General features: G+C 52.8%; 1 protein-coding gene across 1 annotated transcript; it reads right to left on the reverse strand.

The window, feature by feature from the left end:
- Positions 1-12410: 12410 nt before the first annotated feature.
- LOC144675703 (tumor necrosis factor receptor superfamily member 10B-like) lies at positions 12411-104433 on the reverse strand. Its single transcript, XM_078536336.1, has 11 exons — positions 104384-104433; positions 88679-88907; positions 86917-87048; positions 83693-83807; positions 20927-21021; positions 20727-20828; positions 20038-20085; positions 19645-19691; positions 17693-17935; positions 16553-16601; positions 12411-15050 (listed from the first exon to the last, which is right to left on the reverse strand). The coding sequence occupies exons 1-11, from the start codon at positions 104423-104425 to the stop codon at positions 14764-14766; spliced, it is 1389 nt and encodes a 462-aa protein (XP_078392462.1). The 5' UTR covers positions 104426-104433; the 3' UTR covers positions 12411-14763.
- Between the last annotated feature and the right edge of the window lie 4223 nt (positions 104434-108656).

Genomic DNA, 108656 nt, shown 5'->3' on the forward strand with positions numbered 1-108656 from the left:
CGAGGCAAGGAGAGGGCGAGGTAGGGCGAGGGCGAGAGCGATGCACTGCGAGGCAGGGAGAGGGCGAGGCAGGCAGAGGGCGAGGCAGGCAGAGGGCGATGCAGGGAGAGGGCGATGCAGGGAGAGGGCGATGCAGGGAGAGGGCGAGGCAGGGAGAGGGCGAGGCAGGGTGACGGCGAGGCAGTGAGAGGGCGAGGCAGGGAGAGGGCGAGGCAGGAGAGGGCGAGGCAGGGAGACGGCGAGGCAGGGAGACGGCGAGGCAGGGAGACGGCGAGGCAGGGAGACGGCGAGGCAGGGAGAGGGCGAGGCAGGGAGAGGGCGAGGGCGAGGCAGGGAAAGGGCAAGGCAGGGCTAAAGTTTGGCAGGGTGAGGGCGAGGCATTGCGAGGCACTGCGAGGCAGGAAGAGGGCGAGGCCGGGAGAGGACGAGGCAGGAGAGGGCGAGGCAGGGAGAGGGCGAGGCAGGGAGAGGACGAGGCAGGGCGAGGACGAGGCAGGGCGAGGGCGAGGCAGGGCGAGGGCGAGGCAGGGCAAGGCGAGGCAGGGCTAGGGCGAGGGTGGGGCAGGGCGAGGGCGAGTCAGGGCGAGGGCGAGTGCGAGGCAGGGCGAGGGCGAGTGCGAGGCAGGGCGAGGGCGAGTGCGAGGCAGGGCGAGGGCGAGGCAGGGCGACGGCGAGGCAGGGAGAGGTCGACGGCGAGGCAGGGAGAGAGCGATGGCGAGACAGGGAGAGGGTGTGGTCGAAGTCGAGGTAGGATGACTGCGAGGGCGAGGCAGTGTGAGGGCGAGTGCGAGGCAGGGAGAGGGCGAGGGCGATGCAGGGAGAGGGCGAGGGCGAGGCCGGGAGAGGGCGAGGGCGAGGCCGGGAGAGGGCGAGGGCGAGGGCGAGGCCGGGAGAGGGCGAGGGCGAGGCCGGGAGTGGGTGAGGCCGGGAGATGGCGAGGCAGGTCGAGGGCGAGGCAGGGCGAGGGCGAGGCAGGGCGAGGGCGAGGCAGGGCGAGGGTGTGGGCAAGGCAGGGAGAGGGCTAGGGCAAGGCAGGGAGAGGGCTAGGGCAAGGCAGGGAGAGGGCGAGGGCAAGGCAGGGAGAGGGAGAGAGCAAAGCAGGGAGAGGGAGAGGGCGAAGCACATCGAGGGCGAGGCAGGGAGAGGGCGAGGTCGAAGCAGGGAGAGGGCGAGACAGGGCGAGGCAGGGCGAGGGCGAGGCAGGGCGAGGGCGAGGCAGGGCGTGGGCGAGGCAGGGCGTGGGCGAGGCAGGGCGAGGGCGAGGCAGGGCGAGGGCGAGGCAGGGCGAGGGCGAGGCAGGGTGTGGGCGAGGCAGGGTGAGGCAGGGCGAAGGCGAGGCTGGGCGAGGGCGAGGCTGGGCGAGGGTGAGGCTGGGCGAGGGCGAGGCTGGGCGAGGGCGAGGCTGGGCGAGGGCGAGGCAGGGCGAGGGCGAGGGCAAGGCAGGGCGAGGGCGAGGCAGGGCGAGGGCGAGGGCGTAGCAGGGCGAGAGCGCGGCAGGGAGAGGGCGAGGCCGGGAGAGGGCGAGGCAGGGAGAGGGCGAGGCAGGGAGAGGGCGAGGCAGGGAGAGGGCGAGGCAGGGAGAGGGCGAGGCAGGGAGAGATAGAGGCACGGAGAGATAGAGGCAGGGAGAGATAGAGGCAGGGAGGGGTCGAGGGCGAGGGCGAGGCAGGGAGAGGGCGAGGCAGGGAGAGGGCGAGGCAGGGAGAGGGCGAGGCAAGGAGAGGGCGAGGTAGGGCGAGGGCGAGAGCGATGCACTGCGAGGCAAGGAGAGGGCGAGGCAGGCATAGGGCGATGCAGGGAGAGGGCGAGGCAGGGAGAGGGCGAGGCAGGGAGAGAACGAGGCAGGGAGAGGGCGAGGGCGAGGCAGGGAAAGGGCAAGGCAGGGCTAAAGTTTGGCAGGGTGAGGGCGAGGCAGGGCGAGGCATTGCGAGGCACTGCGAGGCAGGAAGAGGGCGAGGCCGGGAGAGGGCGAGGCAGGGAGAGGGTGAGGCAGGGCGTGGGCGAGGCAGGGCGAGGGCGAGGGCGAGGCACGGCGTGGTCGTGGCAGGGCCAGGTTGTGCAGGGCGAGGGCGAGGCAGGGCGAGGGCGAGGCAGGGCGAGGGCTAGGGAGAGGGCGAGGGCGAGGGACTGCGAGGCAGGGAGAGGGCGAGGCAGGGAGAGGGCGAGGCAGGGAGAGGGCAGGGCAGGGAGAGGACGAGGCAGGGAGAGGGCGAGACAGAAGGAGGGCGAGGCAGAAGGAGGGCGAGGCAGGGAGAAGGCGAGGCAGGGAGAGGGAGAGGCAGGGAGAGGGCAAGGGCGAGGGAAAGGCAGGGAGAGGGCGAGGCAGGGCGAGGGCGAGGCAGGGCGAGGGCGAGGCACGGCGAGGGCGAGGCAGGGCGAGGGTGAGGGTGAGGCAGGGCGAGGGCGAGGCAGGGCGAGGGTGAGGGTGAGGCAGGGCGAGGGCGAGGCACGGCGATTGCGAGGCAGGGCGAGGGCGAGAGCGAGGCACTGTGAGGCAGGGAGAGGGCGAGGCAGGGAGAGGGCGAGGCAGGGAGAGGGCAGGGCAGGGAGAGGGCCAGGCAGGGCGAGGTCTAGGGAGAGGGCGAGGGCGAGGGACTGCGAGGCAGGGAGTGGGCGAGGCAGGGAGAGGGCGAGGCAGGGAGAGGGCGAGGCAGGGAGAGGGCAGGGCAGGGAGAGGACGAGGCAGGGAGAGGGCGAGGCAGGGAGAAGGCGAGGCAGGGAGAGGGAGAGGCAGGGAGAGGGCGAGGCAGGGAGAGGGCGAGGCAGGGAGAGGGCGAGGCAGGGAGTGGGCGAGGCAGGGAGTGGGCGAGGCAGGGAGACTGCGAGGCAGGGAGACTGCGAGGCAGGGAGAGGGCGGGGCAGGGAGAGGGCGGGGCAGGGAGAGTGCGAGGCAGGGAGAGGGCGAGGCAGGGAGAGGGCGAGGCAGGGAGAGGGCGAGGCAGGGAGAGGGCGAGGCAGGGAGAGGGCGAGGCAGGGAGAGGGCGAGGCAGGGAGAGGGCGAGGCAGGGAGAGGGCGAGGCAGGGAGAGGGCGAGGCAGGGAGAGGGCGAGGCAGGGAGAGATAGAGGCAGGGAGAGATAGAGGCAGGGAGAGATAGAGGCAGGGAGGGGTCGAGGGCGAGGGCGAGGCAGGGAGACGGCGAGGCAGGGAGAGGGCGAGGCAGGGAGAGGGCGAGGCAGGGAGAGGGCGAGGCAGGGAGAGGGCGAGGCAAGGAGAGGGCGAGGTAGGGCGAGGGCGAGAGCGATGCACTGCGAGGCAGGGAGAGGGCGAGGCAGGCAGAGGGCGAGGCAGGCAGAGGGCGATGCAGGGAGAGGGCGATGCAGGGAGAGGGCGATGCAGGGAGAGGGCGAGGCAGGGAGAGGGCGAGGCAGGGTGACGGCGAGGCAGTGAGAGGGCGAGGCAGGGAGAGGGCGAGGCAGGGAGAGGGCGAGGCAGGGAGACGGCGAGGCAGGGAGACGGCGAGGCAGGGAGACGGCGAGGCAGGGAGACGGCGAGGCAGGGAGAGGGCGAGGCAGGGAGAGGGCAAGGCAGGGAGAGGGCGAGGGCGAGGCAGGGAAAGGGCAAGGCAGGGCTAAAGTTTGGCAGGGTGAGGGCGAGGCATTGCGAGGCACTGCGAGGCAGGAAGAGGGCGAGGCCGGGAGAGGACGAGGCAGGGAGAGGGCGAGGCAGGGAGAGGGCGAGGCAGGGAGAGGGCGAGGCAGGGACAGGGCGAGGCAGGGACAGGGCGAGGCAGGGAGAGCGCGAGGCAGGGAGAGCGCGAGGCAGGGAGAGGGCGAGGCAGGGAGATGGCGAGGCAGGGAGAGGGCGAGGCAGGGAGAGGGCGAGGCAGGGAGAGGGCGAGGCAGGGAGAGGGCGAGGCAGGGAGAGGGCGAGGCAGGGAGAAATAGAGGCAGGGAGAGATAGAGGCAGGGAGGGGGTGAGGGCGAGGGCGAGGCAGGGAGAGGGCGAGGGCGAGGCAGGGAGAGGGCGAGGCAGGGAGAGGGCGAGGCAGGGAGAGGGCGAGGGCGAGGCAGGGAAAGGGCGAGGCAGGGCGAAAGTTTGGCAGGGTGAGGGCGAGGCAGGGCGAGGCGTTGCGAGGCACTGCGAGGCAGGGAGAGGGCGAGGCAGGGAGAGGGCGAGGCAGGGAGAGGGCGAGGCAGGGAGTGGGCGAGGCAGGGAGTGGGCGAGGCAGGGAGAGGGCGAGGCAGGGAGAGGGCGAGGCAGGGAGAGGGCGAGGCAGGGAAAGTGCAGGGCAGGGCGATGGCGAGGCTGGGCGACGGCGAGGCAGGGCAAGCGTGAAGCAGGGCGTGGGCGAGGGCGTTGCAGGGCGAGGTCGAGGCAGGGCGAGGGCGAGGCAGGGCGAGGGCGTGGCAGGGCGAGGGCGTGGCAGGGCGAGAGCGTGGCAGGGCGAGGTCGAGGCAGGGCGAGGGCGAGGCAGGGCGAGGGCGTGGCAGGGCGAGAGCGTGGCAGGGCGAGGGCGAGGGCGATGCAGGGCGAGGGCGAGGAAGGGCGAGGGTGCGGCAGGGCCAGGGCGAGGGCGAGGGCGAGGCAGGGCGAGGCGAGGGTGAAGGCGTGGCAGGAGAGGGCGAGGCAGGGAGAGGGCGAGGCAGGGAGAGGGCGAGGCAGGGAGAGGGCGAGGCAGGGAGAGGCGAGGCAGGGAGAGGGCGAGGCAGGGACAGGGCGAGGCAGGGAGAGGGCGAGGCAGAAAGAGGGCGAGGCAGAGAGAGGGCGAGGTCGGGAGAGTGCGAAGCAGGGAGATGGCGAGGCAGGGAGAGGGCGAGGCAGGGAGATGGCGAGCCAGGAAGAGGGAGAGGCAGGGAGAGTGCGATGCAGGGTGAGGGCGAGGCAGGGAGTGGGCGAGGCAGGGAGAGGGCGAGGCTGGGAGAGGGCGAGGCTGGGAGAGGGCGAGGCTGGGAGAGGGCGAGGCTGGGAGAGGGCGAGGCTGGAAGAGGGCGAGGCTGGAAGAGGGCGAGCCAGGGCGAGGGCGAGGCAGGGCGAGGGCGAAGCAGTGCGAGAGCGAGGCAGGTAGATGACGAGGCAGGGCGAGGGCGAGGCAGGGAGAGGGCGAGGGCGAGGCAGGGAGAGGGCGAGGCAGGGAGAGGGCGAGGCAGGGAGAGGGCGAGGGCGAGGGCGAGGCAGGGAGAGGGCGAGGGCGAGGGCAAGGGCGAGGGCGAGGGCGAGGCAGGGAGAGGGAGAGGCAGGGTGAGGCAGGGCGAGGGCGAGGCAGGGCGAGGGCGAGGCTGGGAGAAGGCGAGGCTGGGAGAGGGCGAGGCTGGGAGAGGGCGAGGCAGGGAGAGGGCGAGGCAGGGAGAGGGCGAGGCAGGGAGAGGGCGAGGCGGGGCCAGGCAGTGCGAGGGCGAGGGTGGGGCTGGGCGAGGTCGAGGGCGAGGCAGGGAGTGGGCGAGGCAGGGAGAGGGCGAGGCAGGGAGAGGGCGAGGCAGGGAGAGGGCGAGGCAGGGAGAGGGCGAGTCAGGGTGTGGGCGAGGCAGGGAGAGGGCGTGGCAGGGAGAGGGCGAGGCAGGGAGAGGGCGAGGCAGGGAGAGGGCAGGGCAGGGCGAGGGCGAGGCTGGGCGACGGCGAGGGCGCAGGCAGGGCGAGGGCGAGGCAGGTCCATGGCGAGGTAGGGCCAGGGCGAGGGCGAGGCAGGGCGAGGGCGAGGCAGGGCGATGGCGAGGCAGGGCGAGGGCGAGGCAGGACGAGGCAGGGCGAGGGCGATGCAGGGCGAGGGCGAGGCAGTGCGAGGGCGAGGCAGGGTGAGGGAGAGGCAGTGCGAGGGCGAGGCAGGGTGAGGGTGAGGCAGGGTGAGGGCGAGACAGGGCAGGGCGAGGCAGGGCGAGGGCGAGGCAGAGCGAGGGCGAGCCAGAGCGAGGGCGAGGCTGGGCGTGGGCGAGGCTGGGCGTGGGCGAGGCAGGGCGAGGGTGAGGCAGGGCGAGGGCGAGGCAGGGCGAGGGCGAGGCAGTGCGAGGGCGAGGCAGTGCGAGGGCGAGGCAGGGTGAGGGCGAGGCAGGGCGAGGGCGAGGCAGGGCGAGGGCGAGGGCGAGGACGAAGCACGTCGAGGGTGAGGCAGGGAGAGGGCGAGGCAGGGAGAGGGCGAGGGCGAGGCAGGGAGAGGGCGAGGGCGAGGCAGGGAGAGGGCCAGGCAGGGCGAGGGTTTGGCAGGGCGAAGGTGAGGCAGGGAGACGGCGAGGCAGGGAGAGTGCGAGGCAGGGAGAGTGCGAGGCAGGGAGAGGGCGAGGCAGGGAGAGGGTGAGGCAGGGAGAGGGCGAGGCAGGGAGAGGGTGAGGCAGGGAGAGGGCGAGGCAGGGAGAGATAGAGGCAGGGAGAGATAGAGGCAGGGAGAGATAGAGGCAGGGAGGGGTTGAGGGCGAGGGCGAGGCAGGGAGACGGCGAGGCAGGGAGAGGGCGAGGCAGGGAGAGGGCGAGGCAAGGAGAGGGCGAGGTAGGGCGAGGGCGAGAGCGATGCACTGCGAGGCAGGGAGAGGGCGAGGCAGGCAGAGGGCGATGCAGGGAGAGGGCGAGGCAGGGAGAGGGCGAGGCAGGGAGAGGGCGAGGCAGGGAGAGGGCGAGGCAGGGAAAGGGCAAGGCAGGGCTAAAGTTTGGCAGGGTGAGGGCGAGGCAGGGCGAGGCATTGCGAGGCACAGCGAGGCAGGAAGAGGGCGAGGCCGGGAGAGGGCGAGGCCGGGAGAGGGCGAGGCAGGGAGAGGGCGAGGCAGGGAGAGGGCGAGGCAGGGAGAGGGTGAGGCAGGGAGAGGGTGAGGCAGGGACAGGGCGAGGCAGGGACAGGGCGAGGCAGGGAGAGCGCGAGGCAGGGAGAGGGCGAGGCAGGGAGAGTGCGAGGCAAGGAGATGGCGAGGCAGGGAGAGGGCGAGGCAGGGAGAGGGCGAGGCAGGGAGAGGGAGAGGCAGGGAGAGATAGAGGCAGGGAGAGATAGAGGCAGTGAGGGGGCGAGGGCGAGGGCGAGGCAGGGAGACGGCGAGGCAGGGAGAGGGCGAGGCAGGGAGAGGGCGAGGCAAGGAGAGGGCGAGGCAGGGCGAGAGCGATGCACTGCGAGGCAGGGAGAGGGCGAGGCAGGGAGAGGGCGAGGCAGGTAGAGGGCGAGGCAGGTAGAGGGCGAGGCAGGGAGTGGGCGAGGCAGGGAGTGGGCGAGGCAGGGAGTGGGCGAGGCAGGGAGTGGGCGGGGCAGGGAGACGGCGGGGCAGGGAGAGGGCGGGGCAGGGAGAGGGCGGGGCAGGGAGAGGGCGGGGCAGGGAGAGGGCGGGGCAGGGAGAGGGCGGGGCAGGGAGGGCGAGGCAGGGAGAGGGCGAGGCAGGGAGAGGGCGAGGCAGGGAGAGGGCGAGGCAGGGAGAGGGCGAGGCAGGGAGAGGGCGAGGCAGGGAGAGGGTGAGGCAGGGAAAGGGCGAGGCAGGGAGAGATAGAGGCAGGGAGAGATAGAGGCAGGGAGAGATAGAGGCAGGGAGGGGTCGAGGGCGAGGGCGAGGCAGGGAGTCGGCGAGGCAGGGAGAGGGCGAGGCAGGGAGAGGGCGAGGCAGGGAGAGGGCGAGGCAAGGAGAGGGCGAGGTAGGGCGAGGGCGAGAGCGATGCACTGCGAGGCAGGGAGAGGGCGAGGCAGGCAGAGGGCGATGCAGGGAGAGGGCGAGGCAGGGAGAGGGCGAGGCAGGGTGACGGCGAGGCAGGGTGACGGCGAGGCAGGGAGAGGGCGAGGCAGGGAGAGGGCGAGGCAGGGAGAGGGCGAGGCAGGGAGAGGGCGAGGCAGGGAGAGGGCGAGGCAGGGTGAGGGCGAGGCAGGGTGAGGGCGAGGCAGGGTGAGGGCGAGGCAGGGAGACGGCGTGGCAGGGAGAGGGCGAGGCAGGGAGAGGGCGAGGGCGAGGCAGGGAAAGGGCAAGGCAGGACTAAAGTTTGGCAGGGTGAGGGCGAGGCATTGCGAGGCACTGCGAGGCAGGAAGAGGGCGAGGCCGGGAGAGGGCGAGGCAGGGAGAGGGCGAGGCAGGGAGAGGGCGAGGCAGGGAGAGGGCGAGGCAGGGAGAGGGCGAGGCAGGGAGAGGGCGAGGCAGGGAGAGGGCGAGGCAGGGAGAGGGCGAGGCAGGGAGAGGGCGAGGCAGGGAGAGGGCGAGGCAGGGAGAGGGCGAGGCAGGGAGAGGGCGAGGCTGGGCGAGGGCGAGGCATGGCGAGGGCGAGGCATGGCGAGGGAGAGGCTGGGCGAGGTAGGGAGAGGGCGAGCTAGGGTGAGGGCGAGGGCGAGGTAGGGAGAGGGCGAGGCAGGGAGAGGGCGAGGGCGAGGCAGGGAGAGGGCGAGGTCGAGGCAGGGAGAGGGCAGGGGCGAGGTAGGGAGACGGCGGGGCAGGGTGAGGGCGGGGCAGGGCGAGGGCGAGGGCGACGCAGGGCGAGGGCGAAGCAGGGCGAGGACGAGGCAGGGCCAGGGAGAGGCTGGGCGAGGGAGAGGCTGGGCGAGGGAGAGGCTGGGTGAGGGAGAGGCTGGGCGAGGTAGGGAGAGGGCGAGCTAGGGAGAGAGCGAGAGCGAGGTAGGGCGAGGGCGAAGCAGGGCGAGGACGAGGTAGGGAGAGGGCGGGGCAGGGAGAGGGTGAGGGCGAGGTAGGGAGAGGGCGAGGTAGGGAGAGGGCGGGGCAGTGCGAGGACGGGGCAGGGCGAGGGCGGGGCAGGGCGAGGGCGACGCAGGGCGAGGGCGAGGCAGGGCGAGGGCGAGGCAGGGCTAGAGCGAGGCAGGGCTAGAGCGAGGTAGGGCGAGGGCGACGCAGGGCGAGGGCGAGGCTGGGTGAGGGCGAGGCTGGATGAGGGCGAGGCTGGGCGAGAGCGAGGCATGGCGAGGGCGAGGCATGGCGAGGGAGAGGCTGGGCGAGGTAGGGAGAGGGCGAGCTAGGGTGAGGGCGAGGGCGAGGTAGGGAGAGGGCGAGGCAGGGGGAGGGCGAGGGCGAGGCAGGGAGAGGGCAGGGGCGAGGTAGGGAGACGGCGGGGCAGGGTGAGGGCGGGGCAGGGCGAGGGCGAGGGCGACGCAGGGCGAGGGCGAAGCAGGGCGAGGACGAGGCAGGGCCAGGGAGAGGCTGGGCGAGGGAGAGGCTGGGCGAGGGAGAGGCTGGGCGAGGGAGAGGCTGGGCGAGGGAGAGGCTGGGCGAGGGAGAGGCTGGGCGAGGTAGGGAGAGGGCGAGCTAGGGAGAGGGCGAGAGCGAGGTAGGGCGAGGGCGAGGCAGTGAGAGGGCGAGGGCGAGGCAGGGAGAGGGTGAGGGCGAGGCAGGGAGAGGGCGAGGGCGAGGTAGGGAGAGGGCGAGGTAGGGAGAGGGCGGGGCAGTGCGAGGTCGGGGAAGGGCGAGGGCGGGGCAGGGCGAGGGCGACGCAGGGCGAGGGCGAGGCAGGGCGAGGACGAGGCAGGGCCAGGGCGAGGCAGGGCCAGGGCGAGGCAGGGCCAGGGCGAGGCAGGGCAAGGGCGAGGCAGGGCGAGGGCGAGGCAGGGCGAGGGCGAGCGCGAGGGCGAGGCTTGGTGAAAGCGAGGCAGGGCGAGGGCGAGGCAGGGCGAGGGCGAGGGAGGGAGAGGACAAGGGCGCTGCAGGGAGAGGGCAAGGGCGAGGCAGGGAGAGGGAGAGGGCGAGGCAGGGAGAGGGAGAGGGCGAGGCAGGGAGAGGGAGAGGGCGAGGCAGGGAGAGGGAGAGGGCGAGGCAGGGAGAGGGCGAGGCAGGGAGAGGGCGAGGCAGGGAGAGGGCGAGGCAGGGAGAGGGGGAGGCAGGGAGAGGGGGGAGGCAGGGAGAGGGGGAGGCAGGGAGAGAGCGAGGCAGGGAGAGAGCGAGGCAGGGAGAGAGCGAGGCAGGGAGAGAGAGAGGCAGGGAGAGGGAGAGGCAGGGAGAGAGCGAGGCAGGGAGAGAGAGAGGCAGGGAGAGGGAGAGGCATGGCGAGCGCGAGGCAGGGAGAGGGCGACGCAGGGAGAGGGCGACGCAGGGAGAGGGCGCTGCAGGGAGAGGACAAGGGCGAGGTAGGGAGAGGGCGAGGCAGGGAGAGGGAGAGGGCGAGGCAGGGCGAGGGCGAGGCATGGTAAGTGCGAGGCAGCGCGAGGGCGAGGCAGGGCGAGGGCGAGGAAGGGCGAGGCAGCGCGAGGGCGAGGCAGGGCGAGAGCGAGGCAGCGCGAGGGCGAGGGCGAGGCAGGGTGAGGCAGGGCGAGGGCGAGGCTGGGTGACGCAGGGCGAGGGCGAGGCAGGGCGAGGGCGTGGCAGGGCGAGGGCGTGGCAGGGCGAGGGCGTGGCAGGGCGAGGCATGGCGAGGCAGGGCGAGGGCGTGGCAGAGCGAGGGCGAGGCAGGGCGAGGGCGAGGCAGGGCGAGCGCGAGGCAGGGCGAGCGCGAGGCAGGGCGAGCGCGAGGCAGGGCGCGGGCGAGGCAGGGCGCGGGCGAGGCAGGGCGCGGGCGAGGCAGGGCGCGGGCGAGGCAGTGCGAGGGCAAGGCAGGGTGAGGGCGAGGTTGGGCGAGGGCGAGGTAGGGTGTGGGCGAGGGCGACGTAGGGTGAGGGCGAGGGCGAGGCAGTGAGAGGGCGAGGGCGAGGCAGGGAGTGGGCGAGGGCGAGGCAGGGAGAAGGCGAGGGAAGGTAGGGAGAGGGTAAGGGCGAGGCAGGGAGAGGGCGAGGTAGGGAGAGGGCGAGGCAGGGAGAGGGCGAGGCAGGGAGAGGGCGAGGGAGAGGCTGGGCGAGGTTGGGAGAGGGCGAGGGCGAGGCAGGGAGAGGGCGAGGCAGGGAGAGTACGAGGGCGAGGCAGGGAGAGGTCAAGTCGAGGCAGGGAGATGGCGAGGGCGAGCCAGGGAGAGGGCGAGCCAGGGAGAGGGCGAGGCAGGGAGAGGGCGAGGCAGGGAGAGGGCGAGGCAGGGAGAGGGCGAGGCAGGGAGAGGGCGAGGCAGGGAGAGGGCGAGGCAGGGAGATGGCGAGGGCGAGCCAGGGAGAGGGCGAGGCAGGGAGAGGGCGAGGCAGGGAGAGGGCGAGGCAGGGAGAGGGCGAGGCAGGGAGAGGGCGAGGCAGGGAGAGGGCGAGGCAGGGAGAGGGCGAGGCAGGGAGAGGGCGAGGCAGGGAGAGGGCGATGGCAAGGCAGGGAAAGGCCGAGGGCGAGGGTGAGGCAGGGAGAGGGCGAGGGCGAGTCAGGGAGAGGGCGAGGGCGTGGCAGGGAGAGGTCGAGGGCGAGGGCGTGGCAGGGAGAGGTCGAGGGCGAGGGTGAGGCAGGGAGAGGGCACGGGTGAGGCAGGGACAGGGAGAGGGCGAGGCAGGGAGAGGGCGAGGGCAAGACAGGGAGAGGGCAAGGGCGAGGCAGGGAGAGGGCGAGTACGAGGCAGGGAGAGGGCGAGGCAGGGAGAGGGCGAGGCAGGGAGAGGGCGAGGCAGGGAGAGAGCGCAAAAGAGACAGAGTGAGAGAAAGAGACAGACACACAAGGACGAAAGGCGTGAGAGATGGAGAGAAAGTCCAGATGGGGGAGAGAGAAAGCAGTGAGGAACAAATAAAGGGCAGAAGACACAGAAATAGGGAATGAGAATTGCAGTGGTTCTTGGAGATGTCCAGGATTCCTCACTCTGTACAAGAAACGAAGAGGGAAATGTTTAAAATTCAACTAGAAATGGAATCAGCATGAATGGATTAACTAGAGATGGGAAGGGGCACTATGATCGGCCCCAGCTCCAGAATGACATCCAGTGGAAGGCCATGGTGGGTCAGCCAGAGTGGGGAGTGGGGAGGGAGAACAGGCTGCAAATCCACATCAATTTGGATTAGCTCCATCAGACGCTGCCCTTGGCCCCAATAGTTAATTTCTGATCAGTGCAAAATGCCCCCTGAACTTGTGTGAGTACTGAGGCAATGACAGGGACAAGGTCAGAGGCATTGCATGCTAGAGTTAGGTGGAGCCTCTTGGCATTCACTGTCAGAAAGCAGGCTGTAGGAGTCAGATGAGGGACCATACAAGAGTACATAACAAGAGAGCCACCTTCTCCAGCATTATCTCCTGAACCTGGGACTCACCGCATTTACTGATGGTCCTGTTGGGGGAGCATGTTCACTGCCTCCAGGCTCAGGGGCCAGGTCAAATATAAACCAGGTGGAACAGTGACATCAGCACTAGAGGACAGCAGTGACTGTGACCTCATAAAAGGGAAAAATATCATAAAGGGTCAATGTCAAACACTCCCCGGGCAGGTACAGCACGGGGTTAGATACAGAGTTAAGCTCCCTCTACACTGTCCCCATCAAACACTCCCAGGACAGGTACAGCACAGGGTTAGATACAGAGTTAAGCTCCCTCTACACTGTCCCCATCAAACACTCCCAGGACAGGTACAGCACGGGGTTAGATACAGAGTAAAGCTCCTTCCACACTGTTCCCATCAAACAGTGTCCAAAATACCACCAGTAGTTGTGAAGTGCACTTTTTAAAAAAAAAGTCTATCTCAAAGATAAGACCAACATTCATTGTTAAATTCAATTTATTTAAATTTTCACATTGTTGGAAACAGTTGATTGAAACACAACTTCTGCAATTTACCATAAACAATTGTGCAAACAATGTTTTGGGTCTATTGACAACAATGTTAAATTAGCCAAGAGGGAGTCAGTAATCTCAGAGTCATCGCACTTGTGATGAACTCTCTCTCTCTCTCTCTCCCTCTCTTAGATCCCATTACAGGTTTCCGAGCAGAGCTCCAGCCATAGGCAATCCAATTGGTTACTAGCTCCTTCATTCAGTTGGTTCCAGCAATCAGCACTGGTAGCTTATTGGTTGCACTCAACTCAATACATGAGGCACAGACAGGCAGTTCTGAAAAAAGTGTCATAATGCAAGAAATTACAGCAGCTAAAGTGCCCACTCTCTGCAGTGGGACTTGAAATCACTCCATTCTGACTCTACCCCAGTCAGTCACAACTGATGCTTTCCCTCTCGAGTTCCGATCCTTTCAGCAATATTTATTCCTCCCTCTCTCAACTGCAGAATCCTCTCCGCCCTAATTAGCCCTGTAGTCAGTCCTCCCATACTCTTCAAGGATGGAATCAGAGAAACTGGTCACAAACTCAAACACATCTCACACTGCACTGAGCTAAAAATCTACTGAAAGAAATTTGCAGTAGCTACAGGAATCTTTGATTTCAAACTGAGGGTTGACTATAGATGGCACAGCACCACTGAAATTTTGCTGAAAAGTGAGGCATGTTGTCAAAGCTTTACCTCTTGCACTCATCAGGACAAATGCAAGAATGCCAAATTTTAAAGTATCACAATGATTTATACCACAGGAGAAAAAGGTACTGATTTTCTCCTGCAGTATCAATTGTTGTGATTTTCTCCTGCAGTATCAATTGTTGTGATTTTCTCCTGCAGTATCAATTGTTGTGATTTTTCTCCTGTAGAATAAATTGTTGTGAACGTTTGAAATTTGGCATTCTTTCATTTGTCCTGATGAGTGCAAGAGGTAAAGCTTCAACAACATGTCTCTCTTTTCAGCAAGATTCAAGTTCTGCATGACCAGGCAATTATTGAGGTTGTTAAATGATGTGAAGAGTTTCTCTGATAGACCATGTAGACAGTTCAAGTGGAAAACTGACTTTTCTGAATCATTGTACTATTTGCAAATACTGGCTAAACGGGCTTCAATAGTGTCATGTCACATCCATAGTAATGCTATGTGTAGTGTTTATGTGTAATATTAGCTGTTAAACATGTTTCGCTACACAAATCTATGTGTTATGTCCTGGCTGTTCTGCTTTATGCTCTCTGCCCTGTGCGTCCATGAATTTGGTTTCCAAAAGAATGTCACCCTGTGTTGCATACACTCAGTCAGTGCTACACAGCTGTAGCACCTTGTAGTGAGCCCCAGTCACTGTTGTGTTGGCTCCCCCCAACTCTGTTCAAGGCACAGCAGACCTGCTGAGCTTCTCCCCCCGTCCCCCTCCCAGTACAACATCTCAGGGCGGATCAATCACCCCCTTTGCCCTCATCACCCCCTTTGCCCTCTGCTTCAGAGACGTTGAGCAGCAGCTCACTATTTCAACTGTGCCACCAGCCTTTGCTGTCTGATGGTCCGTCGGATGCACAGTCCAGCAGGAGTGGGATTCCAGGCCTCTCCTCCATCCAGCCTGCCAATGCAACAGCCAATCGGAAATGCTTCTTATCTTACCCGGCCAGGAAAAGGAAGTAAAACCTGCTCGGCGCCACATCACGCAGTAGCAAAAACTGAAATTAATTCTGATTCTTATTTTTTTTTGTGACGGGTAGCTGGATGAAGTTCCCGAGCAGGTGGAGCTCTTGCTCACTGGTTACAGGAACATCATAACGTGCTTAACTAGCAGTTCTCAAGCAGTATCAGCCGGCCAACTGACTGAGGGCGCCAATAAGACACCAGCCAGCCTCTAAACAATAGGCCAATGATAACAGGTCCTTTTGTCAGCTCACGTCTTCAGAATTCCGTGCATTCATTTTGAATCAAATGTTGAGGGAGGTCGCTCTGTTTAACAATCTAAAATACCTTTTATTAAAAAATAGCATTAAATACAAAGCACATCCTTCAACTTATAAAGTTCCTCTGGGCATTGCTGCCCAATGCTGAATTTGATTGAAAGGTCAGGAATGCAGACAGTGAACCAGAGGAACTGAAGAATCAGGAATATTTTGAGTCACTGAGCTCAGAATCCATTGTTTTTCTTCATGGGTGAAATAGTCGTCCAGCCTCAAACCACAGTGAGGTCCCAGCCAGTCCTGGCTACTGGAGGATTCATCCAACATTCATGTTTCTCTGTTCAAACCGTCAGCAAAATCATCCCAAAAATTCAGTGCTCTTTGCTTCCATTACTAAGTATGGATAGGCTTATTTCATTAGCTGCAGCCACCAGGTCCATTTCATGTAGGGTCTGCAGCAGAGCCTTAATCGAGGCTCTGTTACCTGCTTTCTGAAGCCAAGTATGAAGCATCTGATAATGTCCTTCCTTAACATTGAACGCATTATTGCGCTCAGCCTCTACGATCTGGTTTTCAGTCAACTGAAGCCTCCGCATGAACTCCTTCCACCTTACGATAGGGACCACATCAACAAACGATGAGAAACTCTGCCTCAAGCCTGAAAAACCACAAACCACAAGCAGATTCTCATTTTTGTTTCTTCGCTTCCCAAGAGCTAAGTTGCGTCAGAACAGCCGTACAACCCAAAAGCTGCAGAGGAGAATATTTTGCAACCTGTCCATCATACCTTATCTGGTCAGCCTCCAACACAGCAAAACAGAGGGGGTTCAACTGCAGTGGATAATCTCAGTGCATTCAAGGGTCTGTCAGTATCGCTGGCAAGGCCAGCATTTGTTGACCTGAGTGGCCTGCTAGGCCACTTCAGAGGGCAGTTAGGAGTCAACCACATTGCTGTGGGTCTGGAGTCACATTTGGCCAGACCAGGTAAGGACGGCAGATTTCCACCCCTAAAGGGCATTAGTGAACCAGATGGGTTTTTACAACAATCGATGATAGCTTCATGGTCATCACTATTGAGAATAGCTTTATATTCCAGATTTATTAATTGAACTTAAATTGCACCAGCTGCCATGACGGGATTTGAACCTTTGTCCCCAGAGCATTAACCTGAATCTAAAATACCTTTATTAAAATTAATCTGAATGGCTAGTCCAGTGACAATACCACTAAGCCACCGTCTCCCCCAAAGCTAAGATCAGAGTTAGTCCAGTTCAGGGAAGGGGGGCGGGGGGGAGAAAGGGTGCACAGTAGGGTCAATGCAGATTACATAACAGAGTTCCAAGTCACTCGGCATGGCCAGGCTCGAACAGGTTCAAAGTCCAATTGCCCACCTACCTTGTGTGACAGACAGGTCTGCTGGGGCTGGGGCAGTGAAGCCTGGTACGTCAGGATGAATCAGCACCTTCATGACTGGTATGAAGCTGGTGATGCCCTGACTCACGCCATCGTTTCACTCGCAGGAACCTGGATTCAAACCCATGGCCAAATAATAGAAAGCTGGGCTCAGGACCTCCGCTCTGCCCAGAGGCCCCCTGCACAACTGCCCTCCCTCCACCCATAGTAGACTGGTCGCCATGGGCAACAGAATCTGACGACTGACTGTGATGTGATAACTTGTATTTATATTGCGCCTCTCTCGCAGTCAAACACGCAAAGGTGCTCCACAGGAACCTTATCACAGAAAACTTAAAACTCAACCACAAAAGGAGATATTAGGACAGGTGACCAAAAGCTTGGTCAAAGAGGTAGGCTTCAAAGAGCATCTTAAAGGAAAAGTGAGGAAGCTGGAGAGATGTAGGGAGTGAATTCCAAAATTTAAGGCTCTGGCAGCTGAAGGCACGGCCACCAATGATGGAACGACAGAAATCAGGGATACACAAGAGGCTAGGATTGGAGGAGTGCAGAGATCGCAGAGGGTTGTGAGGCTGGAGGAGATTACAGAGATAGGGAAGGAGTGAGGGGTCATGGAGGGATTTGAAAACAAGGGTGAGAGCCTTTCCACAGACCTAAAGGGAAACCCACAGGAAATAAAGAGGAAATGATTTAGTCACAATTCCAACCACCAGTGACCAACAATTAGATCAATTTTTAGAAGATTACCTTCACTATCAGGAAATTCTTCGACCATCTGAAAAGGTTGAGGATTTTCCTGTAAAATGCAGGTCAATAATATGAAATGAAAAGGGTGAATGGCAAAAGCTTTCATAACAGTTAAATCTGTTGAAAATTCTTATGCAATTTCTTGTATGTTCAGACACTGGTGTGTGAGGTTTGTGTGTACAGGGCTAACCGGAATGAGTGTTTCATGTACCTTTAGAATTCCCAAGCTGTTCGTTTCAAGTTGGTGTGGTAAATCTATAGTGAAGAAACTTAAAATGGAGAAGCTAATTCAAGTTAAGGTGTCGCATAAGAACACAAGGAAAAGGAATGGGAGTAGGCCATACTGCCCCTCGAGCCTGCTGCTTTATTCATCAGCCCTTGGCGAATCTTCTACCTCAACTCCATTTTCTCATCTGATGCCCCTTGCTGGCCAAAAGAAATCTATCAGATCAACCTCTGTCTTGAATATACTCAACACCTCACAATCGACCACTCTCTGGGGTAGACAGATTCCCAAAGATTCACAGCCCTCTGTGTGAAGAAATTTCTCATCTCAGTCCAAAATGGCCGACCCTTTATTCTGAGACTGTGACCCCCTAATTCTGGATTCCTCAAATGAGGAAACTGCCTCTCACCATCTCCTCTTTCAAGCCCTCTAAATATTTTATACATGTCATCGAGCTCACCTCTTCTAAGTTCTGGGGAGTATAGACCTATTCTACTCAATCTCTCCTCTCAGGACAATCTCCTCCCAGCGATCAGCCTCGTGAACCTTTGCTGCACTCCCTCTTAAACATGTAAGTCTTCCCTTACATAAGGAGACCAGAACTGTACACAGTACTCCATAATTGTAGAAAGTCTTCCTTATTCTGATGAGGGCTAAGATAGCATTCCTAATTTCTTGCTGTACCTGTATGTTAATTTTCTGTAATTCATGTACAAGCTCACCCAGGGCCATCTGAATACTAACATCTCCCAGTCCGTCACCCTTTAAAAAAGATACTTTGCTTCTTTACCCCGCTGACCAAAGTGGGTAACTTTGCTTACCTCCCCTCCCCAACCAGGTTACCCAGGGGAGGAAGTTCCCAAAAGCAACACAAAGATGAGCATTAAGATGGAAAGCTTTTATCAGGTACTTACCCTCGGATCATTGGGGTCAGTCTGTTCAGGTTGCACCATCAGAGGGTCAACCCCTGAGCCGGAGGGTGACCCAGCATCTGATGGGCTCAGCACAGGGGTTTCAGCTTGAAATTTTGCTAAGGCATTCGGGCTGTTCTGCAGTAAAGCCTCCCTCTCATTCCGAGCTTCGTTGACATCATTGTCCATCCTCTCATTGCCTCCACATTCAACTGCTCCCCTTCTTTGAGCCTGGCTTCCAATATCCTATGGGGAGAAGATGGGGGGTTAGGCTTCACACTGGGTCTCCAAACAACTGTGCAGGAACTGTCCAGTCGATGATTTCCGATGGGGGCTTGAGGGAAATAAACTTGCAGGACTACGGGGATAGAGTGGAGGAATGGGACTGACTGGATTGCTCTACAGAGAGCCGGCATGGACTCGATGGGCTGAATGGCCTCCTTCTGTGCCAATAAGGATTCGCTGAAGGTTTGTAGCAGGATGTGTGGGGGATTCGGATGCAGTTTCTAACAGGTCTGCGTGGAGGGTGGATACATTTGCCTGTTTGACACCTCTCGTTCCCCCACCTCAGAAAACCATGGCGCATTTTGTGACAAAGGGGAGCTGGGACAACAACTTGTAAGGGTTGAGGGTTGGGATGTGGTTGAGGATTGAGGAGGAATTAATCAATGGGCAGAAAAAAAAATGAAGTGTTATTGCTGTGAACAGCAGACCAGGAAAGAATGAGAACAAATGGAGCCTTCAGTGGAATGCAGATAGCGAGCACTCCCCAGCCCAGGTGCCCAGGAGAACAGTGTAGGATGTTTGTTAAATTCTCGATGCCTGTAATCAGTTTAATATGCCCTCCTGGGGAGAAATTACCGAGTAAAAGCTATTGATCACCACCACCCTTTAAATCAATTTTTTATGACAGGTTTGACATTCTCAGTGATCACCTCACTGTCTTCGGCAGTCCACCTTCCTAAATCTGTTCCACTGACGGTGCCCTTTCCCTTGTGTGTAAGTACTGAGCTTAACACAGCTCCCGGTATAGAGTCACCACCGGCAGCCACCTCATCCTTCCCCGTGATCGAGTAACCAGAACGTATGAAATAGGGGCAGGAGTAGGCCACTCGGCCCCTCAAACCTGCAGCTTCCTTTAGTAAGATTGTGGCTGAACTTCTATGTCAATCCCAATGCCCCGTTCTTTCCCTGATTCCCTATAGATCAGTCTTGAATATCCTCGAGGCCCTAGTGAGAATATAGCCTTTGAGGGTAGAGAATTCCAAAGGTTCACAACCCTCCAAGCGAAAAAATTTCTCCTCATCTCAGTCCAAAATTTCCCCTTATCCTCTCAGCATCTCCCCTGTCCAGCCCCCTCAGATTTTTATATGCTTCAATGGGATCACCTCTCATGGGATTACATAGGATATAGAGCACAGAAACAGGCCATTCGGCCCAACCAGGCCATGCTGGTGTTTATGCTCCACTCCACCCCTCCACCCATCTTTCCTCATCTAAATCTACCACCGTAATCCTCTATTCCCTTCTCCCTCACATGCTTGTCTGGCTTCCCCGTAAATACATCTCTCAATCGTCCGAAACTGCAAAGGAGAATATAGGGCCTATTGAGTTCTGAGGGCCCATCCCAGCCTTCAGTAGCAACAATACAACACCCCACGCCTGGGTCCCGCTGACAATATAACCATCCCAGTGTTGAAGACAAAACGCAAATGGCAGAAAGCTACCACCAGCTATTTAAATCTCGAGCCGGGAGTTTGTAAAAGCAGAGGTTTCTCCATCTCCCTCCCCTTTGTTCTGTATAGCCCTACAGGGGTAGGGCATGTCCTGACTTGCCCTCACTAATTCAGAGTTACTGCAGCCTGGCCCTATAACATTAAGGAGGATCAATCTGGGTGTTTAAACAAGAGCTGGAGATCTGGGTCCTATCAGTAGGACGTTAACCATTTACTCACCTGTGGTAGGTGCTCGTCCTCCAGAGCCTCACTTCCAGGATCTGTAACATAGAGACGTGACACTCACATCACAGACATAAAATACAAAGAGTACAAATGTCCAAAACATCCCCCCAATTCCCCAGATGGTGGCCTGCATGTTATGTCATTCATACTACATCGTCACTGGTACAAGATATTCCGAAAATTGGCTCACGACTGGGATTCTTCAAGGACCAGGGGAGAGTGGGAATCATCGGGAGCGGGGGTCAGGGGTGTAAGGTTAGGAATGAAGCACTGGATTTTAGCCCACAGTTATCACTCTGCTCATCAGGATTTCCTGTGCCCCTGAATCCACGCCGCCCTCCCTCATTGCCCAGTGACAGTCTCGTCTGGTCCCCATTTCTCACTTACCTGCAGAGTCCGGTTTGCGCAGCCATGTGTTAACCATTGAATGGATCGCTGCAGGGAATAAAACGAGAGAAACAATCACAGCAATTTCATTGCTGTTAGATACAAGACAGAAGGCCAGGGGTTCAAGGCAGTGCGACACCAAATGCAGGCTCACATTCTATACAATGTCCGAGGGGCAGTGCCGAGGGGGCGCTGCACTGTCCGAGGGGCAATGCCGAGGGGGCGCTGCACTGTCCGAGGGGCAGTGCCGCGGGGGCGCTGCACTGTCCGAGGGGCAGTGCCGAGGGGGCGCTGCACTGTCCGAGGGGCAGTGCCGAGGGGGCGCTGCACTGTCCGAGGGGCAGTGCTGAGGGAGCGCTGCACTGTGGGAGGGGCTGCCTTTCGAGTGAAAGGTTAAATCGAGACCCCTCTGCTTTCTTGGGTGGATTTAAAAGATCCCATGGCAATATGTCAGGGGAGCGGGGGAGTTCGCCTCAATGTCCTTGCCAACATTTATTCATTGTGCTTTTCGTCATTTATCAGCCTGGTGATTGTGGGATCTTGCTTTTGCACAAATTAGGACTACAACAGAGACTATGTTACAAATGTTTGTTATTAGTTGTGAAGAACATTGGGACATCCACAAAATTGTAGGTAAACCAGAGACAGGGAACAAGGCCTGAATCCGATTGATTTATTAATACACTCACTGTGAAACTGTTCCTTGCATCGAGTCTTCTTGCAGCAAATGATCGGAGAGACACACAGAATAATCAGCATAACAAGCAACACCACAATCAAAGCAATGGCATCTGAAAGAACAGGAGATTCCAGTCATTAACACGTAGGTCACGGGAACAAAATAGAACAGCTCCTTTTAAAGAAGCACGGAGAGTATAAAAACGCTCACCTCCCGATAGCGTTGCCGTAGAGGTTTCTGCCATTCCACACACAGTATCTGATGTTCGAGAACATTCAACCTTCACAATCTGACCTTCTGGACAGCTAGAGAATCAGAACAGATGACAAGAATATTCAAACCACGGGAAATGGTCTTATCATTGAACCTAACTGCATTGCACCTGTCCTGGAGTGTTTGCTGGGACAGTGTAGAGGGAGACATACTCTGTACAAAGCCCCGTGCTATACCTGTCCTGGTTGTGATTGATGGGGATAGTGTAGAGGGAGCTTTACTCTGTATCTAACCCTCTGCTGTCCCTGCCGTGGGAGTGTTTGATGTGGACAGTGTAGAGGGAGCTTTACTCTGTATCTAACACCAGGCTGTACCTGTCCTGGGAGTGTTTGATGTGGACAGTGCAGAGGGAGCTTTACTCTGTATCTAACCCCGTGCTGTACCTGACTGGGAGTGTTTGATGTGGACAGTGTAGAGGGAGCTTTACTCTGTATCTAATCCTGTGCTTTACCTGCCTGGAAATGTTTGATTGGGACAATGTAAAGGGAGCGTTACTCTCTATATAACCCTGTGCTGTGCCTGTCATGGGAGTGTTTGATGGAGACAGTGTAGAGGGAGCTTTACTCTGTATCTAACCCCGTGCTGTACCTGACTGGGAGTGTTTGATGTGGACAGTGTAGAGGGAGCTTTACTCTGTATCTAATCCTGTGCTTTACCTGCCTGGGAATGTTTGATTGGGACAATGTAAAGGGAGCGTTACTCTCTATATAACCCTGTGCTGTGCCTGTCCTGGGAGTGTTTGATGGGGAGAGTGTAGAGGGAGCTTTACTCTGTTTCTAACCCTGTGCTGTACCTGTCCTGGGAGAGTTTGATGTGGACAGTGCAGGGGGAAATTTTCTCTGTATCTAACCCCAGGCTGTACCTGTCCTGGGAGTGTTTCATGTGGACAGTGTAGAGGGAGCTTTATTCTGTATCTAACCCCATGCAGTACCTGTCCTGGGAGTGTTTGATGTGGACAGTGTAGAGGGAGCTTTACTCTGTATCTAACCACGCGCTGTACCTGTATTGGGAGTGTTTGATGTGGACAGTGTAGAGGGAGCTTTACTCTGTACTAACCCTGTACTGTACCTGTCCTGGGAGTGTTTGATGTGGAAAGTGTAGAGGGAGCTTTACTCTGTATCTAACCCTGTGCTTTACCTGCCTGGGAATGTTTGATTGGGACAATGTAGAGGGAGCGTTACTCTCTATATAACCCTGTGCTGTGGAAGTCCTGGGAGTGTTTGATGGGGACAGTGCAGAGGGAGCTTTACTCTGTATCTAACCCTGTGTTGTACCTGTCCTGGGAGTGTTTGATGTGGACAGTGCAGAGGGAGCTATACTATGTATCTAACCCCGTGCTGTACCTGTCCTGGGAGTGTTTGATGTGGACAGTGTAGAGGGAGCTTTACTCTGTATCTAACACCAGGCTGTACCTGTCCTGGGAGTGTTTGATGTGGACAGTGCAGAGGGAGCTTTACTCTGTTTCTAACCCTGTGCTCTACCTGCCCAGGGAGTGTTTGATGGGGACAGTGTAGAGGGAGCTTTACTCTGTATCTAACCCCGTGCTATAGCTGTCCTGGGAGCGTTTGATGTGGACAGTGCAGAGGGAGCTTTACTCTGTATCTAACCCTGTGCTGTACCTGTCCTGGGAGTGCTTGATGGGAACAGTGAACAGGGAGCTTTACTCTGTATCTAAGCCCGTGCTGTACCTGTCCTGGGAGTGTTTGATTGGGACAGTGTAGAGGGAGCTTCAGTCTGTATCTAACCCCGTGTTGTACCTGTCCTGGGAGAGTTGGATGTGGACAGTGCAGAGGGAGCTTGACTCTGTATCTAACCCTGCGCTGTACCTGTCCTGGGAGTGTTTGATGTGGACAGTGCAGAGGGAGTTTTACTCTGTATCAAACCCTGTACTTGAACTGGCCTGGGAATGTTTGATTGGGACAATGTAGAGGGAGATTTACTCTCTATATAACCCTGTGCTGTGCCTGTCCTGGGAGTGTATGATGTGGACAGTGTAGAGGGAGCTTTACTCTCTATATAACCCTGTGCTGTGCCTGTCCTGGGAGTGTTTGATGTGGACAGTGTAGAGGGAGCTTTACTCTGTATCTAACCCCGTGCTGCATCTGTCCTGGGCGTGTTTGATGTGGACAGTGTAGAGGGAGTTTTAGTCTGTATCTAACTGTACCTGGCCTGGGAGTTGTTGAGGTGGACAGTGCAGATGGAGCTTTACTCTGTATCTAACCCTGTGCTGTACCTGCCCTGGGAGAAATTGATGGGGACAGTGTAGAGGGAGCTTTACTCTGTATCTAACCCCGTGCCGTACCTGTCATGGAAGTGTTTGATGGGGACAGTGCAGAGGGAGTTTTACACTGTATCTAACCCCGTGCTGTACCTGGCCTGGGATTGTATGATGGGGACAGTGGAGAGGTAGCTTTACTCTGTATCTAACCCCGTGCTATAGCTGTCCTGGGAGCGTTTGATGTGGACAGTGCAGAGGGAGCTTTACTCTGTATCTAACCCTGTGCTGCACCTGTCCTGGGAGTGTTTGATGGGGACAGTGTAGAGGGAGCTTTACTCTGTATCTAAGCCCGTGCTGTACCTGTCCTGGGAGTGTTTGATTGGGACAGTGTAGAGGGAGCTTTAGTCTGTATCTAACCCCGTGCTGTACCTGTCCTGGGAGTGTTTGATGTGGACAGTGCAAAGGGATCTTTACTCTGTATCTAACCCTGTGCTGTACCTGTCCTGGGAGTGTTTGATGTGGACAGTGCAGAGGGAGCTTTACTCCGTATCTCACCCATGCTGTACCTGTCCTGGGAGTATTTGATGTGGCCAGTGTAGAGGGAGCTTTACTCTGCATCTAACCCTGTGCTTTACCTGGCCTGGGAAAGTTTGATTGGGACAACGTAGAAGGAGCTTTACTCTCTATATAACCCTGTGCTGTGCCTGTCCTGGGAGTGTTTGATGTGGACAGTGTAGAGGGAATTTACTCTCTATATAACCCTGTGCTGTGCCTGTCCTGGGAGTGTTTGATGTGGACAGTGTAGAAGGAGCTTTACTCTGTATCTAACCCCGTGCTGTACCTGTCCTGGGAGTGTTTGATGTGGACAGTGTAGAGGGAGCTTTACTGTGTATCTAACCCCGTGCTATAGCTGTCCTGGGAGCGTTTGATGTGGACATTGCAGAGGGAGCTTTACACTGTATCTAACCCCGTGCTGTACCTGTCCTGGGAGTGTTTGATGTGGACAGTGCAGAGGGAGCTTTACTCTGTATCTCACCCATGCTGTACCTGTCCTGGGAGTGTTTGATGTGGACAGTGTAGAGGGAGCTTTACTCTGTATCTAACCCTGTGCTTTACCTGGCCTGGGAATGTTTGATGTGGACAGTGCAGAGGGAGCTTTACTCTGTATCTAACCCCGTGCTTTACCTGTCCTGGGAGTGTTTAATGTGGGCAGTGCAGAGGGAGCTTTACTCTGTATCTAACTCCGTGCTGTACCTGTCCTGGGAGTGTTTGATGTGGACAGTGCACGGGGAGGTTTACTCTGTATCTAAGCCCGTGCTGTACCAGCCCTGGGAGTGTTTGATGGGGACAGTGAAGAGGGAGCTTTACTCTGTATCTAACCCTGTGCTGTACCTGTCCTGGGAGTGTTTGATTCTGGACAGTGTAGAGGGAGCTTTACTCTGTATCTAACCCCGTGCTGTACCTGTCGTGGGAGTGTTTGGTGCAGACAGTGTAGAGGGAGCTTTACTCTGTATCTAACTGTACCTGGCCTGGGAGTGTTTGATGTGGACAGTGCAGATGGAGCTTTACTCTGTATCTAACCCTGTGTTGTACCTGTCCGGGGAGTGTTTGATGGGGACAGTGTAGAGGGAGCTTTACTCTGTATCTAACCCCGTGCTGTATCTGTCCTGCGCGTGTTTGATGTGGACAGTGTAGAGGGAGCTTTACTCTGTATCTAACTGTACCTGGCCTGGGAGTGTTTGATGTGGACAGTGCAGATGGAGCTTTACTCTGTATCTAACCCTGTGCTGTACCTGTCCTGGGAGTGTTTGATGGGGACAGTGTAGAGGGAGCTTTACTCTGTATCTAACCCCGTGCTGTACCTGTCCTGGAAATGTTTGATGGGGACAGTGCAGAGGGAGTTTTACACTGTATCTAACCCCGTGCTGTACCTGGCCTGGGATTGTTTGATGGGGACAGTGTAGAGGTAGCTTTACTCTGTATCTAACCCCGTGCTATAGCTGTCCTGGGAGCGTTTGATGTGGACAGTGCAGAGGGAGCTTTACTCTGTATCTAACCCTGTGCTGTACCTGTCCTGGGAGTGTTTGATGGGGACAGTGTAGAGGGAGCTTTACTCTGTATCTAAGCCCGTGCTGTACCTGTCCTGGGAGTGTTTGATTGGGACAGTGTAGAGGGAGCTTTACTCTGTATCTAACCCCGTGCTGTACCTGTCCTGGGAGTGTTTGATGTGGACAGTGCAGAGGGAGCTTTACTCTGTATCTAACCCTGTGTTGTACCTGTCCTGGGAGTGTTTGATGTGGACAGTGCAGCGGGAGCTTTACTCTGTATCTCACCCATTCTGTACCTGTCCTGGGAGTGTTTGATGTGGACAGTGTAGAGGGAGCTTTACTCTGTATCTAACCCCGTGCTGTACCTGTCCTGGGAGTGATTGATGTGGACAGTGTAGAGGGAGTTTTACTCTGTATCTAACCCAGTGCTGTACCTGTCCTAGTAGTGTTTGATGTGGACAGGGCAGAGGGAGCTTTACTCTGTATCTAACTCCGTGCTGTACCTGTCCTGGGAGCGTTTGATGTGGATAGTGTAGAGGGATCTTTACTCTGTATCTAACCCTGTGCTGTACCTGTCCTGGGAGTGTTCGATGTGGACAGTGCAGAGGGAGCTTTACTCTGTATCTCACCCATGCTGTACCTGTCCTGGGAGTGTTTGATGTGGACAGTGTAGAGGGAGCTTTACTCTGCATCTAACCCTGTGCTTTACCTGGCCTGGGAAAGTTTGATTGGGACAATGTAGAAGGAGCTTTACTCTCTATATAACCCTGTGCTGTGCCTGTCCTGGGAGTGTTTGATGTGGACAGTGTAGAGGGAATTTACTCTCTATATAACCCTGTGCTGTGCCTGTCCTGGGAGTGTTTGACGTGGACAGTGTAGAGGGAGCTTTACTCTGTATCTAACCCCGTGCTGTATCTGTCCTGGGAGTGATTGATGTGGACAGTGCAGATGGAGCTTTACTCTGTATCGAACCCTGTGCTGTACCTGTCCTGGGAGTGTTTGATGGGGACAGTGTAGAGGGAGCTTTACTCTGTATCTAACCCTGTGGTGTACCTGGCCTGGGATTGTTTGATGGGGACAGTGTAGAGGTAGCTTTACTCTGTATCTAACCCCGTGCTATAGCTGTCCTGGGAGCGTTTGATGTGGACAGTGCAGAGGGAGCTTTACTCTGTATCTAATCCTGTGCTTTACCTGCCTGGGAGTGTTTGATGTGGACAGTGTAGAGGGAGCTTTACTCTGTATCTAATCCTGTGCTTTACCTGCCTGGGAATGTTTGATTGGGACAATGTAAAGGGAGCGTTACTCTCTATATAACCCTGTGCTGTGCCTGTCCTGGGAGTGTTTGATGGGGACAGTGTAGAGGGAGCTTTACTCTGTATCTAACCCCGTGCTGTACCTGACTGGGTGTGTTTGATGTGGACAGTGTAGAGGGAGCTTTACTCTGTTTCTAACCCTGTGCTGTACCTGTCCTGGGAGAGTTTGATGTGGACAGTGCAGGGGGAAATTTTCTCTGTATCTAACCCCAGGCTGTACCTGTCCTGGGAGTGTTTCATGTGGACAGTGTAGAGGGAGCTTTACTCTGTATCTAACCACGCGCTGTACCTGTCCTGGGAGTGTTTGATGTGGACAGTGTAGAGGGAGCTTTACTCTGTATCTAACCACGCGCTGTACCTGTATTGGGAGTGTTTGATGTGGACAGTGTAGAGGGAGCTTTACTCTGTACTAACCCTGTACTGTACCTGTCCTGGGAGTGTTTGATGTGGAAAGTGTAGAGGGAGCTTTACTCTGTATCTAACCCTGTGCTTTAACTGCCTGGGAATGTTTGATTGGGACAATGTAGAGGGAGCGTTACTCTCTATATAACCCTCTGCTGTGGAAGTCCTGGGAGTGTTTGATGGGGACAGTGCAGAGGGAGCTTTACTCTGTATCTAACCCCGTGCTGTACCTGTCCTGGGAGTGTTTGATGTGGACAGTGCAGAGGGAGCTATACTATGTATCTAACCCCGTGCTGTACCTGTCCTGGGAGTGTTTGATGTGGACAGTGTAGAGGGAGCTTTACTCTGTATCTAACACCAGGCTGTACCTGTCCTGGGAGTGTTTGATGTGGACAGTGTAGAGGGAGCTTTACTCTGTTTCTAACCCTGTGCTCTACCTGCCCAGGGAGTGTTTGATGGGGACAGTGTAGAGGGAGCTTTACTCTGTATCTAACCCCGTGCTATAGCTGTCCTGGGAGCGTTTGATGTGGACAGTGCAGAGGGAGCTTTACTCTGTATCTAACCCTGTGCTGTACCTGTCCTGGGAGTGCTTGATGGGGACAGTGAACAGGGAGCTTTACTCTGTATCTAAGCCCGTGCTGTACCTGTCCTGGGAGTGTTTGATTGGGACAGTGTAGAGGGAGCTTCAGTCTGTATCTAACCCCGTGTTGTACCTGTCCTGGGAGAGTTGGATGTGGACAGTGCAGAGGGAGCTTTACTCCGTATCTCACCCATGCTGTACCTGTCCTGGGAGTGTTTGATGTGGCCAGTGTAGAGGAAAGCTTTACTCTGCATCTAACCCTGTGCTTTACCTGGCCTGGGAAAGTTTGATTGGGACAACGTAGAAGGAGCTTTACTCTCTATATAACCCTGTGCTGTGCCTGTCCTGGGAGTGTTTGATGTGGACAGTGTAGAGGGAATTTACTCTCTATATAACCCTGTGCTGTGCCTGTCCTGGGAGTGTTTGATGTGGACAGTGTAGAAGGAGCTTTACTCTGTATCTAACCCCGTGCTGTACCTGTCCTGGGAGTGTTTGATGTGGACAGTGTAGAGGGAGCTTTACTGTGTATCTAACCCCGTGCTATAGCTGTCCTGGGAGTGTTTGATGTGGACAGTGCAGAGGGAGCTTTACTCTGTATCTAACCCCGTGCTGTACCTGTCCTGGGAGTGTTTGATGTGGACAGTGCAGAGGGAGCTTTACTTTGTATCTCACCCATGCTGTACCTGTCCTGGGAGTGTTTGATGTGGACAGTGTAGAGGGAGCTTTACTCTGTATCTAACCCTGTGCTTTACCTGGCCTGGGAATGTTTGACGTGGACAGTGTAGAGGGAGCTTTACTCTGTATCTAACCCCGTGCTGTACCTGTCCTGGGAGCGTATGATGTGGACAGTGCAGAGGGAGCTTTACTCTGTATCTAACCCCGTGCTGTACCTGTCCTGGGAGCGTTTGATGTGGACAGTGCAGAGGGAGCTTTACTCTGTATCTAACCCCGTGCTTTACCTGTCCTGGGAGTGTTTAATGTGGGCAGTGCAGAGGGAGCTTTACTCTGTATCTAACCCCGTGCTGTACCTGTCCTGGGAGTGTTTGATGTGGACAGTGCACGGGGAGGTTTACTCTGTATCTAAGCCCGTGCTGTACCAGCCCTGGGAGTGTTTGATGGGGACAGTGAAGAGGGAGCTTTACTCTGTATCTAACCCTGTGCTGTACCTGTCCTGGGAGTGTTTGATTCTGGACAGTGTAGAGGGAGATTTACTCTGTATCTAACCCCGTGCTGTACCTGTCGTGGGAGTGTTTGATGCAGACAGTGTAGAGGGAGCTTTACTCTGTATCTAACTGTACCTGGCCTGGGAGTGTTTGATGTGGACAGTGCAGATGGAGCTTTACTCTGTATCTAACCCTGTGTTGTACCTGTCCGGGAAGTGTTTGATGGGGACAGTGTAGAGGGAGCTTTACTCTGTATCTAACCCCGTGCTGTACCTGTCCTGGAAGTGTTTGATGGGGACAGTGTAGAGGGAGCTTTACTCTGTATCTAACCCCGTGCTGTATCTGTCCTGCGCGTGTTTGATGTGGACAGTGTAGAGGGAGCTTTACTCTGTATCTAACTGTACCTGGCCTGGGAGTGTTTGATGTAGACAGTGCAGATGGAGCTTTACTCTGTATCTAACCCTGTGCTGTACCTGTCCTGGGAGTGTTTGATGGGGACAGTGTAGAGGGAGCTTTACACTGTATCTAACCCAGTGCTGTACCTGGCCTGGGATTGTTTGATGGGGACAGTGTAGAGGTAGCTTTACTCTGTATCTAACCCCGTGCTATAGCTGTCCTGGGAGCGTTTGATGTGGACAGTGCAGAGGGAGCTTTACTCTGTATCTAACCCTGTGCTGTACCTGTCCTGGGAGTGTTTGATGGGGACAGTGTAGAGGGAGCTTTACTCTGTATCTAAGCCCGTGCTGTACCTGTCCTGGGAGTGTTTGAGTGGGACAGTGTAGAGGGAGCTTTACTCTGTATCTAACCCCGTGCTGTACCTGTCCTGGGAGTGTTTGATGTGGACAGTGCAGAGGGAGCTTTACTCTGTATCTAACCCTGTGTTGTACCTGTCCTGGGAGTGTTTGATGTGGACAGTGCAGCGGGAGCTTTACTCTGTATCTCACCCATTCTGTACCTGTCCTGGGAGTGTTTGATGTGGACAGTGTAGAGGGAGCTTTACTCTGTATCTAACCCCGTGCTGTACCTGTCCTGGGAGTGATTGATGTGGACAGTGTAGAGGGAGTTTTACTCTGTATCTAACCCCGTGCTGTACCTGTCCTAGTAGTGTTTGATGTGGACAGGGCAGAGGGAGCTTTACTCTGTATCTAACTCCGTGCTGTACCTATCCTGGGAGCGTTTGATGTGGATAGTGTAGAGGGATCTTTACTCTGTATCTAACCCTGTGCTGTACCTGTCCTGGGAGTGTTTGATGTGGACAGTGTAGAGGGAGCTTTACTCTGCATCTAACCCTGTGCTTTACCTGGCCTGGGAAAGTTTGATTGGGACAATGTAGAAGGAGCTTTACTCTCTATATAACCCTGTGCTGTGCCTGTCCTGGGAGTGTTTGATGTGGACAGTGTAGAGGGAATTTACTCTCTATATAACCCTGTGCTGTGCCTGTCCTGGGAGTGTTTGATGTGGACAGTGTAGAGGGAGCTTTACTCTGTATCTAACCCCGTGCTGTATCTGTCCTGGGAGTGATTGATGTGGACAGTGCAGATGGAGCTTTACTCTGTATCTAACCCTGTGCTGTACCTGTCCTGGGAGTGTTTGATGGGGACAGTGTAGAGGGAGCTTTACTCTGTATCTAACCCCGTGCTGTACCTGTCCTGGAAATGTTTGATGGGGACAGTGCAGAGGGAGTTTTACACTGTATCTAACCCTGTGGTGTACCTGGCCTGGGATTGTTTGATGGGGACAGTGTAGAGGTAGCTTTACTCTGTATCTAACCACGCGCTGTACCTGTATTGGGAGTGTTTGATGTGGACAGTGTAGAGGGAGCTTTACTCTGTACTAACCCTGTACTGTACCTGTCCTGGGAGTGTTTGATGTGGAAAGTGTAGAGGGAGCTTTACTCTGTATCTAACCCTGTGCTTTACCTGCCTGGGAATGTTTGATTGGGACAATGTAGAGGGAGCGTTACTCTCTATATAACCCTGTGCTGTGGAAGTCCTGGGAGTGTTTGATGGGGACAGTGCAGAGGGAGCTTTACTCTGTATCTAACCCTGTGCTGTACCTGTCCTGGGAGTGTTTGATGTGGACAGTGCAGAGGGAGCTATACTATGTATCTAACCCCGTGCTGTACCTGTCCTGGGAGTGTTTGATGTGGACAATGTAGAGGGAGCTTTATTCTGTATCTAACACCAGGCTGTACCTGTCCTGGGAGTGTTTGATGTGGACAGTGTAGAGGGAGCTTTACTCTGTTTCTAACCCTGTGCTCTACCTGCCCAGGGAGTGTTTGATGGGGACAGTGTAGAGGGAGCTTTACTCTGTATCTAACCCCGTGCTATAGCTGTCCTGGGAGCGTTTGATGTGGACAGTGCAGAGGGAGCTTTACTCTGTATCTAACCCTGTGCTGTACCTGTCCTGGGAGTGCTTGATGGGGACAGTGAACAGGGAGCTTTACTCTGTATCTAAGCCCGTGCTGTACCTGTCCTGGGAGTGTTTGATTGGGACAGTGTAGAGGGAGCTTCAGTCTGTATCTAACCCCATGTTGTACCTGTCCTGGGAGAGTTGGATGTGGACAGTGCAGAGGGAGCTTGACTCTGTATCTAACCCTGCGCTGTACCTGTCCTGGGAGTGTTTGATGTGGACAGTGCAGAGGGAGTTTTACTCTGTATCAAACCCTGTACTTTAACTGGCCTGGGAATGTTTGATTGGGACAATGTAGAGGGAGATTTACTCTCTATATAACCCTGTGCTGTGCCTGTCCTGGGAGTGTTTGATGTGGACAGTGTAGAGGGAGCTTTACTCTGTATCTAACCCCGTGCTGCATCTGTCCTGGGCGTGTTTGATGTGGACAGTGTAGAGGGAGTTTTAGTCTGTATCTAACTGTACCTGGCCTGGGAGTTGTTGAGGTGGACAGTGCAGATGGAGCTTTACTCTGTATCTAACCCTGTGCTGTACCTGCCCTGGGAGAAATTGATGGGGACAGTGTAGAGGGAGCTTTACTCTGTATCTAACCCCGTGCCGTACCTGTCCTGGAAGTGTTTGATGGGGACAGTGCAGAGGGAGTTTTACACTGTATCTAACCCCGTGCTGTACCTGGCCTGGGATTGGATGATGGGGACAGTGGAGAGGTAGCATTACTCTGTATCTAACCCCGTGCTATAGCTGTCCTGGGAGCGTTTGATGTGGACAGTGCAGAGGGAGCTTTACTCTGTATCTAACCCTGTGCTGCACCTGTCCTGGGAGTGTTTGATGGGGACAGTGTAGAGGGAGCTTTACTCTGTATCTAAGCCCGTGCTGTACCTGTCCTGGGAGTGTTTGATTGGGACAGTGTAGAGGGAGCTTTACTCTGTATCTAACCCCGTGCTGTACCTGTCCTGGGAGTGTTTGATGTGGACAGTGCAGAGGGAGTTTGAGTCTGTATCTAACTGTACCTGTCCTGGGAGTGTTTGATGTGGACAGTGCAGATGGAGCTTTACTCTGTAACTAACCCTGTGCTGTACCTGTCCTGGGAGTGTTTGATGGGGACAGTGTAGAGGGAGCTTTACTCTGTATCTAACCCCGTGCTGTACCTGTCCTGGAAATGTTTGATGGGGACAGTGCAGAGGGAGTTTTACACTGTATCTAACTCCGTGCTGTACCTGGACTGGGATTGTTTGATGGGGACAGTGTAGAGGTAGCTTTACTCTGTATCTAACCCCGTGCTATAGCTGTCCTGGGAGCGTTTGATGTGGACAGTGCAGAGGGAGCTTTACTCTGTATCTAATCCTGTGCTTTACCTGCCTGGGAGTGTTTGATGTGGACAGTGTAGAGGGAGCTTTACTCTGTATCTAATCCTGTGCTTTACCTGCCTGGGAATGTTTGATTGGGACAATGTAAAGGGAGCGTTACTCTCTATATAACCCTGTGCTGTGCCTGTCCTGGGAGTGTTTGATGGGGACAGTGTAGAGGGAGATTTACTCTGTATCTAACCCCGTGTTGTACCTGACTGGGTGTGTTTGATGTGGACAGTGTAGAGGGAGCTTTACTCTGTTTCTAACCCTGTGCTGTACCTGTCCTGGGAGAGTTTGATGTGGACAGTGCAGGGCGAAATTTTCTCTGTATCTAACCCCAGGCTGTACCTGTCCTGGGAGTGTTTCATGTGGACAGTGTAGAGGGAGCTTTATTCTGTATCTAACCCCGTGCTGTACCTGTCCTGGGAGTGTTTGATGTGGACAGAGTAGAGGGAGCTTTACTCTGTATCTAACCACGCGCTGTACCTGTATTGGGAGTGTTTGATGTGAACAGTGTAGAGGGAGCTTTACTCTGTACTAACCCTGTACTGTACCTGTCCTGGGAGTGTTTGATGTGGAAAGTGTAGAGGGAGCTTTACTCTGTATCTAACCCTGTGCTTTAAATGCCTGGGAATGTTTGATTGGGACAATGTAGAGGGAGCGTTACTCTCTATATAACCCTGTGCTGTGGAAGTCCTGGGAGTGTTTGATGGGGACAGTGCAGAGGGAGCTTTACTCTGTATCTAACCCCGTGCTGTACCTGTCCTGGGAGTGTTTGATGTGGACAGTGCACGGGGAGGTTTACTCTGTATCTAAGCCCGTGCTGTACCAGCCCTGGGAGTGTTTGATGAGGACAGTGAAGAGGGAGCTTTACTCTGTATCTAACCCTGTGCTGTACCTGTCCTGGGAGTGTTTGATTCTGGACAGTGTAGAGGGAGCTTTACTCTGTATCTAACCCCGTGCTGTACCTGTCGTGGGAGTGTTTGATGCAGACAGTGTAGAGGGAGCTTTACTCTGTATCTAACTGTACCTGGCCTGGGAGTGTTTGATGTGGACAGTGCAGATGGAGCTTTACTCTGTATCTAACCCTGTGTTGTACCTGTCCGGGGAGTGTTTGATGGGGACAGTGTAGAGGGAGCTTTACTCTGTATCTAACCCCGTGCTGTACCTGTCCTGGAAGTGTTTGATGGGGACAGTGTAGAGGGAGCTTTAATCTGTATCTAACCCCGTGCATTATCTGTCCTGCGCGCGTTTGATGTGGACAGTGTAGAGGGAGTTTGAGTCTGTATCTAACTGTACCTGGCCTGGGAGTGTTTGATGTGGACAGTGCAGAGGGAGCTTTACTCTGTATCTAACCCTGTGCTGTACCTGTCCTGGGAGTGTTTGATGTGGACAGTGCAGAGGGAGCTATACTATGTATCTAACCCCGTGCTGTACCTGTCCTGGGAGTGTTTGATGTGGACAGTGTAGAGGGAGCTTTACTCTGTATCTAACCCCGTGCTGTACCTGTCCTGGAAATGTTTGATGGGGACAGTGTAGAGGGAGCTTTACTCTGTATCTAACCCCGTGCTGTACCTGTCCTGGAAATGTTTGATGTGGACAGTGTAGAGGGAGCTTTACTCTGTATCTAACCACGCGCTGTACCTGTATTGGGAGTGTTTGATGTGGACAGTGTAGAGGGAGCTTTACTCTGTACTAACCCTGTACTCTACCTGTCCTGGGAGTGTTTGATGTGGAAAGTGTAGAGGGAGCTTTACTCTGTATCTAACCCTGTGCTTTACCTGCCTGGGAATGTTTGATTGGGACAATGTAGAGGGAGCGTTACTCTCTATATAACCCTGTGCTGTGGAAGTCCTGGGAGTGTTTGATGGGGACAGTGCAGAGGGAGCTTTACTCTGTATCTAACCCCGTGCTGTACCTGTCCTGGGAGTGTTTGATGTGGACAGTGCAGAGGGAGCTATACTATGTATCTAACCCCGTGCTGTACCTGTCCTGGGAGTGTTTGATGTGGACAGTGTAGAGGGAGCTTTACTCTGTATCTAACACCAGGCTGTACCTGTCCTGGGAGTGTTTGATGTGGACAGTGTAGAGGGAGCTTTACTCTGTTTCTAACCCTGTGCTCTACCTGCCCAGGGAGTGTTTGATGGGGACAGTGTAGAGGGAGCTTTACTCTGTATCTAACCCCGTGCTATAGCTGTCCTGGGAGCGTTTGATGTGGACAGTGCAGAGGGAGCTTTACTCTGTATCTAACCCTGTGCTGTACCTGTCCTGGTAGTGTTTGATTGGGACAGTGTAGAGGGAGCTTCAGTCTGTATCTAACCCCGTGTTGTACCTGTCCTGGGAGAGTTGGATGTGGACAGTGCAGAGGGAGCTTGACTCTGTATCTCACCCTGCGCTGTACATGTCCTGGGAGTGTTTGATGTGGACAGTGCAGAGGGAGTTTTACTCTGTATCAAACCCTGTACTTTAACTGGCCTGGGAATGTTTGATTGGGACAATGTAGAGGGAGATTTACTCTCTATATAACCCTGTGCTGTGCCTGTCCTGGGAGTGTATGATGTGGACAGTGTAGAGGGAGCTTTACTCTCTATATAACCCTGTGCTGTGCCTGTCCTGGGAGTGTTTGATGTGGACAGTGTAGAGGGAGCTTTACTCTGTATCTAACCCCGTGCTGCATCTGTCCTGGGCGTGTTTGATGTGGACAGTGTAGAGGGAGTTTTAGTCTGTATCTAACTGTACCTGGCCTGGGAGTTGTTGAGGTGGACAGTGTAGAGGGAGCATTACTCTGCATCTAAACCCGTGCCGTACCTGTCCTGGAAGTGTTTGATGGGGACAGTGCAGAGGGAGTTTTACACTGTATCTAACCCCGTGCTGTACCTGGCCTGGGATTGGATGATGGGGACAGTGGAGAGGTAGCTTTACTCTGTATCTAACCCCGTGCTATAGCTGTCCTGGGAGCGTTTGATGTGGACAGTGCAGAGGGAGCTTTACTCTGTATCTAACCCTGTGCTGCACCTGTCCTGGGAGTGTTTGATGGGGACAGTGTAGAGGGAGCTTTACTCTGTATCTAAGCCCGTGCTGTACCTGTCCTGGGAGTGTTTGATTGCGACAGTGTAGAGGGAGCTTTACTCTGTATCTAACCCCGTGCTGTACCTGTCCTGGAAGTGTTTGATGTGGACAGTGTAGAGGGAGTTTGAGTCTGTATCTAACTGTACCTGGCCTGGGAGTGTTTGATGTGGACAGTGCAGATGGAGCTTTGCTCTGTATCTAACCCTGTGCTGTACCTGTCCTGGGAGTGTTTGATGGGGACAGTGTAGAGGGAGCTTTACTCTGTATCTAACCCCGTGCTGTACCTGTCCTGGAAATGTTTGATGGGGACAGTGCAGAGGGAGTTTTACACTGTATCTAACCCCGTGCTGCACCTGGCCTGGGATTGTTTGATGGGGACAGTGTAGAGGTAGCTTTACTCTGTATCTAACCCCGTGCTATAGCTGTCCTGGGAGCGTTTGATGTGGACAGTGCAGAGGGAGCTTTACTCTGTATCTAATCCTGTGCTTTACCTGCCTGGGAGTGTTTGATGTGGACAGTGTAGAGGGAGCTTTACTCTGTATCTAATCCTGTGCTTTACCTGCCTGGGAATGTTTGATTGGGACAATGTAAAGGGAGCGTTACTCTCTATATAACCCTGTGCTGTGCCTGTCCTGGGAGTGTTTGATGGGGACAGTGTAGAGGGAGCTTTACTCTGTATCTAACCCCGTGCTGTACCTGACTGGGTGTGTTCGATGTGGACAGTGTAGAGGGAGCTTTACTCTGTTTCTAACCCTGTGCTGTACCTGTCCTGGGAGAGTTTGATGTGGACAGTGCAGGGGGAAATTTTCTCTGTATCTAACCCCAGGCTGTACCTGTCCTGGGAGTGTTTCATGTGGACAGTGTAGAGGGAGCTTTATTCTGTATCTAACCCCGTGCTGTACCTGTCCTGGGAGTGTTTGATGTGGACAGTGTAGAGGGAGCTTTACTCTGTATCTAACCACGCGCTGTACCTGTATTGGGAGTGTTTGATGTGGACAGTGTAGAGGGAGCTTTACTCTGTACTAACCCTGTACTCTACCTGTCCTGGGAGTGTTTGATGTGGAAAGTGTAGAGGGAGCTTTACTCTGTATCTAACCCTGTGCTTTACCTGCCTGGGAATGTTTGATTGGGACAATGTAGAGGGAGCGTTACTCTCTATATAACCCTGTGCTGTGGAAGTCCTGGGAGTGTTTGATGGGGACAGTGCAGAGGGAGCTTTACTCTGTATCTAACCCTGTGCTGTACCTGTCCTGGGAGTGTTTGATGTGGATAGTGTAGAGGGAGCTTTACTCTGTATCTAACCCCGTGCTGTACCTGTCCTGGGAGTGTTTGATGTGGACAGTGCACGGGGAGGTTTACTCTGTATCTAAGCCCGTGCTGTACCAGCCCTGGGAGTGTTTGATGGGGACAGTGAAGAGGGAGCTTTACTCTGTATCTAACCCTGTGCTGTACCTGTCCTGGGAGTGTTTGATTCTGGACAGTGTAGAGGGAGCTTTACTCTGTATCTAACCCCGTGCTGTACCTGTCGTGGGAGTGTTTGATGCAGACAGTGTAGAGGGAGCTTTACTCTGTATCTAACTGTACCTGGCCTGGGAGTGTTTGATGTGGACAGTGCAGATGGAGCTTTACTCTGTATCTAACCCCGTGCTGTACCTGGCCTGGGAGTGTTCGATGTGGACAGTGCAGATGGAGCTTTACTCTGTATCTAACCCTGTGCTGTACCTGTCCTGGGAGTGTTTGATGGGGACAGTGTAGAGGGAGCTTTACTCTGTATCTAACCCCGTGCTGTACCTGTCCTGGAAATGTTTGATGGGGACAGTGCAGAGGGAGTTTTACACTGTATCTAACCCCGTGCTGTACCTGGCCTGGGATTGTTTGATGGGGACAGTGTAGAGGTAGCTTTACTCTGTATCTAACCCCGTGCTATAGCTGTCCTGGGAGCGTTTGATGTGGACAGTGTAGAGGGAGCTTTACTCTGTATCTAATCCTGTGCTTTACCTGCCTGGGAATGTTTGATTGGGACAATGTAAAGGGAGCGTTACTCTCTATATAACCCTGTGCTGTGCCTGTCCTGGGAGTGTTTGATGGGGACAGTGTAGAGGGAGCTTTACTCTGTATCTAACCCCGTGCTGTACCTGACTGGGTGTGTTCGATGTGGACAGTGTAGAGGGAGCTTTACTCTGTTTCTAACCCTGTGCTGTACCTGTCCTGGGAGAGTTTGATGTGGACAGTGCAGGGGGAAATTTTATCTGTATCTAACCCCAGGCTGTACCTGTCCTGGGAGTGTTTCATGTGGACAGTGTAGAGGGAGCTTTATTCTGTATCTAACCCCGTGCTGTACCTGTCCTGGGAGTGTTTGATGTGGACAGTGTAGAGGGAGCTTTACTCTGTATCTAACCACGCGCTGTACCTGTATTGGGAGTGTTTGATGTGGACAGTGTAGAGGGAGCTTTACTCTGTACTAACCCTGTACTGTACCTGTCCTGGGAGTGTTTGATGTGGAAAGTGTAGAGGGAGCTTTACTCTGTATCTAACCCTGTGCTTTAACTGCCTGGGAATGTTTGATTGGGACAATGTAGAGGGAGCGTTACTCTCTATATAACCCTGTGCTGTGGAAGTCCTGGGAGTGTTTGATGGGGACAGTGCAGAGGGAGCTTTACTCTGTATCTAACCCCGTGCTGTACCTGTCCTGGGAGTGTTTGATGTGGACAGTGCAGAGGGAGCTATACTATGTATCTAACCCCGTGCTGTACCTGTCCTGGGAGTGTTTGATGTGGACAGTGTAGAGGGAGCTTTACTCTGTATCTAACACCAGGCTGTACCTGTCCTGGGAGTGTTTGATGTGGACAGTGTAGAGGGAGCTTTACTCTGTTTCTAACCCTGTGCTCTACCTGCCCAGGGAGTGTTTGATGGGGACAGTGTAGAGGGAGCTTTACTCTGTATCTAACCCCGTGCTATAGCTGTCCTGGGAGCGTTTGATGTGGACAGTGCAGAGGGAGCTTTACTCTGTATCTAACCCTGTGCTGTACCTGTCCTGGGAGTGCTTGATGGGGACAGTGAACAGGGAGCTTTACTCTGTATCTAAGCCCGTGCTGTACCTGTCCTGGGAGTGTTTGATTGGGACAGTGTAGAGGGAGCTTCAGTCTGTATCTAACCCCGTGTTGTACCTGTCCTGGGAGAGTTGGATGTGGACAGTGCAGAGGGAGCTTTACTCCGTATCTCACCCATGCTGTACCTGTCCTGGGAGTGTTTGATGTGGCCAGTGTAGAGGAAAGCTTTACTCTGCATCTAACCCTGTGCTTTACCTGGCCTGGGAAAGTTTGATTGGGACAACGTAGAAGGAGCTTTACTCTCTATATAACCCTGTGCTGTGCCTGTCCTGGGAGTGTTTGATGTGGACAGTGTAGAGGGAATTTACTCTCTATATAACCCTGTGCTGTGCCTGTCCTGGGAGTGTTTGATGTGGACAGTGTAGAAGGAGCTTTACTCTGTATCTAACCCCGTGCTGTACCTGTCCTGGGAGTGTTTGATGTGGACAGTGTAGAGGGAGCTTTACTGTGTATCTAACCCCGTGCTATAGCTGTCCTGGGAGCGTTTGATGTGGACATTGCAGAGGGAGCTTTACTCTGTATCTAACCCCGTGCTGTACCTGTCCTGGGAGTGTTTGATGTGGACAGTGCAGAGGGAGCTTTACTTTGTATCTCACCCATGCTGTACCTGTCCTGGGAGTGTTTGATGTGGACAGTGTAGAGGGAGCTTTACTCTGTATCTAACCCTGTGCTTTACCTGGCCTGGGAATGTTTGACGTGGACAGTGTAGAGGGAGCTTTACTCTGTATCTAACCCCGTGCTGTACCTGTCCTGGGAGCGTATGATGTGGACAGTGCAGAGGGAGCTTTACTCTGTATCTAACCCCGTGCTGTACCTGTCCTGGGAGCGTTTGATGTGGACAGTGCAGAGGGAGCTTTACTCTGTATCTAACCCCGTGCTTTACCTGTCCTGGGAGTGTTTAATGTGGGCAGTGCAGAGGGAGCTTTACTCTGTATCTAACCCCGTGCTGTACCTGTCCTGGGAGTGTTTGATGTGGACAGTGCACGGGGAGGTTTACTCTGTATCTAAGCCCGTGCTGTACCAGCCCTGGGAGTGTTTGATGGGGACAGTGAAGAGGGAGCTTTACTCTGTATCTAACCCTGTGCTGTACCTGTCCTGGGAGTGTTTGATTCTGGACAGTGTAGAGGGAGATTTACTCTGTATCTAACCCCGTGCTGTACCTGTCGTGGGAGTGTTTGATGCAGACAGTGTAGAGGGAGCTTTACTCTGTATCTAACTGTACCTGGCCTGGGAGTGTTTGATGTGGACAGTGCAGATGGAGCTTTACTCTGTATCTAACCCTGTGTTGTACCTGTCCGGGGAGTGTTTGATGGGGACAGTGTAGAGGGAGCTTTACTCTGTATCTAACCCCGTGCTGTACCTGTCCTGGAAGTGTTTGATGGGGACAGTGTAGAGGGAGCTTTACTCTGTATCTAACCCGGTGCTGTATCTGTCCTGCGCGTGTTTGATGTGGACAGTGTAGAGGGAGCTTTACTCTGTATCTAACTGTACCTGGCCTGGGAGTGTTTGATGTGGACAGTGCAGATGGAGCTTTACTCTGTATCTAACCCTGTGCTGTACCTGTCCTGGGAGTGTTTGATGGGGACAGTGTAGAGGGAGATTTACTCTGTATCTAACCCCGTGCTGTACCTGTCCTGGAAATGTTTGATGGGGACAGTGCAGAGGGAGTTTTACACTGTATCTAACCCAGTGCTGTACCTGGCCTGGGATTGTTTGATGGGGACAGTGTAGAGGTAGCTTTACTCTGTATCTAACCCCGTGCTATAGCTGTCCTGGGAGCGTTTGATGTGGACAGTGCAGAGGGAGCTTTACTCTGTATCTAACCCTGTGCTGTACCTGTCCTGGGAGTGTTTGATGGGGACAGTGTAGAGGGAGCTTTACTCTGTATCTAAGCCCGTGCTGTACCTGTCCTGGGAGTGTTTGAGTGGGACAGTGTAGAGGGAGCTTTACTCTGTATCTAACCCCGTGCTGTACCTGTCCTGGGAGTGTTTGATGTGGACAGTGCAGAGGGAGCTTTACTCTGTATCTAACCCTGTGTTGTACCTGTCCTGGGAGTGTTTGATGTGGACAGTGCAGCGGGAGCTTTACTCTGTATCTCACCCATTCTGTACCTGTCCTGGGAGTGTTTGATGTGGACAGTGTAGAGGGAGCTTTACTCTGTATCTAACCCCGTGCTGTACCTGTCCTGGGAGTGATTGATGTGGACAGTGTAGAGGGAGTTTTACTCTGTATCTAACCCCGTGCTGTACCTGTCCTAGTAGTGTTTGATGTGGACAGGGCAGAGGGAGCTTTACTCTGTATCTAACTCCGTGCTGTACCTGTCCTGGGAGCGTTTGATGTGGATAGTGTAGAGGGATCTTTACTCTGTATCTAACCCTGTGCTGTACCTGTCCTGGGAGTGTTTGATGTGGACAGTGTAGAGGGAGCTTTACTCTGCATCTAACCCTGTGCTTTACCTGGCCTGGGAAAGTTTGATTGGGACAATGTAGAAGGAGCTTTACTCTCTATATAACCCTGTGCTGTGCCTGTCCTGGGAGTGTTTGATGTGGACAGTGTAGAGGGAATTTACTCTCTATATAACCCTGTGCTGTGCCTGTCCTGGGAGTGTTTGATGTGGACAGTGTAGAGGGAGCTTTACTCTGTATCTAACCCCGTGCTGTATCTGTCCTGGGAGTGATTGATGTGGACAGTGCAGATGGAGCTTTACTCTGTATCTAACCCTGTGCTGTACCTGTCCTGGGAGTGTTTGATGGGGACAGTGTAGAGGGAGATTTACTCTGTATCTAACCCCGTGCTGTACCTGTCCTGGAAATGTTTGATGGGGACAGTGCAGAGGGAGTTTTACACTGTATCTAACCCTGTGGTGTACCTGGCCTGGGATTGTTTGATGGGGACAGTGTAGAGGTAGCTTTACTCTGTATCTAACCACGCGCTGTACCTGTATTGGGAGTGTTTGATGTGGACAGTGTAGAGGGAGCTTTACTCTGTACTAACCCTGTACTGTACCTGTCCTGGGAGTGTTTGATGTGGAAAGTGTAGAGGGAGCTTTACTCTGTATCTAACCCTGTGCTTTACCTGCCTGGGAATGTTTGATTGGGACAATGTAGAGGGAGCGTTACTCTCTATATAACCCTGTGCTGTGGAAGTCCTGGGAGTGTTTGATGGGGACAGTGCAGAGGGAGCTTTACTCTGTATCTAACCCTGTGCTGTACCTGTCCTGGGAGTGTTTGATGTGGACAGTGCAGAGGGAGCTATACTATGTATCTAACCCCGTGCTGTACCTGTCCTGGGAGTGTTTGATGTGGACAGTGTAGAAGGAGCTTTACTCTGTATCTAACCCCGTGCTGTACCTGTCCTGGGAGTGTTTGATGTGGACAGTGTAGAGGGAGCTTTACTGTGTATCTAACCCCGTGCTATAGCTGTCCTGGGAGCGTTTGATGTGGACATTGCAGAGGGAGCTTTACTCTGTATCTAACCCCGTGCTGTACCTGTCCTGGGAGTGTTTGATGTGGACAGTGCAGAGGGAGCTTTACTTTGTATCTCACCCATGCTGTACCTGTCCTGGGAGTGTTTGATGTGGACAGTGTAGAGGGAGCTTTACTCTGTATCTAACCCTGTGCTTTACCTGGCCTGGGAATGTTTGACGTGGACAGTGTAGAGGGAGCTTTACTCTGTATCTAACCCCGTGCTGTACCTGTCCTGGGAGCGTATGATGTGGACAGTGCAGAGGGAGCTTTACTCTGTATCTAACCCCGTGCTGTACCTGTCCTGGGAGCGTTTGATGTGGACAGTGCAGAGGGAGCTTTACTCTGTATCTAACCCCGTGCTTTACCTGTCCTGGGAGTGTTTAATGTGGGCAGTGCAGAGGGAGCTTTACTCTGTATCTAACCCCGTGCTGTACCTGTCCTGGGAGTGTTTGATGTGGACAGTGCACGGGGAGGTTTACTCTGTATCTAAGCCCGTGCTGTACCAGCCCTGGGAGTGTTTGATGGGGACAGTGAAGAGGGAGCTTTACTCTGTATCTAACCCTGTGCTGTACCTGTCCTGGGAGTGTTTGATTCTGGACAGTGTAGAGGGAGATTTACTCTGTATCTAACCCCGTGCTGTACCTGTCGTGGGAGTGTTTGATGCAGACAGTGTAGAGGGAGCTTTACTCTGTATCTAACTGTACCTGGCCTGGGAGTGTTTGATGTGGACAGTGCAGATGGAGCTTTACTCTGTATCTAACCCTGTGTTGTACCTGTCCGGGGAGTGTTTGATGGGGACAGTGTAGAGGGAGCTTTACTCTGTATCTAACCCCGTGCTGTACCTGTCCTGGAAGTGTTTGATGGGGACAGTGTAGAGGGAGCTTTACTCTGTATCTAACCCGGTGCTGTATCTGTCCTGCGCGTGTTTGATGTGGACAGTGTAGAGGGAGCTTTACTCTGTATCTAACTGTACCTGGCCTGGGAGTGTTTGATGTGGACAGTGCAGATGGAGCTTTACTCTGTATCTAACCCTGTGCTGTACCTGTCCTGGGAGTGTTTGATGGGGACAGTGTAGAGGGAGATTTACTCTGTATCTAACCCCGTGCTGTACCTGTCCTGGAAATGTTTGATGGGGACAGTGCAGAGGGAGTTTTACACTGTATCTAACCCAGTGCTGTACCTGGCCTGGGATTGTTTGATGGGGACAGTGTAGAGGTAGCTTTACTCTGTATCTAACCCCGTGCTATAGCTGTCCTGGGAGCGTTTGATGTGGACAGTGCAGAGGGAGCTTTACTCTGTATCTAACCCTGTGCTGTACCTGTCCTGGGAGTGTTTGATGGGGACAGTGTAGAGGGAGCTTTACTCTGTATCTAAGCCCGTGCTGTACCTGTCCTGGGAGTGTTTGAGTGGGACAGTGTAGAGGGAGCTTTACTCTGTATCTAACCCCGTGCTGTACCTGTCCTGGGAGTGTTTGATGTGGACAGTGCAGAGGGAGCTTTACTCTGTATCTAACCCTGTGTTGTACCTGTCCTGGGAGTGTTTGATGTGGACAGTGCAGCGGGAGCTTTACTCTGTATCTCACCCATTCTGTACCTGTCCTGGGAGTGTTTGATGTGGACAGTGTAGAGGGAGCTTTACTCTGTATCTAACCCCGTGCTGTACCTGTCCTGGGAGTGATTGATGTGGACAGTGTAGAGGGAGTTTTACTCTGTATCTAACCCCGTGCTGTACCTGTCCTAGTAGTGTTTGATGTGGACAGGGCAGAGGGAGCTTTACTCTGTATCTAACTCCGTGCTGTACCTGTCCTGGGAGCGTTTGATGTGGATAGTGTAGAGGGATCTTTACTCTGTATCTAACCCTGTGCTGTACCTGTCCTGGGAGTGTTTGATGTGGACAGTGTAGAGGGAGCTTTACTCTGCATCTAACCCTGTGCTTTACCTGGCCTGGGAAAGTTTGATTGGGACAATGTAGAAGGAGCTTTACTCTCTATATAACCCTGTGCTGTGCCTGTCCTGGGAGTGTTTGATGTGGACAGTGTAGAGGGAATTTACTCTCTATATAACCCTGTGCTGTGCCTGTCCTGGGAGTGTTTGATGTGGACAGTGTAGAGGGAGCTTTACTCTGTATCTAACCCCGTGCTGTATCTGTCCTGGGAGTGATTGATGTGGACAGTGCAGATGGAGCTTTACTCTGTATCTAACCCTGTGCTGTACCTGTCCTGGGAGTGTTTGATGGGGACAGTGTAGAGGGAGATTTACTCTGTATCTAACCCCGTGCTGTACCTGTCCTGGAAATGTTTGATGGGGACAGTGCAGAGGGAGTTTTACACTGTATCTAACCCTGTGGTGTACCTGGCCTGGGATTGTTTGATGGGGACAGTGTAGAGGTAGCTTTACTCTGTATCTAACCACGCGCTGTACCTGTATTGGGAGTGTTTGATGTGGACAGTGTAGAGGGAGCTTTACTCTGTACTAACCCTGTACTGTACCTGTCCTGGGAGTGTTTGATGTGGAAAGTGTAGAGGGAGCTTTACTCTGTATCTAACCCTGTGCTTTACCTGCCTGGGAATGTTTGATTGGGACAATGTAGAGGGAGCGTTACTCTCTATATAACCCTGTGCTGTGGAAGTCCTGGGAGTGTTTGATGGGGACAGTGCAGAGGGAGCTTTACTCTGTATCTAACCCTGTGCTGTACCTGTCCTGGGAGTGTTTGATGTGGACAGTGCAGAGGGAGCTATACTATGTATCTAACCCCGTGCTGTACCTGTCCTGGGAGTGTTTGATGTGGACAATGTAGAGGGAGCTTTACTCTGTATCTAACACCAGGCTGTACCTGTCCTGGGAGTGTTTGATGTGGACAGTGTAGAGGGAGCTTTACTCTGTTTCTAACCCTGTGCTCTACCTGCCCAGGGAGTGTTTGATGGGGACAGTGTAGAGGGAGCTTTACTCTGTATCTAACCCCGTGCTATAGCTGTCCTGGGAGCGTTTGATGTGGACAGTGCAGAGGGAGCTTTACTCTGTATCTAACCCTGTGCTGTACCTGTCCTGGGAGTGCTTGATGGGGACAGTGAACAGGGAGCTTTACTCTGTATCTAAGCCCGTGCTGTACCTGTCCTGGGAGTGTTTGATTGGGACAGTGTAGAGGGAGCTTCAGTCTGTATCTAACCCCATGTTGTACCTGTCCTGGGAGAGTTGGATGTGGACAGTGCAGAGGGAGCTTGACTCTGTATCTAACCCTGCGGTGTACCTGTCCTGGGAGTGTTTGATGTGGACAGTGCAGAGGGAGTTTTACTCTGTATCAAACCCTGTACATTAACTGGCCTGGGAATGTTTGATTGGGACAATGTAGAGGGAGATTTACTCTCTATATAACCCTGTGCTGTGCCTGTCCTGGGAGTGTATGATGTGGACAGTGTAGAGGGAGCTTAACTCTGTATCTAACCCCGTGCTGCATCTGTCCTGGGCGTGTTTGATGTGGACAGTGTAGAGGGAGTTTTAGTCTGTATCTAACTGTACCTGGCCTGGGAGTTGTTGAGATGGACAGTGCAGATGGAGCTTTACTCTGTATCTAACCCTGTGCTGTACCTGCCCTGGGAGAAATTGATGGGGACAGTGTAGAGGGAGCTTTACTCTGTATCTAACCCCGTGCCGTACCTGTCCTGGAAGTGTTTGATGGGGACAGTGCAGAGGGAGTTTTACACTGTATCTAACCCCGTGCTGTACCTGGCCTGGGATTGTATGATGGGGACAGTGGAGAGGTAGCTTTACTCTGTATCTAACCCCGTGCTATAGCTGTCCTGGGAGCGTTTGATGTGGACAATGCAGAGGGAGCTTTACTCTGTATCTAACCCTGTGCTGCACCTGTCCTGGGAGTGTTTGATGGGGACAGTGTAGAGGGAGCTTTACTCTGTATCTAAGCCCGTGCTGTACCTATCCTGGGAGTGTTTGATTGCGACAGTGTAGAGGGAGCTTTACTCTGTATCTAACCCCGTGCTGTACCTGTCCTGGGAGTGTTTGATGTGGACAGTGCAGAGGGAGTTTGAGTCTGTATCTAACTGTACCTGGCCTGGGAGTGTTTGATGTGGACAGTGCAGATGGAGCTTTACTCTGTATCTAACCCTGTGCTGTACCTGTCCTGGGAGTGTTTGATGGGGACAGTGTAGAGGGTGCTTTACTCTGTATCTAACCCCGTGCTGTACCTGTCCTGGAAATGTTTGATGGGGACAGTGCAGAGGGAGTTTTACACTGTATCTAACTCCGTGCTGTACCTGGACTGGGATTGTTTGATGGGGACAGTGTAGAGGTAGCTTTACTCTGTATCTAACCCCGTGCTATAGCTGTCCTGGGGGCGTTTGATATGGACAGTGCAGAGGGAGCTTTACTCTGTATCTAATCCTGTGCTTTACCTGCCTGGGAGTGTTTGATGTGGACAGTGTAGAGGGAGCTTTACTCTGTATCTAATCCTGTGCTTTACCTGCCTGGGAATGTTTGATTGGGACAATGTAAAGGGAGCGTTACTCTCTATATAACCCTGTGCTGTGCCTGTCCTGGGAGTGTTTGATGGGGACAGTGTAGAGGGAGCTTTACTCTGTATCTAACCCCGTGTTGTACCTGACTGGGTGTGTTTGATGTGGACAGTGTAGAGGGAGCTTTACTCTGTTTCTAACCCTGTGCTGTACCTGTCCTGGGAGAGTTTGATGTGGACAGTGCAGGGCGAAATTTTCTCTGTATCTAACCCCAGGCTGTACCTGTCCTGGGAGTGTTTCATGTGGACAGTGTAGAGGGAGCTTTATTCTGTATCTAACCCCGTGCTGTACCTGTCCTGGGAGTGTTTGATGTGGACAGTGTAGAGGGAGCTTTACTCTGTATCTAACCACGCGCTGTACCTGTATTGGGAGTGTTTGATGTGAACAGTGTAGAGGGAGCTTTACTCTGTACTAACCCTGTACTGTACCTGTCCTGGGAGTGTTTGATGTGGAAAGTGTAGAGGGAGCTTTACTCTGTATCTAACCCTGTGCTTTACCTGCCTGGGAATGTTTGATTGGGACAATGTAGAGGGAGCGTTACTCTCTATATAACCCTGTGCTGTGGAAGTCCTGGGAGTGTTTGATGGGGACAGTGCAGAGGGAGCTTTACTCTGTATCTAACCCCGTGCTGTACCTGTCCTGGGAGTGTTTGATGTGGACAGTGTAGAGGGAGCTTTACTCTGTATCTAACCCCGTGCTGTACCTGTCCTGGGAGTGTTTGATGTGGACAGTGCACGGGGAGGTTTACTCTGTATCTAAGCCCGTGCTGTACCAGCCCTGGGAGTGTTTGATGGGGACAGTGAAGAGGGAGCTTTACTCTGTATCTAACCCTGTGCTGTACCTGTCCTGGGAGTGTTTGATTCTGGACAGTGTAGAGGGAGCTGTACTCTGTATCTAACCCCGTGCTGTACCTGTCGTGGGAGTGTTTGATGCAGACAGTGTAGAGGGAGCTTTACTCTGTATCTAACTGTACCTGGCCTGGGAGTGTTTGATGTGGACAGTGCAGATGGAGCTTTACTCTGTATCTAACCCTGTGTTGTACCTGTCCGGGGAGTGTTTGATGGGGACAGTGTAGAGGGAGCTTTACTCTGTATCTAACCCCGTGCTGTACCTGTCCTGGAAGTGTTTGATGGGGACAGTGTAGAGGGAGCTTTAATCTGTATCTAACCCCGTGCTGTATCTGTCCTGCGCGCGTTTGATGTGGACAGTGTAGAGGCAGTTTGAGTCTGTATCTAACTGTACCTGGCCTGGGAGTGTTTGATGTGGACAGTGCAGAGGGAGCTTTACTCTGTATCTAACCCCGTGCTGTACCTGTCCTGGGAGTGTTTGATGTGGACAGTGCAGAGGGAGCTATACTATGTATCTAACCCCGTGCTGTACCTGTCCTGGGAGTGTTTGATGTGGACAGTGTAGAGGGAGCTTTACTCTGTATCTAACCCCGTGCTGTACCTGTCCTGGAAATGTTTGATGGGGACAGTGTAGAGGGAGCTTTACTCTGTATCTAACCCCGTGCTGTACCTGTCCTGGAAATGTTTGATGTGGACAGTGTAGAGGGAGCTTTACTCTGTATCTAACCACGCGCTGTACCTGTATTGGGAGTGTTTGATGTGGACAGTGTAGAGGGAGCTTTACTCTGTACTAACCCTGTACTCTACCTGTCCTGGGAGTGTTTGATGTGGAAAGTGTAGAGGGAGCTTTACTCTGTATCTAACCCTGTGCTTTACCTGCCTGGGAATGTTTGATTGGGACAATGTAGAGGGAGCGTTACTCTCTATATAACCCTGTGCTGTGGAAGTCCTGGGAGTGTTTGATGGGGACAGTGCAGAGGGAGCTTTACTCTGTATCTAACCCCGTGCTGTACCTGTCCTGGGAGTGTTTGATGTGGACAGTGCAGAGGGAGCTATACTATGTATCTAACCCCGTGCTGTACCTGTCCTGGGAGTGTTTGATGTGGGCAGTGTAGAGGGAGCTTTACTCTGTATCTAACACCAGGCTGTACCTGTCCTGGGAGTGTTTGATGTGGACAGTGTAGAGGGAGCTTTACTCTGTTTCTAACCCTGTGCTCTACCTGCCCAGGGAGTGTTTGATGGGGACAGTGTAGAGGGAGCTTTACTCTGTATCTAACCCCGTGCTATAGCTGTCCTGGGAGCGTTTGATGTGGACAGTGCAGAGGGAGCTTTACTCTGTATCTAACCCTGTGCTGTACCTGTCCTGGTAGTGTTTGATTGGGACAGTGTAGAGGGAGCTTCAGTCTGTATCTAACCCCGTGTTGTACCTGTCCTGGGAGAGTTGGATGTGGACAGTGCAGAGGGAGCTTGACTCTGTATCTCACCCTGCGCTGTACATGTCCTGGGAGTGTTTGATGTGGACAGTGCAGAGGGAGTTTTACTCTGTATCAAACCCTGTACTTGAACTGGCCTGGGAATGTTTGATTGGGACAATGTAGAGGGAGATTTACTCTCTATATAACCCTGTGCTGTGCCTGTCCTGGGAGTGTATGATGTGGACAGTGTAGAGGGAGCTTTACTCTCTATATAACCCTGTGCTGTGCCTGTCCTGGGAGTGTTTGATGTGGACAGTGTAGAGGGAGCGTTACTCTGTATCTAAACCCGTGCTGCATCTGTCCTGGGCGTGTTTGATGTGGACAGTGTAGAGGGAGTTTTAGTCTGTATCTAACTGTACCTGGCCTGGGAGTTGTTGAGGTGGACAGTGCAGATGGAGCTTTACTCTGTATCTAACCCTGTGCTGTACCTGCCCTGGGAGAAATTGATGGGGACAGTGTAGAGGGAGCATTACTCTGTATCTAAACCCGTGCCGTACCTGTCCTGGAAGTGTTTGATGGGGACAGTGCAGAGGGAGTTTTACACTGTATCTAACCCCGTGCTGTACCTGGCCTGGGATTGTATGATGGGGACAGTGGAGAGGTAGCTTTACTCTGTATCTAACCCCGTGCTATAGCTGTCCTGGGAGTGTTTGATTGCGACAGTGTAGAGGGAGCTTTACTCTGTATCTAACCCCGTGCTGTACCTGTCCTGGGAGTGTTTGATGTGGACAGTGTAGAGGGAGTTTGAGTCTGTATCTAACTGTACCTGGCCTGGGAGTGTTTGATGTGGACAGTGCAGTTGGAGCTTTACTCTGTATCTAACCCTGTGCTGTACCTGTCCTGGGAGTGTTTGATGGGGACAGTGTAGAGGGAGCTTTACTCTGTATCTAACCCCGTGCTGTACCTGTCCTGGAAATGTTTGATGGGGACAGTGCAGAGGGAGTTTTACACTGTATCTAACCCCGTGCTGTACCTGGCCTGGGATTGTTTGATGGGGACAGTGTAGAGGTAGCTTTACTCTGTATCTAACCCCGTGCTATAGCTGTCCTGGGAGCGTTTGATGTGGACAGTGCAGAGGGAGCTTTACTCTGTATCTAATCCTGTGCTTTACCTGCCTGGGAGTGTTTGATGTGGAAAGTGTAGAGGGAGCTTTACTCTGTATCTAATCCTGTGCTTTACCTGCCTGGGAATGTTTGATTGGGACAATGTAAAGGGAGCGTTACTCTCTATATAACCCTGTGCTGTGCCTGTCCTGGGAGTGTTTGATGGGGACAGTGTAGAGGGAGCTTTACTCTGTATCTAACCCCGTGCTGTACCTGACTGGGTGTGTTTGATGTGGACAGTGTAGAGGGAGCTTTACTCTGTTTCTAACCCTGTGCTGTACCTGTCCTGGGAGAGTTTGATGTGGACAGTGCAGGGGGAAATTTTCTCTGTATCTAACCCCAGGCTGTACCTGTCCTGGGAGTGTTTCATGTGGACAGTGTAGAGGGAGCTTTATTCTGTATCTAACCCCGTGCTGTACCTGTCCTGGGAGTGTTTGATGTGGACAGTGTAGAGGGAGCTTTACTCTGTATCTAACCACGCGCTGTACCTGTATTGGGAGTGTTTGATGTGGACAGTGTAGAGGGAGCTTTACTCTGTACTAACGCTGTACTGTACCTGTCCTGGGAGTGTTTGATGTGGAAAGTGTAGAGGGAGCTTTACTCTGTATCTAACCCTGTGCTTTACCTGCCTGGGAATGTTTGATTGGGACAATGTAGAGGGAGCGTTACTCTCTATATAACCCTGTGCTGTCGAAGTCCTGGGAGTGTTTGATGGGGACAGTGCAGAGGGAGCTTTACTCTGTATCTAACCCTGTGCTGTACCTGTCCTGGGAGTGTTTGATGTGGATAGTGTAGAGGGAGCTTTACTCTGTATCTAACCCCGTGCTGTACCTGTCCTGGGAGTGTTTGATGTGGACAGTGCACGGGGAGGTTTACTCTGTATCTAAGCCCGTGCTGTACCAGCCCTGGGAGTGTTTGATGGGGACAGTGAAGAGGGAGCTTTACTCTGTATCTAACCCTGTGCTGTACCTGTCCTGGGAGTGTTTGATTCTGGACAGTGTAGAGGGAGCTTTACTCTGTATCTAACCCCGTGCTGTACCTGTCGTGGGAGTGTTTGATGCAGACAGTGTAGAGGGAGCTTTACTCTGTATCTAACTGTACCTGGCCTGGGAGTGTTTGATGTGGACAGTGCAGATGGAGCTTTACTCTGTATCTAACCCTGTGTTGTACCTGTCCGGGGAGTGTTTGATGGGGACAGTGTAGAGGGAGCTTTACTCTGTATCTAACCCCGTGCTGTACCTGTCCTGGAAGTGTTTGATGGGGACAGTGAAGAGGGAGCTTTACTCTGTATCTAACCCCGTGCTGTATCTGTCCTGCGCGTGTTTGATGTGGACAGTGCAGAGGGAGTTTGAGTCTGTATCTAACTGTACCTGGCCTGGGAGTGTTCGATGTGGACAGTGCAGATGGAGCTTTACTCTGTATCTAACCCTGTGCTGTACCTGTCCTGGGAGCGTTTGATGGGGACAGTGTAGAGGGAGCTTTACTCTGTATCTAACCCCGTGCTGTACCTGTCCTGGAAATGTTTGATGGGGACAGTGCAGAGGGAGTTTTACACTGTATCTAACCCCGTGCTGCACCTGGCCTGGGATTGTTTGATGGGGACAGTGTAGAGGTAGCTTTACTCTGTATCTAACCCCGTGCTATAGCTGTCCTGGGAGCGTTTGATGTGGACAGTGCAGAGGGAGCTTTACTCTGTATCTAATCCTGTGCTTTACCTGCCTGGGAGTGTTTGATGTGGACAGTGTAGAGGGAGCTTTACTCTCTATATAACCCTGTGCTGTGCCTGTCCTGGGAGTGTTTGATGTGGACAGTGTAGAGGGAGCTTTACTCTGTATCTAACCCCGTGCTGCATCTGTCCTGGGCGTGTTTGATGTGGACAGTGTAGAGGGAGTTTTAGTCTGTATCTAACTGTACCTGGCCTGGGAGTTGTTGAGATGGACAGTGCAGATGGAGCTTTACTCTGTATCTAACCCTGTGCTGTACCTGCCCTGGGAGAAATTGATGGGGACAGTGTAGAGGGAGCTTTACTCTGTATCTAACCCCGTGCCGTACCTGTCCTGGAAGTGTTTGATGGGGACAGTGCAGAGGGAGTTTTACACTGTATCTAACCCCGTGCTGTACCTGTCCTGGGAGTGTTTGATGGGGACAGTGCAGAGGGAGTTTTACACTGTATCTAATCCTGTGCTTTACCTGCCTGGGAGTGTTTGATGTGGACAGTGTAGAGGGAGCTTTACTCTGTATCTAATCCTGTGCTTTACCTGCCTGGGAATGTTTGATTGGGACAATGTAAAGGGAGCGTTACTCTCTATATAACCCTGTGCTGTGCCTGTCCTGGGAGTGTTTGATGGGGACAGTGTAGAGGGAGCTTTACTCTGTATCTAACCCCGTGTTGTACCTGACTGGGTGTGTTTGATGTGGACAGTGTAGAGGGAGCTTTACTCTGTTTCTAACCCTGTGCTGTACCTGTCCTGGGAGAGTTTGATGTGGACAGTGCAGGGCGAAATTTTCTCTGTATCTAACCCCAGGCTGTACCTGTCCTGGGAGTGTTTCATGTGGACAGTGTAGAGGGAGCTTTATTCTGTATCTAACCCCGTGCTGTACCTGTCCTGGGAGTGTTTGATGTGGACAGTGTAGAGGGAGCTTTACTCTGTATCTAACCACGCGCTGTACCTGTATTGGGAGTGTTTGATGTGAACAGTGTAGAGGGAGCTTTACTCTGTACTAACCCTGTACTGTACCTGTCCTGGGAGTGTTTGATGTGGAAAGTGTAGAGGGAGCTTTACTCTGTATCTAACCCTGTGCTTTACCTGCCTGGGAATGTTTGATTGGGACAATGTAGAGGGAGCGTTACTCTCTATATAACCCTGTGCTGTGGAAGTCCTGGGAGTGTTTGATGGGGACAGTGCAGAGGGAGCTTTACTCTGTATCTAACCCCGTGCTGTACCTGTCCTGGGAGTGTTTGATGTGGACAGTGTAGAGGGAGCTTTACTCTGTATCTAACCCCGTGCTGTACCTGTCCTGGGAGTGTTTGATGTGGACAGTGCACGGGGAGGTTTACTCTGTATCTAAGCCCGTGCTGTACCAGCCCTGGGAGTGTTTGATGGGGACAGTGAAGAGGGAGCTTTACTCTGTATCTAACCCTGTGCTGTACCTGTCCTGGGAGTGTTTGATTCTGGACAGTGTAGAGGGAGCTGTACTCTGTATCTAACCCCGTGCTGTACCTGTCGTGGGAGTGTTTGATGCAGACAGTGTAGAGGGAGCTTTACTCTGTATCTAACTGTACCTGGCCTGGGAGTGTTTGATGTGGACAGTGCAGATGGAGCTTTACTCTGTATCTAACCCTGTGTTGTACCTGTCCGGGGAGTGTTTGATGGGGACAGTGTAGAGGGAGCTTTACTCTGTATCTAACCCCGTGCTGTACCTGTCCTGGAAGTGTTTGATGGGGACAGTGTAGAGGGAGCTTTAATCTGTATCTAACCCCGTGCTGTATCTGTCCTGCGCGCGTTTGATGTGGACAGTGTAGAGGCAGTTTGAGTCTGTATCTAACTGTACCTGGCCTGGGAGTGTTTGATGTGGACAGTGCAGAGGGAGCTTTACTCTGTATCTAACCCCGTGCTGTACCTGTCCTGGGAGTGTTTGATGTGGACAGTGCAGAGGGAGCTATACTATGTATCTAACCCCGTGCTGTACCTGTCCTGGGAGTGTTTGATGTGGACAGTGTAGAGGGAGCTTTACTCTGTATCTAACCCCGTGCTGTACCTGTCCTGGAAATGTTTGATGGGGACAGTGTAGAGGGAGCTTTACTCTGTATCTAACCCCGTGCTGTACCTGTCCTGGAAATGTTTGATGTGGACAGTGTAGAGGGAGCTTTACTCTGTATCTAACCACGCGCTGTACCTGTATTGGGAGTGTTTGATGTGGACAGTGTAGAGGGAGCTTTACTCTGTACTAACCCTGTACTCTACCTGTCCTGGGAGTGTTTGATGTGGAAAGTGTAGAGGGAGCTTTACTCTGTATCTAACCCTGTGCTTTACCTGCCTGGGAATGTTTGATTGGGACAATGTAGAGGGAGCGTTACTCTCTATATAACCCTGTGCTGTGGAAGTCCTGGGAGTGTTTGATGGGGACAGTGCAGAGGGAGCTTTACTCTGTATCTAACCCCGTGCTGTACCTGTCCTGGGAGTGTTTGATGTGGACAGTGCAGAGGGAGCTATACTATGTATCTAACCCCGTGCTGTACCTGTCCTGGGAGTGTTTGATGTGGGCAGTGTAGAGGGAGCTTTACTCTGTATCTAACACCAGGCTGTACCTGTCCTGGGAGTGTTTGATGTGGACAGTGTAGAGGGAGCTTTACTCTGTTTCTAACCCTGTGCTCTACCTGCCCAGGGAGTGTTTGATGGGGACAGTGTAGAGGGAGCTTTACTCTGTATCTAACCCCGTGCTATAGCTGTCCTGGGAGCGTTTGATGTGGACAGTGCAGAGGGAGCTTTACTCTGTATCTAACCCTGTGCTGTACCTGTCCTGGTAGTGTTTGATTGGGACAGTGTAGAGGGAGCTTCAGTCTGTATCTAACCCCGTGTTGTACCTGTCCTGGGAGAGTTGGATGTGGACAGTGCAGAGGGAGCTTGACTCTGTATCTCACCCTGCGCTGTACATGTCCTGGGAGTGTTTGATGTGGACAGTGCAGAGGGAGTTTTACTCTGTATCAAACCCTGTACTTTAACTGGCCTGGGAATGTTTGATTGGGACAATGTAGAGGGAGATTTACTCTCTATATAACCCTGTGCTGTGCCTGTCCTGGGAGTGTATGATGTGGACAGTGTAGAGGGAGCTTTACTCTCTATATAACCCTGTGCTGTGCCTGTCCTGGGAGTGTTTGATGTGGACAGTGTAGAGGGAGCTTTACTCTGTATCTAAACCCGTGCTGCATCTGTCCTGGGCGTGTTTGATGTGGACAGTGTAGAGGGAGTTTTAGTCTGTATCTAACTGTACCTGGCCTGGGAGTTGTTGAGGTGGACAGTGCAGATGGAGCTTTACTCTGTATCTAACCCTGTGCTGTACCTGCCCTGGGAGAAATTGATGGGGACAGTGTAGAGGGAGCATTACTCTGTATCTAAACCCGTGCCGTACCTGTCCTGGAAGTGTTTGATGGGGACAGTGCAGAGGGAGTTTTACACTGTATCTAACCCCGTGCTGTACCTGGCCTGGGATTGTATGATGGGGACAGTGGAGAGGTAGCTTTACTCTGTATCTAACCCCGTGCTATAGCTGTCCTGGGAGCGTTTGATGTGGACAGTGCAGAGGGAGCTTTACTCTGTATCTATCCCTGTGCTGCACCTGTCCTGGGAGTGTTTGATGGGGACAGTGTAGAGGGAGCTTTACTCTGTATCTAAGCCCGTGCTGTACCTGTCCTGGGAGTGTTTGATTGCGACAGTGTAGAGGGAGCTTTACTCTGTATCTAACCCCGTGCTGTACCTGTCCTGGGAGTGTTTGATGTGGACAGTGTAGAGGGAGTTTGAGTCTGTATCTAACTGTACCTGGCCTGGGAGTGTTTGATGTGGACAGTGCAGTTGGAGCTTTACTCTGTATCTAACCCTGTGCTGTACCTGTCCTGGGAGTGTTTGATGGGGACAGTGTAGAGGGAGCTTTACTCTGTATCTAACCCCGTGCTGTACCTGTCCTGGAAATGTTTGATGGGGACAGTGCAGAGGGAGTTTTACACTGTATCTAACCCCGTGCTGTACCTGGCCTGGGATTGTTTGATGGGGACAGTGTAGAGGTAGCTTTACTCTGTATCTAACCCCGTGCTATAGCTGTCCTGGGAGCGTTTGATGTGGACAGTGCAGAGGGAGCTTTACTCTGTATCTAATCCTGTGCTTTACCTGCCTGGGAGTGTTTGATGTGGAAAGTGTAGAGGGAGCTTTACTCTGTATCTAATCCTGTGCTTTACCTGCCTGGGAATGTTTGATTGGGACAATGTAAAGGGAGCGTTACTCTCTATATAACCCTGTGCTGTGCCTGTCCTGGGAGTGTTTGATGGGGACAGTGTAGAGGGAGCTTTACTCTGTATCTAACCCCGTGCTGTACCTGACTGGGTGTGTTTGATGTGGACAGTGTAGAGGGAGCTTTACTCTGTTTCTAACCCTGTGCTGTACCTGTCCTGGGAGAGTTTGATGTGGACAGTGCAGGGGGAAATTTTCTCTGTATCTAACCCCAGGCTGTACCTGTCCTGGGAGTGTTTCATGTGGACAGTGTAGAGGGAGCTTTATTCTGTATCTAACCCCGTGCTGTACCTGTCCTGGGAGTGTTTGATGTGGACAGTGTAGAGGGAGCTTTACTCTGTATCTAACCACGCGCTGTACCTGTATTGGGAGTGTTTGATGTGGACAGTGTAGAGGGAGCTTTACTCTGTACTAACGCTGTACTGTACCTGTCCTGGGAGTGTTTGATGTGGAAAGTGTAGAGGGAGCTTTACTCTGTATCTAACCCTGTGCTTTACCTGCCTGGGAATGTTTGATTGGGACAATGTAGAGGGAGCGTTACTCTCTATATAACCCTGTGCTGTCGAAGTCCTGGGAGTGTTTGATGGGGACAGTGCAGAGGGAGCTTTACTCTGTATCTAACCCTGTGCTGTACCTGTCCTGGGAGTGTTTGATGTGGATAGTGTAGAGGGAGCTTTACTCTGTATCTAACCCCGTGCTGTACCTGTCCTGGGAGTGTTTGATGTGGACAGTGCACGGGGAGGTTTACTCTGTATCTAAGCCCGTGCTGTACCAGCCCTGGGAGTGTTTGATGGGGACAGTGAAGAGGGAGCTTTACTCTGTATCTAACCCTGTGCTGTACCTGTCCTGGGAGTGTTTGATTCTGGACAGTGTAGAGGGAGCTTTACTCTGTATCTAACCCCGTGCTGTACCTGTCGTGGGAGTGTTTGATGCAGACAGTGTAGAGGGAGCTTTACTCTGTATCTAACTGTACCTGGCCTGGGAGTGTTTGATGTGGACAGTGCAGATGGAGCTTTACTCTGTATCTAACCCTGTGTTGTACCTGTCCGGGGAGTGTTTGATGGGGACAGTGTAGAGGGAGCTTTACTCTGTATCTAACCCCGTGCTGTACCTGTCCTGGAAGTGTTTGATGGGGACAGTGAAGAGGGAGCTTTACTCTGTATCTAACCCCGTGCTGTATCTGTCCTGCGCGTGTTTGATGTGGACAGTGCAGAGGGAGTTTGAGTCTGTATCTAACTGTACCTGGCCTGGGAGTGTTCGATGTGGACAGTGCAGATGGAGCTTTACTCTGTATCTAACCCTGTGCTGTACCTGTCCTGGGAGTGTTTGATGGGGACAGTGTAGAGGGAGCTTTACTCTGTATCTAACCCCGTGCTGTACCTGTCCTGGAAATGTTTGATGGGGACAGTGCAGAGGGAGTTTTACACTGTATCTAACCCCGTGCTGCACCTGGCCTGGGATAGTTTGATGGGGACAGTGTAGAGGTAGCTTTACTCTGTATCTAACCCCGTGCTATAGCTGTCCTGGGAGCGTTTGATGTGGACAGTGCAGAGGGAGCTTTACTCTGTATCTAATCCTGTGCTTTACCTGCCTGGGAGTGTTTGATGTGGACAGTGTAGAGGGAGCTTTACTCTGTATCTAATCCTGTGCTTTACCTGCCTGGGAATGTTTGATTGGGACAATGTAAAGGGAGCGTTACTCTCTATATAACCCTGTGCTGTGCCTGTCCTGGGAGTGTTTGATGGGGACAGTGTAGAGGGAGCTTTACTCTGTATCTAACCCCGTGCTGTACCTGTCCTGGGAGTGTTTGATGTGGACAGTGCAGAGGGAGCTATACTATGTATCTAACCCCGTGCTGTACCTGTCCTGGGAGTGTTTGATGTGGACAGTGTAGAGGGAGCTTTACTCTGTATCTAACACCAGGCTGTACCTGTCCTGGGAGTGTTTGATGTGGACAGTGTAGAGGGAGCTTTACTCTGTTTCTAACCCTGTGCTCTACCTGCCCAGGGAGTCTTTGATGGGGACAGTGTAGAGGGAGCTTTACTCTGTATCTAACCCCGTGCTATAGCTGTCCTGGGAACGTTTGATGTGGACAGTGCAGAGGGAGCTTTACTCTGTATCTAACCCCGTGCTGTACCTGTCCTGGGAGTGTTTGATGTGGACAGTGCAGAGGGAGCTATACTATGTATCTAACCCCGTGCTGTACCTGTCCTGGGAGTGTTTGATGTGGACAGTGTAGAGGGAGCTTTACTCTGTATCTAACACCAGGCTGTACCTGTCCTGGGAGTGTTTGATGTGGACAGTGTAGAGGGAGCTTTACTCTGTTTCTAACCCTGTGCTCTACCTGCCCAGGGAGTCTTTGATGGGGACAGTGTAGAGGGAGCTTTACTCTGTATCTAACCCCGTGCTATAGCTGTCCTGGGAACGTTTGATGTGGACAGTGCAGAGGGAGCTTTACTCTGTATCTAACCCTGTGCTGTACCTGTCCTGGGAGTGCTTGATGGGGACAGTGAACAGGGAGCTTTACTCTGTATCTGAGCCCGTGCTGTACCTGTCCTGGGAGTGTTTGATTGGGACAGTGTAGAGGGAGCTTCAGTCTGTATCTAACCCCGTGTTGTACCTGTCCTGGGAGAGTTGGATGTGGACAGTGCAGAGGGAGCTTTACTCCGTATCTCACCCATGCTGTACCTGTCCTGGGAGTGTTTGATGTGGCCAGTGTAGAGGAAAGCTTTACTCTGCATCTAACCCTGTGCTTTACCTGGCCTGGGAAAGTTTGATTGGGACAACGTAGAAGGAGCTTTACTCTCTATATAACCCTGTGCTGTGCCTGTCCTGGGAGTGTTTGATGTGGACAGTGGAGAGGGAATTTACTCTCTATATAACACTGTGCTGTGCCTGTCCTGGGAGTGTTTGATGTGGACAGTGTAGAAGGAGCTTTACTCTGTATCTAACCCCGTGCTGTACCTGTCCTGGGAGTGTTTGATGTGGACAGTGTAGAGGGAGCTTTACTGTGTATCTAACCCCGTGCTATAGCTGTCCTGGGAGCGTTTGATGTGGACATTGCAGAGGGAGCTTTACTCTGTATCTAACCCCGTGCTGTACCTGTCCTGGGAGTGTTTGATGTGGACAGTGCAGAGGGAGCTTTACTTTGTATCTCACCCATGCTGTACCTGTCCTGGGAGTGTTTGATGTGGACAGTGTAGAGGGAGCTTTACTCTGTATCTAACCCTGTGCTTTACCTGGCCTGGGAATGTTTGACGTGGACAGTGTAGAGGGAGCTTTACTCTGTATCTAACCCCGTGCTGTACCTGTCCTGGGAGCGTATGATGTGGACAGTGCAGAGGGAGCTTTACTCTGTATCTAACCCCGTGCTGTACCTGTCCTGGGAGCGTTTGATGTGGACAGTGCAGAGGGAGCTTTACTCTGTATCTAACCCCGTGCTTTACCTGTCCTGGGAGTGTTTAATGTGGGCAGTGCAGAGGGAGCTTTACTCTGTATCTAACCCCGTGCTGTACCTGTCCTGGGAGTGTTTGATGTGGACAGTGCACGGGGAGGTTTACTCTGTATCTAAGCCCGTGCTGTACCAGCCCTGGGAGTGTTTGATGGGGACAGTGAAGAGGGAGCTTTACTCTGTATCTAACCCTGTGCTGTACCTGTCCTGGGAGTGTTTGATTCTGGACAGTGTAGAGGGAGATTTACTCTGTATCTAACCCCGTGCTGTACCTGTCGTGGGAGTGTTTGATGCAGACAGTGTAGAGGGAGCTTTACTCTGTATCTAACTGTACCTGGCCTGGGAGTGTTTGATGTGGACAGTGCAGATGGAGCTTTACTCTGTATCTAACCCTGTGTTGTACCTGTCCGGGGAGTGTTTGATGGGGACAGTGTAGAGGGAGCTTTACTCTGTATCTAACCCCGTGCTGTACCTGTCCTGGAAGTGTTTGATGGGGACAGTGTAGAGGGAGCTTTACTCTGTATCTAACCCGGTGCTGTATCTGTCCTGCGCGTGTTTGATGTGGACAGTGTAGAGGGAGCTTTACTCTGTATCTAACTGTACCTGGCCTGGGAGTGTTTGATGTGGACAGTGCAGATGGAGCTTTACTCTGTATCTAACCCTGTGCTGTACCTGTCCTGGGAGTGTTTGATGGGGACAGTGTAGAGGGAGCTTTACTCTGTATCTAACCCCGTGCTGTACCTGTCCTGGAAATGTTTGATGGGGACAGTGCAGAGGGAGTTTTACACTGTATCTAACCCAGTGCTGTACCTGGCCTGGGATTGTTTGATGGGGACAGTGTAGAGGTAGCTTTACTCTGTATCTAACCCCGTGCTATAGCTGTCCTGGGAGCGTTTGATGTGGACAGTGCAGAGGGAGCTTTACTCTGTATCTAACCCTGTGCTGTACCTGTCCTGGGAGTGTTTGATGGGGACAGTGTAGAGGGAGCTTTACTCTGTATCTAAGCCCGTGCTGTACCTGTCCTGGGAGTGTTTGAGTGGGACAGTGTAGAGGGAGCTTTACTCTGTATCTAACCCCGTGCTGTACCTGTCCTGGGAGTGTTTGATGTGGACAGTGCAGAGGGAGCTTTACTCTGTATCTAACCCTGTGTTGTACCTGTCCTGGGAGTGTTTGATGTGGACAGTGCAGCGGGAGCTTTACTCTGTATCTCACCCATTCTGTACCTGTCCTGGGAGTGTTTGATGTGGACAGTGTAGAGGGAGCTTTACTCTGTATCTAACCCCGTGCTGTACCTGTCCTGGGAGTGTTTGATGTGGACAGTGTAGAGGGAGCTTTACTCTGCATCTAACCCTGTGCTTTACCTGGCCTGGGAAAGTTTGATTGGGACAATGTAGAAGGAGCTTTACTCTCTATATAACCCTGTGCTGTGCCTGTCCTGGGAGTGTTTGATGTGGACAGTGTAGAGGGAATTTACTCTCTATATAACCCTGTGCTGTGCCTGTCCTGGGAGTGTTTGATGTGGACAGTGTAGAGGGAGCTTTACTCTGTATCTAACCCCGCGCTGTATCTGTCCTGGGAGTGATTGATGTGGACAGTGCAGATGGAGCTTTACTCTGTATCTAACCCTGTGCTGTACCTGTCCTGGGAGTGTTTGATGGGGACAGTGTAGAGGGAGATTTACTCTGTATCTAACCCCGTGCTGTACCTGTCCTGGAAATGTTTGATGGGGACAGTGCAGAGGGAGTTTTACACTGTATCTAACCCTGTGGTGTACCTGGCCTGGGATTGTTTGATGGGGACAGTGTAGAGGTAGCTTTACTCTGTATCTAACCACGCGCTGTACCTGTATTGGGAGTGTTTGATGTGGACAGTGTAGAGGGAGCTTTACTCTGTACTAACCCTGTACTGTACCTGTCCCGGGAGTGTTTGATGTGGAAAGTGTAGAGGGAGCTTTACTCTGTATCTAACCCTGTGCTTTACCTGCCTGGGAATGTTTGATTGGGACAATGTAGAGGGAGCGTTACTCTCTATATAACCCTGTGCTGTGGAAGTCCTGGGAGTGTTTGATGGGGACAGTGCAGAGGGAGCTTTACTCTGTATCTAACCCTGTGCTGTACCTGTCCTGGGAGTGTTTGATGTGGACAGTGCAGAGGGAGCTATACTATGTATCTAACCCCGTGCTGTACCTGTCCTGGGAGTGTTTGATGTGGACAATGTAGAGGGAGCTTTACTCTGTATCTAACACCAGGCTGTACCTGTCCTGGGAGTGTTTGATGTGGACAGTGTAGAGGGAGCTTCACTCTGTTTCTAACCCTGTGCTCTACCTGCCCAGGGAGTGTTTGATGGGGACAGTGTAGAGAAGGCTTTACTCTGTATCTAACCCCGTGCTATAGCTGTCCTGGGAGCGTTTGATGTGGACAGTGCAGAGGGAGCTTTACTCTGTATCTAACCCTGTGCTGTACCTGTCCTGGGAGTGCTTGATGGGGACAGTGAACAGGGAGCTTTACTCTGTATCTAAGCCCGTGCTGTACCTGTCCTGGGAGTGTTTGATTGGGACAGTGTAGAGGGAGCTTCAGTCTGTATCTAACCCCATGTTGTACCTGTCCTGGGAGAGTTGGATGTGGACAGTGCAGAGGGAGCTTGACTCTGTATCTAACCCTGCGCTGTACCTGTCCTGGGAGTGTTTGATGTGGACAGTGCAGAGGGAGTTTTACTCTGTATCAAACCCTGTACTTTAACTGGCCTGGGAATGTTTGATTGGGACAATGTAGAGGGAGCGTTACTCTCTATATAACCCTGTGCTGTGCCTGTCCTGGGAGTGTATGATGTGGACAGTGTAGAGGGAGCTTTACTCTCTATATAACCCTGTGCTGTGCCTGTCCTGGGAGTGTTTGATGTGGACAGTGTAGAGGGAGCTTTACTCTGTATCTAACCCCGTGCTGCATCTGTCCTGGGCGTGTTTGATGTGGACAGTGTAGAGGGAGTTTTAGTCTGTATCTAACTGTACCTGGCCTGGGAGTTGTTGAGATGGACAGTGCAGATGGAGCTTTACTCTGTATCTAACCCTGTGCTGTACCTGCCCTGGGAGAAATTGATGGGGACAGTGTAGAGGGAGCTTTACTCTGTATCTAACCCCGTGCCGTACCTGTCCTGGAAGTGTTTGATGGGGACAGTGCAGAGGGAGTTTTACACTGTATCTAACCCCGTGCTGTACCTGGCCTGGGATTGGATGATGGGGACAGTGGAGAGGTAGCATTACTCTGTATCTAACCCCGTGCTATAGCTGTCCTGGGAGCGTTTGATGTGGACAGTGCAGAGGGAGCTTTACTCTGTATCTAACCCTGTGCTGCACCTGTCCTGGGAGTGTTTGATGGGGACAGTGTAGAGGGAGCTTTACTCTGTATCTAAGCCCGTGCTGTACCTGTCCTGGGAGTGTTTGATTGGGACAGTGTAGAGGGAGCTTTACTCTGTATCTAACCCCGTGCTGTACCTGTCCTGGGAGTGTTTGATGTGGACAGTGCAGAGGGAGTTTGAGTCTGTATCTAACTGTACCTGTCCTGGGAGTGTTTGATGTGGACAGTGCAGATGGAGCTTTACTCTGTAACTAACTCTGTGCTGTACCTGTCCTGGGAGTGTTTGATGGGGACAGTGTAGAGGGAGCTTTACTCTGTATCTAACCCCGTGCTGTACCTGTCCTGGAAATGTTTGATGGGGACAGTGTAGAGGGAGCTTTACTCTGTATCTAACCCCGTGCTGTACCTGTCCTGGAAATGTTTGATGGGGACAGTGTAGAGGGAGCTTTACTCTGTATCTAACCCCGTGCTGTACCTGTCCTGGAAATGTTTGATGTGGACAGTGTAGAGGGAGCTTTACTCTGTATCTAACCACGCGCTGTACCTGTATTGGGAGTGTTTGATGTGGACAGTGTAGAGGGAGCTTTACTCTGTACTAACCCTGTACTCTACCTGTCCTGGGAGTGTTTGATGTGGAAAGTGTAGAGGAAGCTTTACTCTGTATCTAACCCTGTGCTTTACCTGCCTGGGAATGTTTGATTGGGACAATGTAGAGGGAGCGTTACTCTCTATATAACCCTGTGCTGTGGAAGTCCTGGGAGTGTTTGATGGGGACAGTGCAGAGGGAGCTTTACTCTGTATCTAACCCCGTGCTGTACCTGTCCTGGGAGTGTTTGATGTGGACAGTGCAGAGGGAGCTATACTATGTATCTAACCCCGTGCTGTACCTGTCCTGGGAGTGTTTGATGTGGGCAGTGTAGAGGGAGCTTTACTCTGTATCTAACACCAGGCTGTACCTGTCCTGGGAGTGTTTGATGTGGACAGTGTAGAGGGAGCTTTACTCTGTTTCTAACCCTGTGCTCTACCTGCCCAGGGAGTGTTTGATGGGGACAGTGTAGAGGGAGCTTTACTCTGTATCTAACCCCGTGCTATAGCTGTCCTGGGAGCGTTTGATGTGGACAGTGCAGAGGGAGCTTTACTCTGTATCTAACCCTGTGCTGTACCTGTCCTGGTAGTGTTTGATTGGGACAGTGTAGAGGGAGCTTCAGTCTGTATCTAACCCCGTGTTGTACCTGTCCTGGGAGAGTTGGATGTGGACAGTGCAGAGGGAGCTTGACTCTGTATCTCACCCTGCGCTGTACATGTCCTGGGAGTGTTTGATGTGGACAGTGCAGAGGGAGTTTTACTCTGTATCAAACCCTGTACTTTAACTGGCCTGGGAATGTTTGATTGGGACAATGTAGAGGGAGATTTACTCTCTATATAACCCTGTGCTGTGCCTGTCCTGGGAGTGTATGATGTGGACAGTGTAGAGGGAGCTTTACTCTCTATATAACCCTGTGCTGTGCCTGTCCTGGGAGTGTTTGATGTGGACAGTGTAGAGGGAGCTTTACTCTGTATCTAAACCCGTGCTGCATCTGTCCTGGGCGTGTTTGATGTGGACAGTGTAGAGGGAGTTTTAGTCTGTATCTAACTGTACCTGGCCTGGGAGTTGTTGAGGTGGACAGTGCAGATGGAGCTTTACTCTGTATCTAACCCTGTGCTGTACCTGCCCTGGGAGAAATTGATGGGGACAGTGTAGAGGGAGCATTACTCTGTATCTAAACCCGTGCCGTACCTGTCCTGGAAGTGTTTGATGGGGACAGTGCAGAGGGAGTTTTACACTGTATCTAACCCCGTGCTGTACCTGGCCTGGGATTGTATGATGGGGACAGTGGAGAGGTAGCTTTACTCTGTATCTAACCCCGTGCTATAGCTGTCCTGGGAGCGTTTGATGTGGACAGTGCAGAGGGAGCTTTACTCTGTATCTATCCCTGTGCTGCACCTGTCCTGGGAGTGTTTGATGGGGACAGTGTAGAGGGAGCTTTACTCTGTATCTAAGCCCGTGCTGTACCTGTCCTGGGAGTGTTTGATTGCGACAGTGTAGAGGGAGCTTTACTCTGTATCTAACCCCGTGCTGTACCTGTCCTGGGAGTGTTTGATGTGGACAGTGTAGAGGGAGTTTGAGTCTGTATCTAACTGTACCTGGCCTGGGAGTGTTTGATGTGGACAGTGCAGTTGGAGCTTTACTCTGTATCTAACCCTGTGCTGTACCTGTCCTGGGAGTGTTTGATGGGGACAGTGTAGAGGGAGCTTTACTCTGTATCTAACCCCGTGCTGTACCTGTCCTGGAAATGTTTGATGGGGACAGTGCAGAGGGAGTTTTACACTGTATCTAACCCCGTGCTGTACCTGGCCTGGGATTGTTTGATGGGGACAGTGTAGAGGTAGCTTTACTCTGTATCTAACCCCGTGCTATAGCTGTCCTGGGAGCGTTTGATGTGGACAGTGCAGAGGGAGCTTTACTCTGTATCTAATCCTGTGCTTTACCTGCCTGGGAGTGTTTGATGTGGAAAGTGTAGAGGGAGCTTTACTCTGTATCTAATCCTGTGCTTTACCTGCCTGGGAATGTTTGATTGGGACAATGTAAAGGGAGCGTTACTCTCTATATAACCCTGTGCTGTGCCTGTCCTGGGAGTGTTTGATGGGGACAGTGTAGAGGGAGCTTTACTCTGTATCTAACCCCGTGCTGTACCTGACTGGGTGTGTTTGATGTGGACAGTGTAGAGGGAGCTTTACTCTGTTTCTAACCCTGTGCTGTACCTGTCCTGGGAGAGTTTGATGTGGACAGTGCAGGGGGAAATTTTCTCTGTATCTAACCCCAGGCTGTACCTGTCCTGGGAGTGTTTCATGTGGACAGTGTAGAGGGAGCTTTATTCTGTATCTAACCCCGTGCTGTACCTGTCCTGGGAGTGTTTGATGTGGACAGTGTAGAGGGAGCTTTACTCTGTATCTAACCACGCGCTGTACCTGTATTGGGAGTGTTTGATGTGGACAGTGTAGAGGGAGCTTTACTCTGTACTAACGCTGTACTGTACCTGTCCTGGGAGTGTTTGATGTGGAAAGTGTAGAGGGAGCTTTACTCTGTATCTAACCCTGTGCTTTACCTGCCTGGGAATGTTTGATTGGGACAATGTAGAGGGAGCGTTACTCTCTATATAACCCTGTGCTGTGGAAGTCCTGGGAGTGTTTGATGGGGACAGTGCAGAGGGAGCTTTACTCTGTATCTAACCCTGTGCTGTACCTGTCCTGGGAGTGTTTGATGTGGATAGTGTAGAGGGAGCTTTACTCTGTATCTAACCCCGTGCTGTACCTGTCCTGGGAGTGTTTGATGTGGACAGTGCACGGGGAGGTTTACTCTGTATCTAAGCCCGTGCTGTACCAGCCCTGGGAGTGTTTGATGGGGACAGTGAAGAGGGAGCTTTACTCTGTATCTAACCCTGTGCTGTACCTGTCCTGGGAGTGTTTGATTCTGGACAGTGTAGAGGGAGCTTTACTCTGTATCTAACCCCGTGCTGTACCTGTCGTGGGAGTGTTTGATGCAGACAGTGTAGAGGGAGCTTTACTCTGTATCTAACTGTACCTGGCCTGGGAGTGTTTGATGTGGACAGTGCAGATGGAGCTTTACTCTGTATCTAACCCTGTGTTGTACCTGTCCGGGGAGTGTTTGATGGGGACAGTGTAGAGGGAGCTTTACTCTGTATCTAACCCCGTGCTGTACCTGTCCTGGAAGTGTTTGATGGGGACAGTGAAGAGGGAGCTTTACTCTGATTCTAACCCCGTGCTGTATCTGTCCTGCGCGTGTTTGATGTGGACAGTGCAGAGGGAGTTTGAGTCTGTATCTAACTGTACCTGGCCTGGGAGTGTTCGATGTGGACAGTGCAGATGGAGCTTTACTCTGTATCTAACCCTGTGCTGTACCTGTCCTGGGAGCGTTTGATGGGGACAGTGTAGAGGGAGCTTTACTCTGTATCTAACCCCGTGCTGTACCTGTCCTGGAAATGTTTGATGGGGACAGTGCAGAGGGAGTTTTACACTGTATCTAACCCCGTGCTGCACCTGGCCTGGGATTGTTTGATGGGGACAGTGTAGAGGTAGCTTTACTCTGTATCTAACCCCGTGCTATAGCTGTCCTGGGAGCGTTTGATGTGGACAGTGCAGAGGGAGCTTTACTCTGTATCTAATCCTGTGCTTTACCTGCCTGGGAGTGTTTGATGTGGACAGTGTAGAGGGAGCTTTACTCTGTATCTAATCCTGTGCTTTACCTGCCTGGGAATGTTTGATTGGGACAATGTAAAGGGAGCGTTACTCTCTATATAACCCTGTGCTGTGCCTGTCCTGGGAGTGTTTGATGGGGACAGTGTAGAGGGAGCTTTACTCTGTATCTAACCCCGTGCTGTACCTGACTGGGTGTGTTCGATGTGGACAGTGTAGAGGGAGCTTTACTCTGTATCTAACCCCGTGCTATAGCTGTCCTGGGAGCGTTTGATGTGGACAGTGCAGAGGGAGCTTTACTCTGTATCTAACCCTGTGCTGTACCTGTCCTGGTAGTGTTTGATTGGGACAGTGTAGAGGGAGCTTCAGTCTGTATCTAACCCCGTGTTGTACCTGTCCTGGGAGAGTTGGATGTGGACAGTGCAGAGGGAGCTTGACTCTGTATCTCACCCTGCGCTGTACATGTCCTGGGAGTGTTTGATGTGGACAGTGTAGAGGGAGCTTTACTCTGTATCTAACACCAGGCTGTACCTGTCCTGGGAGTGTTTGATGTGGACAGTGTAGAGGGAGCTTTACTCTGTTTCTAACCCTGTGCTCTACCTGCCCAGGGAGTCTTTGATGGGGACAGTGTAGAGGGAGCTTTACTCTGTATCTAACCCCGTGCTATAGCTGTCCTGGGAACGTTTGATGTGGACAGTGCAGAGGGAGCTTTACTCTGTATCTAACCCTGTGCTGTACCTGTCCTGGGAGTGCTTGATGGGGACAGTGAACAGGGAGCTTTACTCTGTATCTGAGCCCGTGCTGTACCTGTCCTGGGAGTGTTTGATTGGGACAGTGTAGAGGGAGCTTCAGTCTGTATCTAACCCCGTGTTGTACCTGTCCTGGGAGAGTTGGATGTGGACAGTGCAGAGGGAGCTTTACTCCGTATCTCACCCATGCTGTACCTGTCCTGGGAGTGTTTGATGTGGCCAGTGTAGAGGAAAGCTTTACTCTGCATCTAACCCTGTGCTTTACCTGGCCTGGGAAAGTTTGATTGGGACAATGTAGAAGGAGCTTTACTCTCTATATAACCCTGTGCTGTGCCTGTCCTGGGAGTGTTTGATGTGGACAGTGTAGAGGGAATTTACTCTCTATATAACCCTGTGCTGTACCTGTCCTGGGAGTGTTTGATGTGGACAGTGTAGAGGGAGCTTTACTGTGTATCTAACCCCGTGCTATAGCTGTCCTGGGAGCGTTTGATGTGGACATTGCAGAGGGAGCTTTACTCTGTATCTAACCCCGTGCTGTACCTGTCCTGGGAGTGTTTGATGTGGACAGTGCAGAGGGAGCTTTACTTTGTATCTCACCCATGCTGTACCTGTCCTGGGAGTGTTTGATGTGGACAGTGTAGAGGGAGCTTTACTCTGTATCTAACCCTGTGCTTTACCTGGCCTGGGAATGTTTGACGTGGACAGTGTAGAGGGAGCTTTACTCTGTATCTAACCCCGTGCTGTACCTGTCCTGGGAGCGTATGATGTGGACAGTGCAGAGGGAGCTTTACTCTGTATCTAACCCCGTGCTGTACCTGTCCTGGGAGCGTTTGATGTGGACAGTGCAGAGGGAGCTTTACTCTGTATCTAACCCCGTGCTTTACCTGTCCTGGGAGTGTTTAATGTGGGCAGTGCAGAGGGAGCTTTACTCTGTATCTAACCCCGTGCTGTACCTGTCCTGGGAGTGTTTGATGTGGACAGTGCACGGGGAGGTTTACTCTGTATCTAAGCCCGTGCTGTACCAGCCCTGGGAGTGTTTGATGGGGACAGTGAAGAGGGAGCTTTACTCTGTATCTAACCCTGTGCTGTACCTGTCCTGGGAGTGTTTGATTCTGGACAGTGTAGAGGGAGCTGTACTCTGTATCTAACCCCGTGCTGTACCTGTCGTGGGAGTGTTTGATGCAGACAGTGTAGAGGGAGCTTTACTCTGTATCTAACTGTACCTGGCCTGGGAGTGTTTGATGTGGACAGTGCAGATGGAGCTTTACTCTGTATCTAACCCTGTGTTGTACCTGTCCGGGGAGTGTTTGATGGGGACAGTGTAGAGGGAGCTTTACTCTGTATCTAACCCCGTGCTGTACCTGTCCTGGAAGTGTTTGATGGGGACAGTGTAGAGGGAGCTTTACTCTGTATCTAACCCGGTGCTGTATCTGTCCTGCGCGTGTTTGATGTGGACAGTGTAGAGGGAGCTTTACTCTGTATCTAACTGTACCTGGCCTGGGAGTGTTTGATGTGGACAGTGCAGATGGAGCTTTACTCTGTATCTAACCCTGTGCTGTACCTGTCCTGGGAGTGTTTGATGGGGACAGTGTAGAGGGAGCTTTACTCTGTATCTAACCCCGTGCTGTACCTGTCCTGGAAATGTTTGATGGGGACAGTGCAGAGGGAGTTTTACACTGTATCTAACCCAGTGCTGTACCTGGCCTGGGATTGTTTGATGGGGACAGTGTAGAGGTAGCTTTACTCTGTATCTAACCCCGTGCTATAGCTGTCCTGGGAGCGTTTGATGTGGACAGTGCAGAGGGAGCTTTACTCTGTATCTAACCCTGTGCTGTACCTGTCCTGGGAGTGTTTGATGGGGACAGTGTAGAGGGAGCTTTACTCTGTATCTAAGCCCGTGCTGTACCTGTCCTGGGAGTGTTTGAGTGGGACAGTGTAGAGGGAGCTTTACTCTGTATCTAACCCCGTGCTGTACCTGTCCTGGGAGTGTTTGATGTGGACAGTGCAGAGGGAGCTTTACTCTGTATCTAACCCTGTGTTGTACCTGTCCTGGGAGTGTTTGATGTGGACAGTGCAGCGGGAGCTTTACTCTGTATCTCACCCATTCTGTACCTGTCCTGGGAGTGTTTGATGTGGACAGTGTAGAGGGAGCTTTACTCTGTATCTAACCCCGTGCTGTACCTGTCCTGGGAGTGTTTGATGTGGACAGTGTAGAGGGAGCTTTACTCTGCATCTAACCCTGTGCTTTACCTGGCCTGGGAAAGTTTGATTGGGACAATGTAGAAGGAGCTTTACTCTCTATATAACCCTGTGCTGTGCCTGTCCTGGGAGTGTTTGATGTGGACAGTGTAGAGGGAATTTACTCTCTATATAACCCTGTGCTGTGCCTGTCCTGGGAGTGTTTGATGTGGACAGTGTAGAGGGAGCTTTACTCTGTATCTAACCCCGCGCTGTATCTGTCCTGGGAGTGATTGATGTGGACAGTGCAGATGGAGCTTTACTCTGTATCTAACCCTGTGCTGTACCTGTCCTGGGAGTGTTTGATGGGGACAGTGTAGAGGGAGATTTACTCTGTATCTAACCCCGTGCTGTACCTGTCCTGGAAATGTTTGATGGGGACAGTGCAGAGGGAGTTTTACACTGTATCTAACCCTGTGGTGTACCTGGCCTGGGATTGTTTGATGGGGACAGTGTAGAGGTAGCTTTACTCTGTATCTAACCACGCGCTGTACCTGTATTGGGAGTGTTTGATGTGGACAGTGTAGAGGGAGCTTTACTCTGTACTAACCCTGTACTGTACCTGTCCCGGGAGTGTTTGATGTGGAAAGTGTAGAGGGAGCTTTACTCTGTATCTAACCCTGTGCTTTACCTGCCTGGGAATGTTTGATTGGGACAATGTAGAGGGAGCGTTACTCTCTATATAACCCTGTGCTGTGGAAGTCCTGGGAGTGTTTGATGGGGACAGTGCAGAGGGAGCTTTACTCTGTATCTAACCCTGTGCTGTACCTGTCCTGGGAGTGTTTGATGTGGACAGTGCAGAGGGAGCTATACTATGTATCTAACCCCGTGCTGTACCTGTCCTGGGAGTGTTTGATGTGGACAATGTAGAGGGAGCTTTACTCTGTATCTAACACCAGGCTGTACCTGTCCTGGGAGTGTTTGATGTGGACAGTGTAGAGGGAGCTTCACTCTGTTTCTAACCCTGTGCTCTACCTGCCCAGGGAGTGTTTGATGGGGACAGTGTAGAGAAGGCTTTACTCTGTATCTAACCCCGTGCTATAGCTGTCCTGGGAGCGTTTGATGTGGACAGTGCAGAGGGAGCTTTACTCTGTATCTAACCCTGTGCTGTACCTGTCCTGGGAGTGCTTGATGGGGACAGTGAACAGGGAGCTTTACTCTGTATCTAAGCCCGTGCTGTACCTGTCCTGGGAGTGTTTGATTGGGACAGTGTAGAGGGAGCTTCAGTCTGTATCTAACCCCATGTTGTACCTGTCCTGGGAGAGTTGGATGTGGACAGTGCAGAGGGAGCTTGACTCTGTATCTAACCCTGCGCTGTACCTGTCCTGGGAGTGTTTGATGTGGACAGTGCAGAGGGAGTTTTACTCTGTATCAAACCCTGTACTTTAACTGGCCTGGGAATGTTTGATTGGGACAATGTAGAGGGAGATTTACTCTCTATATAACCCTGTGCTGTGCCTGTCCTGGGAGTGTATGATGTGGACAGTGTAGAGGGAGCTTTACTCTCTATATAACCCTGTGCTGTGCCTGTCCTGGGAGTGTTTGATGTGGACAGTGTAGAGGGAGCTTTACTCTGTATCTAACCCCGTGCTGCATCTGTCCTGGGCGTGTTTGATGTGGACAGTGTAGAGGGAGTTTTAGTCTGTATCTAACTGTACCTGGCCTGGGAGTGTTTGATGTGGACAGTGCAGATGGAGCTTTACTCTGTATCTAACCCTGTGCTGTACCTGCCCTGGGAGAAATTGATGGGGACAGTGTAGAGGGAGCTTTACTCTGTATCTAAACCCGTGCCGTACCTGTCCTGGAAGTGTTTGATGGGGACAGTGCAGAGGGAGTTTTACACTGTATATAACCCCGTGCTGTACCTGGCCTGGGATTGGATGATGGGGACAGTGGAGAGGTAGCTTTACTCTGTATCTAACCCCGTGCTATAGCTGTCCTGGGAGCGTTTGATGTGGACAGTGCAGAGGGAGCTTTACTCTGTATCTAACCCTGTGCTGCACCTGTCCTGGGAGTGTTTGATGGGGACAGTGTAGAGGGAGCTTTACTCTGTATCTAAGCCCGTGCTGTACCTGTCCTGGGAGTGTTTGATTGGGACAGTGTAGAGGGAGATTTACTCTGTATCTAACCCCGTGCTGTACCTGTCCTGGGAGGTTTGATGTGGACAGTGCAGAGGGAGCTTTACTCTGTATTTAACCCTGTGTTGTACCTGTCCTGGGAGTGTTTGATGTGGACAGTGCAGATGGAGCTTTACTCTGTATCTAACCCTGTGCTGTACCTGTCCTGGGAGTGTTTGATGGGGACAGTGTAGAGGCAGCTTTACTCTGTATCTAACCCCGTGCTGTACCTGTCCTAGAAATGTTTGATGGGGACAGTGCAGAGGGAGTTTTACACTGTATCTAACCCCGTGCTGTACCTGGCCTGGGATTGTTTGATGGGGACAGTGTAGAGGTAGCTTTACTCTGTATCTAACCCCGTGCTATAGCTGTCCTGGGAGCGTTTGATGTGGACAGTGCAGAGGGAGCTTTACTCTGTATCTAATCCTGTGCTTTACCTGCCTGGGAGTGTTTGATGTGGACAGTGTAGAGGGAGCTTTACTCTGTATCTAATCCTGTGCTTTACCTGCCTGGGAATGTTTGATTGGGACAATGTAAAGGGAGCGTTACTCTCTATATAACCCTGTGCTGTGCCTGTCCTGGGAGTGTTTGATGGGGACAGTGTAGAGGGAGCTTTACTCTGTATCTAACCCCGTGCTGTACCTGACTGGGTGTGTTCGATGTGGACAGTGTAGAGGGAGCTTTACTCTGTTTCTAACCCTGTGCTGTACCTGTCCTGGGAGAGTTTGATGTGGACAGTGCAGGGGGAAATTTTCTCTGTATCTAACCCCAGGCTGTACCTGTCCTGGGAGTGTTTCATGTGGACAGTGTAGAGGGAGCTTTATTCTGTATCTAACCCCGTGCTGTACCTGTCCTGGGAGTGTTTGATGTGGACAGTGTAGAGGGAGCTTTACTCTGTATCTAACCAAGCGCTGTACCTGTATTGGGAGTGTTTGATGTGGACAGTGTAGAGGGAGCTTTACTCTGTACTAACCCTGTACTGTACCTGTCCTGGGAGTGTTTGATGTGGAAAGTGTAGAGGGAGCTTTACTCTGTATCTAACCCTGTGCTTTAACTGCCTGGGAATGTTTGATTGGGACAATGTAGAGGGAGCGTTACTCTCTATATAACCCTGTGCTGTGGAAGTCCTGGGAGTGTTTGATGGGGACAGTGCAGAGGGAGCTTTACTCTGTATCTAACCCCGTGCTGTACCTGTCCTGGGAGTGTTTGATGTGGACAGTGCAGAGGGAGCTATACTATGTATCTAACCCCGTGCTGTACCTGTCCTGGGAGTGTTTGATGTGGACAGTGTAGAGGGAGCTTTACTCTGTATCTAACACCAGGCTGTACCTGTCCTGGGAGTGTTTGATGTGGACAGTGCAGAGGGAGCTTTACTCTGTATCTAACCCCGTGCTGTACCTGACTGGGATTGTTTGATGTGGACAGTGTAGAGGGAGCTTTACTCTGTTTCTAACCCTGTGCTCTACCTGCCCAGGGAGTGTTTGATGGGGACAGTGTAGAGGGAGCTTTACTCTGTATCTAACCCCGTGCTATAGCTGTCCTGGGAGCGTTTGATGTGGACAGTGCAGAGGGAGCTTTACTCTGTATCTAACCCTGTGCTGTACCTGTCCTGGGGGTGCTTGATGGGGACAGTGAACAGGGAGCTTTACTCTGTATCTAAGCCCGTGCTGTACCTGTCCTGGGAGTGTTTGATTGGGACAGTGTAGAGGGAGCTTCAGTCTGTATCTAACCCCGTGTTGTACCTGTCCTGGGAGAGTTGGATGTGGACAGTGCAGAGGGAGCTTGACTCTGTATCTAACCCTGCGCTGTACATGTCCTGAGAGTGTTTGATGTGGACAGTGCAGAGGGAGTTTTACTCTGTATCAAACCCTGTACTTTAACTGGCCTGGGAATGTTTGATTGGGACAATGTAGAGGGAGATTTACTCTCTATATAACCCTGTGCTGTGCCTGTCCTGGGAGTGTATGATGTGGACAGTGTAGAGGGAGCTTTACTCTCTATATAACCCTGTGCTGTGCCTGTCCTGGGAGTGTTTGATGTGGACAGTGTAGAGGGAGCTTTACTCTGTATCTAACCCCGTGCTGCATCTGTCCTGGGCGTGTTTGATGTGGACAGTGTAGAGGGAGTTTTAGTCTGTATCTAACTGTACCTGGCCTGGGAGTTGTTGAGGTGGACAGTGCAGATGGAGCTTTACTCTGTATCTAACCCTGTGCTGTACCTGCCCTGGGAGAAATTGATGGGGACAGTGTAGAGGGAGCTTTACTCTGTATCTAACCCCGTGCCGTACCTGGCCTGGGATTGTATGATGGGGACAGTGGAGAGGTAGCTTTACTCTGTATCTAACCCTGTGCTGCACCTGTCCTGGGAGTGTTTGATGGGGACAGTGTAGAGGGAGCTTTACTCTGTATCTAAGCCCGTGCTGTACCTGTCCTGGGAGTGTTTGATTGGGACAGTGTAGAGGGAGCTTTACTCTGTATCTAACCCCGTGCTGTACCTGTCCTGGGCGTGTTTGATGTGGACAGTGTAGAGGGAGTTTTAGTCTGTATCTAACTGTACCTGGCCTGGGAGTTGTTGAGGTGGACAGTGCAGATGGAGCTTTACTCTGTATCTAACCCTGTGCTGTACCTGCCCTGGGAGAAATTGATGGGGACAGTGTAGAGGGAGCTTTACTCTGTATCTAACCCCGTGCCGTACCTGGCCTGGGATTGTATGATGGGGACAGTGGAGAGGTAGCTTTACTCTGTATCTAACCCTGTGCTGCACCTGTCCTGGGAGTGTTTGATGGGGACAGTGTAGAGGGAGCTTTACTCTGTATCTAAGCCCGTGCTGTACCTGTCCTGGGAGTGTTTGATGTGGACAGTGCAGAGGGTGCTTTACTCTGTATCTCACCCATGCTGTACCTGTCCTGGGAGTGTTTGATGTGGACAGGGTAGAGGGAGCTTTACTCTGCATCTAACCCTGTGCTTTACCTGGCCTGGGAAAGTTTGATTGGGACAATGTAGAAGGAGCTTTACTCTCTATATAACCCTGTGCTGTGCCTGTCCTGGGAGTGTTTGATGTGGACAGTGTAGAGGGAATTTACTCTCTATATAACCCTGTGCTGTGCCTGTCCTGGGAGTGTTTGATGTGGACAGTGTAGAAGGAGCTTTACTCTGTATCTAACCCCGTGCTGTACCTGTCCTGGGAGTGTTTGATGGGGACAGTGTAGAGGGAGCTTTACTCTGTATCTAAGCCCGTGCTGTACCTGTCCTGGGAGTGTTTGATTGGGACAGTGTAGAGGGAGCTTTACTCTGTATCTAACCCCGTGCTGTACCTGTCCTGGGAGTGTTTGATGTGGACAGTGTAGAGGGAGTTTTACTCTGTATCTAACCCCGTGCTGTACCTGTCCTAGTAGTGTTTGATGTGGACAGGGCAGAGGGAGCTTTACTCTGTATCTAACTCCGTGCTGTACCTGTCCTGGGAGCGTTTGATGTGGATAGTGTAGAGGGATCTTTACTCTGTATCTAACCCTGTGCTGCACCTGTCCTGGGAGTGTTTGATGTGGACAGTGCAGAGGGAGCTTTACTCTGTATCTCACCCATGCTGTACCTGTCCTGGGAGTGTTTGATGTGGACAGGGTAGAGGGAGCTTTACTCTGCATCTAACCCTGTGCTTTACCTGGCCTGGGAAAGTTTGATTGGGACAATGTAGAAGGAGCTTTACTCTCTATATAACCCTGTGCTGTGCCTGTCCTGGGAGTGTTTGATGTGGACAGTGTAGAGGGAATTTACTCTCTATATAACCCTGTGCTGTGCCTGTCCTGGGAGTGTTTGATGTGGACAGTGTAGAAGGAGCTTTACTCTGTATCTAACCCCGTGCTGTACCTGTCCTGGGAGTGTTTGATGTGGACAGTGTAGAGGGAGCTTTACTGTGTATCTAACCCCGTGCTATAGCTGTCCTGGGAGCGTTTGATGTGGACATTGCAGAGGGATCTTTACTCTGTATCTAACCCCGTGCTGTACCTGTCCTGGGAGTGTTTGATGTGGACAGTGCAGAGGGAGCTTTACTCTGTATCTAACCCCGTGCTGTACCTGTCCTGGGAGCGTATGATGTGGACAGTGCAGAGGGAGCTTTACTCTGTATCTAACCCCGTGCTGTACCTGTCCTGGGAGCGTTTGATGTGGACAGTGCAGAGGGAGCTTTACTCTGTATCTAACCCCGTGCTTTACCTGTCCTGGGAGTGTTTAATGTGGGCAGTGTAGAGGGAGCTTTACTCTGTATCTAACCCCGTGCTGTACCTGTCCTGGGAGTGTTTGATGTGGACAGTGCACGGGGAGGTTTACTCTGTATCTAAGCCCGTGCTGTACCAGCCCTGGGAGTGTTTGATGGGGACAGTGAAGAGGGAGCTTTACTCTGTATCTAACCCTGTGCTGTACCTGTCCTGGGAGTGTTTGATTCTGGACAGTGTAGAGGGAGCTTTACTCTGTATCTAACCCCGTGCTGTACCTGTCGTGGGAGTGTTTGATGCAGACAGTGTAGAGGGAGCTTTACTCTGTATCTAACTGTACCTGGCCTGGGAGTGTTTGATGTGGACAGTGCAGATGGAGCTTTACTCTGTATATAACCCTGTGTTGTACCTGTCCGGGGAGTGTTTGATGGGGACAGTGTAGAGGGAGCTTTATTCTGTATCTAACCCCGTGCTGTACCTGTCCTGGAAGTGTTTGATGGGGACAGTGTAGAGGGAGCTTTACTCTGTATCTAACCCCGTGCTGTATCTGTCCTGCGCGTGTTTGATGTGGACAGTGTAGAGGGAGTTTTAGTCTGTATCTAACTGTACCTGGCCTGGGAGTGTTTGATGTGGACAGTGCAGATGGAGCTTTACTCTGTATCTAACCCTGTGCTGTACCTGTCCTGGGAGTGTTTGGTGGGGACAGTGTAGAGGGAGCTTTACTCTGTATCTAACCCCGTGCTGTACCTGTCCTGGAAATGTTTGATGGGGACAGTGCAGAGGGAGTTTTACACTGTATCTAACCCCGTGCTGTACCTGGCCTGGGATTGTTTGATGGGGACAGTGTAGAGGTAGCTTTACTCTGTATCTAACCCCGTGCTATAGCTGTCCTGGGAGCGTTTGATGTGGACAGTGCAGAGGGAGCTTTACTCTGTATCTAACCCTGTGCTGTACCTGTCCTGGGAGTGTTTGATGGGGACAGTGTAGAGGGAGCTTTACTCTGTATCTAAGCCCGTGCTGTACCTGTCCTGGGAGTGTTTGATTGGGACAGTGTAGAGGGAGCTTTACTCTGTATCTAACCCCGTGCTGTACCTGTCCTGGGAGGTTTGATGTGGACAGTGCAGAGGGAGCTTTACTCTGTATCTAACCCTGTGTTGTACCTGTCCTGGGAGTGTTTGATGTGGACAGTGCAGCGGGAGCTTTACTCTGTATCTCACCCATTCTGTACCTGTCCTGGGAGTGTTTGATGTGGACAGTGTAGAGGGAGCTTTACTCTGTATCTAACCCCGTGCTGTACCTGTCCTGGGAGTGATTGATGTGGACAGTGTAGAGGGAGTTTTACTCTGTATCTAACCCCGTGCTGTACCTGTCCTAGTAGTGTTTGATGTGGACAGGGCAGAGGGAGCTTTACTCTGTATCTAACTCCGTGCTGTACCTGTCCTGGGAGCGTTTGATGTGGATAGTGTAGAGGGATCTTTACTCTGTATCTAACCCTGTGCTGTACCTGTCCTGGGAGTGTTTGATGTGGACAGTGCAGAGGGAGCTTTACTCTGTATCTCACCCATGCTGTACCTGTCCTGGGAGTGTTTGATGTGGACAGTGTAGAGGGAGCTTTACTCTGCATCTAACCCTGTGCTTTACCTGGCCTGGGAAAGTTTGATTGGGACAATGTAGAAGGACCTTTACTCTCTATATAACCCTGTGCTGTGCCTGTCCTGGGAGTGTTTGATGGGGACAGTGTAGAGGGAGCTTTACTCTGTATCTAACCCCGTGCTGTACCTGTCCTGGAAGTGTTTGATGGGGACAGTGTAGAGGGAGCTTTACTCTGTATCTAACCCCGTGCTGTATCTGTCCTGCGCGTGTTTGATGTGGACAGTGTAGAGGGAGTTTTAGTCTGTATCTAACTGTACCTGGCCTGGGAGTGTTTGATGTGGACAGTGCAGATGGAGCTTTACTCTGTATCTAACCCCGTGCTGTACCTGTCCTGGAAATGTATGATGGGGACAGTGCAGAGGGAGTTTTACACTGTATCTAACCCCGTGCTGTACCTGGCCTGGGATTGTTTGATGGGGACAGTGTAGAGGTAGCTTTACTCTGTATCTAACCCCGTGCTATAGCTGTGCTGGGAGCGTTTGATGTGGACAGTGCAGAGGGAGCTTTACTCTGTATCTAACCCTGTGCTGCACCTGTCCTGGGAGTGTTTGATGGGGACAGTGTAGAGGGAGCTTTACTCTGTATCTAAGCCCATGCTGTACCTGTCCTGGGAGTGTTTGATTGGGACAGTGTAGAGGGAGCTTTACTCTGTATCTAACCCCGTGCTGTACCTGTCCTGGGAGTGTTTGATGTGGACAGTGCAGAGGGAGCTTTACTCTGTATCTAACCCTGTGTTGTACCTGTCCTGGGAGTGTTTGATGTGGACAGTGCAGAGGGAGCTTTACTCTGTATCTCACCCATTCTGTACCTGTCCTGGGAGTGTTTGATGTGGACAGTGTAGAGGGAGCTTTACTCTGTATCTAACCCCGTGCTGTACCTGTCCTGGGAGTGATTGATGTGGACAGCGTAGAGGGAGTTTTACTCTGTATCTAACCCCGTGCTGTACCTGTCCTAGTAGTGTTTGATGTGGACAGGGCAGAGGGAGCTTTACTCTGTATCTAACTCCGTGCTGTACCAGTCCTGGGAGCGTTTGATGTGGATAGTGTAGAGGGATCTTTACTCTATATCTAACCCTGTGCTGTACCTGTCCTGGGAGTGTTTGATGTGGACAGTGCAGAGGGAGCTTTACTCTGTATCTCACCCATGCTGTACCTGTCCTGGGAGTGTTTGATGTGGACAGTGTAGAGGGAGCTTTACTCTGCATCTAACCCTGTGCTTTACCTGGCCTGGGAAAGTTTGATTGGGACAATGTAGAAGGAGCTTTACTATCTATATAACCCTGTGCTGTGCCTGTCCTGGGAGTGTTTGATGTGGACAGTGTAGAGGGAATTTACTCTCTATATAACCCTGTGCTGTGCCTGTCCTGGGAGTGTTTGATGTGGACAGTGTAGAAGGAGCTTTACTCTGTATCTAACCCCGTGCTGTACCTGTCCTGGGAGTGTTTGATGTGGACAGTGTAGAGGGAGCTTTACTGTGTATCTAACCCCGTGCTATAGCTGTCCTGGGAGCGTTTGATGTGGACATTGCAGAGGGAGCTTTACTCTGTATCTAACCCCGTGCTGTACCTGTCCTGGGAGTGTTTGATGTGGACAGTGCAGAGGGAGCTTTACTCTGTATCTCACCCATGCTGTACCTGTCCTGGGAGTGTTTGATGTGGACAGTGTAGAAGGAGCTTTACTCTGTATCTAACCCTGTGCTTTACCTGGCCTGGGAACGTTTGACGTGGACAGTGTAGAGGGAGCTTTACTCTGTATCTAACCCCGTGCTGTACCTGTCCTGGGAGCGTATGATGTGGACAGTGCAGAGGGAGCTTTACTCTGTATCTAACCCCGTGCTGTACCTGTCCTGGGAGCGTTTGATGTGGACAGTGCAGAGGGAGCTTTACTCTGTATCTAACCCCGTGCTTTACCTGTCCTGGGAGTGTTTAATGTGGGCAGTGCAGAGGGAGCTTTACTCTGTATCTAAACCCGTGCTGTACCTGTCCTGGGAGTGTTTGATGTGGACAGTGCACGGGGAGGTTTACTCTGTATCTAAGCCCGTGCTGTACCAGCCCTGGGAGTGTTTGATGGGGACAGTGAAGAGGGAGCTTTACTCTGTATCTAACCCTGTGCTGTACCTGTCCTGGGAGTGTTTGATTCTGGACAGTGTAGAGGGAGCTTTACTCTGTATCTAACCCCGTGCTGTACCTGTCGTGGGAGTGTTTGATGCAGACAGTGTAGAGGGAGCTTTACTCTGTATCTAACTGTACCTGGCCTGGGAGTGTTTGATGTGGACAGTGCAGATGGAGCTTTACTCTGTATCTAACCCTGTGTTGTACCTGTCCGGGGAGTGTTTGATGGGGACAGTGTAGAGGGAGCTTTACTCTGTATCTAACCCCGTGCTGTACCTGTCCTGGAAGTGTTTGATGGGGACAGTGTAGAGGGAGCTTTACTCTGTATCTAACCCCGTGCTGTATCTGTCCTGCACGTGTTTGATGTGGACAGTGTAGAGGGAGTTTTAGTCTGTATCTAACTGTACCTGGCCTGGGAGTGTTTGATGTGGACAGTGCAGATGGAGCTTTACTCTGTATCTAACTCTGTGCTGTACCTGTCCTGGGAGTGTTTGATGGGGACAGTGTAGAGGGAGCTTTACTCTGTATCTAACCCCGTGCTGTACCTGTCCTGGAAATGTTTGATGGGGACAGTGCAGAGGGAGTTTTACACTGTATCTAACCCCGTGCTGTACCTGGCCTGGGATTGTTTGATGGGGACAGTGTAGAGGTAGCTTTACTCTGTATCTAAGCCCGTGCTGTACCTGTCCTGGGAGTGTTTGATTGGGACAGTGTAGAGGGAGCTTTACTCTGTATCTAACCCCGTGCTGTACCTGTCCTGGGAGTGTTTGATGTGGACAATGTAGAGGGAGCTTTACTCTGTATCTCACCCATTCTGTACCTGTCCTGGGAGTGTTTGATGTGGACAGTGTAGAGGGAGCTTTACTCTGTATCTAACCCCGTGCTGTACCTGTCCTGGGAGTGATTGATGTGGACAGTGTAGAGGGAGTTTTACTCTGTATCTAACCCCGTGCTGTACCTGTCCTAGTAGTGTTTGATGTGGACAGGGCAGAGGGAGCTTTACTCTGTATCTAACTCCGTGCTGTACCTGTCCTGGGAGCGTTTGATGTGGATAGTGTAGAGGGAGCTTTACTCTGTATCTAACCTCGTGCTGTACCTGTCCTGGGAGTGTTTAATGTGGACAGTGCAGAGGGAGCTTTACTCGTCATCTAACCCCGTGCTGTACCTGTCCTGGGTGTGTTTGATGTGGACAGTGCACAGGGAGGTTTACTCTGTATCTAACCCCGTGCTGTACCTGCCCTGGGAGTGTTTGATGGGGACAGTGTAGAGGGAGCTTTACTCTGTATCTAACCCCGTGCTATACCTGTCCTGGGAGTGTTTGATGGGGACCGTGTAAAGTGAGATTTACTCTGTATCTAACCCCCAGCTGTCTCAGTCCTTGGAGTGTTTGATGAGGACAGTGTAGAGGGAGCTTTACTCTGTATCTAACCCCGTGCTGTACCTGTCCTGGGAGTGCTTGATGTCGACAGTGAAGATGGAGCTTTACTCTGTATCTAACCCTGTGTTGTACCTGTCCTGGGAGTGTTTGATGGGGACAGTGTAGAGGGAGCTTTACTCTGTATCTAACCCCGTGCTGAACCTGTCCTGGAAGTGTTTGATGGGGACAGTGTAGAGGGAGTTTTACTCTGTATCTAACCCCGTGCTGTACCTGCCCTGGGAGTCTTTGATGGGGACAGTGTAGAGGGAGCTTTACTCTGTATCTAACCCCGTGCTATAGCTGTCCTGGGAGCGTTTGATGTGGACAGTGCAGATGGAGCTTTACTCTGTATCTAACCCCGTGCTGTACCTGTCCTGGGAGCGTTTGATGGGGACAGTGGAGAGGGAGCTTTACTCTGTATCTAACCCCGTGCTGTACCTGTCCTGGAAGTGTTTGATGGGGACAGTGCAGAGGGAGTTTTACTCTGTATCTAACCCCGTGATGTACCTGCCCTGGGATTGTTTGATGGGGACAGTGTAGAGGAAGCTTTACTCTGTAACTAACCCCGTGCTATAGCTGTCCTGGGAGCGTTTGATGTGGACAGTGGAGAGGGAGCTTTACTCTGTATCTAACCCTGTGCTGTACCTGTCCTGGGAGTGTTTGATGGGGACAGGGTAGAGGGAGCTTTACACTGTACCTAAGCCCGTGCTGTACCTGTCCTGGGAGTGTTTGATGTGGACAGTGCAGAGGGAGTTTTACTCTGTATCTAACCCCGTGTTGTACCTGTCCTGGGAGTGTTTGATATGGACAGTGCAGAGTGAGCTTTACTCTGTATCTAACCCCGTGCTGTACCTGTCCTGGGAGTGTTTGATGTGGACAGTGCAGAGGGAGTTTTACTCTGTATCTAACCCCGTGTTGTACCTGTCCTGGGAGTGTTTGATGTGGACAGTGCAGAGGGAGTTTTACTCTGTATCTAACCCTGTGCTTTACCTGGCCTGGGAATGTTTGATTGAGACAATGTAGAGGGAGCTTTACTCTCTATATAACCCTGTGCTGTGCCTGTCCTGGGAGCGTTTGATGTGGACAGTGTAGAGGGAGCTTTACTCTGTATCTAACCCCGTGCTGTACCTGATCTGGGAGCGTTTGATGTGGACAGTGCAGAGGGAGCTTTACTCTGCATCTAACCCCGTGCTGTACCTGTCCTGGGAGTGTTTAATGTGGACAGTGCAGAGGGAGCTTTACTCTGTATCTAACCCCGTGCTGTACCTGTCCTGCGAGTGTTTGATGTTGTCAGTGCACAGGGAGGTTTACTCTGTATCAAACCCCGTGCTGTACCTGCCCTCGGAGTGTTTGATGGGGACAGTGTAGAGGGAGCTTTACTCTGTATCTAACCCTGTGCTGTACCTGTCCTGGGAGTGTTTGATGTGGACAGTGCAGAGGGAGCTTTACTCTGTTTCTAAGCCCGTGCTGTACCTGTCCTGGCAGTGTTTGATGGGGACAGTGTAGAGGGAGCTTTACTCTGTATCTAACCCCGTGCTATACCTGTCCTGGGAGTGTTTGATGGGGACAGTGTAAAGTGAGATTTACTCTGTATCTAACCCCCAGCTGTCTCTGTCCTGGGAGTGTTTGATGAGGACAGTGTAGAGGGAGTTTTACTCTGTATCTAACCCCGTGCTATAGCTGTCCTGGGAGCGTTTGATGTGGACAGTGCAGATGGAGCTTTACTCTGTATCTAACCCCGTGCTGTACCTGTCCTGGGAGTGTTTGATGAGGACAGTGTAGAGGGAGCTTTACTCTGTATCTAACCCCGTGCTGTACCTGTCCTGGAAGTGTTTGATGGGGACAGTGTAGAGGGAGCTTTACTCTGTATCTAACCCTGTGCTGTATCTGTCCTGGGAGTGTTTGATGGGGACAGTGCAGAGGGAGCCTCACTCTGTATCTAACCCTGTGCTGTACCTGTCCCGGGAGTGTTTGATGGGGACAGTGCAGAGGGAGCTTTACTCTGTATCTAACCCTGTGCTGTAAAGCCCATCCCAATGTCAATTGCGGAAAGAGCAATATATCACTTACTTGGTTTTACATTTCTGACACATCTCACAGGACTGGTTAGCCAAACAGAATCTTCCTGCTTCACACTGACACACTGTGTTTTTCTGTCTGGTGCAGTCAGACACCACCTCCTCATCTGTGAAGACACACAAAAATCACTGGAAATTGACCCATTGGCTGGGAGCTGAACAAAAGTACATGAGAATGGGATGAAATGCAGAGCTGCTTCTGAGGGCTAGTACTGGCAGAATGAGCGGAATGGCCTTTCATGCTTCAAACTGTATAAACTTCAACCAGACATCCCTGCAACAATCAGTGATGGGGCCAGGGAGCCTCTATGTTGTCCTATGGGGAGAGATTGAGTAGACTGGCTCCATATTCCCCATAGTTTATAAGAATGCGAGACGATCTAATTGAAACATAAAATTCTGAAGGGGTTTGACAGGGTAGCTAGGTGCTGAGGAAACAATTCCCTTGGTGAAGAGTCTACATCATGGGCGCACAGTCTCAGAATGAGGCATCGGTCCCTTTAGGGCTGAGATGAGGAGGAATTTCTTCACTCAGAGGGTAGTGAATCACTGGCGTTCTCTACCCCAGAGGGTGTGGAGGCTCAGTCTTCAAGTATATTCGAGACAGGGATCAATAGGTTTTTGGGAATGAAGGGATACGGGGAGAGTGCAGGAAGATGGAGTTGATTTAGAGCCTCTGCCATGATCTTGCTGAATGATGGAGCAGGATTGAGGGGCCGAATGGCCTAACCCAGCTCCTATTTCTTATATTTTCACAGCTGGCCCAGTGTCTGTCAAGATATTAGACACTGTCATCATTATCAAACTCACATGAAGAAAACCTAGGCTGGAGGTAACAGAATGAATTCAGCTGACAATCGGTCTACTTGCCTTTGGCAACCAGTAAAATGCAACCCATACCCCCCTTGCGCCAAAACCGGAGGAACATGGAGAGAATGCAAGAGGTTCCTCAGGATGGTGCTCCCATCCGATGGGACAGATTGCCCATCTCTTACTCATTGATGCAGCAAAGTTAAACTGAAAACCAAAGGCTCCTGCAGCCACACCGAATGTGTCAAGGCAGTGAAAAGGCTGCTTCGCTTCTGACTACAGACAACACTTCACCTCCTGTGGGTCCAACAGTGTAGGGCAGTTAACGTGAAGAGCTTGCATTTATACAGATGCAGCAGGACGTCACAAAGCGCTTTACAACCAACGAAGGACTTTTGAAATATGTAGGGAAGGCGGCAGCTAATCTGCACACAGCAAGATCCCACAAACGACAAAAGTACAATCTGTTTTAGTGATATTGGTTGAAAAGTAAATTTTTATCAGGATATCAGAGGAAACTCCCCTGGTCTTCTTTCTAGTCGCTCTGACAGCGCAGCACTCCTTCAGTACAGACCCACCGACAGTGCAGCACTCCCTCAGTACTGTCCTTCTGACAGTGCAGCATTCCCTCAGTGCTGCCCCTCCGACAGTGCAGCACTCCCTCAGTGCTGACCCTCCGACAGTGCAGCACTCCCTCAGTGCTGACCCTCTGACCGTGCAGCACTCCCTCAGTGCTGACCCTCTGACCGTGCAACACTCCCTCAGTGCTGACCCTCTGACTGTGCAGCACTCCCTCAGTGCTGACCCTCTGACCGTGCAGCACTCCCTCAGTGCTGACCCTCTGACCGTGCAGCACTCCCTCAGTGCTGACCCTCCGACAGTGCAGCACTCCCTCAGTGCAGACCCTCCGACAGTGCAGCACTCCCTCAGTGCTGACCCGCCACCAGTGCAGCAGTCCCTCAGTGCTGTCCCTCCGACACTGCAGCACTCCCTCAGTGCTGACCCTCTGACCGTGCAGCACTCCCTCAGTGCTGACCCTCTGACCGTGCAGCACTCCCTCAGTGCTGACCCTCCAACAGTGCAGCACTCCCTCAGTGCTGACCCTCCGACAGTGCAGCACCCCCTCAGTGCTGACCCTCCGACAGTGCAGCACTCCCTCAGTGCTGACCCGCCACCAGTGCAGCAGTCCCTCAGTGCTGTCCCTCCGACACTGCAGCACTCCCTCAGTACCGACACTGCAGCACTCTCTCAGTACCGACCCCCTGACACTGCAACACTCCCTCAGTACTGACCCCCTGACACTGCAGCACTCTCTCAGTACCGACCCCCCGACACTGCAGCACTCTCTCAGTACCGACCCCCTGACACTGCAACACTCCCTCAGTACTGACCCCCCGACACTGCAGCACTCTCTCAGTACCGACCCCCCGACACTGCAGCACTCTCTCAGTACCGACCCCCTGACACTGCAGCACTCCCTCAGTACCGACACTGCAACACTCTCTCAGTACCGACCCCCCGACACTGCAACACTCCCTCAGTACTGACCCCCCGACACTGCAGCACTCTCTCAGTACCGACCCCCCGACACTGCAACACTCCCTCAGTACCGACACTGCAGCACTCTCTCAGTACCGACCCCCCGACACTGCAGCACTCCCTCAGTACCGACACTGCAACACTCCCTCAGTACTGACCCCCTGACACTGCAGCACTCCCTCAGTACCGACACTGCAGCACTCCCTCAGTACCGACACTGCAACACTCCCTCAGTACTGACCCCCGACACTGCAGCACTCCCTCAGTACCGACACTGCAGCACTCCCTCAGTACCGACCCCCCGACACTGCAGCACTCCCTCAGTACCGACACTGCAACACTCCCTCAGTACCGACACTGCAACACTCCCTCAGTACTGACCCCCTGACACTGCAGCACTCCCTCAGTACCGACACTGCAACACTCCCTCAGTACTGACCCCCGACACTGCAGCACTCCCTCAGTACCGACACTGCAACACTCCCTCAGTACTGACCCCCCGACACTGCAGCACTCCCTCAGTACCGACCCCCCGACACTGCAGCACTCCCTCAGTACCGACACTGCAGCACTCTCTCAGTATCGACCCCCCGACACTGCAGCACTCCCTCAGTACTGACCCTCTGACATGCAGTACGAATACTGAGGGTACCAAAGTGTCAGCCTAGACTTTTGTGCTCAAATCTCTGGTGTGGGACTTGAACCCAGGGATAAGAGCCTCTGAACCATGGCTGACGATATGAGTTGCTACCGGCCCAGCACAGATGGTAGTTTCTGAAAACAAGAGGAGATGAGTGGAAAAACAAAGAATCCTCCATTTGAAGAGCGAAGATCAATACAAAAATAGCTTTAACTAAGGTTTCTTACCTTTTCTACAAGAGTGGCAGTGCAGGCACTCGTCCAGTCCATTGGGCCATTCGGTATAGTCCTCTCCTTCCATACAATTTTCACACTTTCCAATGGTGTAAGATTTCTTACAGTGTTCAGCCACATGGGTTCCTGTAATCACAGGGCAGGCCAATAACTAACAAACCAGGTCAATAACTGTTCACTCAGACAGTCAAACTAAGCCATGTATTTAAAAACACTCCACTCGTCACAACACTGTTCCTTCACTGCAGACCCCGTGAAGCGTGGCAGCAAACCTGCCTGTGCCCAGACTGAGCATTATAAACCGGGCTGCTCCCAGCCTCGGCTCCGTTCTGCAGTGTCAGTTCATTGGAGGTGGATGGAAATAAGGGTAAAAACCGACAGGCCTCCGGCTCCAGCGTGCACTGGTTATAAGGTGAAGACAGTTTCGGGACTTTGTGACGCCCCCACAGTCGCAGTGCCAGTTAATCTGCAACGTCTCTCTCGCTTCATGCAGACGGCCAACATGCAGCAGTCGCCATCGGCAGCCAGTGTGTGTGGGACTGAGCCCCAGCAGAACTATTCCACCAGGAGAGGCGGACAGGCTCTCAATGGCTTCCCCACTCCCCACCTCCCTCCTACCCTCCCCAATCCTTGACTGAAGTGAGGTCAATTTGCCATTTCCTCACTTCTCTCCCCGTGGGTGCAGTGAGTAGGGGGGGGGGGTGGGGTGTGCCATAACCTGGTCTCCTTTCTGTGCTTCTCTCCAGGGCCAGTCCTGGTGGGCAACACAGAATCGGGGCATTACCCCACAAACAAAGGCAATGGGACTGCATCTGGGGGGACAGCAAGGAGGGAGACCAGCGTTCAACTAGCTAAGCTTGTGTCGCTGCTCACATCACCATCAACGGGATGGAACACTGAGGGTGACGTGCCCAACCATAGCAGTAACAAGCGGCCTTGTATCTAATCAATGTTAGCACAGAGCTTTAGAAAATGAGCAAGTCTGATGAACTGGACACTAACCAGCCTGGGCACAGAGCAGCAAAACCTCCCAACAGCCCATTGCTAGGCAACGTGGTTGGGTTAGTAATATAAATATATATATAAAAAAATGAAAGGCTTTCATTCGTATAGTGCTTTTCACAACCACTGGACATCTCAAAGCGCTTTGCAGCCAATGAAGTACTTTGGAAGTGTGGTCACTGTTGTAATGTAGGAAACGTGGTAGCCAATTTGCACACAGTAAGCTCCCACACACACAAATGTAATAATGACTGGATATACTGTTTTCATGATGTTGATTGAGGGATAGATATGGGCCAACTCCAGGGAATAGCCCCCTGCTCTTCTTCAAAATTGTGCCATGGGACTCAAACCTGGGACCTTGGGACTCAAGAGGTGAGAGTGCTACCCACTGAGCCACAGCTGACACTCCTCCAGTTATGGGGCCTCGGTCATAGCTCTGAGATGGCTCATGCCATCAGCAAAGGCCCACAATTTCAAGCTGGGGCTCATTCAGATCTGGCTGGGATAGGAGCTGCTCTCTGAGAATGATGTTAGGCTGTTAGGACGAGATTGGGTGAGGGGGGCAGGGGGTGTTGCTTTACTTGATAAATTACCTCACTCCTTGCTTTCTGTGCTCTTTTCAGTCTGTTAACAGGCGTGACAATCCCAAAATCAGGCCACTGGGTCATGAACAGCTGGCTCTGCCATTAAACTGTCTTGCTCAATACTGTAGCAACAAGGTACAGTCGATAGTGATAAAATCTAGACCCACCTGCGGGGCATTTCCGACAACACAGCTTGGGCGTGACTGGGTAATAGTCCTCCTTTGGGCAATGAACATCTCGAATGGTCCGATTGCCTTGAGTCAATCCATTCCTGACCTGGTCTCCCTGGTTCTCTTCCTCAGCCTCCACCATTTCTTCTCGTGTAGATGATATATTAGCCGTTGGGAGCCAGGCTGTAACATGCCTCTCATGTACAGGCAGCCCTTGAACAAGAGCCTAAAGGGGCCAAGAATTGTTAACAAAGTGAAGACGAATCCCAACAACAACTTGCATTTATATAGAGCACCTTTTAACATAGTAAAGCCTCACAAGGCACTGAAAGGGAGCTTGATCAAACAAAATCTGGCACTGAACCAGGCGGAGGAGATATTAGGACAGGCGACCAAAAGCTTGGTTAAAGAGGTAAGATTTGAGGAGTGTCTCAAAGGAGGAGAGAGAGAGATGGAGAGGTTTCGGGGCCGGCCCTGTTCACCGTTGATAACCTTTCCCTCAGTTCTGTGCCAAATTTAAAAACCAAGTGCGTTCAACACACCGTATTGCCAGCCTAACCAGACACAAAAGATGCAAGAATCTCTTCAGGCTAGAGGGAGAGGCCAAGCCATAGCCAAATGAAAACTAACGGAAGAATTTACTTAGAATTTATGATGCGTAGGACTCAACAGTTCCTTCGGAATTTAGTCAGAAGTCACTGAATCCATAATCGCTTGGGGAATATTCAGGAGTCCGGACTGGTTACAGCTGAGTTAACCAGCAGACAAGGGGCAAGCCTAACTGCAGATATCGGTGGTTAAGGAGAAACCGTGAACACTATTATCCTTCCTGAGGAGTGAAGGTAAGGTATTGATTGTAAACATGCGCGATATCTGGTCTAATCACTGAATGAAGTTCAAAGGGAGGTCGAATATAACCTGTGGCTGGACTGGTGAAGCACAGCAGACGTCAAAAAACGGTTCGAGAAAGATTTTCGGTTAACAAATCGCTTCAGATAGCAGGGCCATTAAGGGTTCACTTGAGGTGCTGAGAAGCTGCCAGCCTGGGGTAAACTTTAGTATAAATACTAAGCTATATATTCCTTTCTCTTCCTGTGGGGAGTTGACTAGATTCCAATGAACAACAGCAGCGACCCTCAATGTGCATGGATTAGATTCGCAAGAATAGTAATGTTTGTAGACAAAATTAGACACTTAAGGGCGGATGCTGTAAGGCATTTTGATATTTTGCATATTTCTGTGATGCTGTAAGGTCTGCCTTTGTTTCTTTCTAATATGTATTATCTTTATACGTGTCAAAGTGGAACCAGTTGTGAGGTGGACCGATGATCTGAGCTCAGAACTGGGTTGTAGGAATATGGAGTAAGGAGGGCATCGGACAATGGGAGAAGATTTTTGACCTAAGACATCAACTCTGAGGCTTATATGGAACTTCTTAAAAAAAATAAAGACTGGACAAGGATAAACAGACAGAGACTTGTCAGAGCATGTCACTGGGGCCGTGGCTAATCACTAGACACCCTGATTACAGAGACGGACCCAGACAATGGTCTCTTGAGTTGTGTGAGTGGCTATCCTCCTGCCTTACCAAGATACAGAAATCACATCCAGGTACCTGGAGACACTCCCCTGCTGAGAGCAGGAAATGGCCACATACAGGTTGTCTTCCAGACTTAATATTGAGTTCAACAATTTCAGATCATGAACTCTCTCCTCCATCCCCACCCCCTTTCCGATGCCCCTTTTTCCAATATTTATAATTTTTAAACAAATATATTTTTCTTTTCCCACCTATTTTTAAATTTATTTTGATCTATCGTTTTATCTCCACCTTTTAGCCCATTTCGATCCCTTCCCCCCACCCCACCCCCACTAGGGCCATCTGCCACTAGTTTGTCCTGCTTTCTACCCTTAATGTCCCCATTAGCACATTCCTTAGATAATATCACCACCGTCAACACCCCTTTGTCCTTTTGTCTATGACATCTTTGGCGATCTCTCTATTTTGGCCTCCACCTATCACTGGCCCCCTGTCGAGCTCTACCTGTCCCACCCCCTTCTACCAGTTTATATTTCATCTAATTTCTATATTTCTTAGTTCTGATGAAGAGTCATGCGGACTCGAAACATTAACTGTTTTCCTCTCCGCAGATGCTGTCAGACCTGCTGAGTTTTTCCAGGTATTTTTGTTTTTGTTCTAGATTTCCAGCATCCGCAGTATCTTGCTTTTATCTGCAGGTTGTCTTTGCCTGGCCAGGGTGGGATTGATAATCCAATCAGATGACTCGAATTAAGACATTACCGTATATGCCGAGAGACCAGGGTCAGAAAAAGATTGAGCCACAGCTCCCCAGGACACTGGGGCTGCAACCAGGAAGTGTGATTTGGTTCATCACGGGAAGTCGTGTGGAGGAATTCATTCAGTGTACCGACCACCCAGAAATGAGCTCCTGCACGCAGGTCTTACTAAGCAACTGGTGTTGTAAGTATATACTATTGCTTAGTGGGCTAATAAAGGCTTTCCACATGAAAGTGGAAATTGTATCCATCATTTGTTTCGTGTCGTTGATACCAAGTACGGGGTGAGGACCTTACAGGGTAGTGAGACCCCCCCGGTTAAGCGTCTTACATCATTGAAACAGGAGGCCATTCAGCCCCTCGAACCTGCTGTCCCAGGCAATTGCATCTCAGCTGATCTGCACGTCAACTCCTCAAGCAAGACCACAACAAAACACTTGCGGGTAATGCAAGGGTTAAGCATGTCTAAAGTCATTCCTTAGCTTCACCTGTATGCTTCTCACTAAACTATTGATCACTGCCCCTTGAACTGAGGGGGTGCTGCCTTTGAGTGAAACAATCCATCTCTCTGGGGATTTCCCCCAGAAATGGCTCAACTGCAAACTGCACATTAAAGCTTGTGCTTTTCCCCATAAGACGGTGTTTCAGCACACGTGTGTGTGTGTGTGTGTGAGATGATGATGGAGGCAATGGAAGGTTGTTTGACAAGCCCATCAGTAACAGGGCAATGTTCCCTCCCCTCCTGCGCCATCCTATTATGAACGTGGCAATAACCGAGCGGTCATTTCATACTGAGCCTTCCTCATTGAAGTAAAACAGTTCACGTGCGCCGCCATATGAACACACTCGACCTCTCCCTCCAGTAGCACCGCCACACCCTTTTTCAAAGCTGCGCGTGCCCCCAGTTTCATTTTATTCTTCGCCTCATCCGACGCCTCAACAAGAAACTTTTTCTCTTTCTCTCAAGTGCTAAGGAACGCAAGCTCCAACAACTCATGGACACCAACACCCATCTAGGACCCTCCACCCCTGCCTGTCCCTCCGTCCCCACCTCATCTTCCAATCCCAGCCCCGGCCGCGTATTCACTATACCCCCTGACCTTCCCCTCTCCGATGCTGAATGTTCAGTTCTCAGCAAATGACTTAGTTTCATACCCTTACGCCCTCATTTCAATGAATTTCGGGCTCGGCTGAACTCTTCTTCCGCCGCCTTCGTCGCTGTGCTCACTTCTTTGGGCAGGAGTCCTCTCCCCGTTCAACGGATCCTTTTACCCACCTCCAATATTTTCCCTCCACCTGGACCCCTCCCTCTGGATTCTTACCTTCTCTTGATCTTTTCATTGAGAACTGTCAGTGTGACATTAGTCGTCTTAATTTCTCTGCTCCTCTCACCCACTCTAACCTGTCTCTCTCTGAACTTGCTGCACTCCGTTCTCTCAGGTCCAACCCTGACATTGTCATCAAACCCGCTGACAAGGGTGGTGTTGTTGTCTGGCGCACTGACCTCTACCTCGCAGAGGCTGAGCGTCAACTCGCAGACACTTCCTCCTACCTCCCACTGGACCATGACCCCACCACTGAACCTCCCCACCACTGAACATCAAGCCATTGTTTCCAGGACTGTCACTGACCTCATCTCCTCTGGAGATCTTCCTTCCACAGATTCCAACCTCATAGTCTCCTAACCTCGGATGGCCTGCTTCTACCTCCTACTCAAAATCCACAAACAGGACTGTCCCGGCAGACCGATCGTGTCAGCCTGTTCCTGCCCCACGGAACTCATTTCTTGCTATCTTGACTCCATTCTCTCTCCCCCTGTCCAGTCCCTTCGCACCTACATCCGTGATTCCTCTGACACCCTACATCATATCAACAATTTCCAGTTCCCTGGCCCCAACCGCCTCCTCTTCACCATGGACGTCCAATCCCTCTACACCTCCATCTCCCACCAGGAGGGACTGATGGCTCTCCGCTTCTTCCTCGAACAGAGGCCCGAACAATCCCCATCCACCAATACTCTCCTCCGTCTGGCTGAACTTGTTCTCACATTGAACAATTTCTCCTTTAACTCCTCTCACTTCCTCCAAATAAAAGGTGTGGCTATGGGTACCCGCATGGGCCCCAGCTATGCCTGTCTCTTTATGGGGTATGTGGAACATTCCTTGTTCCAGTCCTACTCCGGCCCCCTCCCACAACTCTTTCTCCGGTACATCGATGATTGCTTCGGTCCTGCTTCATGCTCTCGTCTGGACCTGGAAAAATTTATTAATTTTGCTTCCAATTTCCACCCCTCCATCATTTTCACATGGTCCATCTCTGACACTTCCCTTCCCTTCCTTGACCTCTCTGTCTCAATTTCTGGTGATAGACTGTCCACCAATATCCATTACAAGCCTACTGACTCCCACAGCTACCTCGACTACAGCTCCTCACACCCCGCTTCCTGTAAGGACTCCATCCCATTCTCTCAGTTCCTTCGCCTCCGTCGCATCTGTTCTGATGATGCCACTTTCAGAAACAGTTCCTCTGACATGTCTTCCTTCTTCCTTAACTAAGGTTCTCCACCCACGGTGGTTGACAGGGCCCTCAACCGTGTCTGGCCCATCTCCCGCGCATCCGCCCTCACACCTTCCTCTCCCTCCTAGAAACATGATAGGGTCCCCCTTGTCCTCACTTATCACCCCACCAGCCTCCGCATTCAAAGGATCATCCTCCGCCATTTCCGCCAACTCCAGCATGATACCACCACCAAACACATCTTCCCTTCACCCAACCCGGCGGCATTCCGCAGGGATCGTTCCCTCCGGGACACCCTGGTCCAGTTCTCCATCACCCCCTACACCTCAAACCCCTCCCACGGCACCTTCCAATGCAACTGCAGAAGGTGCAACACCTGCCCCTTTACTTCCCCTCTCCTCACCGTCCAAGGGCCCAAATGCTCCTTTCAAGTGAAGCAGCATTTCACTTGCACTTCCCTCAATTTAGTCGACTGCATTCGTTGCTCCCAATGCGGTCTCCTCTACATTGGAGAGACCAAACGCAGACTGGGTGACCACTTTGCAGAACACCTTTGGTCTGTCCGCAAGCATTACCCAGACCTCCCTGTCGCTTGCCATTTCAACACTCCACCCTGCTGTCATGCCCACATGTCCGTCCTTGGCTTGCTGCATTGTTCCAGTGAAGCTCAAGGCAAACTGGAGGAACAGCACCTCATCTTCTGACTAGGCACTTTACAGCCTTCCGGACTGAATATTGAGTTCAACAATTTTAGATCATGAACTCTCTCCTCCATCCCCACCCCCTTTCCGACCCTCCCCTTTTTTTCCCCAATAATTTATATAGATTTTTCCTTTCCCACCTATTTCCATTATTTTTAAATGTATTTCTATCCATTGTTTTATCTCTACCTTTTAGCCTATTTCGATTCTTTCACCCCACCCCACCCCCACTAGGGCTATCTGTACCTTGCTCGTCCTGCTTTCTACCCTTAATTAGCATATTCCTTAGATAACATCACCACCTTCAACACCTCTTTGTCCTTTTGTCTATGACATCATTTGGTTATCTCCACCTAACACTGGCCCTCTATCCAGCTCTACCTGTCCCCCACACCCACCCCCTTAAACCAGCTTATATTTCACCTCTTTTCTATTTTTCCTTAGTTCTGTTGAAGAGTCATACGGACTTGAAACGTTAACTGTGTTCCTCTCCGCTGATGCAGTCAGACCTGCTGAGTTTTTCCAGCTATTTTTATTTTTGTTTTGGATTTCCAGCATCCGCAGTCTTTTGTTTTTATCCACGTGTTCCATTATTCCCTCCATGGCCTCGGCCCCTCCCCATCTCTGCAACCCCCCCCAACAGCCTTTTGAGATCTCGGTGCTCCTCCAATTCTGGTTTCTTGTGCATGCCCCACGCCCACTGCCCCACCATTGGCGGCCGTGCCTTCATCTGCCTGGAAACTAAGCTGTGAAATTCCCCTCCCGAAACCTCCCCGCCTCTTTTAAGATGATCCATAAAACCTTGAACATTCACCAAGTTTTTGGTCAGCCTGCTCTAATATCCCCTTGTGTGGTTGGGTGTCAAAATTATGCTCCTGTGAATTGCCTCAGGGCATTTTCCTATGTTAAAGGCAAGATATAAATGCAGGTTGTCACAATGGAGACGGAAAAACCTACAACTTATTGAACTGAAGGAGAAACAGGGCTGAAGACTGGACTTTAAAAGACCTGTAATTTAATGGGAGAAATTTTCCTGGCACACATACAACAGCATGTGACCATGTTGCATCAGCCACTCTTCTGAACTCTCACATTCTTGGGCGGATGATGCAAGACAAAGATTTACTCCTCCACCCCCCCTCTAGTCTTCCTGTTAAATTCATGAACACCAGTGAGGTGGAGGACGGAAGTTCGTAAGAACGAATCAAACTTTTAAGCAGATAAGGAGGGTGGGGTAAAAGCAAAAAACTGCGGCTGCTGGAAATCCAAAACAAAAACAAAATTACCTGGAAAAACTCAGCAGGTCTGGCAGCATCTGCGGAGAGGAGCACAGTTAACGTTTCGAGTCCGAAGGAGGGTGGGGTCGTGTTTACTGAGCGGACGATACTTCTGTTAATGTTGTGGTGCTTTAGTTGTTAAAGCATGCCTCGTTACATCTCATAATACCTCAATGAGCTTTCGAAGAGCAGTCACTGATGGGGGCAAGCATACAGCAATGAGGTCAATGCCAGTACTGCACCTCTGACAGCGTGGGGCTCCCTCGGCACCGCCCCTCCAGCGGTCATAGAGGTCAACAGCACAGAAAAAGGCCCTTCGGCCCATCAGGTCTGTGCCGTTCAAACAAGTATCTAACTATTCTAATCTCATTTTCCAGCACTAGGCCCACAGCCTTGTATGCCATGGCATCGCAAGTGCACATCCAAATACTTATTACATGTTATGAGGGTTTCTGCCTCTACCACCCTTTCAGGCAGTGAGTTCCAGATTCCCACCACCCTCTGGGTGAAAAATTTCTTCCTCACATCCCCTCTAAACCTCCTGCCTCTTACCTTAAATCTATGCCCCCTGGTTATTGATCACTCCACCAAGGGGAAAAGTTCCTTCCTGTCTACCCTATCTATGCCCCTCATAATTTTATATACCTCAATTATGTCCCCCCTCAATCTCCTTTGCTCCGGGGAAAATAACCCCAGTCTATCCAATCTCTCCTCATAACTAAAACTCTCCAGCCCAGGCAATACCCTGGTAAATCTCCTCTGCACTCTCTCTAGTGCAATCACATCCTTCCTATAATGCGGATTCCAGAACTGCACGCAATACTCTAGCTGTGGCCTAACCAGCGTTTTATACAGTTCCAGCATAACCTCCCTGCTCTTATATTCTATGCCACTGTGCACAGTGCTCCAAGTGTGGTCTAACCCAGGTACACGGAGGCCAGAACTGTGCACAGTGCACCAAGTGTGGTCTAACTCAGGTATACGGAGGCCAGAACTGTGCACAGTGCTCCAAGTGTGGTCTAACTAGGGTACAAGTTAAATAGAACCTCTCTCCTTTTTGACAGTTCTGTTCCCCCTCTCCCCCTCCTGCCCCAAAGAAAGCTCAGCAAATCACAAACCACAGCAATATACCCGATCAGAAAGTGACGAGTCATCATCTGCTGGATGAGTTGTCGTTTTAACTGCCGAGTCATGACAGTGTTCCGCTCGCTGACCATCGCCATGAGCCGCCCTCCCTCGCCATCTCTCCACGCTGACCCCCGCCCTCCCTCGCCATCTCTCCACGCTGACCCCCGCCCTCCCTCGCCATCTCTCCACGCTGATCCCCGCCCTCCCTCGCCATCTCTCCACGCTGACCCCCGCCCTCCCTTTGCGATCTCTCCACACTGACCCCCGCCCGCTCCACTTTCCACTGCGCCGCGCTCACCCCCGGGCCACGCGCTCCATCTGAGCAGCCAGCCAACCCTACCACACGTCGCCTGACAAGGACCCCTTGCGTTGGTGTAGCGTTGCGAACGGTAGTGGGGGGGGACACAACAACGTCCACCAGACGCACCACGGTGGCTGTGTCAACCGGACAGACTTCCCACGGCGGGCTGCCCTAGGGGAGAGGGGAGATTGCGATTCTGCCCTGCCTAGCAGTCCTTCGGGGAGTCCCAGAGGTGTGTCAAGAGCCCTGGCGGCAGGGGGGTGGGGGGGGGCGGACGTTCCTCTTCAAGGTCCAGACACTGTTATGACATACGAGACGCAGTGGCCGATTTGGGCACAGAAAGCTCCCACAAACAGCGACCCCCCCCCCGTAAATAAACGCCTGACTTTTTCTCTAATCTTGCAAGTGATGTTGGTTGAGGGGCAGGTATCAACCCCAGGACACGGGAAGGGGGACAGACTCCCCACTCCCACCCCTCTCCTCTTCAAAATAACAGCCGTGGGATCTTTTACATACACCTGAGAGGGCAGACTGGGTTAGGGTGACACCCAGGCATCCAACAGTGCGGCGCTCGGCCCTCCGGCCGGGCGGCGCTCCCTCGGCACCGGCCCTCCGGCGCTCCCTTGGCAACGGCCCTCCGGCCGGGCGGCGCTCCCTTGGCCCGTCAGATTACTGAATGCACAGGTGTGCAACGCTGACAATTTCTGTGCAATGAACCCCTCCCCAGCCACCCACCCCGTGTACGTCAGGCTGCATTGGTGACCCTGACCCCAATTCGGCCACATCACCTCATACCACTGGGCACTGGGGTCATGCCAGCTAAAGTGGATCACCGAATGCATCGGCGTGCATGGCGCTACCCGTTTCCATGTATGGTACACCCTCTCCCCCTCAGTGCGGCCAGCTGCATTGGTGCCAGTGCAGCGCTCCCCTCAGTATGGCACTGGGAGTGAGCGCCTCAATTTTGTACTCGGGTCTCTGGAGTGGGATTTAAACCTATGAACCAGGAGAGATTATCACCCACTGACAAGGTTGGCTTTCGTATTAGAGTCACTTTGTTAACAACCCTCTCAATAAGCTGATGGATAATTCCTCATTGCTGGAGCTCTGAAATGCAGCTACAGGCGGGCAAGCGCAAATTCCCTGTGGAACAGCAAGGGACATTCCACCGCTCAGCAGATTTCCGCATCCCGGAGAAACACCAAATGTTCAACAAAAGAAAAAGACCTCAAAGTACCATCTGGAAAACCTTACCATTGACACTCACATCCCAATCATGTCTCTTAAAAACAGTGAACATTCTAGATTTAAAGGGAGAAGCACTCTGCAGCCAGAGCCTTTACATTTGTGACAGAGAGGTCAATTTAAAGTGATTTCCTGAGTCAGGAAACCCAAGTTAAGGAATGGAATTCAAGCCCAGAACTAGTTTAGTGTCACTATGCAGAAGAGATGCAATAAATATATTAGTAATTTTCTGATACCGTGTCAACCATAGTTCAGTGGGTAGCAGCCTCTTCTCTGAATTAGTATCATGTTCCCTCTCATGAGCATAAAACCCATGCTCACAATCGCACATGGCAGTACTGAGGGGGTGCTGCACTGTTGGAGGTCCTGTTTTCCACACAAGATGTCAAGCTGAGGCCCTCTCGGGCAGATTTAAAAGGTCCCCGAAGTAGTGTTTATTTTAAAAATAAAGAGCAGGGGAGCTCTCGTCCGTGTCTTGGCCAAGAACTCTCCCTCAATCAACACCAACCAACAGATTTTATGGTCATTACCACATCGCTGTTTGTGGGAGCTTGGCTTGCCACACAGACATTGGTTCCTACCACAGTGGCCACACTTTGAAAAGTACTTAATTGTCTGTGGAGTGCCTTAGGGCATTTGGAGGTAGTGAAAGGTGCTATAGAACTGCAAGTTTGGACACTAAGGGTTATGGGGTTTGGGCAGGAAAGAAGAACTGAGATACAAGATGAGCTGACTCCCATTCCTACTTCTTATACTTTCTTCCAATGTTTCCATTCTTGACAGAAATTGAAAAATTGTTGTCTCCCCACACGGCTGTCCATGCGGGACCTGGCACATGGCAAATTCCACACACTTCACCTTCCAATATTGCCCATGTTTGGTGCACCAGCATGTTCTGCACGGCAACAGAGTTGCTCCCAAACATTCCCTCCATCCAATAACGTTAACGAAGAGGGAGTGCCGAATGAGTCAGCCCACATTCCACTGAGTGTAGGCGGCAAACATCTGCAACAGGCCACTACAGCATTCGCACTGTGCTGAGCAAACTGCTTCTGGCAGTAATAAAAACAGAAAATGCTGGAAAACTCAGCAGGTCTGGCAGCATCTGCGGAGAGAGAGAGAGACAGAGTTAATGTTTCGAGTCTGTATGACCCTTCTTCACTCTGAAGAAGGGTCATACGGACTCGAAGCGTTAACTCTTGTTTCTCTCTCTGCAGATGCTGCCACACCTGCTGAGTCTTTCCAGAATTTTCTGTTTTTGATGCAAAATGGTGAACTGGTTATTGCTGTCTCTCCACACAGTTGCCCAAATGGGACCTGCATTGCAAATTTCATAGACTTAACATTCCAATATTGCTCATGCTTGAGGCACCAGGGGGATGTCATCAAAATCCTGCTGAGTCATTCCCAAAACAATCTTTGCAGAGAAAAAAAAATCCACCAAAAGATTCACTAATGTCGTTTTAGGAAGGAAATTTGGCATCCTAATTCAGTCTGGCCTATACGAGACTCCAGTCCCACAACAACCCTCAACTGCCTTCTGAAGTGGCTGAGGGAGCCACTGAGTTGTATAGAATCGCCTCAAAAATGGTTCACGGGAATAAAACTGGACAGACCAGTCAGTTTTGATGTAGGCATTGAGTTTGGATACAACAAGACGCCAGCCTGCAAAAGTCCTCCTCTCCAACATGTGGGGATCATTCTCATTGAAACATGCCTTTTTAAGCCAATGTCCCAGACTCCTCCATCACCATCCAGGGCAAAGCACCCCATCCACCACCTTAAATATTCTCTCCCTCAACCACCAATGCACAGTGGCAGCAGTATGTACCATCTACAAGATGCTCTGCAGAAACCGGCCTTCTACAGCACCTTCCAAACCCACGACCTCTACGATCTAGAAGGCCAAGGGCAACAGACACTTGGAACACCACCACCTGCAAGTTCCCCTCCAAACCACACACCATCCTGACTTGGAAATATATCGCCATTCCTTCACTGTCGCTGGGTAACAATCCTCGAACTCCCTCCCTAACAGCAGTGTGTGTACCTATCACCACAGGGACTGCAGCGGTTCGAGAAGGCAGCTCACCACCACCTTCTCAAGTGCAATTAGGGATGGACAACAAATGGTGGCCTAGCGAATGTTGTTCACATCCCGTGAATGGATGAAAAAAAGCTATTCTCCTATGTGTTTTTGTGTCCCGTCTTTGAATTTCATTCATCGATGATCAGTAAAACTATTCCCTCCACCATCACCTCCCTATTCTGGAATCAATCAAGCTGTGACCTTTGACTTTTCCTTCAGGTACACTGCCTTGACCTCTGGTTAAATCCATCCATCTCTCTCCTGGTAAGGGAATAACTTTGCACTTCAGCTTTCAAAAGACTCCTTGAAATCTTTCCCTTCACTCGCAATTCTCAGCACCCCTCTCGCTACTGCTGGTCTTAGCCTCTTCTTCCTTCCTGCCCCATAGAGAGCAGGAAAGGTATTGAAATACAAACTGATCTTAATGTTGTCATGGAACCAAAGTGAAGGGCTAAAATGCAGTACTTAGATTAGGGAGAGGAGCTCAATCAGGCCATTCAGCCCCTCATGCTTATTCCTCCTGTCATTCAATGGCTGCTTTGTACCTTGTACCTCACTCCATTTAGCCACCTTGGTTCCATACCCTGTAATAATCTGCCTTACTTCACAAAATTTTACCTCTCCCAATTTTGAAATCTTCATTTGAACCCCATTTCCAACCCCCCCCACCGTCTCAACTGCTTTGGGGTGGGGGGGAAGTTGCTAGGGGCTCCAAATTTGCCCTTTTGTGTGTGAAGAAGTGCTTCCTCACATCAATCCTGAGTGGCCTAGCATTAATTTTAAGCTTCTGATCCCTTCTCCTGGACTCTCTCACCAGAGGAAATAGTTTCTCTCTGACTCCACCCTATCAATTCCTTTAATCTTCTGGAGCACTTCAATGAGATCATAGTGTGATCTCTCTCCAAGGAACACAAGCCTAATCTATGCATCTTGTCTTCATACTTTAACCCTTTTAGGCCCAGTATTAATCTGCTCTGCACCTCCCTGCAAGGCCAATATATCCGTCATTGCCCAGAACTGAATACAATGCTCCAGATGGGGGCCTAACCATTGACTTTGCATCTTTGGGGCATCTTGGGGCGAAAGGGATCAAAGAGTATGGGGAGAAAGTGGGAGCAGGCTACTGAATTGAATGTTCAGCTGTGATCATAATGAATAGTGGAACAGGCTGGAAGGGCCGAATGGCCTACTCCTGCTCCTAGTTTCTGTGTAATTTGGTGCCGTCAGAAAACTTGGCTCTCTACCCCCTCATCCAAAATCCTCAATGTAATGCAAAGCTGTAGCCCCATCAATATTCAGTAACAAAGGAAATAAAAACATGCCTCAGGATCAAAAAAGCACAATCTACCTATTTTACCAATCAATGGGCAAATATACCATGTGAGTAACAGTATCAGGAGCACATGCCCAAGAAGGGTTTCTATTACCCATTTTAAAAAAAATTTAGTCAGCCACATCCAGTTTCCTCAATTCACTACATGTGGTTCAGTGGTTAATGTAATAAACAATACAGGGTGTGGGAAAGGTTCTGGACTTTGGTCAGGCACCGCCTTGGCTACTCGGTAACCAAATGTCGAAAGCAGCCAAGTCTGTACCCAGTGAGGCTGGGTCCCTGTGCCAGCCCCACTCACCGACGGGCCAAAAGGTCAGCCACATGGAAACAGAGTTTTGGTTAAGCTGACTGCGGCAAGCCAAAGGCAGATGACAAATCATCCCTTGTTGTTCAGCAAATCGAAACTGCGACCCCCCACATGACTGTGGGCACGTACCTGGTCACAAGGTAACCTTTCCTGCCAAACACCACATCCCCAGGGGCCTTAAATGGCAACTAAAACAACACCAGGACATGGTCAAAATTGGCTGATTATGCAAAGGTAGGCGGCATCGTAAGCAGTGTAGGTGAAAGCGTAAAATCACAGAGATATTGATAAATTAGTTGAATAGGCAAAACTGTGGCAAATGGATTTCAATGTAGGCAAACATGAGGTCATCCACTTTAGATCTAAAGCATATTGAACAGAATAGTTTCTAAATGATGTCAAGCTAAAAACCATGGTGGTCCAAAGAGATTTGGGGATCCAGGCAATGCACCTTTGCATTTTTCTTTTGGAGAGCGCAGGCAATTCATTTAAATGCACGACTCCTTCAAGTTTCCTTGTGCGGGTGCACTGGGAGTAACTTTAAGGGGCCGTCTCCTGAGAGGCCTGTGCAGGATGCTCCGGGGTTGCTGAATAGCTGCACAACTTAGAGAGACCATTGGGTCCAGGTATGTGGATCAATAAAGTGTCATAAAAAGGTACAGGAAATAATCAAAATGGCTAATGAAATGTTGGCCTTTATACTGAGGATTAAAATATAGGAGTGTGGAAGTCATTTCTCAGCTACACAAATGGCAATTGATGCTAGATTAATTGTTAATTTTAATTCTGAGATTGATAGATTTTGGTTCTCTAAAGATATTAAGGAATATGGGGCAAAGGCGGGTCTGTACAGTTAGCACAAATCAGCCATGATTTCATGGATGGTGGAACAGGCTCGAGAGGCCATTCAGGCCTCCTTCTGCTCCTACGTTCCCACTCCTACAACCAAATTTAAGACCGAGATAGATAGGTTCTTGATTGGTAAGGGGGTCAAAGGTTACAGGGAGAAGGCGGGAGAACGGGGTTGAGAAACTTATCAGCCATGATTGAATGGTGGAGCAGACTCGATGGGCCGAATGGCCTAATTTCTGCTCCTATGTCTTATGGTCAAATCAGAAGGTGCTATATAAAGCCAAGTTATATTGTGATAAAAACATCCCAAGATACTTCACACAAATCCCCCGCCCCAAAAAAAAGGACACGTTTGGACAGATGACTAAAATGCTTGCCGAAGAGATAGGTTTTAAGGAGTGTCTCAGAGGCTGAGAGAAGAGGTGGGGAATTCCAGAGCTGAGGGCTCAGGCAGTTTAATTAAGACATGTTGAGGTGGAGGGGTGAGGGGAAGGAGGGTGGAGGGGTGAGGGGAAGGAGGGTGGAGGGGTGAGGGGAAGGAGGGTGGAGGGGTGAGGGGAAGGAGGGTGGAGGGGTGAGGGGAAGGAGGGTGGAGGGGTGAGGGGAAGGAGGGTGGAGGGGTGAGGGGAAGGAGGGTGGAGGGGTGAGGGGAAGGAGGGTGGAGGGGTGAGGGGAAGGAGGGTGGAGGGGTGAGGGGAAGGAGGGTGGAGGGGTGAGGGGAAGGAGGGTGGAGGGGTGAGGGGAAGGAGGGTGGAGGGGTGAGGGGAAGGAGGGTGGAGGGGTGAGGGGAAGGAGGGTGGAGGGGTGAGGGGAAGGAGGGTGGAGGGAAGGAGGGTGGAGGGGTGAGGGGAAGGAGGGTGGAGGGGTGAGGGGAAGGAGGGTGGAGGGGTGAGGGGAAGGAGGGAGGGTGAGGTGAGGGGGGGTGAGGTGAAGGAGGGTAGGGGGGGTGAGGTGAAGGAGGGTGGGGGGGGTGAGGTGAAGGAGGGGGGGTGGAGGGGGGGTGGAGGAGGGGGGGTGGAGGAGGGGGGGGTGGAGGGGTGAGGGGAAGGAGGGTGGAGGGGTGAGGGGAAGGAGGGTGGAGGGGTGAAGGTGAAGGAGGGTGGAGGGGTGAGGTGAAGGAGGGGTGAGGGGGGTGAGGTGAAGGAGGGGGGTGAGGTGAAGGAGGGGGGTGAGGTGAAGGAGGGGGGTGAGGTGAAGGAGGGTGGGGGGTGAGGTGAAGGAGGGTGGGGGGGAGGGTGGGGGGGAGGGTGAAGGTGGGGGGGGTTGGGGGGGAGGGTGAAGGTGGGGGGGGTTAAGGGGGGGGTGAAGGAGGGGGGGGCGGGGGGGGTGGTGAAGGAGGGGGGGGGTGAAGGAGGGGGGGGGGTGAAGGAGGGGGGGGAGGGAGGGGGGTGAGGTGGACAAGAGGCCAGAGTTAGAGGAGGTCCCCCAGATGTTCAGCATTCACTGTCTGACCACTTGAGCAGGTTAAGGGAAAACGGCCCAAAGGGTAAACCTGGAGAATTGGAGTAAATCCCCCCCCCAGCTCCTGCCGAGTGGGTCCGTGAGGCAAAGAGTTAGCGGCTACAGAGGAAAGTTAGGAAATCACGGAGAACATTAAACTCTGGGCAGTTGTGGATTTGTGAGGAATGTGACCCAGTCCAGGTTTCCCACTCACCGGGTAGCGGAGAAACAAACACACCAAGACCGGGATCAGCATCCTTCTCCTCCGCCTCCTCTCTCCCCAGTGCTGCAGATTGATTCTCCCGCCAGGAAAAGTTAGGCAAAATGTTCCAAACTTCAAACTGTGGGATTCCTGGAACCGCACAGGCAGCGAATCCAACTTCCCGGAACACTGGCAAAAACATTCACATCCAAACCAAACTCTCAGCGATCCCCAAACAGGAGCCGGTGCCGATCCGACCCGACCCGACCCGCCCGCCCGCAGCGCGGAAGGAAATGAGTCAGTCAGGAGCTCACACACTCTCCCGGCACCCAACTCACACCCACTCACACAGGGAACAGAGACTGCGGAGGGACAGCAACTCAGAGGGAGCGGGGCGGGGGGAAAGGATGGGGGGGGTAGGGGGAAAGGATGGGGGGGGGTAGGGAGAAAGGATGGGGGGGGGTAGGGAGAAAGGATGGGGGGGGGTAGGGGGAAAGGATGGGGGGGGGTAGGGGGAAAGGATGGGGGGGGGTAGGGGGAAAGGATGGGGGGCGTAGGGGGAAAGGATGGGGGGGGTAGGGGGAAAGGATGGGGGGGGTAGGATGAGGGGTGGTGTATGGGAAGGATGGGGGCGGGAGGATGGGAAGGATGGGGGCGGGAGGATGGGAAGGATGGGGGCGGGAGGATGGGAAGGATGGGGGGAGAAGGATGGGGGAGAAGGATGGGGGGGAGGATGGGGGGAGAAGGATGGGGGGGAGGATGGGGGGAGAAGGATGGGGGGAGAAGGATGGGGGGGGAGGATGGGGGGGGAGGATGGGAAGGATGGGGGGGGAAGGATGGGGGGGGAGGCATGGGGGGGGAAGGCATGGGGGGGGAAGGATGGGGGGGGAGGCATGGGGGGGGAAGGCATGGGGGGGGAGGGATGGGGGGGAAGGATGGGGGGGGAGGATGGGGGGAGGATGGGGGGTGAAGGATGGAGGAGGATGGGGTGAGGATTGGGGGGGGGAGGATGGGGGGGAAGGATGGGGGGAAGGATGGGAAGGGAAGGATAGGGGGGGAGGATGGGAAGGATGGGGGGAAGGATGGGGGGGGGAAGGATGGGAAGGATGGGGGGGAAGGATGGGAGGGGAAGGATGGGGGGGAGGATGGGAAGGATGGGGGGGAGGATGGGGGGAGGATGGGGGGAGAAGGATGGGTGGGAGGATTGTGGGGGCAAGGATGGGAGGGGAAGGATGGGGGGTGGAGTATGGGAAGGATGGAGGGGGGAAGGATGGGGGGCGAAGGATGGGGGGGAAGATGGGGGCGGGAAGGATGGGGGAAGGATTGGGGGGAAGGATGGGGGGGAAGGATGGGGGGGGAAGGATGGAGGGGGAAGGATGAGGGGGGAAGGATGGGGGAAGGATTGGGGGGAAGGATGGGGGGGAAGGATGGGGGGGGAAGGATGGAGGGGGAAGGATGAGGGGGGAAGGATGGGGGGGAAGGATGAGGGGGGATGGATGGGAGGAGAAGGATGGGGGCGGGAGGATGGGAAGGATGGGGGGAGAAGGATGGGGGGAGGATGGGGGGGGAAGGATGGGGGGGTGGATTGGGGGGGGAAGGATGGGGGGGAAGGATGGGGGTGAAGGATGGGGGGAAGGATGGGGGTGAAGAATGGGGGGGAAGGATTGGGGGGGAAGAATGGGGGGGGAAGGATGGGGGGGGAAGGATGGGGGGGGAAGGATGAGGGGGGATGGATGTGAGGGGGGATGGATGGGAGGGGGGATGGATGGGAGGGGAAGGATGGGGGCGGGAGGATGTGAAGGATGGGGGGAGAAGGATGGGGGGGAGGATGGGGGGGAGGATGGGGGGGGAAGGATGGGGGGGTGGATTGTGGGGGGAAGAATTGGGGGAAGGATTGGGGGGGAAGGATGGGGGGGATGGATTGGGGGGAGAAGGATGGGGGGGAGGATGGGGGGGGGGAGGATGGGGGGGAGGATGGGGGGGAGGATGGGGGGAGGATGGGGGAGGATGGGAAGGATGGGGGGGGGAGGATGGGAAGGATGGGGGGGAAGGATGGGGGGGAAGGATGGGGGGGGAAGGATGGTGGGGGAAGATGGGGGCGGGAAGGATGGGGGGAAGGATGGGGGAAGGATGGGGGGGGAAGGATTGGGGGGGAAGGATGGGGGGGAGGATGGGGGAGAAGGATGAGGAGGAGAATGGCTGGGGAAGGATGAGGGGGGGAGGATGAGGGGGGATGGATGGGAGGGGAAGGATGGGGGCGGGAGGATGGGGGGAGAAGGATGGGGGGGAGGATGCGGGCGAGGATGGGGGGGAAGGATGGGGGGGGAAAGGATGGGGGGAAGGATGGGTGTGGAAGGATGGGGGTGGAAGGATGGGGGGAGGATGGGGTGGAAGGATGGGGGGGAGGATGGTGGGGGGGGGGATGGTGGGGTGGGAGGATGGTTGGGGGGAAGGATGAGGGGGGGAAGGATGGGAGGGGAAGGATGGGGGGGAGGGATGGGGAGGATGGGAGGGGAAGGATGGTGGGGGAGGATGGTGGGGAGGATGGGAAGGATGGGGGGAAAGGATGGGGGGGGGAAGGATGGGGGGGAGGAGGGGGAGGGGAAGAATGGGAGGGGAAGGATGCGGAGGGGAAGGATGGGGAGGGGAAAGTTGGGTGGGGAGGATGTGAAGGATGGTGGGGAGGATGGGGAGGGGGAAGAATGGGGGGTGGAAGGTTGGGGGGGAAGGATGGGGGTGGAAGGATGGCGGGGGAAGGATGGGGTGGGAAGGATGGGAGGTGAAAAATGGTGGGGGGAGGATGGGAAGGATGGGGTGGGTGAAGGATGGTGGGGGAGGATGATGGCGGGGAGGATGGGGGGGCGTGAGGATAGGGGGGGAAGGATTTGGGGGTGGAAGTATGGCGGGGGGGAAGGATGCGGGGGGGAAGGATGGGGGGGAGGATGGGGAGGGGAAGAATGGGGGCGAAAGATGGGAAGGATGGGGTGGGGGATGGGTTGGAGAAGGATGGGGGGGGAAGGATGGGAGGGGAAGGATGGGGGGGGTAGGATGGGAAGGATGGGGGGGGAAGGATGGGGGGGGAAGGATGTGGGGGTGAAGGATGGGAGGTGAAGGATGGGGGGTGGAGGATGGGAAGGATGGGGGGGAAGGATGGGGGGGGGAAGGATGGAGCGGGGGAAGGATGGGAGGTGAAGGATGGGGGGGAGGATGGAGGAGGCAGGATTGGGGGGGAAGGATGGGGGGGAAGGATGTGGGGGGGAGGATGGGGGTGGAGGATGGGGGGGGAAGGATGAGGGGAAGGATGGGGGTTACGATGGGGGGTGAAGGATGGGAGGGGAATGATTGGGGGGGAGGATGGGAAGGATGGGGGGGAAGGATGTGGGGAGCGGATGGAATGGATGGGGGGGAAGGTTGGGGGGGAGAATCAGGGGAAAAGGATGGGGGGGGAAGGATGGGGGGGAAGATGGGGGCGGGAAGGATGGGGGGGGAAGGATGGTGGGGGAAGGATGGGGGGGAAGGATGGGAGGGAGGATGGGGGGGGAAGGATGGGGGAGAGGATGGAGAGGGAAGGATGGGGGGAAGGATGAGGGGGGAAGGATGAGGGGGGATGGGTGGGAGGGGAACGATGGGGGCGGGAGGATGGGAAGGATGGGGGGGAGGATGGGGGGGGAAGGATGGGGGGGTGGATTGGCGGGGGAAGGATGGGGGGGGAAGGATGGGGGGGGGGAGGATGGGGGGGGAAGGATGGGGGGGGAAGGATGGGGGCGGAAGGATGGGGGGTGGATGGGGGTGGAAGGATGGGGGTGAGGATGGTGGGGGGGAAGGATGAGGGGGGAAGGATGGGAGGGGAAGGATGGGGGGGAGGATGGGAAGGATGGGAGGGGAAGGATGGGGGGGAGGATGGGAAGGATGGGGGTCGGAAGATGGGGGTAAGGATGGGGGTGGGCGGATGAGAAGGATGGGGGGGGAAGGATTGGGGGGGAAAGGATGGGAGGGGAAGGATGGGGGGCGGATTGGAAGGATGAGGGGGAAGGATGGGGGAAAAAGGATGGGGGGGGAGGATGGTGAGGGGAAGAATGGGAGGGGAAGGATGCGGAGGGGAAGGATGGGGAGGGGAAGGTTGGGTGGGGAGGATGTGAAGGATGGTGGGGAGGATGGGGAGGGGAAGGATGGGGGTTGGAAGGTTGGGGGGGAAGGATGGGTGGGGGGAAGGATGGGGAGGGAAGGATGGGAGGCGAAGGATGGATGGGAGAATGGGAAGGATGTGGGGGGAAGGATGCGGGTG

The sequence above is a fragment of the Cetorhinus maximus genome, unplaced genomic scaffold (genome assembly GCF_964194155.1).
Source record: "Cetorhinus maximus unplaced genomic scaffold, sCetMax3.hap1.1 HAP1_SCAFFOLD_1113, whole genome shotgun sequence".
In the NCBI taxonomy this organism is placed as follows: Eukaryota; Metazoa; Chordata; class Chondrichthyes; order Lamniformes; family Cetorhinidae; genus Cetorhinus; species Cetorhinus maximus.

Excerpts from the sequence above, each read along its gene's own strand:
- LOC144675703 (XM_078536336.1), bottom strand. The coding sequence starts at position 104,425 with ATGCTGATCCCGGTCTTGGTGTGTTTGTTTCTCCGCTACCCG. Across the intron at positions 16,602-17,692 it reads CTGACCCCAATGATCCGAGG|GAAAATCCTCAACCTTTTCA; the intron begins GTAAGTACCTGA and ends TGCATTTTACAG. Across the intron at positions 15,051-16,552 it reads AGAATTTCCTGATAGTGAAG|GCTTGAGGCAGAGTTTCTCA; the intron begins GTAATCTTCTAA and ends GTGGTTTTTCAG.